General features: G+C 42.6%; 1 protein-coding gene and 1 pseudogene across 1 annotated transcript; both read right to left on the bottom strand.

The window, feature by feature from the left end:
- Positions 1–18797: 18797 nt before the first annotated feature.
- LOC122539749 (U6 spliceosomal RNA) lies at positions 18798–18895 on the bottom strand (annotated as a pseudogene).
- Positions 18896–49303: 30408 nt separating this feature from the next.
- Positions 49304–133983, bottom strand: LOC122557983 (interleukin-31 receptor subunit alpha). The gene is made up of 15 exons (XM_043706303.2): positions 133256–133983; positions 133077–133118; positions 123266–123383; positions 100658–100836; positions 97690–97820; positions 82311–82431; positions 80677–80762; positions 74022–74241; positions 73742–73924; positions 62033–62152; positions 61756–61917; positions 60698–60841; positions 58660–58756; positions 54932–55013; positions 49304–50735 (listed from the first exon to the last, which is right to left on the bottom strand). The coding sequence occupies exons 1-15, from the start codon at positions 133305–133307 to the stop codon at positions 50400–50402; spliced, it is 2073 nt and encodes a 690-aa protein (XP_043562238.2). The 5' UTR covers positions 133308–133983; the 3' UTR covers positions 49304–50399.
- Between the last annotated feature and the right edge of the window lie 10196 nt (positions 133984–144179).

Genomic DNA, 144179 nt, shown 5'->3' with positions numbered 1-144179 from the left:
CACAGGTAGATAGGATAGTAAAGAAGGTGTTTGGTATGCTTTCCTTTATTGGTCAGAGTATTGAGTACAGGTGTTGGGAGGTCATGTTGCGCTGTACAGGATATTGGTTAGGCCACTGTTGGAATATTGCGTGCAGTTCTGGTCTCCTTCCTATCGGAAAGATGTTGTGAAACTTGAAAGGGTTTAGAAAAGATTTACAAGGATGTTGCCAGGGTTTAGATTAGATTAGATTACATTACTCTGTGGAAACAGGCCCTTCGACCCAACAAGTCCACACCGACCCGCCGAAGCGCAACCCACCCATACCCCTACATTTACCCCTTACCTAACACTATGGGCAATTTAGCATGGCCAATTCACCTGACCTGCACATCTTTGTGACTTGTGGGAGGAAACCGGAGCACCCGGAGGAAACCCACGCAGACACGGGGAGAACGTGCAAACTCCACACAGTCAGTCGCCTGAGGCAGGAATTGAACCCGGGTCTCTGGCGCTGATTTGGATGCGAGCATAAGAGGTAGAGTTAGTAAGTTTGCAGATGACACCAAAATTGGAGGTGTAGTGGACAGCGAAGAGGGTTACCTCAGATTACAACAGGATCTGGACCAGATGGGCCAATGGGCTGAGAAGTGGCAGATGGAGTTTAATTCAGATAAATGCGAGGTGCTGCATTTTGGGAAAGCAAATCTTAGCAGGACTTACTCACTTAATGGTAAGGTCCTGGAGAGTGTTGCTGAACAAAGAGACCTTGGAGTACAGGTTCATCGCTCCTTGAAAGTGGAGTTGCAGGTAGATAGGATAGTGAAGAAGGCGTTTGGTATGCTCTCCTTTGTTGGTCAGAGTACTGAGTACAGGAGTTGGGAGGTCAGGAGTTGGGAGGTCATGTTGCGGCTGTGCAGGGCATTGGTTAGGCCACTGTTGGAATATTGCATGCAATTCTGGTTTCCTTCCTATCGGAAAGATGTTATGAAACTTGAAAGGGTTCAGAAAAGATTTACAAGGATGTTGCCAGGGTTGGAGGATTTGAGCTTTCGGGAGAGGCTGAACAGGCTGGGGCTGTTTTCCATGGAGCGTCGGAGGCTGAGGAGTGACCTTATAGAGGTTTACAAAATTATGAGGGGCATGGATAGGATAAATACACAAAGTATTTTCCCTAGGTTTGGGGAGTCCAGAACTAGAGGGCATAGGTTTAGGGTGAGAGGGGAAAGATATAAAAGAGACCTGAGGGCAACTTTTTCACGCAGAGGATGGTACGTGTATGGAATGAGCTGCCAGAGGAAGTGGTGGAGGCTGGTACAATTGCAACATTTAAGAGGCATTTGGATGGGTATATGAATAGGAAGGGTTTGGAGGGATATGGACCGGGTGCTGGCAGGTGGGACTAGTTTGGGTTGGGATATCTGGTCGGCATGGACGGGTTGGAGCGAAGGGTCTGTTTCCATGCTGTACATCGCTATGACTCTATGACTAAGTTGTTCCTTTTTTTAATAACTGGATTTTCTGATGGGAAATTTTGTGGATGTTCTTTGTTGTCTCACCCTTTTATTTGTTTGTTCTGTTTCTCTCTTGGTCACAAGTCGGGGTGACATGAAGCAAGGGATGGGTGGAGTGCTCATCCTGACTATCTTTTTTCTGTTGATTTAAGGATCATCTCCTTGGTTTTATTTTTCTGGCCTAAGTCTGGGGCACAGTCTGGGTTTGAAGGAGCTGTGAAGGAGGGGATAGGTAGGAGGAGTGCCCCCTATGTGCAGGGGGAGGTGTCTTCCATTCAAGATTTTATAGTTAGTTTTCTTTGTAGCTTTTTGGTAGTAATAGTTGTTTATAGTTATGATAGAGTAGTTTTTGTATATATAATTCTTCAACTCTATGAGTCTTTATTTACTTGTGCTCGGCACTTTGTAAGCAGGGTTCTCCCTCTGAGGGGTTCAAGTGTCTCTGAAAGGGGATATGGCTAAGTGTCTTATTAAGTGGTGCACCTGGAACATCAAGGAAAGTCATTCACCTGTTAAAAGGAAAAAAGTGCTTTCTAGCCTTAGGAGGGAAAGGGTTGATTTTGCTTTGATGCAGGAAACCCATCTTAATGATGGAAAACACATGAAATTACAACAGGGTGGTTATGACTGGGTATTCTTTTCATCCTTTACTACTAAAAGTAGGGGAGTGGCAGTACTTATCCAGAAAAATCCTGATATGGGCCGGGTGTTGGCAGGTGGGACTAGATTGGGTTGGGATATCTGGTCGGCGTGGGCAGGTTGGACTGAAGGGTCTATTTCCATGTTGTACATTTCTATGACTCTTTCTCTTATGTGATTTACAGATTAATGACCTGCAACCCATTCTACATGGTGAAAGACATAACAGCAATCTAGGTTTGATCAATATATAGTATCAGTTGCATGCATGACACTAATCTTTAGCTATAAATTCTATGTCTTATGATCCTGCTTCACAGTTACTTGATGAAGGAGCTGCGCTCTGAGAGCTAGTGCTTCCAAATAAACCTGTTGGACTATAACCTGATGTTGTGACATTTTTAACTTCATCCACCTCAGTCCAACACGGGCACATCTACATTCTGAACTAAGACATGACTTAACCTCAAGTTACAAGATTTATGATCTTACTTAAGGATGCCCTACACTGGAGGACTGAATAAAGGAGTTCAAATCTAAAATACAACCAAACAGTGTAATTGAGGAAATTAAGCCCAGGAAAAGAACTCAGTTATTTTACAAGTATATTTAGAATAAAAGGATAATTAGTGAAAGTTATAACAGTAAATTGTACATGGAACTGCAGAATGCAGTTAGGGTTCTAAATGAATACTTCGTGCTGGTGTTCACTAGTGAGAGGGACAATGCGAGTATAGAAATCAGGGAAAAGACTGTGATATACTTAAAGAAATTAGTACATGCAGGGTAGGTTCTGAGTGGGCTGGCAGGCTTACAAATGAATAAAACACCCAAGACTGGATTAAATGTATCCCAGGCTGTTGATTGAGGCAAGGCTTGAAATAGCAGGGGCATTTGGCAAAAAATTTCAGTTCCCCTATGGCCAGAATAGAAGTGGCTGGAAGACTGCCTATGTAGTGCTGTTATTCACGAAGGGAGGTATTGGTAAACCAGGAAACTGCAAACCAGTCAGTCTAATCTCGAAGGTGGAGTAACTTTTGGAAGCAAGTCTGAGGGACAAGATGATTCTGCAGTTGGAGATGCAGGGTTTAATGAAGAGCAGTCAGTATGGTTTTGTTAAGGGGAGATAGTGTCTGACCAACTTAATTGAATTTTTTTAAATGACCAGGTGTGTAGAAGAGGGCAACGATTTGATGTACTCTACTTGGATTTCAGCAAGGCTTTTTGATAAGGTCCTGCATGGGAGACTGATGGTCATCGTAAGACCCTATGGGATCCAAGGAAAGTTGACAAATTATTTTCAGAAGGGTCCCGCAGGAATCTGTGAGGCCCAATCTATTTGTGGTATATATAAATTATTTAGATTTGAATGTAGGAAGGTTGATCAGTAACAAGATGAGACAAAACTTGTTAGGGTGGGAGAGAGGAGGATATCCTTAAATTTCAGGATAATGTAAATAGGCTGGTCAGATGGTCTGATCAGTGACAAATGGAATTCAGTCTAGATACACTTGGGCAGAAAGAACAAGGCAAGGGAATAAATGATGAAAGGTATAACCCTGGGGAGCACTGAGGATCACGAGTCCTTGATGTACATGTCCATCAGTCCAGGGGCCAGGTAGATAAAGTTGTTAAGAAGGCGTATGGGATACTTGTCCTTACTAGCCAAGGCATAGAGTTCAAGAGCAGGGAGGTTATGTCAGAACTGCATAAAACATTGTGTATTCTCATGAAAGCGATGTACATTTGTGGCATCTTTTCATAGAATCCCTCCAACTTGGAAGCAGGACATTCAGCCCATTATTTCCACATCGGCCCACCGAAGAGCATCCCACCTCCCTATCCAATCTCTGTAACCCTGCATTCATCATGGCCAGAAAGTTTAATCTGCATATTTTTGGACTGTAGGAGGAAACCCACACAGATACGGGGTGAATGTGCAAACTCCACGCAGGCAGTTTCCCAAGGGTGGAATTGAATCAGTGTCCCTGGTGCTGTGAGGCAGTAATACAAACCACTTTCTTTTATTCATTTCCCTTATTCTTGTACTCTATATTCTTTGCAATAAATAGTAACATGATGTTGACCTTCATAATCATTGCTGTACCTGCATACCTTAACTTTCTGACTTTCTTGTACAAGCATTTGTAAGTTGTAGGCCTTTTAAATAAAAGTTTGTGTTTCTTTTCCTATAACCAAAGTGAATACCATCACAGAGCCATCTGCCATCTTATCGCATGCATTTTTGCCATATTTATGGCTACAGACTTGCTTAGTGCTCATTCACAAATCCTCCATGTTAATTTATTACCTCCTCCTCCTATTCCATGAGCCCTTTGTCTTTTGTGTGGTACCTTATCAAATGGAGTTTAGATGGATTATACTTGCATTTGTACTCATTCCCATTTTGTCCACTATACCAGCTACATTCTTTTGAAAAAAAACTCCGTCCATTTGTTAATCCTTTGGTAGAATCACGATTTGTATGACCATGCAAAATATTAGACTAAATTGGCTCATTCCCACACTACAGAGAATATCTGTTCTCTGCAGAAATGTATAATTCTAGGAAATATGTATCATAACATTTGAAATGTTTTATTTTTGTCAGAGAGTTAAAAATAGTATAGAATTTAGCTTTTCTCTTACAACAGGTTATTTCACTGACAGGAAGAATGTGATTTTAAGAGACAAGTGGCTATGTAAAGCTTAGCTGTTTAAAATGGGGCCTAGAGAAATAGAGAAAACAGAGCTCAGCTGACCTAGCAAGTTATCAGCCCACTGTCGTCCGCTGCAGTCGATACTGCTATACCTGATGGAACTCCTAAGCCATAGCAGATGATGCTTTACACAGAGTTGGCCACCGCAGTGCAAAGCATTGTCTTTTGAGCAGAAGACTGCAAATGGGGAAGAAGTATGTGTGATCACACGGATCACCTCTTCAATTTTCAATGGTTTTAAATTAGCTATGTCAGTTTTAACTTGAAATCTTTACATCTGTGGCAGATGCTACGTTTGCACTGCTGACTATAAGCAAGCACATTCATTAGGTTAGATAAAAGATAAATGTTATCTGTTAAGTTTTGTGCAGATGTCAGGTTGTGCTGACACCAACCAGGGAAGGCATACTTTACAGAACTGATCAAATTAAATAACTCTCTTTATTCAGTTCAGAGTTCATGCTTGACATGGATTAAAAGATTTGACGCAGTTATACCATTGTGTTGATATTCAGTAGCAAATTCTGCCTAGTCTACAGAGTAAGGAAGTTGTACTGTTTTTCTCCACATTCATAAATGAAAATATGGAACATAGATAAAAATTTGATCTTGCACGTCTGAAAATTGGTAATAGGGAATGTCCATATTTAAATAAATTTGATAACATCTTATTCTCGTAATGAAATACTAAGCACCTCCATATCATGACACACCATGGTTTCCTTCATCCGTTCTGCATACGTTTAAATGAGATTTTAGTTTTCTTGAGAGAAGCTAAACTCTGAAGACAATCGTTTAAAGAAAATGTTTTATTCTAAAGAGTTTAATGCCACACTGATTTTCCTCATCAATATAAGTCAATGTTTATCTCCTTTTTGAAGGTCAATTACCTTTGTAGACTGCTTGGTGACCCAACTCTCGATTACTCCTCAATCTTTCTTCATGACATTATTGGGGATTTCCACTGATCTGTCTTAGAAATGAAGAACGTTCTGTAATTAATTAGGATTAGAACAAAGCCAGTCTATCATCCTCACTGGACAAATTAAATCATTGTTTCCTGGTGGATTACTTCATTTTACCAGGGTGTGTTTTTGTCAGTACAAAGATTCCTTTCTATAGCCAATTTCTCAACACTCAAAGTTTCATAATTCCATTATGCCTTTTATGCCTTTGCATTTAAGAAACATCCTTCACTATGTTGAGCCACTGTACTTTCTTAGGGTAGATAGTTAGTGTATCTATTATCATGGCAATATATTACCCAAACCTTTGTTACTTGAAACTGCAACTGTCTCGTGCTGAATTACAATTCCAAGTGTAGGGTTCAAACCCAGGTTGGCAGAAAACAGATTTCCTCTACCAAGATGCTCTTGACAATTAGTACTCAAATCTTTGTTGACATTCAGAGGCAATTTATAAGCATAAATAATTAATGATCTATCAATTAGCATGAAAAAGCTACAAATCCATACTACCAAATTTGTGGCATTTACACGAGATACATCCTGAAGATCAGATTCACTGACCATCGAAGCAGAGAAGCAATTTTATCACAATTTAAATGTGACAGGCCGATAGAGTTTAACTGCTAATATATGCTCATGCCAACAAGAAATTGTCTCAATGTGTTAGATGAATATACATTGAGAGATTCAGACTACATACCACAATTAAAATTCAATGGAATAAAACAGGTAAAAGGCTGGAGATTGGTAAAGATTTAGCCTGATAAAAACAGGGTAGCAGTCAGAGAAAAATTATGATTCTGAAGACGCCAAATGAGACGGAAAGATCACCAGAGAGAGAGTTAAAGGGAATTCCCCACAGGTGGGGGGGGAGTGGGACATCAACATCTTCAATACATATGGTGTTCATTTCCCTCGATTTATTTCTGTAGTTGATGGAATGAAAACCATAATTTATGATGCTTCAAAAACAAAGTTATCATTTTATACATGAATGCCAAAGTAATTTTCCTATTATGTGATGACATGTTGCTTTGTGTGTGATTTGATGCAATTCTCCAACATGAATTTGTTATAAAAGCATGTTCACAGTGAATCAACAGTAAAGCATGGAAATTCTCAAAACTCACTAAGCATGGAGATTACATGACTGAATCACAGCTGGGTTTTATGTAAAGCGCAGTGATGACATCTAGGTGGATCATTTTCTGAGAGAGTTTCTGCTTAACAAGCTAATTACACCATTGATTGTATTTTCTAACCAGAAAACCATCCAGATTCCTCTAGCACATTGCATTGAGGTATTGCATTTGTGTAACAGAAACAAGGACAGGACTTATACAATGAATGGTAGAGCCTTAGGTAGTGTTGTAGAGACCTCGCAGTTCAAATACATAATTCTTTGAAATTTGTATCGCAGGTAGACAGGGTGGCTAACAAGGCATTTAACATGCTTGCCTTCATTGCCTTTGAGTATAGGAATTGGGACATCATATTGAGGTTGTACAGAACATTAGTGAGGCTTCTTCAGTGTGCAGTTCTGGTCACGCTGTTATAGGAAGGCTATTATTAAACTGGAGAGCGTTCTGAAATGATTTACCAGAATGTTACCAGGAATGGGGGGGGTTTGAGATCTAATAATAGACTGACAAGAATGGGACTGTCGGAGGTTGAGGGGTGACCTTATTGAGGTTTATAAAATCATGAGGGGCATTGATAGGATGAATGACAAGGGTCTTTTCCCTAGTGTGGGTGAGTTTAGATCTAGGTGGCATGTTTTAAAGGTGAGAGGATAAAGATTTAAAAAGGACAAAGAGTCAACTTTTTACACATGGAGTGGTTCATGTGTGGCATGTACTGCCAGAGAAAGTGTGGCTGCAGGTACAGTTGGAATATTTAAAATATGTCTGTATGACGATTACACATCAATGGATAATTCAGTCCAATTAATCTGTGTTATTTTCAATGAGTTACTCCATCTAATAAGTTTACAATGATGGCCTCTCTTGTGGTGTAGTGGTAGAGTCTCTATCCCTGGATCAAGGGGCCTGGGTTCAAGTCCCATCCTCTCCAGGGGTGTGTGATAACATCTCCGAACCGGCTTCCTTAGAAAAATAGGTTAAATTTAAAAAAAATAAGCTTGCAATGCAACTGGAGCATATCTCATTGTATAATTCTTGCCACCTCCTGAAAAGACTTCAGGAACAGTTGAGCATGTGTCCTTGACCACAGAGTAATGGCTAACCAGTGACAAATCACCATGACTGGTACTGTGTATGTGCGAATAGTGCTCCCCTGGGGTTGTGACACAAATGAATACAGCCCGCAGCCAAAGGATTCCCAAAATCTTTTCCTGTTTCTATGCATTCATGTTAAAGCTGCAGATTGATAAATTACAAACTCTGCTTCAGTGTTTTTCCAATGAGCTAACGGTGACAAAGAATTCTGAAACCAATACATACATAAAGACACTATCCTAATCTCTCCAACTCGATTTTGGTTATCTTAGGTTAGTAACCTAAAATAAACAGGGGAATTGAAACATTAAAGCAGGGCACAGGCAAGTCTTTTGAACATAACATGGTACCAGTCCCCTGATATAACCAACAAATGTCTCCTAGGTTTTATAGTACACTAAGTTACCACAACCATTTTGGTTGTACTTTCTTAGCTATTCAAATAAATGGTTCCGGGTTGCAATTGATTTATTCTTGATATTCCACCTCATAAAGCTTTGAAGGGACAACAACTAAAAACACATTTCAAAGATAAAAATTATGTAAGGGCATAACAAAAAAAATTGAGTCAATTTATTGCTGAAATTGATATTCAAAGCTGAAGTCCTTTGGTTTAAAATATATAATGAATATTTCAGAGATTCAAAACTGGAAGAACATCCAAAAACAGCTTGATAGAATCCAGGAAGCATATTTCCAAAACACACTATTTTGCTTTAAATCTTCTTTATGGTGCAAAATTGGTACACATGTTCAGTGCACAGTAGTGGGTACTCAATCTTACATGAAAACAGCCTTCCTGAAAGTCAGGATGGTGCAAATTGTTACTGTGCCATGTCGTAAAGGCTCTTACTTTCAGAATTAAGTTGTGTTTCTGTTTTGAAATGTGTATGCTAAACCGTAGGAACTTTTCAATCTGTGAAAAAAGTGAAGAAACTGCATAGTATTGTTGCAATAACAGGAAATGACTATTTCCTCCAAAGAAGTTACTATAAATATGTGTATGTCTGGCACACATTTGGCTCACTTACAGCACCTATTCCTTAGTCCCAAGTTATTGAACAAAGCACATTTGGTTCAGAGTTGTGATTTCGGAAAAGATGTCTGCTATTGATTTGATCTGGCTTACATGTTACCCCAGGCCCACAATTCCAAACTGCCCTCTGAATTGTCCAAGACCTGAGGGATAGATAACAAACGCTGGCCACATTTACAATTCCTGCATACTGTGAAAAAATAAAAGAGTAAAGAACAATATACTATAAAATGCACAATGTGTTGCACAGCATTATATACAATCCCTACATTTGGCCGATCGAGTCTACACCAACCCTCTGAAAAGCATCCCACCCAGACCCACCCATTATTTGCCATGGCTAACCCACCTATTGCTGGAGACTATGGGCAATTTAGCATGGCCAATCCATCTAGCATGCACAACTTTGGACTGTGGGAGGAAAACCATGCAGACATGGGTAGAACATGCAAACACCACACAGATCATTGCCCAAGGATGGAATCAAACCCAGGTCCCTGGCACTGTCGGGCAGCAGTGCTAACCACAGAGCCACCATGCCAACCTGTGTTCTGTAATGTTTGAGTCCTATATAGTTTTATCACATGCATTCTAGAAATATTCAAGGAGAATCTAGAAATACAGTTAGTATGTATGTAGAGTCTTATACAGCATGCAAACAGATTCTTCAGACCAACTTGTCCACACCGATCAGATATCCAAGACTGATCTAGTCCCATTTACCAGCATTTGGCCCATATCTCTCAAAATACTTCCTGTTCATATACCCATCCAGATGCCTTGTAAATGCTGCAATAGTACTATCCTCCACCACTTCCTCTGGCAGCTCATTCCATACACATACCACCCTCTGCGTGAGAAAGTTGCCCCTTCGGTCTCTTTTATATCTTTCCCCTCTCACCCTAAACCTATGCCCTCTAGTTCTGGATGCTCCCCCATCTCTCTTTCCCCTCCCCATTCCATGCCCCTTATGAACAAAGAACAAAGAACAAAGAAAATTTACAGCCCAGGAACAGGCCCTTCGTTCCTCCAAGCCTGAGCCAATCCAAATGTACTGACTAAACCTGTCGGTCAATTCCTAAGTATCTGTATCCATCTGCTCCCCACCTACTCATGCATTTATCCAGACGCATCTGAAATGGATCTACCGTGCCTGCCTCTACCACCTCTGCTGGCAACACGTTCCAGGCACCCACCACCCTCTGTGTGAAGTACTTGCCACGTGTATCCCCCTTAAACTTTCCACCTCTCACCTTGAAAGCGTGACCTCTCGTTATTGAATCCTTCACCCTGGGAAAAAGCTTGTCTCTATCTATCCTGTCTATACCCTTCATGATTTTGTAAACCTCAATCAGGCCCCCCCTCAATCTCCTTTTCTCTAGTGAAAGTAAACCTAACCTACTCAACCTTTCTTCATAGCTAGCACCTTCCATACTGGGCAACATCCTCGTAAACCTTCTCTGCATCCTCTCCAAAGTGTCCACATCCTTTTGGTAATATGGCAACCAGAACTGTACTCAGTATTCTAAATGCGGCCGAACCAATGTCCTGTACAATTTTAACATGATTTGCCTGCTCTTATACTCAATACCCCGTCCGATGACTGTATGCCTTCTTGATCACTCTATCCACCTGTGCAGCAACCATCAAGGTACAATGTACCTGCACTCCCAGACCTCTCTGCCCATCAACTTTTCCCAAGGCTCTTCCATTCATTGTATAATTCACTCTAGAATTAGACTTGCCTAAATGCATCACCTTGAAAACCATCTGCCACTTTTCCGCCCAACTCTCTAGTCTATGTATATCCTCCTGTATTCTCTGACAGTCTCTAATGCTTTCTGCTATTCCACCAATCTTCGTGTCATCTGCAAACTTGCTGATCATACCAACAGTGCCCTCTTCTAGATCATTTATGTATGTTACAAACAACAGTGGCCCCAATACTGACCCCTTTGGACACCACTGTTCACCTTTCTCCATTTCGAGAAACTCCCTTCAGCTACTACTCGGTCTCCTGTTGCTCAACCAGTTCTTTATCCACCTAGCTAGAACAGTCTGCACACCATGTGACTTCACTTTCTCCATTAGTCTATAATGGGGAACCTTATCAAACCCCTTACTAAAGTCCATATTTATGACATCAACAGCCCTTCCTTCACCTAACAACTTGGTCACTTCCTCGAAGAACTCTATTAAGTTGGTAAGGCACGATCTCCCCATGCACAAAACCATGTTGCCTATCATTGATAAGCTCATTCTTTTCTAAATATAAATAGATCCTATCCCTCAGTACCCTCTCCAGCAACTTCCCCAAAACCGACGTCAGGCTCACTGGTCTGTAGTTACCCGGAATATCCCTACTAACCTTCTTGTACAGGGGACAACATGAGCAACCTTCCAGTCCTCCGGCATCTCACCTGTATTTAAGGATGCCACAAGGATATCTGTCAGGGCCCCAGCTATTTCCTCTCTCGCCTCCCTCAGCAACCTGGGATAGATCCCATCCGGTCCTGGGGATTTGTCTACCTTAATAACCTCTAGCCGACCCAACACATCTTCCCTTCTTATGCCAAAGTGATCCAGACTAATCAAACTTCTATCACTAATCTCAAGATTCATCATGTTCCTCTCCTCAGTGAACACTGATGCAAAGTAATCATTCAGAATCTCACCCATTCTCTCCGGTTCGACACACAGCCTTCCTTCATTATCCTTTAGTGGACCAATCCTTTCTCTAGTTACCCGCTTGCTTCTTGTATAAGAATAAAATGCTTTGGGATTTTCCTTAATTCTGCTTGCTAAAGCTATTTCATGACTCCTTTTAGCCCGCTTGATTCCTTGTTTAAGACTTGTCCTACTCTTCCGATATTCCTCCAGGGCCCGTTCTGTTCTCAGCCGCCTAGACCTTATGTACGCTTTCCTTTTCCTCTTGGCTAGTCATACAATTTCTTCTGTCATCCACAGTTCACGAATTTTGCCCTTCCTATCCTTTGCCTTCAACGGGACATGCTTATCCTGCACTATCTTTAACCTAACTTTGAAAGCCTCCCACATCTCAAATGTGGACTTCCCTTCAAATGCCTGTGTCCAATTCACATTTCCCAGCTCCTGTCTAATTTTGATATAATTGGCCTTGGTCCAGGGTAGTACTCTTCCCTTAGGACCACTCTCATCTTTATCTATGAGTATTATAAAACTTACAGAATTGTGGTCACTCTTTCCCACCGCAACTTCTACCACCTGTCCTGGCTCGTTCCCCAGTACCAGATCCAATACGGCCCCTTCCCTCGTCGGACTATTGACATACTGCTCGAGAAAACTCTCCTGGATGCTTTGTACAAATTCTACTCCATCCAGACCTCTGACGCTAAGTATATCCCAGTCAATGTTGGGAAAATTAAAATCTCCCATCACCTCTACCCTATTGCCTCAATATCTATTCATAATATGTTTACCTATTTGTTCTTCTACCTCACATGCACTGTTGGGAGGTCTGTAATACAGCCCCAACAATGTAACTGCACCCTTCTTATTTCTCAGCTCCATCCATAATGCCTCACTACCCAAGACCGCCATAGTGTCCTCCTTTCGCACAGCCGTGATATCATCCCTGACCAACAATGATTTTATAAACTTCTATAAGGGCACCCCTCAGCCTCTGCCACTCCAGGCAAAATTGCTCTCTGAACCTATAATTTCTTTTTAATCTGGAAACTAGCTGTTAAAATTACTTAATTTTTTTAGATTTGGAGTTGTGTAGACGCATTACAACATCACTGCTTTTGCTCTACTGCTTTGATTGAACTTCTTCTCACTATCCCTCTCGTTTTGTACCCATCAGTCATGTAACAGTGAAAGTTGCATTAAGATTTGTCGCACTACTCTCCACTCTCTGTGTCAAGTTGTTCCCCTGAGCCCGTCTGTCTTGCTGAGATGATCCATCTGTATCACCAATTGCTGCACTTTTGCAATGAGAAGCATGTTGTGTATTTACAGAATATTCCCTATTATAGCAAACAAGCTAATGGTTTATATTTGAATTTTATATGGTTATAAGTTAATGTCACTTTCCAAGCACAATTGGCATTAGTCTAGTTTTAACTGAGTGCTTTCTGCTAAAATTTCAGAAGCACATTGACAGATCAATTGCTGCAAGGACTTCAATGGTTCAAGAAGGCAATCCACATTTAACTAGGAATGGGCAATAAATGCTGGCCTCGCTACTGCCCTCCACCATGTCCCACGGACAATTAGGTTTTTTAAAAAAACAAAGGTATTCAAGAGAAATGGAATCAATGGAGGAACATGGAGTTATGATTAATCAGGATTTCATTCCATTGTGGAACAGCTACGAGGGGCTGAATGGCTTCGTGTGAGATAACGAGAATCCAGAGAAAGTATATTCCTGTCAGGGTGAAAGGGAAGGCTGGTAGGTATAGGGAATGCTGGATGATTAAAGAAATTGAGGGTTTGGTTAAGAAAAGAAGGAAGCATATGTCAGGTATAGACAGGAGAGATCGAGTGAATCCTTAGAAGAGTATAAACGAAGTAGGAGTATACTTAAGAGGGAAATCAGGAGGGCAAAAAGGGGACATGAGATAGCGTTGCCAAATAGAATTAAGGAGAATCCAAAGGGCTTTTACAAATATATTAAGGACAAAAGGGTATCTTGGGAGAGAATAGGGCCCCTCAAAGATCAGCAAGGCGGCCTTTGTGTGGAGCCACAGAAAATGAGGGAGATACTAAATGAATATTTTGCATCAGTATTTAGTGTGGAAAAGGATATGGAAGATATAGACTGTAGGGAAATAGATGGTGACATCTTGCAAAGTGTCCAGATTACAGAGGAGTAAGTGCTGGATGTCTTGAAATGGTTAAAGGTGGATAAATCCCCAGAACCTGATCAGGTGTACCCGAGAACTCTGTGGGAAGCTAGAGAAGTGATTGCTGGGCCTCTTGCTGAGATATTTGTATTATCGATAGTCACAGGCGAGGTACCGGAAGACTGGAGGTTGGCAAACGTGGTGCCAATGTTTAAGCAGGGGGGTAAAGACAAGCCAGGGAATTATAGACCGGTGAGCCTGACCTCAATGGTAGGCAAGTTGTTGGAGGGAATCCTGAGGGACAGGATATACATGTATTTGAAAAGGCAAGGACTGATTATGGATAGTCAACATGGCTTTGTGCGTGGGAAGTCATGTCTCACAAACTTGATTGAGTGTTTTGAAGAAGTAACAAAGAAGATTGATGAGGGCAGAGTGATAGATGTGATCTATATGGACTTCAGTAAGGTGTTCGACAAAGTTCTGCATGGGAGACTGATTAGCAAGGTTAGATATCATGGAATACAGGAAGAACTAGCCATTTGGATACAGAACAGGTAGAAGACAGAGGGTGTTGGCGGAGGGTTGATTTTCAGACTGAAAGCCTGTGACCAGTGCAGTGCCACAAAGATTGGTGCTGGGTTCTCTAATGGCCAATGGGCTGAGAAGTGGCAGATGGAGATTAATTCAGACAAATGCGAGGTGCTGCATTTTGGGAAAGCAAATCTTAGCAGGACTTATGCACTTAATGGTAAGGTCCTCGGGAGTGTTGCTGAACAAAGAGACCTTGGAGTGCAGGTTCATGGCTCCTTGAAAGTGGAGTCACAGATAGATAGGATAGTGAAGAAGGTGTTTGGTATGCTTTCCTTTATTGGTCAGAGTATTGAGTATAGGAGTTGGGAGGTCATGTTGCGGCTGTACAGGACATTGGTTAGGCCACTGTTGGAATATTGTGTGCAATTGTGGTCTCCTTCCTATCGGAAAGATGTTGTGAAACTTGAAAGCGTTCAGAAAAAATTTACAGGGATGTTGCCAGGGTTGGAGGATTTGAGCTATAGGGAGAGGCTGAACAGGCTGGGGCTGTTTTCCATGGAGCGTCGGAGGCTGAGGGGTGACCTTATAGAAGTTTACAAAATTATGAGGGGCGTGGATAGGGTAAATAGACAAAGTCTTTTCCCTGTGGTCGGGGAGTCCAGAACTAGAGGGCATAGGTTTATGGTGAGAGGGGAAAGATATAAAAGAGATCTAAGGGGCAACGTTTTCACACAGAGAGTGGTACGTGTATGGAATGAGCTGCCAGAGGAAGTGGTGGAGGCTGGTACAGTTGCATCATTTAAGAGGCATTTGGATGGGTATATGAATAGGAAGGGTTTGGATGGATATGGGCTGGGTGCTGGCATGTGGGACTAGATTGGGTTGGGATAGCTAGTCGGCATGGATGGGTTGGACCGAAGAGTCTGTTTCCATGCTGTACATCTCTATGACTCTATGACTCTATGACGTTTCCAATGATTGTCTCAAAGACAGCCATGAGTTCTCACATTATTGTAGAAAAGAATGAAGTGTTGGGGAGGGGGATTAAAGAATATTAAAGAACATTACTAAAGAAAAGATGCTGAGGGTTTTCTTTGATGCTGTCTTAGTGAACAGTATTAACAAATGAGATGGAGTCACTAAATTTGTATGCCAAAGAGTTAGCATGTTCCGATCCTAGACCAGATCCCTGTTCCAGTTCAGGACCAGTAAAGGTTTGTTTAGCAATAGGGTAAATTTGAAATCCTGGATACTTTGTTTATAAACAAATTATATTGTACAAATTCAGAAAGGCATAACAATTTACAATATCTGTTTTATTCTCTAGCATCTAGAGTTATCTGATAGAAATGTGCAATAACAAAATATGTGGTCAAACACGCCATACTGGATATTAGTAATCACAGTGAGTCCGAAAAATCTTCCTGATATTGTTTTTCTTTTCCTGAGGGATTTCAACTCTTTCATTCCAAAGATCCATCCTCTGAATTTGCTCTGACTTGGACTGCCTCAGTGACTGCTCACCTCCCAGTTATTAAATCCCTTGCCCAAGATTTCTGAGCCTGCACTCTAGCACTGACCCTCAGACATGATTCCAAGCCTTTAGCTAGTCTGAGCAGAATACTACTGTTCAAAAGGTCTGCCTTTGTCACAGCAGCCAGCAGCACAGAGCTAGTAATGTTCTACCACCACCTGATGCCTTCTTCTGAGCCTCAGCTGAACTGGCTGGCTTGCTGAGCTTCTCCTTAACCCTCATGCCATGTCTTAGATTCTTTTGACAGCTTCCACGATCTCTGCAAGCCCTAACTGCCCAGCACCTGCTAATAGCAGAATGTTTTTAGTTTCGTCCTCCAGTCTTCAACGTTTTATGGTTCTGTTTATCAAGGGCCCTTTACATGGTGCCATTCTGAATTCTGTCGTTGTTGCTTTCACACCATTCCACATGCAGGCATCTTTGAGCTGAAACAACTGTAAACGCTAAACAAAACATGCTGTCACGTTGCCAGGATCTGTCAGCTTTGGCATCTACCTGGAACCAAGGTAAGTTGGATTTTTGTAACAAACCTAGACGTAAATGCTTCAGGAAGTCTTTCAAAAAGAGATCAACAGAAATCTGCAATGTGTCAATCAATGCACAGCTACATTTTCTCATGAATAGTTGAATCACTTTCAGTCTTGGAATATCAATTACTGAGCAATAAACTGAAAAATGAATTGTGTGCCTGCTGGGAAACTACTTTGTAAGATTCTACCAACAAAACAAGGGCTGTTGCTCCATCCAAATTTTAATAATTGATTAGTTGGATTTTTTTCCTGGAGACTTAGGTCTGTCACCCAGACCTACACAATGGCTTCTTACTTCCTTGCTTTGAAAATCACTGAATCATAGTGGTGTGAGTTAAATGCTAAGTGACAGAAATTGCTAACTTTTAAGATATTCTTTAACCCTACTGAATTTTAATCTCTTTTACATGCTGGTGAAACTGAAGAGTTACATTCAGGATGTTCTTTCTGTTGTTACAATTCTCATACAGAAAGCTTTTAAGAAGAGCTAGTAATTTCCCAGTGACTGACATAAAGAAACTGTACAAGATTTCACCTTTTAAAATTTTAACTCCAACAAAAATCAACATTTGACTGAACATTACTAAGCAGGTAATGAGTAAACTAAACTATAAATGTGGCATTTTTTCTCAACATCTTAACCAAAAGCCTCAAGTCACATTTTTACATCACATTGCATTTTTATCAGAAAGGTAATCATAGAGTATACAACACAGAAACAGACCCTTCGGTCCAACTTGTCCATGCCGACCAGATACCCTATATACAGCTAATCCCATTTGCTAGCATTTGGCCCATATCCCTCCAAACCCTTCCTATTCATATACCCATTTAGATGCATTTTAAATATTGCAATTGTACCAGCCTCCACCACTTCCTCTGGCAGCTCATTCCATACACGTCCCACCGTCTGCTTGAAAAGGTTTGCCCCTTAGGTCCCTTTTATATCTTTTCCCTCTCACCTTAAGCATGTGCCCTCCAGTTTTGGACTTACTCACTCCAGGAAGAAGACCTTGCCTATATACCCTGTCCAAGCCTCTCATGATTTTATGAACCTCTTTCACTATCCTATCTACCCGTGACTCCACTTTCAAGGAACTATGAACCTGTCCTGTAAGATCTGTTTATTTAGCAGCACTCCCATGACCTTACCATTGGGCGTATAAATTTCTACAGACTCCCTTCTCCCTGCTGTACTGATGCAAATCTTCCTGCGTCTTCAGTCAGTCTTCCTGAGTATTATCTGGGCGAAGAACATTCTCATCTCAGTCCTAAGTGGTTGACCCCAAATTCTTAGATGATGACTCCTGGTTCTGGACTCCCTGGTCATCACGTGCATATTGCCTTTACCCTGTCTAGTCCTGTTAGAATTTTATAGGTTGCTATGACATTCCCCTCCTTCTTCTAAACATCAGTGAATATAATCCTAAACTATCCAGTCTCTCTTCCTACATCATCCAGGAAATAGTCTGATAAAACGTTGGTGCACCCCTTCCATAACCAGAATATCCTTCCTCAGATATAGAGTCTGAAACTCCACACAATACTCCAGATGCTGTGTCACCAAGCCCTTGTGTAATTACTGCAAGCCATCCCTGCTCCTGTCCTGAATCTCTCGCTATGAAGGCCAACATACCATTTGCCTTCTTCACTACCTGCTGCATCTGCATATTAACTATCAGCGAAGGTGTACAGAACACCCAGGTCTCGTTATACCTTCCCCATTCAGATAAGCTGCCTCTCTGTTTTTAACCTCACGAGTCCACATTACACCTCATCTGCCATGCATTTTTCTTCTCACTCAACATGTTCAAATCACACAGAAGCAACTCTGCCTCCTCCTCACAGCCTACCCTCCCATCTAGCTTTGTATCCTCTGAAAACTCGGAGATAGTCCTTACTGAAATTATTCATGTTGTGAATAGCTGGGGACCAAGTGCTGATCCTAACAGTTCTCCACTAGTTACTGGCTGCCACTCAGAAGAAGAGGCATTTATTCTTAATCCTTGTTCTCTCTTTGCCAAACAGCTGTCTTTCCATGTCATTACCCCAATTTCATGTGCTTTATTTTAACACGCTAATCTCTTCTATTGGACCTTATTGTAAACTTTCTGAATGTCCAAGTAAGCCACATACACTGGCTCCCGCTTATCAACTCTACTACTTACTCCTGTTTTCTAACCAATCCATCAGAGATACCAAAACACACCTCTGGAGCAAGTAGGACTTGAACTTTCAGTTCAGGGGTAGGGACATTACCACTGCACCTGAAGAGGGCCATAAAATATGGAACGCTTCATGAATTTTCGTGTCAAACAGGGGCCACATTAATCTCCGTATCATTCCAATTTTAGTATATGTGCTACTGAAGCGAACACTATTAATTACATTCTCAAGAAATTCCAGTAGATTTGTTAAGTATGATTTCCCTTTAATAAACCCATGCTGACTCTGCCCAGTCCTGCTACTATTTTCCAGATGCTCTGCTTTTTTTCATCTCCCTATTACTGATGTCAGGTGAACTGGTCTATAATTCCATCTCCTCTGTACATGTCTCTTCACATACCTATAGAAGCTTTTATAGTCAGTATATATGTTTCCTGCAAGCTTCCATTTTCCTCCACTTAATCAATCCTTTTTGCTGAAATCTAAACTGCTCACAATTCTCAGGACTCTGGCTTTCTTTGGCCAATTTGTACACCTATTCCTGGATCTAATACTATCCCTAATTTGCCTTGTTAGCCATGGTCGGGCAACTTTTCTCATTTTAATTTTGTGCCAGAGTGGATTGTTAGTCCAATGACGTAGTCACTATCCCACTGCCTCCCTTTTTCTAAGTTACTGACAGGCAATGGGGAGTCAGGAATTGATTTACTCACTGCAGAATTCCTAGCAGCAGACTTGCTATTGTAACTATAGTACTTAAAAACTGGACCAGCTCATTTTCTGGTCAATGGTAGTCTCCAGGATGTTGATAGTCAGAAATTTAATGATTGTAGTGCCTTTGCATTTCAAGCGTGGTTAAGTTCAATTCTCTCTTCTTGGAGGTGACCATTGCTTGCCACTCGTGTGGAGTGAAAGTAGGTTGTCCAAGTCTTGTCATATTTGGATACATTATTTCATTATCTGAGGAGTTGTGACTGGTGCTGAACATTGCGCAATCATCTGTGAACATCCCCAATTCTGACCTGAGGATGGAGGGAAGGTCATTAGTGAAGCAGCTGAAAATGGTTAGGCCTAGGACATTCACCTGAGGAACTCCTGCAGAGATGTCTTGGAGCTGAGGTGACAAACCTCCATTTACCATAACCATCTTCCTTTTTGTTCAGTATAACTCCAGCCAGGAAAGAATTTGCCTCTGATTCCCATTGACTCCAGTTTTGCTAGGGCCCCTTGTTGCCTGATAGAATCAGATGCTGATGTCACTCTCACCTCACCTCTTGTTCAGCGATGTGCAGGTTAGGGTAGATACAGGATTACAAGTATATGGGAGGGGAGTGTTTCTGGGTGAGATGTTCTTTGGAGGATCAGTGTGGGCTTGATGGGCCAAGTGGCCTACTTCTACACTGTAAGGATTCTCTAATTCTATATTTGGACTAAGGCTGTCATGAGGCCAGGAGCAGAGTGACCCTCACCAAACACAAACTGAGGATCAGTAAATGGTTATTCCTTCATAAGTACTGCTTAATGGTATTTTTGAAAGATCCCTGCTATCACTTTACTGACAATTGAGTAAACTAATATGGCAATAATAGATCAGTTTTTTTCTCTGCAGAACACACTTGGGAAATTTTCCACATTGTCAGGTAGATGTCAGTGTTGTAGTCATGTTCTGGAGCACGTCTTCAATATTATTGCGAGAGTGTAGCCTTTGTAGTATCTGGTGGCTCTGACCCCTTCCTGATATCACATGGAGTGAAGACTGACACCTGTAATGCTGGGGAGCTCAGGAATAGGTTGAGGTGGGTTATTCACTCAGCACTTCTGTCTGAAATGCATCAGTCTTGTTTTTAGCATGAATGTGCATTGAGAATGGGGATATTTGTGAATCCTCCTCCAGTGAGTTGTTTGATTGTGCACCATCATTCATGACTGGATTACAGAAACAGAACTACAGAATATAGATCTGATGCATCAGTTGTGGGACCAGTTTGCTCTATTGCATGCTGGTAGATTGATGGATGCACTGAGCTATGAGGTTACAGATTTTGGCTGAATACAATTCAGCTGGTCCTGATCATCTAGAGCAACTTACAGATTCACAGTCTTCATTAATAAAATCTGTTTGAAGTCTGACCTATTTAACACAGTGTTAGAGCCACACAACATGATTGGAGGTATTCCTTCTCATTGGTTTGCTCACCACTTGCCACAGTCCAGTATAGCAGCTGGTTCCTTCGGGACTAATCCAGCTCAGTCTGCCAAGCCATTCTTGCTGATTGGACATTGTATCCAGACCTCATTCTGTGCCTTTGCCACCTTCCTTGCTTCTTCCAAATGATGGTCAACATGGAGGAATACTGATAATCAGCAGGAGGCTCTTTTGCCCATGTTTGACCTGAGATTTCATGGAATGTAAAGTCAATGTTGGGGACTCCCAAGTCTCCTTCCCAACTGTACACCATTGTGTCACAGTCTCTCTTGGTTATGTCCTTACTGGTGGGACGGGAGATACCCAGGGATGGTGGTGATGGTGGTGGTGTCTGGGCCATTGTGAGGTTGGATCCCATGAGTATGACTATGCCAGGCCTTTGCTCGAATAGTCTGTGAGACTATTGAGATCTCTCAATATTGTCACAAAGCCCCAGATATTGTTAAGGGGGATATTGCAGAGTAAAAAGGTTTCTGTTTTCCATTTTCATTTCTGGTGCCTCGGTCATTGCAAATGGTCTGTCTGGTTTTATTCCTTCTTTAGTCTTTGTAGCAGTTGATACAACTAGAAGGCTTGGTTAGCTATTTCAGAGGACAGTTATAAAACAACCACATTGCGCCTGGAGTCACAATAGACCAGTCCAGGAAAGGATGGCAGATTTCCACCCCTATAGGACAGAAACATATGGGTTTTATGATAATCAACAATAGCTACATAGTTGCTGTTATATTAGCTTTTAATCCAAATATGATTAAATTCAAATGTTAACATCTGCTAAGGTGGGATTAAAACCAATGCCCCCTGTGTATTAGTCTGAGGTTTGAGACTACTTACCATGTGACATGACTAAATTGCCCAGTGCCAGGGGTTGATTGGTGTAGGGGGAGCTATGGGGGAATGGTAAGGAAGTATAATGTAAGGGGATTCAATCGGAATGCAAAATGTCTTCAGTATTTATTCCATACGCAGTTTCCAAGTCATGAGAGATCTCAGGGTAAGGGTGCTGAGCTAGTTGAATATTTCCACAATGCAACAACTTAGCATCATTCACAACTGGACTACAGAAGCAGGACTACACAATATAAATCTGATGCATTGGTTGTGGGACCAGTTTGCTCTATTGCATGCTGGTAGATTGATGGATGTGCTGGGCTATGAGGTTACAGATTGTGGCTGAATTTAGTTCAGCTGGTGCTGGTGATCCACAGCAACTTATGGAATAACAGTCTTGAATAATTGAATCTGTTCAAAGTCTGGTCTATTTAACACAGTGTTAGAGCCATACAACTGCCGTTGGCGGTTCTTGGTACCAGCTGCTGACTCTGTGGCCATGGTGCTGATGATTCACTGGAGCAGCCCCTCAAGGTCGTTCAAATGTCCTCTGACATTTGCTCATGTTGAGGCCAGAACATCAGTGACTATGACCAAGTTGAGTGATTTGCCTGCCATAGCTGTAATTTTGGTGAGGCAAGTACAGGTATGTGCTTAGCTGCCGTAATTGGTGTGGTGTCACACTGACAGGGATGAGTTCTCTGTGCTCACAGGTGATGCTGTATGAGTGAGGGGGTTAGGAGACATTGAGCAATGCGAGGGGTAAGTGGGCCTGAGATGTAACAACCAGGTATCATCACACACATTAGCCTTGAGTAAGGTCATTAAATGTCCAATAACGCTGCTACAATGCTCTGGTTACAACATTCTGGGATTAACTACCCTTGTCATCTGCTTCCATTCCCTATGCAGACCCATTCATAATGAATTTGTGCAACATGGTGCAAATCTGGCCTTTGTCTGTCTGACCAGTGCCTCTAGACAACGTCACTGGATTGGGGAACCATTTACCTGATGTTGTGTGGGACCCTCTCTGGCTCTCGGTGTTATAAAATGATTTTCTAATATGCCTGCAGTGAATGCAGCAGCTCCCCTTTTATAGGGGCTGTGTCTTTAATGAAAACAACTGCTGATTGGAGCACATGATTGCACCGAATGCCACTGGGCCCCTTGCAACATATAGAAGCCACTAGCTGCACAACAGAGTAGCTCAGGAAGCCTACTGTAAAACCTGGATGTCAGGCAACTGTCCTTCCTTTGCAGCAAACAAATACAGGAAGGTCAGCAATCATGAACGTCATTTCAAATGTGAGCCCATCTAATAATAACCCCATTCCAATGTTTAAGAATAGATCAGATAGATGGATTACAAAGACAGTGAAAAAGGCATATGAGAACATGATAAACATATGTGATTAGGATTATTGCCTGTGTGCGGACTGTTCCTTTGTGGTAATTACTCTGTAACACCATTCAATGATTGCTTTCAAGCAATTAATATATTTTAAATCTTTGTACTGGATTCAATCAGGCAATGGGGAGAGACTGGGGAATTGGGGCAGGTGTGTGACTTTGTAATCTTTTATTCAATACATTTCAATCTGGCTCCCCACTATTTACTGCAAAGATTTCTCATCAGTGAAATTGACTGAGTAACTCTCATAGCAAAATTCCACTCTAACCACAGTGAGGTATGGCTGTGTCGAGAGGATGTGCATGTGGGTGAGTGTGGGGGTGTGGGGGAAAGCAGAAAATGATGATAACCTACACATCTCGCAACTTGAAAATCTGTTTTGATAGGAAGGGCTTTTTTTCAAGCTAAGTATGTAACTGATAGCATATTTCTAAGCGCCTTTCTGTTTTTATCTCTGCCTCCCTTCTTAAACCAGCTGCCAATGAGTCCTTGGACCATATACCAAACCAGCTCACTCTGTCTGTGTTTCTGAGTAGTCCTCTGTTTTCAGTTGATGAGCTGCAAACACCTCATCTAATTGCCCGACATAGATCAGTTTCTAATCCAATGTGATCACGTTAAATAAAATCACATTATTTTTGTCTTGTGGGTCTGCTCCTGGGTCTGGCCAGACTGCCGATAAACAGGTCCAGGCAGCCGGCCATGGAAGGGGGTCGTTAGGGCCAATTACCTGCCCCGTTTCCAAGGTTGAGGTTTTCAGGGACAGGTGGGCACTGCAGAGCAAAGTGTGTTTTATTTCCCTATCCAATTCTATTTAATCCCTAACTGTGACCCCACCCACCCCATCCCCTTCACTTTTTCGTTCATGTAGGCATTGCCCTTGAAGGGAAGGACACTGTTTGTCACTGACCACGTGGGTGTTTTTTCTTCCTGGTGGTGGAATATGACTATAGTTTTCTGCACTTGATGTCCCTTCCCAGTGTCCTGCACCTACATGCACATGACATGGATGCTGACGAGAACTAAGCACTACTGCTGTTTGGCAGTAATGTGGGGTGAGGATTAAAAAATAGGTTAAAAGCGGAAGATTTAGAATCTCCTCAGTTCGGGGGAACTGACTCTGAGCTGGAGTTCTCTTGACTGGAGACATTGCCTTCCTTTTTTGTGTAAAAAATATAAAATCACATTGTTTGTTGTTTGACGGCTAATTCATGCAACCGCTCTCAAGTCGAACAAGTCAGAATGTAAATGACAAAGTTCTCATTCCTCAAATCCAGGGTGAAAGACACATCAATGTTTCGGAACTGCAGAGTCTGACATTGAGTTCTATTGTAAATCTATCTAAAAAAAGTAATGAGAATGTTCTGTTTTAGTAAAAGAAAATTCTACCTCGAATCTTTGATTTATCGCCTTAACACACCAGCACATTGAAATGATTTTTGTTTTCTCTGCAACCCTGCCTATGATAAAATAACCAAGACTGAATAGAATCTGAAAAGCAATTCTGTCAACCACTCTGTGGCAAATTTCTTCAGAGACCTGCCTGTTATCCTGTAGCAAGTAGGAGATGGATGAATACATTACTCAGTTTGCCTCTGTCGTGGCAAAATGCCACAATCAAAGCAGAAAACACGGTAATAATTTTTAATTACAAGGTTGGTTTTGGTCTTCATTTTTGCACGTTAATGGATGGAAGCATGTGAAACATGCAAAGCTAGTCTGGAGCTTTAGGTGGAATAACAGTTCAAGAAACAGGGTAAGGATAGAGCAGGATTGATTAGAGCTAACAAAGGGAATATTCAGATGCTGGATGAAAGAATTGTAGGAGTTGGCTTACAGAGCAGGTGGTGCAGTGGTAATGTCCCTGCTCTGAGCCAGCAAGCTCAGGTCAAGTCCCATCTGAGACAATGCGTACAATAGGTGGTGGTGAATTGATCAGATTGGAATCACTACAGATAACCAGTATTGAAAAAAGAGTTAGTGGAAGATTGGGGATCTGAAATTATGCCCAACATGCAGCGAGGGAGCTGGAGGTTCTGGTTGACAGTGTTGTACAGAGGAGAGCAGTCCTCTCCCTCCTCAGAGCCAGCACAGGGGACCACAATTGCTAACGCTGCCAGCCTGCTCCAAGGTCACAATGACATTTAGGTCTGGCAGAACACCCAGCACCACCAAAAGAAGGTCAACTACCTTCTCTGCTTCACCCCCAAGGTAAATGCCACCATCTTCTCTCTGCAACATGCGGTTCAAACTATTTCTGCTATTGCACATACCTCCCACAAAGCCTAATGCTCTACAGCTCTCAACGTTATATACAGCATCTATCCTCAGTCGCTCTCACCACCTCCCCCACACCCCTCCAAACAACAGTCCACAAAACAACTGACCCACTTACTCGGGATACCTCTCCGCCTTTCCGAACACCTGCACCACCATTACCTGCGGTGCCAGCCACTTGCCCCTCACTCAGTCAGTCCCTTCCAGGAGAAAACAGCCTTTCATAGAGAGTCAGAATGGGTGGTGGGGAACCTGATGTTCGGCTCCACATTCCTGACAAGGAGAGGGTCTTGGTTCTAGCTGGCGATGTTGAAGATGCTGTGGAGGTGCTGGAACAGCTGTGTCTCAGCAACCAGTAGGAGGCAATGTCCATTGTTACGCTACTCTCCCATCACTGCACTGTCAATGTATTCTTAAGATGGCACAACTTCTACCCCTTGGTCACGACACTTTCTCTGTTGCCCCCTGTGGGTACCAGCAGGATGTCAATGGTCTCCGCAGTCAAGAGGGTGAGTCTGCAAGACATCCCATCCCCTACCTCAGGGCAAGGATGCCTCAGATGAAGCATCAGCAAGGTTGCCTCCTGCACTCTCCACCAGCACAGATACTGGGTATGTTAGCTGGATTAGAGTCGGGGATTGTCAGTCACCATTTTGCTGCCACATCCTCCGCAGTTGGTTGAGGGAGAAGTGTTTCCAGCCGCTGGCACTTGGCTGGCATGCTTAACCTCATGCGGGTGAGGACCCAGTGGTGTCAGTAATTTGGGACTTCACCATTGGGCAGATGCAGACAGCAGCAGGCAGGTTGCTAGTGCCTCTGGGCAAGCCTTCACAGGACTGCAGCAGTGTGGTTAGGATCCTGCGGCCTCAGGCACGTGATCATCTGACTGCCTCCACTGACAGCCAGACCCTCAGAGTCTGCTGGATTCATGCACCGACCTGCACTCATGGCTCAAGGAGCAGGGTGACACAGGGACTTTGAGCTCACTCTGGGTACCCTTCCTCACAGGGAAGGCAAGGCAGTGCCACCGGGTACCCAGTCAGAGGAGGAACCACTCAGAGGTGCTCCCCAGAGCTCTCTAAAAGTGGCCCAGTTTTCCCCCTCCATCCTGCCTGCTCCCCTCCGGCCACTGGGAGATTGAACTGAGGAAGGTGCCTCTGGGCACACTCAACATCTGGGCCCTCTGGACACAAACACACCTGGGGTCACCTGATCAAAGCTCCAAGGCCACTGGGCCTACAACCGTGGGGCAGGCTCCTTCCACCTCAGCTGCAGAACCTGAGAGTGCACTGAGACAAAGTGAGAGGGACAGAGTGAAGAAGATACTTTTTTGCAAGGTTTGTGAAGGTTTGTAGGTCAGGTTGAGGTTTAGGGTGTAGGTTTGCTCGCTGAGCTGTAGGTTTGATATCCAGAAGGCTAGGTAACATCATCAGTGGCGACATCCAAGTGAAGCGAAGCTGTTGTCTCCTGCTTTCTATTTATATGTTTGTCCTGGATGGGGCTCCTGGAGTTTGTGGTGATGTAATTTCCTGTTCGTTTTCTGAGGGTTTGATAGATGGTATCTAGATCTATGTGTTTGTTTATGGCGTTGTGGTTGGAGTACCAGGCCTCTAGGAATTCTCTGGCATGTCTTTGCTTAGCCTGTCCCAGGATAGATGTGTTGTCCCAGTCGAAATGGTGTTTTTTTTTATCCATGTGTAGGGCTACGAGGGAGAGAGGGTCGTGTTTTTTTGTGGCTAGCTGGTGTTCGTGTATCCTGGTGGCTAACTTTCTTCCTGTTTGTCCTAGTGTAGTGTTTGTGGCAGTCCTTGCATGGAATTTTGTAGATGACGTTGGTTTTATCCATGGGTTGTACTGGGTCTTTTAAGTTTGTTAATTTTTGTTTGAGAGTGTTGGTGGGTTTGTGTGCTACTAGGATTCCGAGGGGTCTTAGTAGTCTGGCTGTCATCTTTGATGTATGGTAAGGTGGTTAGGGATTCTGGCTGTGTTTGGTCTGCTTGTTGTGGTTTGTTCTTGAGCATAGCTCTGTTTGTGAATCTTAGAAATTAATTTGTTTTTCTGTACAGGGCATTGATGACCTTGTGGCAAACTCATACTCCATACCTCGTTGGGTGCAGCCCTGAAAAGAGCCAGTCGCAAAGATCATAGAATCCCTATAGCGTGGAAGCAGGCCATTTGGCCCATCGAATCTGCACCACCCCTCTGAAGAGCATCCCACTCTATCCCTGTAACCCTGCATTTCCTGTGGCCAATGCACCCAACCTGCTCCTCTTTGGATTGTGGGGTGGAACTGGAGCACCCAGAGGAAACCCACACAGATCCAGAGAGAATATACAAACTCCACACAGCCAGTTGTCTGAGGGTGGAATCAAACCTGAACCCCTGGAGCTGTGAGGCAGTAGGGCAGAAGTGAGGACTGTAGATGCTGGAAATCAGAGTCTAGATTAGAGTGGTGCTGGAAAAGCACAGCAGGTCAGGCAGCATCCAAGGAGCAGGAAAATCAACCTTTCTGGCAAAAGCCCTTAATCAGGAATGAAGACAGGGAGCCTCTAGGGTGGGGAGATAAATGAGAGGAGGGTGGGGGTGGTGAGAAGGTAGTAAAGAGTACAATGGGTGAATGGGGGTGGGGATGAAGGTGATAGGTCAGAGAGGAGGGTGAAGTGGATAGGTGGGAAGGAAGATTGGCAGGTAGCACAGGTCATGAGAATGGTGCTGAGCTGCAAGGTTGGAACTGGGGTAAGGTGGGGGAAGGGGAAATGAGGAAACTGGTGAAGTCCACATTGATGCCATGGGGTTGAAGTGTTCCAAGGTGGAAAATGAGGTGTTCTTCCTCCAAACATTGGGTGGTGAGGGAGTGGCGATGGAGGAGGTCCAGGACCTGCATGTTCTCGGCAGAGTGGGAGGGGGGAGTTGAAATGTTGGGTCACGGGGCGGTGGGGTTGATTGGTGCGGGTGTCCCAGAGATGATCCCTGAAGCGTTCTGCTAGGGTGTTGGGGGCTGGGGAAATGGAAGTCTTGGAGGAGGTGGAGGGTGTGGGTAATGTCTTGAACGTATGTGGGGAGTCCCTGGACTAGGGGGGATAGGACAGTATTGAGATAGGTGGAGATGAGTTCGGTGGGGCAGGAACAGGCTGAGACAATGGGTCGCCAGGGTGGTCAGGCTTGTGGATCTTGGGAAGGAGATAGAATCGGGCGGTGCGGGATTCCCGGACTACGAAGTTGGAAGCTATAGGTGGGAGACCTCCTGAGGTGATGAGGTTGATAACTGCCAGAGGAAGTGGTGGAGGCTGGTACAATTGCAACATTTAAGAAGCATTTGGATGGTTTTATGAATAGGAAGGGTTTGGAGGGATATGGGCCAGGTGCTGGCAGGTGGGACTAGATTGGGTTAGGATATCTGGTCAGCATGGACGGGTTGGACCAAAGGGCTTGTTTCCATGCTGTACATCTCTATGACTCTATTTGGTGTAAGGAATAAAGAAGTCTTGCTACAATCATACACTGCTTTTGCGGAGGCCATATCTGGAATGTTTTGTCTCTGTGTTTTAAGGAAGCATAGTCTTACATTGGAGATAGCACAGTGACAGTTCATTAAACAGGTCCCCAGGGTGGGAGGCTTTGTCTGTGATAAGATGATGCATAAATGAAGCCTTTATTCACAGGGAGTTTGAAAGAATGAGAGGCAATCTCACTGAAACAAAAAATATTTTGAAGGCACAGTGTAGACACTGAGGGATTGTTTCCACTGGTGTGGGAATCTGAAAGGCAGAGGCACAGTAGAGAGGTCAAGCAGGACGAAGAGGTCGGCATCACTTGGTGAACCATTGAGTTCACCTGATTTGTGTACTGTTCACATTGCCCACCTGATGTTGCTGCTGGGAGATCCTGTGGTGGGTGGATCTCATTATTATAATTGGGAAAACTGCTGATGTCAATTCAATACTAACGGGCAGACTGTGAATGTGGAGACAGCCTGGGATCAGGAGAGATAGGTGACAACTTGGTCTACCTTGGAGGCATTGTCAGCAAACGGGGTGATGTTTTGTGGAACCAGAAAGAGGCTGCCTTCTCTTTGTGGTGTGTTACAGTTCACTCACGTTGCTCTGACACCATGCACATGTCCATCCATAGTGAAGGCTGGAGCATTGGCCACTGATGGTTGAAATCCCAACTACCTTTCAGTCACATGGTTGACTGGAAATCTCGGCTGCTTTTACTACTTGCCACTGCTTGGACACATTATGAACCCAACATCCTCGGCCAGCGAATCCTGGGCATGGGACTCAAACCCAGACCTCTGGCTTCACAGAGTCGTGGAGGTCTACAGGATAGCCCTTTGGCCCATTGAGCCTGTGCCAGTCAGTCAAAAAATTCTCATTCAATTTTCCAGTCTTTGACCCATAGCATTGAATACCTTCCAGTCAAAAGTGTTTATCTACTCGACAAGATGGTGGCGATTCTATAGAACTGCTGTGGACAGCTCTGCCTAACAGCCAAGGCATACTGGTGTTTTTTGCCACTCCTGGCCAACTTATGTGGTGGAATTATTAGTTTAAAATCTTACAGAATATGCACTTGTTCATATTTGGGAGTGGGAAGGATGCTAAAGGGAAAAGGAGCAAGCAAACAGCAGCAGGGAGACACTCCCCTGCCAGCACCTACAACACCAGAGACAGCAGCAGCAGCAGCCTCTCCTGAACCCCCCCGGGGCCCTGACAGACTCACAGGAATTAGCTGCGGCGATGGAGAGACTTACTTTGAAAGCTGCGGCTGTGGTTGAGGAGATCTGTGGGGAGACTCATGCCCAGGTCCTACCTGTCACATCCATGCTGCAGAAGCATGAGCAGAAGATCCAGGGCCTCGGAGAGAGGCTGGAGGGTCGAACTAAGGCTTTGGAAGCTGCGATGGAGTCCTCAGCCAGTTGGTTCCAGGTGCTGGAGCGAGAGGTGCGGGTCTTGCGAGACCATATCGACGACCTCAAAAATCGAGGTCGGAGGACAAATCGCCGAATTGTCAGGCTCCCTGAAGGTGAGGAAGGTGAGCAGCCAGTCAGCTTCTTTGAAAGCTGGCTGCTGAAGTTTTTGGGCTTTCACATCGAGTCCAGCAGGCTGCAGATTGAAAGGGCTTATCGGGTTACAAAGGCCCAGTGCAGCACACCCGCTCGGACCTAATACACTTCCATTCATATAAGGACAAGCAAAAAGTGATAGAAGCTTCCAGATCCCTGGGAAAAGATCCACAGGCATTGCTGTACAAGGGGCCAAACATCATGTTTTTCCAGGATTTGCGTGCAGCTGTAATTCGAAAGAGCAAGTCCTTCAATGAAGTTAAAAAGAGGCCCAGGAACCTAGGCATCCATGAGATACCCCGCAGTGCTCCGCTTCAGCCACGAGGACTCAGTTTATACATTTGACTCAGCGAATTAAGTTAAAAACTTTGTCGACACTTTAAAATAGATGGACTGGCCTGAAGAATACAGTTAATGTTTGTTTTCTTTTCCTTCTTTCCCCATGTTTTCCCTTCCTTTTTTTGTTCCTTTCTTTCTCCCTAATACCTTCTTTTTTGGAAAGGGGGAAAAATAATTGGAATGCGAGCATAAGAGGTACAGTTAGTAAGTTTGCAGATGACACCAAAATTGGAGATGTAGTGGACAGCGAAGAGGGTTATCTCAGATTACAACAGGATCTGGACCAGATGGGCCAATGAGCTGAGAAAGTGGCAGATGGAGTTTAATTCAGATAAATGCAAGGTGCTGCATTTTGGGAAAGCAAATCTTAACAGGACTTATACACTTAATGGTAAGGTCCTAGGGAGTGTTGCTGAACAAAGAGACCTTGGAGTGCAGGTTCATAGCTCCTTGAAAGTGGAGTTGCAGGTAGATAGGATAGTGAAGAAGGTGTTTGGTATGCTTTCCTTTATTGGTCAGAGTATTGAGTACAGGAGTTGGGAGGTCATGTTGCAGCTGTACAGGACATTGATTAGGCCACTGTTGGAATATTGCATGTAATTCTGGTCTCCTTCCTATCGAAAAGATGTTGTGAAACTTGAAAGGGTTCAGAAAAGATTTACAAGGATGTTGCCAGGGTCGGAGGATCTGACTGACAGGGAGAGGCTGAACAGGCTGGGGCTGTTTTCCATGGAGCGTCGGAGGTTGAGGGGTGACCTGATAGAGGTTTACAAAATTATGAGGGGCATGGATAGGATAAATAGACAAATTCTTTTCCCTGGGATCGGGGAGTCCAGAACTCGAGGGCATAGATTTAGGGTGAGAGGGGAAAGATATAAGAGACCTAAGGGGCAACTTTTTCACACAGACGGTGGTATGTGTATTGAATGAGCTGCCAGAGTATGTGGTGGAGGCTGGTACAGTTGCAACATTTAAGAGGCATTTGGATGGGTATATGAATAGGAAGGGTTTGGAGGGATCTGGGCCGGGTGCTGGCAGGTGGGACTAGATTGGGTTGGGATATCTGGTTGGCATGGACAGGTTGGACTGAAGAGCCTGTTTCCATGCTGTACATCTCTATGACTCTATTACTGACTGCAGATTGTGTGATTTTTGAACAAAATAGAATGTATCTGCAGTTACAATTCTGCAAATGCAAATTCACCCCATAGCATTGTATGTGTATATGTGTGCGTGCATGTGTGTGTAAGCTTTTTAATAAAACCTTACGTTATCGCAGGAGAGAGAGAGAGAGAAAGAGAACCTGCACAGTTGCTGCATTTGCTGTTTTTGAATTCATATGTCGCTGGACATCGGAGTGCATCTGGGAAAATTAACAAACAGTGAGTATCACAACTAATCTTGGAGGAACTGGTTTGGGCGAAGTTCACAACACAGAATCAGATAAGTTAATTGTTGTTTTAAGTCTGTCCAAGAGAAAGGCTGTATTAGTGAGTACAGTGGATTCTTTCTTGATTATATGTTTTTGGAGATAAGTCTCTTGATTAAACTTAAAATATAAGCCATAGCTCTTAATTTAACCTGGGGCAGTGTTTGTAGAGGAATAAGACGGTGTTATTTTCTGAGTCTGTAGATTGTGAAGGAGCAAAAATGGCCTTTGCAGTGATATGTACTTCTTGTCAAATGTGGGAGTTTAAAGAGAGTTTAAGGGTTACTATGGATTATATCTGCTATAAATGCTGTTGGATGCGAATCTTATCAGATCGAGTGAATCGGTTGGAGAGACAGATAGAAGCGATGAGGAATTTGCAACAGCAACAGTATGTGATGGATGGCAGTTGTAGGAAGGGGGGAAAGTCTTGAATACAGTCACATAGATGGGTTAACTCCAGGAAGGGTGAGAGAGGTCAGCACCTAGGGCGGGAGTCTTTTGTGGATATACCCATTTCAAACAGGTATGCTGTTTTGGAAAATGTAGGGGATGATAGATTCTCAGGAGAACGTAGCATGAAAGCCAAGTTTCTGGTATTGAGACTGGCTCTAATTCAACGATGGGTACATCGGCTTCCAAGAGATCAATTGTGTTAGGGGATTCTGTAGTCCGAGGTTCAGACAGACATTTCTGTGGCCAGCAGAGAAAAAGCAGAATGGTGTGTTGTTTCCCTGGTGCCAGGATCAAGGATGTCTCAGAGAGGGTGCAGAATGTTCTCACAGGGGAGAGGGGCCAGCAGGAGGTCATTGTCCACATTGGAACCAACGATATAGGAAGGGAAAAGGTTGAGACTCTGAAGGGAGATTACAGAGAGTTAGGTAGAAATTTAAAAAGGAGGTCCTCCAGGGTAGTAATATCTGGATTACTCCCAGTGCTACGAGCTAGTGAGGGCAGGAATAGGAGGATAGAGCAGATGAATGCATGGCTCAGGAGCTGGTGTAAGGGAGAAGGATTCACATTTTTGGATCATTGGAATCTCTTTTGCGGTAGAAGTGACCTATACTAGAAGGATGGATTGCACCTAAATTGGAAGGGGACTAATATACTGGCAGGGAAATTTGCTAGAACTGCTTGGGAGGATTTAAACTAGTAAGGTGGGGGGGGTGGGACCCAGGGAGATAGTGAGGAAAGAGATCAATCTGAGACTGGTACAGCTGAGAACAGAAGTGAGTCAAACAGTCAGGGCAGGCAGGGACAAGGTAGGACTAATAAACTGCATTTATTTCAATGCAAGGGGCCTAACAGGGAAGGCAGATGAACTCAGAGCCTAGTTAGGAACATGGGACTGGGATATCATCGCAATTATGGAAACATGCTCAAGGATGGGCAGGACTGGCAGTTTAATGTTCCAGGATACAAATGCTACATGAAGGATAGAAAGAGATGCAAGAGAGGAGAGGGAGTGGCATTTTTGATAAGGCATAGCATTACAGCTGTGCTGAGGGAGGATATTCCCGGGAATACATCCAGGGAAGTTATTTGGGTGGAACTGAGAAATAAGAAAGGGATGATCACCTTATTGGGATTGTATTATAGAATTCCAAATCGTAACAGGGAAATTGAGAAGCAAACTTGTAAGGAGATCTCAGCTATCTGTAAGAATAATAGGGTAGTTATGGTCGGAGATTTTGACTTTCCAAACATCGACTTGGACTGCCATAGTGTTAAAGGTTTAGATGGAGAGGAATTTATTAACTGCGTACAAGATAATTTTCTGATTCAGTATGTGGATGTACCTACTGGACAAGGTGCAAAACTTGACCTACTCTTGGGAAATAAGGCAGGGCAGGTGACTGAGGTGTCAGTGGGGGAGCACTTTGGGGCCAGCGACCATAATTCTATTCATTTTAAAATAATGATGGAAAAGGATAGACCAGATCTAAAGGTTGACGTTCTAAATTGGAGAAAGGCCAATTTTGATGGTATTAGGCAAGAACTTTCGAAAGCTGATTGGAGGCAGATGTTCACAGGTAAAGGGACGGCTGGAAAATGGGAAGCATTCAGAAAGGAGGTAACAAGAATCCAGAGAAAGTATATTCCTGTCAGAGTGAAAGGGAAGGCTGGTAGGTATAGGGAATGCTGGATGACTAAAGAAATTGAGGGTTTGGTTAAGAAAAAGAAGGAAGCATATGTCAGGTATAGATAAGATAGATCAAGTGAAACCTTAGAAGAATATAAAGGAAGTAGGAGTATACTTAAGAGGGAAATCAGGAGGGCAAAAAGGGGACATGAGATAGCGTTGCCAAATAGAATTAAGGAGAATCCAAAGGGCTTTTACAAATATATTAAGGACAAAAGGGTAACTAGGGAGAGAATAGGGCCCCTCAAAGATCAGCAAGGCGGCCTTTGTGTGGAGCTACAGAAAATGAGGGAGATACTAAATGAATATTTTGCATCAGTATTTACTGTGGAAAAGGATATGGAAGATATAGACTGTAGGGAAATAGATGGTAACATCTTGCAAAATGTCCAGATTACAGAGGAGTAAGTGCTGGATGTCTTGAAATGGTTAAAGGTGGATAAATCCCCAGGACCTGATCAGGTGTCCCCGAGAACTCTGTGGGAAGTTGGAGAAGTGATTGCTGGGCCTCTTGCTGAGATATTTGTATTATCGATAGTCACAGGTGAGGTGCCGGAAGACTGGAGGTTGGCAAACATGGTACCACTGTTTAAGAAGGGTGGTAAGGACAAGCCAGGGAATTATAGACCGGTGAGCCTGACCTCAGTAGTGGGCAAGTTGTTGGAGGGAATCCTGAGGGACAGGATGTACATGTATTTGGAAAGGCAAGGACTGATTAGGGATAGTCAACATGACTTTGTGCATGGGAAATCATGACTCACAAACTTGATTGAGTTTTTTGAAGAAGTAACAAAGAAGATTGATGAGGGAAGAGCAGTAGATGTGATCTATATGGACTTCAGTAAGGCATTTGACAAGGTTCTCCATGGGAGTCTGATTAGCAAGGTTAGGTCTCATGGAATAAAGGGAGAACTAGCCATTTGGATACAGAACTGGCTCAAAGGTAGAAGACAGAGGGTGGTGGTGGAGAGTTGTTTTTCAGACTGGAGGCCTGTGACTAGTGGAGTGCCACAAGGATAGGTGCTGGGTCCTCTATTTTTTGTCATTTACATAAATGATTTGGATGCGAGCGCAAGAGGTAGAGTTAGTAAGTTTGCAGATGACACCAAAATTGGAGTTGTAGTGGACAGCGAAGAGGGTTACCTCAGATTACAACAGGATCTGGACCAGATGGGCCAATGGGCTGAGAAGTGGCAGATGGAGGTAAATTCAGATAAATGCGAGGTGCTGCATTTTGGAAAGCAAATTTTAGCAGGACTTAGACACTTAATGGTAAGGTCCTAGAGAGTGTGGCTGAACAAAGAGACCTTGGAGTGCAGATTCATAGCTCTTTGAAAATGAAGTCACAGGTAGATAGGATAGTGAAGAAGGCGTTTGGTCTGCTTTCCTTTATTGGTCAGAGTATTGAGTACGGAGTGGGAGGTCATGTTGCAGCTGTACAGGACATTGGTTAGGCCACTGTTGGAATATTGCGTGCAGTTCTGGTCTCTTCCTATCAGAAAGATGTTGTGAAACTTGAAAGGGTTTAGAAAAGATTTACAAGGATGTTGCCAGGGTTGGAGGATTTGAGCTTTCGGGAGAGGCTGAACAGGCTGGGGCTGTTTTGCATGGAGCGTCGGAGGCTGAGGGCTGACCTTATAGAGGTTTACAAAATTATGAGGGGCATGGATAGGATAAATATACAAAGTCTTTTCCCTGGGATCGGGGAGTCCAGAACTAGAGGGCATAGGTTTAGGGTGAGAGGGGAAAGATATAAAAGAGACCTGAGGGCAACTTTTTCACGCAGAGGGTGGTACGTGTATGGAATGAGCTGCCAGAGTATGTGGTGGAGGCAGGTACAATTGCAACATTTAAGAGGCATTTGGATGGGTATATGAATAGGACGGGTTTGGAGGGATATGGACTGGGTGCTGGCAGGTGGGACCAGATTGGGTTGGGATATCTGGTCGGCATGGACGGGTTGGACCGAAGGGTCTGTTTCCATGCTGTACATCTCTATGACTCTATGACTAAGTTGTTCCTTTTTTTTAATAACTGGATTTTCTGATGGGAAATTTTGTGGATGTTCTTTGTTGTCTCACCCTTTTATTTGTTTGTTCTGTTCCTCTCTTAGTCACAAGTCGGGGTGACATGAAGCCAGGGATGGGTGGAGTGCTCATCCTGACTATCTTTTTTCTATTGATTTAAGGATCATCTCCTTGGTTTTATTTTTCTGGCCTAAGTCTGGGGCACAGTCTGGGTTTGAAGGAGCTGTGAAGGAGGGGATAGGTAGGAGGAGTGCCCCCTATGTGCAGGGGGAGGTGTCTTCCATTCAAGATTTTATAGTTAGTTTTCTTTGTAGCTTTTTGGTAGTAATAGTTGTTTATAGTTATGATAGAGTAGTTTTTGTATATATAACTCTTCGACTCTATGAGTCTTTATTTACTTGTGCTTGTCACTTTGTCAGCAGGGTTCTCCCTCTGAGGGGTTCAAGGGTCTCTTCGAGGAGAAAGTGAGGTCTGCAGATGCTGGAGATCAAAGTTGAAACTTTATTGCTGGAACAGCACAGCAGGTCAGGCAGCATCCAGGGAACAGGAGATTTGACGTTTCGGGCACAGGCCCTTCTTCAGGAATGAGCAGAGAGTGTTCAGCAGGAGAAGATAAAAGGTAGGGAGGAGGGACTTGGAGGAGGGGCGTTGGAAATGTGATAGGTGGAAAGAGGTCAAGGTGAGGGTGATAGGTCGGAGTAGGATGGAGGCGGAGAGGTCAAGAAGAAGACTGCAGGTCAGGAAGGCGGTGCCGGGCTGGAGGGATCCGGCTGAGACAAGGTGGGGGAAGGGGGGATGAAGAAACTGGTGAAGTCCAAGTTCATCCCCTGCGGTTGGAGGGTTCCCAGTCGGAAGATAAGACGCTCCTCCTCCGACCGTCGGGTTGTTGTGGTTTGGCGGTGGATGAGTCCAATGACCTGCATATCCTCGGTGGAGTGGGAGGGGGAGTTGAAATGCTGTGCTACAGGTTGGTTGGGTTGGTTCGTCCGGGTGAACAACTTTTCTTTCCAATCCTCCCACTTTCTCCAAACAAAAGGAGTAGCCATGGGCACCCGCATGGGCCCCAGCTATGCCTGCCTCTTCGTAGGGTATGTGGAACAATCCATCTTCCGCAACTACACTGGCCCCACCCCCCATCTTTTCCTTCGCTACATTGATGACTGTATCGGCGCTACCTCGTGCTCCCACGAGGAGGTTGAACAGTTCATCCACTACACTAACACCTTCCACCCCAACCTCAAATTCACCTGGACAGTCTCGGACTCCTCCCTCCCCTTCCTAGACCTTTCTGTTTCTATCTCAGGCGACCGAATCAACACGGACATCTACTACAAACCAACCGACTCCCACAGCTACCTGGACTACACCTCCTCCCATCCTGCCCCCTGTAAAAACGCCATACCATTCTCCCAATTCCTTCGTCTCCGCCGCATCTGCTCCCAGGAGGACCAGTTCAAAATACGTACAACACAGATGGCCTCCTTCTTCAAGGACCGCAATTTCCCCCCCGACGTGGTCAACGGTGCCCTCCACCGCATCTCCTCCACTTCCCGCTCCTCCGCCCTTGAGCCCCGCCCCTCCAACCGCCACCAGGACAGAACCCCACTGGTCCTCACCTACCACCCCACCAATCTCCATGTACAGCGCATCATCCGCCGTCACTTCCGCCACCTCCAAACAGACCCCAGCACCAAGGATATATTTCCCTCCCCTCCCCTATCAGCTTTCCGTAGAGACCACTCCCTCCGCGACTCCCTTGTCAGATCCACACCCCCCACCGACCCAACCTCCACTCCCGGCACCTTCCCTTGCAACCGCAGGAGGTGCAACACTTGCGCCCACACCTCCCCCCTCACTTCTCTCCAAGGCCCCAAAGGAAACTTCCATATCCGCCACAGATTCACCTGCACCTCCACCCACATCATCTACTGCATCCGCTGCAGCCGATGTGGCCTCCTCTATATTGGGGAGACAAGCCGCCTACTTGCGGAGTGATTCAGAGAGCACCTCTGGGCCACCCGGACGAACCAACCCAACCAACCTGTAGCACAGCATTTCAACTCCCCCTCCCACTCCACCGAGGATATGCAGGTCATTGGACTCATCCACCGCCAAACCACAACAACCCGACAGTCGGAGGAGGAGCGTCTTATCTTCCGACTGGGAACCCTCCAACCGCAGGGGATGAACTTGGACTTCACCAGTTTCTTCATCCCCCCTTCCCCCACCTTGTCTCAGCCGGATCCCTCCAGCCCGGCACCGCCTTCCTGACCTGCAGTCTTCTTCTTGACCTCTCCGCCTCCATCCTACTCCGACCTATCACCCTCACCTTGACCTCTTTCCACCTATCACATTTCCAACGCCCCTCCTCCAAGTCCCTCCTCCCTACCTTTTATCTTCTCCTGCTAAACACTCTCTGCTCATTCCTGAAGAAGGGCCTGTGCCCGAAACGTCAAATCTCCTGTTCCCTGGATGCTGCCTGACCTGCTGTGCTGTTCCAGCAATAAAGTTTCAACAAACAGTTCAAGGGTCTCTGAAAGGGGATATGGCTAAGTGTCTTATTAAGTGGTGCACCTGGAACATCAAGGGAAGTCATTCACCTGTTAAAAGGAAAAAAGTGCTTTCTAGCCTAAGGAGGGAAAGGGTTGATATCGCTTTGTTGCAGGAAACCCATCTTAATGATGGGAAACACCTGAAATTACAACAGGGGGGGTTATGACTGGGTATTCTTTTCATCCTTTACTACTAAAAGTAGGGGAGTGGCAGTACTTATCCAGAAAAATCTTCCGTTCACATTATTAGAGCAGGTGAAAGATGAGCAGGGACATTTTGTGATACTTAAAGCCCTGATACATGGAGAGGAATATGGCATTTTAAACGTCTATTGTCCTCCGGCATATCCCCTCAAATTTTTGATTAGTGCTTTCTCTAAGCTGAGTGCTTTTGGAACATGGCACATTATTATGGGGGTGAGTTTTAATTGTCTTTTGGATCCGACAGTGGGGACAGGATGCCTTGTGGGCCCCCAACTATTTCTTCGCAGGCCAAGCAGGTGGTTGACTTAAGCGAGGAGTTGGGGCTAGTGGGTATTTGGAGATGTCTTCACCCTATCGGCAGGGACTTCACCTTTTTTTCAAACCCACATAAATATCACACGCGGAGTGGTCTTTTTCTGCCTCCCTTGGCCTTTCTGGATTTGATTATGGGTTGTAAAATTGGGAATACAGCTATCTCTGATCACGTGGCAGTATATTTGGAGGTTAAGGCCAAGAGTGAAGGGCTAGGTTTGCGGCACTGGCATTTGGACCCTTTTCTCCTTAAGGATTCCAAATTTGTGGAATATCTTTTGAAGGAGTTTCAGGAATTCTTGACTATCAACTCAGGCACAGCTAGTAATCCATCTATGCTATGGGAGACTGCTAAGGCCTTTGCTAGGGGATTAGCTATTTCCTATTCAGCCAGCTGGAAATGACAGAAGGAGGAACAGCAGCATCTACTTGAAACGAGGTTGAAAGCGGCGGCAGCCTTCAATGACTAAGCTACAGCAGATCATGGCTCTCCGGGCTGCCTTGAATTCAATACTGACACAAAATGCAAAGAAAGAACTTGCTTTTGTGAGACAAAGGCTGTTCGAATATGGGGATAAGTCAGGGTAGTATTTAGCATACCTGACTACGAAAAAGCATGCTCCCCAATCCATTACTGCAATCAGAGACAGTGTCAGGGTCCCTTACATACGATACTATAAAGATTAATGAGGCTTTTCGGAGCTTTTACTCTGAATTGTATCGGTCTGAAGGTTGCGAGAACAGGAGGGCTAAAATGGAGCCCTTTTTTTAAGAACCTGGACCTCCCAGGGGTAACCTTGGAACAGACCACTCTCCTAAATGCCACCTTGACAGTTCGAGAAATACAGGAGGCAACTAAGCAACTTCAGATTGTAAAGTGCCTGGCCCTGATGGTCTCCTGGGTGAGTTGTATAAGGAGTTTATAGGGATTCTGTCAGGGCCGATGTTGGAGATGTACAATCACTCCTATATGCATGAATGCCTATCACCATCTTTGAGAGAAGCTAATATTTCCTTAATTCTTAAGAAGGGGAAGGTTCCTGAGAATTGTGCCTCATACAGGCTCATCTCTTTATTAATTTCAGATTTCAAGATTCTGTCCAAGATCCTGGCGCTGAGATTGGAAAAGGTGTTGCCCCATATTGTTAAAGAGGACCAGACGAGCATTATAAGGGGCCATAGGTCCTCTAATAATATTAGGAGGTTGCTGAATATGGTCCAAGTTTGTCAGCAACGATCGATTCAGGGGTTGGTGATATCCTTAGATGCAGAGAAAGCATTTGACCAGGTGGAATGGTCGAATCTTTTTTATGTCTTAGAACAGTTTGGGTTGGGTGGAGTCTTTGCTAGGTGGGTGGAGGTTTTATATCGCCACCCTCTGGCTGCGGTCATCACCAACGTGGTGAAGTCTGGGAATTTTACGATTGGTAGGGGTAGTCAGCAAGGCTGCCCCCTCTCACCGTTGTTGTTTACATTGGTGATAGAGCCGCTGGCAGAGGCCATTCATCAGAACGTGCACATAACCGCTCCGGAAATGGGATCGTGGGCACACAAGATTACACTGTACGAGGATGATGTCCTTCTGTTCTTATCGAACCCGATGACCTCCGTACCACATTTGATACAATGTATCAATTCATTTGGGGCTATTTCAGGATATAAGATTAACTTGGCAAAATCTGAGGCTATGCCTTTGGGGAACCTTACGGATGTGCCAGAAGTTGAAGGTGGCTCTAAGTTCCCTTTTAAGTGGTCACGGGCAGGGTTCCGATACCTAGGCATTTTTATTACCCCCAAGTTTGATCTGTTATTTTGGACTAACTTTGCTCACTTGCTCGACAATATTAGGTGGGATCTCCAGAGATGGGAGGCTCTTCCAATTTCATGGCTGGGCCGAATATCTCTCATGAAGATGAATGTTCTTCCTCATTTGCTTTATCCCATGCGTATGCTCCCTATAATGTTTCCCAGGTCAATGCTGCGGAATTTTATGGGGTGGCTTGGTTCCTTTGTCTGGCATCGTGGGTGACCCCTCATCAAACTTACTAAATTGCAGTTGCCTCATGGAGGGAGAGGAGTTGATTTCCCAGACATCATGAGGTATCAATTGAGTTCCCTGCTGTCCTTTGTCTGTGATTGGGTAGATAACGATCCAAACTCAAGATGGCTGGATATCGAGGCCTCCCAGGCAAAGTGCCCTCTTATTAACCTGTTGTTCATGGATAAGATGAGGATAGTTGTGGACCACTGCTGGAACCCTATTGCCATTAGTACAGTCAAGGCATGGAGGGCGATGGGTCAGAGTGAGGGTTGTTTATCGAAGACTTCGCCACTTACACCTATAGTTGGCATGCCAGGGTTCCGACCAGGGATGATGGACTCAGGATTCAAACTATGGGCAGTAAGAGGAGTTTCTAGTTTGGGAGACTTGTTTGAGGGGGAGGTTATGATGTCTTTTGAGCAACTGAGCCGCAAATAATGGTTGCCCAGCAGAGATCTTTTCCGTTTTTTTCAGGTTAGGGATTTCATCCAGAAGAAGACCATGCTTCTCACTAAGCCCTATAAACCCGATACAGAGAGGTTGTTGCTACATTCCACAAGCACCCTTTCAGTTAGTGCCCTCTATCGCCTGCTGGGTGGCAGGACCTGGCAGGATATTAACCGGTTATGTGAGGTGTGGGAGCAAGAGCTAGGAGTGGAGATTTCTTCTGAAACATGGGAGAACATATGGAAGAATGCTCGAAAGATTTCAATCTGTACTAGAGCATGCGCTACGCAGTTAAAGGTTCTGCACAGGGCTCATCTGGCACCAGACCATCTGGCGAAGTTTAAATAAGGGGCATCTTCAGTGTGCCCCAAATGTAAAATAAATGTAGGTACTCTTACCCATTGCTTCTGGACATGCCACAGGTTCCATGTTTATTGGAGCGCTGTGGCGGGAGAGATAGGGAGGGTATTGAGGACTGAAGTCAAAGTAGACCTGATATCTCTCCTCTTAGGTCTACCGAATTTACCATCTTTAGATGGGCATGGGAAGAAACTATATAATATTCTTATATACTGTGCACGGAAGAACATTCTGATGAACTGGGTGTCTGAGAACCCGCCGGGCTTGCTGGGATGGCAGAAATTCCCTTGGACTTTTTTACAAACATGGTGCGCCACACAACAGACCATTTTTATAAGACATGGCAGCCCTACTTGAGTTATTTGGATATAGATTTGTCAGTTATCTTAACTAGAGCGTTTGTTTAACCAGGATGGTTAGATTTGTCAAGCCCTGGGGCCTGGAGGGGGGGGTCTCCTGGGTTAATATGGGTATATATACAATGTTCGCTTTCCTTTGTTTGGGAGCTTTGCGCTGAGCATAGCTGTTCTGTATTCTGTGTTTTTTTGGGGTTTTTTTTGCTTTGATTTATTAATTATTTACTTATTTCTTGGTGTTATTTTGCACAGTGTTAGGGTTTGTTTTGTATTATAGGGTAGGTTAGTAGTTAGTAGACAGTTGTTATATGGTAAATTGTGTTTTTTTTATTATACTGATATTTGTTATTGATTGTATTTTTTCAATTTTTTTATATGTTTGTAAAGTTAACAAAATTTGCTAATAAATATATTTACAGATTCAAGATGGCGGCGACCCATCAAGTCTGGGTCTACAGTGCTCCTCCCAAGACTTGGGTAAAGTGGGTCACCCACCCCACCACACTTACCAAATCATTTATAATAGCTGTTTAATTTAATTAGTTGTTTAGTATCAAATTTAAACAATCTAATCTTTAGTAAAAATGACTAAAGGGAAGGGAGCCCGCAGCTCTCAACAAGCAGGAACGCCTCCCCCACCCTCTCCAGCTGCAGCCGAGGCATCCACAGCCGCCCCAGGGGATTTACCTACAGTGACAAGCCTTGTAGAAATGATCTCCAAACTGGGCGCGAATATCGACGATTTCATCAAAGAATCCCGAAATTGATGGGACTCACTCTCGGCTGCGCTGCAGAAGCACGACCGAGACATCCAAGAAATTGAGCGCCGAGTCGGAGGGGCGGAGTTAAAGGCCGCGACCTCCGAAACTACAGCTCAATCGGCCGTGGATCAGGTCGTCAAAAAAAATTCGTTTGCTGGGCCTTCCCGAACGGGAAGAGGAAGGCCAGCTTACAGTGATTCTCGAGCAGTGGCTGCCACATCTTTTAAATTTGGAAGCTGGATCAGGCCAGGTAAGGGTAGAATGGGCCTACTGGGTTGCAATACGCGGACCCGCCTCGAACCAGCGCCCACGCCCGGTCCTGTTCCGGCTGCAGAGCTACAAGGAGAGGCAGATACTCCTAGAAGCCTCTAGAAATCTTGGAAAAGACCCCCAAGCCATGATCTATAAAGGATCCAAGATCATGTTATTCCAGGACTTTTCCCCAGCTCTGGTCCGAAAGAGGAAGGCATTCGACGAGGCGAAGAAGCGTTTAAGGGACTTAAATATTCAGTACTCCTTGCGCTACCCAGCGACGCTACGCTTTAACCATGAAGGATCCATATATAACTTCGGATCGCCAGAAAAGGCTAAGGAATTCTTGGACTCTCTTAGATAAACTGTAAGACATAATGGATGTTGGTTTGCCTTTCCCCCCGCTTTGGTTTATATCCTCCCCTTTTTTTTCTCTTATCTTACTGTTTAATATTATCATGGGGGTGGGGAGAGGGATTTGATTTTCTCCCCCCCTTGGGGTTGTTTTCTTTTATTATTTTATGTATATATGTGGGATGTATGTATGTGTGTGTGTGTATATATATATATATATATAAGCTGGGGGGTTTGGTTAATGTTGGTGGGGGTAGGTGGTTACCTTATTCAATTTTACCTCTGTCTTTAGGAGCGGGTTGTTTCTCCCTTGTTATTTTGTATTACTATATTTATATTTAATTATTATTTGTTGAGGTTGTAATTTTATAGTTATATGTTTATATATGGTATTAACATTACCAAATATATCCAGGTGTTGGTATGGGTGGGGGTAGGGTGCTCACTGTTAACTCAAGCTTTGTATTATATCTGAATTCTCCTCATTTTATTGAGGTCAAGAGTGGGGCATTGGTTGGGAGAGGATATGATGGACTTTTGGAGAGGAAGTGACATCCCCTGGGAACAAGGGGGAAAATCTCCACTTAGATACGTTTTATATTTTTTTTATTTAGAAATAGTTTTTTATTGTATTGTTGTGAGTGTATTAGAGAGGCTTAATTTTTGTAAATTTTATATGCTCTACGCTCGGGATGTTCTGGGTAGGGTTTCCCCTCCCGAGGGGTCTCGGATTTGCCCGGATGATTATGTTGATCAGTCGGTTAAGTGGTGCACTGGAATGTCAAGGGGAGTAATTCGCCAGTCAAAAGGAAAAAAATATTATCAAATCTTAAGAAGGAAGGAATTGATATAGCTCTCCTACAGGAGACACACCTGTCGGATAAAGAACACTTTAAATTACGACAGGGTGGTGTTGATCAGGCCTTTTTTTCTTCTTTTAGCTCAAAAAGCAGGGGAGTTGTTATTCTTGTTTGGAAGAATTTCCATTTCAAAATCCTAAAGCAGATAAAAGACGAATCTAGATGATATATTTTGATTAAAGCCCTCATAAATAGAGAGGAATATGGGATTTTAAATTTGTACTGCCCCCCCCGGCACACCCCTTTAAATTTATAATGGAAGCCTTTTCAAAATTGATGGCTTTTGGTGCCCGTCATACAATTATAGGGGGAGACTTTAATTGTATTATGGATCCGGAAATAGATAGGATTCCCAAGAGTACTGCAGGAGTATCTCCCAGATCTAGATAATTGATGGATCTGAACAGAGAATTAGGATTAGTAGATGTATGGAGATGCCTTCATCCACAGGGCAGAGATTTTTCTTTCTACTCCAATCCACATAAATGTCATACCAGAATTGATATGTTTTTTGCCACCTCGATTTTTTAAAATTCCATATCATCCTGTAAAATAGGTAGTATAGCAATTTCCGACCACGCTGCTGTATATATGGAAACTAAGGCAAGGAACAATGGGACATCCCCTCGGCATTGGCGTATGGACCCCTTCCTAATGAAAGATAGTAAATTTGTAAAGTACTTCTCTCAAGAATTTAAAACTTTTTTAGAAATTAATTCAGGTACGGCTAGCAACCCATCAATGATGTGGGAGACCATCAAAGCTTACACACGAGGTTTGATCATCTCCTACTCAGCGACCCAGAAGAAATTAAAGGGAGAACAACAGCGTCTGCTTGAAGCTCGCTTAAAAGCAGCTCAAACAGCATACACTGATAGACATTCTATTATTAAATTGCAAAGGATTACGGCTCTTAGGACAGCTCTAAACACTACGCTTACTCAAACGGCTAAGAGGGAAATATTATTTGCAAAACAAAGGTTATATGAATATGGCGACAAACCGGGTAGATACTTAGCATTTCTTGCAAAGAAAAAAAAGGCCCCTCAGACTATTATGTCTATCAAGGAAAGTATGGGTATTTTGACTCACGATCATAAAAAGATTAATGCGATCTTTAGAGAATTTTATTCTGAGTTATATAAATCGCAGGATTGTGAAGATAGGACGAGGAGGATGCAGTCATTTTTAAAAAATTTGACCTTTCCAGGCCTAACTCCGGAACAGGTATTGGTCCTAAATGCTCCTCTAACAGTCCAAGACATACTTGATGCAATTAGGCAACTTCAGAGTGGTAAGGCACCGGGCCCAGATGGTGTTCAAGCTGAATTCTATAAAGAATTTACAGAAATATTGGCTGGTCCACTTATGGACATGTATAACTATGCATATAGTCAGGGCTGTCTCCCGCCTTCGCTGAAAGAGGCAAATATCTCTCTTATCTTTAAAAAAGGAAAGGATCCAGAAGATTGTACATCATATAGACCAATATCCTGGTTAAATGTAGATTTTAAAATCCTTTCTATAATGTTAGCACTGAGACTAGAAAGGGTACTGCCACATATTATAAAGGAGGATCAGGCGGGGTTTATTAAGGGCCGTAGATCATCCAATAATATTAGAAGGGTTTTGAATATGATTCAAGCCTGTCATCAGGGAAAGATATCAGGAGTAGTAGTTTCATTAGACGCGGAAAAGGCATTTGATAGGGTTGAATGGTCATATTTGTTTTACACATTGGAAAGGTTTGGCGTTGGACAGGTGTTTACCAAATGGGTCTCAACATTGTATAATGATCCCAAAGCAGTTGTGGTTACCAATGGATTAGGTTCGGATAGCTTCAGTGTGGGTAGGGGCTGCCATCAGGGATGTTCCCTCTTGCCATTGTTATTTACGCTAATAATGGAACCACTAGCAGAAGCTGTATGAGCTGATCCTAATATAACGGCCCCCATGGATTGGTACAGGTAAACATAAAATTGCCCTTTATGCAGATGATGTTCTACACACATGGTCAATTCTTTGAGAAAGTCAATCAAGTTGGTCAGACACGACCTTCCTGTAAAACCATGCTGATTGTTCTGGATGAATCTCTGTCTCTCCAAGTGTAGATTAAATATCCTTCAGAATTACATCCAATAGTTTCCCCATCACTGAGGTTAGTCTGACTGGCTTGTAATTTCTTGGCTTATCCCTTGTTCTCTTCTTGAAGAACGGTATCACATTGATTGTCCTTTAATCCTCTGGTACTTCTCTTGTGGCCAGAGAGGAATTGAAAATTATTGCCAGTACTTTTGTAGTTTCCTCCCTTGCCTTGTCCATCAGATTGGGATATATTTCATTTGGCCTTGGAGATTTATCTATTTTTAAGCCTGTCACACCACTTAGAGCCTCCTGTCTGTGCTAATTTCTTTAGTTATATTACAGGCCTTCTCCTTGATGTCCATACTCACACCTTCCTGCTCACTAGTGGACACCATCACAAAATATTAATTTAGAGCCCTACCCATGTCTTTGGCTCCACCACAAATTTCCACCGTGAGCCTTAATGGGTTCTACTCTTTCCCTAGTTATCCTTTTACCCTTAATGTGCTTATGAAATAACTTGGGATAGTCATTTATTTTGCCTGTTATTATTCCTTCATGCCCCTTTTTGCTATTCTAAATTCCTTTTTAAGATTCCTCTTGTATATTCTATACTCCTCTAGAACTTCTGCTGTTTTGAGCCCTCAGTATTTGACATAAGTCTCCTTTTTACTCTTTATCTATTCCTGTATATCCCTTGATACCCAGGGTTCCCTGGATTTGTTGGTCTCACCCTTTATCTTTATTGGAGCATATTTGCCCTGTACTCTCCCTATTTCCTTCTTGAATGTGTTCTACTGCTGTGACACAAACTACCTGAAAGGATCTGCTCCAAGTGCATTCTGGTCAAATCATAACTGCCCTTATTAAAATTGGCCTTCTTCCTGTTCAGGAATTTGACTTCTTCCAAAGCAACCTTGAATGTAATGGAGTTGTGATCACTGCCTGCACAATGTTCCTCCACTGATATTCAAACACTTGCCTGGAGTCATTACCTAACACTAAGTGCAGGACTGCCCCCTCGCTTGGGGGCCTACTACGTACTGGCTTAAAAGGCTCTCCTGGATACATAAGAATTCTGCTCCCCCTAAAACTTTCTAAACTAAGACTGTGTCAGGTCTTGTTAGGGAAGTTGAAATCCACCACTATCACTACCCTATTGTTTTTAGGTTTCTCTGAAATTTGTATTTGTATCTGCTGTTCTGTTCCTCTATGACTGTTAGAGGGGGGATAGTACACTCTAGGCCAGGTGATTGCTCCTTTATTTGATTTAAGGTTCTACCCACATGGCTTTGTTTGAGGAGCCTCTAAGACGCCATGCTTCATTATTCCTGATCAATATTGCACTACCCTCTCCTCTCTAACCTCCTTCCTGGTCTCACCTGAAGAGCCTGGCATATTGAGCTGTTAATCCTGCCCCTCTCTCAACCGTCCCAGTGACAGCAATGTCGCCAGACCCCTGTGTTTAAATTCAACTCATCTGCCTTGGTTGTCAGACTCTGGGCATTAAAATAAATAATATCCAATTTTGGCAAACTCTCTTGTGCCTGAAAGGACCGATCATTTCTATGCTTTCTTGACTTGCTTGCTGCCTCTCCTAATTTTGACTGTTCATCTCTTCCTGCTGAACCTTTTCTCTGGATCACACCCCACTCCTGTCAAGTTCATTTAAACCTTCCCCACCATCACTAGCAAACCTCCACACAAGGATGCTGGTCCCATTCCAATTCAGGTTCATGTCACACTGCCCTCAAAAATGGTCACAATATCCCAGAAATCTAAAGTTCTCTCTCTTGCACCATCTCTCCAGCCATTTATTCACCAGTTCTAAGCTCCTTTTTCTATACTCACTAGCATGTGGCACCAGAAGTTATCCAGAGATTTCTAGCTTTGGTTCCTGTTTGTAATTTGCTTTCGAGCTCCCTAAATTCTGCTTGCAGGACCTCATCCTTTTTTCTATCCATGTTGTTTGTATCAATATGTACTAATATTTCTGTCAGAGAGAGGGAACTGCATTGCAAAATCTTCCATTCTCCCCCGAACCTCACAGAAATCATTAAAAACACTTCCTGGTTTCAGAGAGGCTTCCAGCAGTTTCTATGAGTGCCTTGCAAAGAGCAGCTATACGTTCATTTTCACAGCAAATGCTTCAAACTGCCATCACAGGAATGACCAAAATTACCGTGAGTTCTAGATACATCAATTATGTTTATGAGGTTTGCGCAAATGTATGGTGACCTATTTCAAAAGCCCTCTGCAATAACATACTGGACACAAAGACAATTGGATGTTGTTTTCTGAGAGTTTCATTTGTGTTTAGCCCTGTTCTCACTGAAGAAAGGTTTCAGTGCTGGGTTCATGCTGGAAGCCAGTACTTCTCCTTCATTGGCCAGACACTTTTATTCTCTACTTCATTTTCAGCCACTTAGATAACTTCCCTGAGCTGCTCACCATTTTTCAGCTCTTCAAACAGTAACCAATCCCCTACGTACTGAGTCCCTCAGTGTGATAATGGTCAGCATGCCTGGATCTCCATACTTTGGTATTCTCTTCACTGCCAAATGTTCTTGAATGACAGGGGGACACTTTGCATAAAACAAACACAGTCTCATATAAGAGCTTGGTTTTTACACACATAAAATGGCCACCAGCTCACGCGCCTTCATTGTCAAACTCAAAGTTCTGGCTCACATCCTTCTGACAGAATCTCCCAAACATGTTCTACCTGATTTCACCAACTCCTTTCAGCTTTGAATACTCACTTTTGCAAACAAATACCAAAATGTGTGTGAAATTAAACACCATGCAGAATCACCAGTCTTTCTTTGAGCAGATTCTGCAATAGTCACAACCACAATCGAATCTCCCAGTTTAGGAAATATGTTCCCAAGTGGTAATGAATACGCAGACTTTGTCTAACTTTAAACACCATTCACTTGCACTGTCGTCAAATGTCATAAAGGAGTGGGGACACAGCAGAGCTGGCCTTAAATGCAAACAGCAAAAAAAGAACTCACAGAACTTTCTTTTATATGTACATCCCACAGACACTTTGAGAGCTTTGCAATTGTTGAATGTAGTTCAGTTGGACTTATTTCAAGGACTAGCCTTTCTATCAGTATTTGAGCAGTTTCTGCAATAGCCACCACCATAATCAAATGTCCCAGTTCAGGAAGTTTGTTCCGAAGAGTTACTGGGAATACAGACTCTGTACGATTTTAACATGATCAAGACTTTTAAGCAGTTGAGTCCTGATGAAGGGCTTTTGCCTGAAACGTCGGTTTTCCTGCTCCTCGGGTGCTGCCTGACCTGCTGTGCTTTTCCAGTACCACTCTAATCTAGACTCTGGATCTTCAGTCACAAGCGATCCCAATAGGTTCTGGTGTCTGTATGCTTGTTCAATGGACTTGCTGTTTCATGTAGCTTTGAATTAAACAGCCATTCTGTTGATTGTTAAATTCTGTTTCACATCTGCTGGGCTGGATGGCAGTTTTAGTGCCTGCAATTATTTGTCGAAAGTTTTCCATCGTTGTGTAGTCAGTTACCTGTATAAATGCTGGTTTGTTGCTGAGATTGCTGTTAGAGTCCTGACCTGTTACACTGTTTTCTTCATTCTCTTGCAGCTGACAATCTGTGGAAGTGTTGGTGACCTCTTCAATAATATGAAGACTTTCATGATCCTCCATGAGAGGCGAATTTGTTTTGAGGCTTAATAATTCATTATCCAACTGTGGCTGTTAATTTAAAAGAAAAAATACAATGTATATTCATAGTGGCAATAGTATTCCAAGACATGTTTTCATTGAGAATAGGAGAAACAGACAAGGTAATATATTAATATTGGAGCTGAGTAGATGGAAGGGTGAGTGATTGTGATAGAGAAAGCAATGAGGTCTCAGAGTTAATGAAGAAGAGACAAAGGATAAGTACTGATTATTTAAAAGTGAAATCTGTACCTATTGTATGGTTTGTATGTGTATTTCTTTTTCAGTTGACAACGTTAAATTATTTTCAAACCATAAACTCAAGGTTTCAGTTTAATATCAACACCAATAGTGAAGGAGTTGGATCAATTCCAGTTAGCTAAAGGTTAAATTTTCAGTTATATTGTAAAAGCAAATATGAATCACAGATTGCAGAGGAGTACAAAGTTACACTTATCAGCAAAATAACACTAGCCTTAAGTGAAATACAGGATCAAGATTAGAGTGGTGCTGGAAAAACACAGTGGGTCAGGCAGCACTCGAGGAGCAGGAAAATCGACGTTTCGGACAGGAGCCTGAGCCTTGAGTGAAATACAGATAATATCTGTGAAAAATCTGTAGGAAAACAGTAGATAATGCAATATGTGTGTTGGCAGGTTTTGTGCAAAGCTTGGGGCTATTTGTAAACTATCAAAGCTAGCTTTACACTTCATGGTGATAAGACTGGTTCCTCCTGTATTTGTATGAAATAAACAATTATTAAAATGATTTCCTGAGGGCTCTTATAAATTTGTTGTAGTGTCCACTAATAAATAGTTCAATTAATTGTTCACTTAATGCAAAAATTCCAGTCATGCTACTCTGCTGTTTGGATCACTGTGGAAGGTAATCTCTGTTTGGATCACTGTGGAAGGTAAGTGATTGCGATAGGGTCCTGATTTGCACATTCAAAGTGCCTAATGCCTGTTTCAAATAGACACCATAGAGACTTAGAAGTGAGGAGCTCCAATCTTTCAAAGGAGATGAGGTCTGAGCTATCAGACCGACGACAAAAAAGTCTCACCTGCACTAACTTTATTTTTTAGCTCTAAAATATAAGGCATGTCAAGGACATATGTTTCCCCATTGAGTCAAAACAATGCAGCAGAATAATTCGATGGGTGTAAATTTTATTACTACAGGAACACAGGAGAAGGGATGTCTTGTTGTTACACTTATCAGCAAAATAACACTAGCCTTAAGTGAAATACAGGATCAAGATTAGAGTGGTGCTGGAAAAACACAGTGGGTCAGGCAGCACTCGAGGAGCAGGAAAATCGACGTTTCGGACAGGAGCCTGAGCCTTGAGTGAAATACAGATAATATCTGTGAAAAATCTGTAGGAAAACAGTAGATAATGCAATATGTGTGTTGGCAGGTTTTGTGCAAAGCTTGGGGCTATTTGTAAACTATCAAAGCTAGCTTTACACTTCATGGTGATAAGACTGGTTCCTCCTGTATTTGTATGAAATAAACAATTATTAAAATGATTTCCTGAGGGCTCTTATAAATTTGTTGTAGTGTCCACTAATAAATAGTTCAATTAATTGTTCACTTAATGCAAAAATTCCAGTCATGCTACTCTGCTGTTTGGATCACTGTGGAAGGTAATCTCTGTTTGGATCACTGTGGAAGGTAAGTGATTGCGATAGGGTCCTGATTTGCACATTCAAAGTGCCTAATGCCTGTTTCAAATAGACACCATAGAGACTTAGAAGTGAGGAGCTCCAATCTTTCAAAGGAGATGAGGTCTGAGCTATCAGACCGACGACAAAAAAGTCTCACCTGCACTAACTTTATTTTTTAGCTCTAAAATATAAGGCATGTCAAGGACATATGTTTCCCCATTGAGTCAAAACAATGCAGCAGAATAATTCGATGGGTGTAAATTTTATTACTACAGGAACACAGGAGAAGGGATGTCTTGTTGTTACACTTATCAGCAAAATAACACTAGCCTTAAGTGAAATACAGGATCAAGATTAGAGTGGTGCTGGAAAAACACAGTGGGTCAGGCAGCACTCGAGGAGCAGGAAAATCGACGTTTCGGACAGGAGCCTGAGCCTTGAGTGAAATACAGATAATATCTGTGAAAAATCTGTAGGAAAACAGTAGATAATGCAATATGTGTGTTGGCAGGTTTTGTGCAAAGCTGTACAAGGCCTTGGTGAGACCACATCTGGAATATTGTGTGTAGTTTTGGTCTCCTTATCTGAAGAAGGATATTCTTGCAAAGAGGGAGTACAGCAAGGGTATACCAGACCGATTCCTAGGGTGGCAAGACTGCTGTATAAGGAGAGATTTAATTGCTTAGAATTATATTCACTAGTACTTAGAAGAATGAGGGGGGATCTTGCAGAAACCTATAAAATTCTAACAGGACTAGACAGGGTCGATGCAGGAAGGATGTACCTGTTGGCAAGGGAGTTCTGAACCTGGAGTCTCAGTCTAAGAATTCTGGGTAAACCATTTAGGACTGAGACAAGGGGAAGTTTCTTCACCCAGGAAGTGTTCAACCTATGGAATTGGCTACTACAGAAAGTGTCAAGGCCAAAAGTTATATATTTTCAAGGAGTTGGATATAGAACTTGGGTCCAAAGGAATCAAAGGATGCGGGTATTCATGAATCAGAGAAATATAAAAAGTCTTCCTGTCACAGTAGAAGATCAGAAGTGCATTAATGTTTACTGAAAACACTATTTTTGAGGGTGCTGTTTTATTGAAATTTTTAACATTTAATTTTTTTTTGTGGTTATGTACACTTTTCTATTGATATACATATCCATGTTTTGAATGAGACAGTAAAGTAGTGTAATAAAAAATTCAGAAAAAGCTTTGAGATGCTGAGCAGGGTCAGGCATCTTTTTTTTATAGAATCTGTAAGCATGGAAGCACACCATTCAGTGCATCGAGTCCCTATTGATCCTCTGAAGATCATCCCACACAGACCCATCCTATCATCTTGCATTTCCCATGGCTGATCCACACATCCCTGGACACTATGGGCATTTTAATATAGCTAATTCACCAAACTGCACATCTTTGGACTATGGGCAGAAACCCACACAGACATGGGGAGAACATGTAAACTCGTGCACAGACAGTTGCCCGAGGCTGGAATCAAACCCAGGTCTCTAGTGTTGTGAGGTAACAGTGCTAACCACTGAGCCACTGTGCCACCTTTCTCCAGACTTAAACAGGTAATGGGACAACATCTTGTACAGGTGAGAACCAGTGAGAGTTCAGAATTACTTCAGGAAACTGGCTACGTTATGTGCCAATCAGGAGCTTAACAGGCCAGCTCTGCGCTTTCCCCCAGGATAAAGGACCAGGATTATAAATCCCACTGGCTAAGAGTTGCCAACCAATGGAAGTTCTAATGAAGAGCAAGTGGCTATTGCCTGTTTAATACACATCCAAAAAGGCCTAGAATGCACAGAATCCTAAACCAGAGGTGAGTGGTAGCGTGAGGTGGGCTGAAGGAGAGGGTCCAACAGCAAGGATGGGAAGGGGAAAGGGGAAGGGCTTGCCTCTCAGCAGTTCCCTCACCTCCACAATGCCAAGTCCCCTCTTCTTCCCAATATCGTTTCCCTCATTCAGGTTCTATAAATGAGAGATCGCTCTTGGTGTCTGCAAGCAGCCAAACCACCATTTCTTTACTATGCTCCTTTAATGGTGTCATTTTTCATAGGTAACAGTACTTCAAAAACATCTAACCATCTGTTTCCATCCATTGATTGATAGACACAATGGTGTGAGATCAAATAGAGGATCTTTTGTCCTCCCAATCTCAGAGTACTGTGTTGTTTGGGCAAATGTGGCAATTATAAAAATGTGGCTGATTTTTGAGCTGCAATATGTCTCGATATAGTAGATGTTTCATTTATCTGAGACTAACTGGCAGTCTTAAAAGACCATCACAACAGATAGTGCCTTTCATGTGATTTCTGGGTCGTGGCATAAAGCTTAGGAGTATCACCAGCATTAGCAAGTACATTTCACATGGCAGAATCCTTTTCCTCACAGTATCAATGATGGTGTGTCTCATGAAGGCTTTTTTTAGGTGGCACATTTATTCCCTGAAGGAATGTAAAATATTAACACTGATATTGAATGGAGGACATTATATAATAAAAACCTAGTGAGTGGTAATAACATATAAAATGATGCAGAAACCCTTTACATACCAGCAAGGAATCATTTCCTATAATCCGGATTACATAACTGTTTCCAGGATTCGGTATACTTGGCCAAAATATTTCCTTTATTCTAAAATTAGAGAAATTTGCAATGTTAATTTTAATTTTACAATGGCTATAAATAAACAGATTTTTAAAACATCTTTCAAGGGATGTGGGCATCACTGCCTAGACCATTACCATCCCTAGTTACCTTTGACAAGGAGGTGACACTGAGTTGCTTTCTGGGCCCACTGTGTGCCATGTGATGTTGGTAGACCCACAGTCCTCTTCAGTAAGAGGTTCCAGGATTTTGAACATGGTGACAGTGAAAGAACAATGATATAGTCATAGAGTCACACAGCACGGAAACGGACCTACGGCCCAACCAGTCCATAATCCCAAACTAAACTAGTGCCATCTGCCTGCTCCTGGTCCTGGTCCATACCCCTCTAAACCTTTCCTATTCAGGTATCCATCCAAAGGCCTTTTAAATGTTGATGTGGAGAAGTCGGTGTTGGACTGGGGTGGACAAAGTTAGAAATCACACAAAACCAGGCTATAGCCCCTCCCAGCCATCTGATGAAGGAGCAGCGCTCCGAAAGCTAGTGCTTCCAAATAAACCCTTTGGACTATAACCTGGTGTTGTATGATTTCTAACTTTTAAACATTGTAATTGTACCCACATCCACCACTTCCTCAAGAAGTTCATTCCACATTTGAACTATCCTCTGTGTAAAAATATTTGTCTCTTTTGACTTCTCGCCTCTCACCTTAAAAATGTGCCCCCTGCTCTTGAAAGTCCCCATCATGGGGAAAAGATAATTACCATCAACTCTATCTCTACCTCTCATTATTTTACAGACTTCCAACATGTCACTTCTCAACCTCCTAGGCTCCAGCCTATCCAGCCTTTCTTTATAACTCAAGCCTTCTATACCCAGCAACATCCTGGTAAATCTCTTCTGAACCCTCTCCGGCTTGATAATATCTTTTTTTTCAAGTCAGAATGGTGTATGGCTTCTGAGGACTTTGTAGGTGGTGGCTGTTTCCTTTCTTCTTCCGGGTGGTGAAGCTCATGAATTTGGAAGACGCTGTTGAAGGATTCTTGGTGAATTGCTGCTGTGTATCTTATAAATGGTGCACACTGATGTCACTATTCATTGGTGGTGAAGGGAATAAAGCTTAGGGGGTTGGAAAAGACACCGATCATGTCGGCAACAAGCAGGTTATTTGTATAATCTGCCACTGTTTAGATGAATTTTGTGAGGCCACTTTATTTCTATTTTTCACCACTTGGATAAAGCAATACTAGTATCAGCTGCAACCTACCCTTGCCCTAGCTAGTCTCCTACACCTATATAAAAAGCCTTGGGAATTTCCTTCATCCTGTCATTTCATGGATCCTTTTAGCCCTCCTAATTCCTTCTTTAAGTTCTTTCTTTCATTATATTCTTCAAGGGCTCTGTCTGTCTTCAGTTTCCTAAACCATATGTATATTTCTTTCAGACTAAGGTCATCAATTCTCTTGTCATCCAATGTTCTTGAATCTTGCCATCCTTATCCTTCACTTTCACAAGTACATGATAATCAACTGGCTTTCAAAAGATTCCCATGTGCCACATGTGGATTCATCTTCAAACAGCCACCCCAAATCTGTATTCCCCAGCTCCTGCCGAACTTTGTGGTAGCCTTCCCACAATTTACTACTTTCACCTGAAGACTACTGTTATTCTTATCCATAAGTATCTTAAAACTTACAGAATTATGGTCACTGTTCCTGAAATTCTGATCACCTGGCTGGCCTAATTCCCCAACACCAGGTCTAATATGGCCCCTGCCGTAGTTGGACCTGTTACATATTGCTTCGAAAAAACCATCTGGGACACATCTAACAAGGCCCGTACAATCCAAGTCCCTGGAACTAAGTGAGCCCCAGTCAATATTTGGGGAGGTGAAAATGACCCATCACAGCAACCCTGCTATTTTCATATTTTCAATAAAGTGTCCAAATATCTGATGCTCTAACACCCACGGCTTTTGGGAGGTCTATAGTACCATCCCATTAATGTGATTGCATTCTTCCTATCCTGAGCTTAACACATATCACCTCACTGGATGAGCCAGCAAGCTGTCCTCCCTCAGTATAGCTGCCATATCCTCTTTATACAGTAATTTAACTCCCTCACTTCCTTTACATCCCTCTCTATTGCATCTGAAATATCAAATCCCAACTTTTAAGCTGTCAGTTTTGTTCCTCTTATAACCAAGTTAACTTGATCTTATCACATGCTGTAGTTTTCATCAGGGAACATCTTTAAGTTTTATCTATGTCAGCTGGTAAGTTCCATTCAGTCTAAGCCACATTGTTAATTAATGACAAAAACATTTGGTGCATAGTGTCAGCAGATAAGACCATAAGACGTAGGAGCAGAAACAGGTCATTCAGCCCATTGTGTTCGCTCTGCCATTATAAGAGATCATAGTTGATCTGGTAATCATCAACTCCACTGTCCCGCCTTTCTCCCCCCATAACCCTGATTCACTCAGTCTTGAATATACGCAATGAACTAACTCAACAGTCCTTTGGCTGAGGCAGACTCAGGATCTGCCTCCTCACCCCGAAGGTGGAAGGAAATGGAAGCCACCATGGTTTGCATGTCGAATGAACTTCGAGGAAATGGCAGATGCAGGTACAATTACAGCGTTTAAAAGACATTTGGATAAGTACATGGATAGGAGATTTTGGAGTGATATTGGTCAGAAACAGGCAGGTAGGACTAGTTTAGTTTGGGATTATGGTCAGCATGGACTGGTTAGACCAAAGGGCCTGCTTCCGTGCTGTTTGACTATGAGTCTATGACAAAACCGGCCAATGAAACAGCTCAGGAGGAAGGATTAGCCAACAACAAGCCAAAGGCCTGCTTTCAGGAGCAGCACTCATGAATGAATGAACTACTACAATATGCAACTGCAAAAGGTTTTTCTCCCCTTTGTTCCACAGTTCGTGCAGGTAACATTAATGATTATACTCTCAGCATCAGATTGACTCAGTGGCAGGCTGATCCCCATTGATTCAAAACATTATGTTCAGATCTATTCAGGACTTGACAGCAGCATTGAAGTTGACACTTTAGAGTTGAATTCCAATTGTGTGCTGTGCAATTGGAAGAGCCAAGTTTCAGATGAGATATTATGCAAAGCTCTGGCTGCCTGATCTGATGGATCCAGAAAGATTCTATCACACTTTTTTGAAGAAGAAAAGGGAGGATATATAAATGCTTCTAATCAAACTGTTCAGGCATGTTATGACAGATGTGAACAGCTGGATCTTCTAACCTAGAAATAGGGATAGTAGCACTACCCCACAAGAGGCACAGGGAGAGGATGTCTCCATAGTAGTGTTTATTCAACCCAATTTAACCAGATGAAAAGGGCCAACTGCAATTTGCTACATGCCAACCAGCACCCAATTATCAATATTGGCAACTGTGAAAGTGATACTTTGGGAGGGACTATGGAGTCTCTGACTGACATGGGGATCTGAAAGGAGCTACACAAATGTATATTGTTTCACTGAGTGAGTTCTTTTCAGAAATCATTTTGATCCTCTTATCCCCAATGATCTGGCAAGTTTCTAAGACCATTTCGATTCATTATAATCGGTATAGTGCAAAGCAATGCGTAATATCATGCTGGCAAAAATGAAGCACTTTACTTTTCATAAAATTTCTCACCTTCTAAAGAGGAATAAACATCGCCATGTCACCAGAAACACAAAAATGATTATTGTAATGCTGATACCAACAGCTATTGCTTTAATTTCACCATCGTCTGTAGTTTAAAAAGAAAACAAAACAATTAGGGAGGGTTCTATAAGAAATCGCTTACAGGTATTTATAGAACATCAGTGAATTATTTACATTATTTAAATCTACCTAAATTGTGACCAAGCTATGAAGTGTGCAGATTAATGGAGTTCACAAATAGGACCTCCTTAAATATTGTACTGGGATGTGAGTGTGATTGGCAAAGACCAACTACAACATTTATCGTCCGTCTCTAATTGCCCTTGAATTGAATGGCGTGCCACATCATTCTAGAACAGCAGTTACGTATCAGTCACACCACTGTATATCTGCTGTCATAAGTAGACCAGACAAGATAAAGATGGCAGAATTTCTTCCCTAAACGACATCAGTGAATCGGATGGGGTTTTAAAAGAATTACTGATAGCTTCCTGGTCACCATCTCTGAGGCTAGCTTTAACTTCCAGATTTCATTAAGTTACATTCCATCAGTCGCCATGGTGAGTGTAAAACCATGTGCCCAGATCCTCTGGATTACTAGCCTAGTGACATTACCATGGAATCAGCATTTCCCTTTTCCTCACATTAGAAATAACTGAAATAATGAATGGAAAGTGTTAAAGCATTTAGTGAAATAGTTTGTAGACATATAGCAGCTCACTGTATTCATTAATATTAGTTGTGATATGTAGCATTAATATCAGTTGCTAATTAAGTGCCATTCTTTCGAGAGATCTTTTTTTTTTGTTTTTGAACTTTGGTTGTGAATTTTCTAAAAGGTTCTGTAGAATTACTTCTGAATCACCCAAATTACACCCCCCCCCCCCCCCCCCCCCCCCACACACCCCACCTTACCCCATGACCACAACACATTATTGGGATGAAGAGCAGTGGCACGGTGGCACAGTGGTTAGCACTGCTGCCTCACAATGCCATAGACCCAGGTTCAATTCCTGCCTCAGGCGACTGACTGTGTGGAGTTTGCACATTCTCCCCATGTCTGCGTGGGTTTTCTCTGGGTGTTTCGGTTTCCTCCCACAGTCCAAAGATGTGCAGGTCTGGTGAATTGGTCATGCTGAATTGCCTGTAGTGTTAGGTGAAGGGGTAAATGTAGGGGGAATGGGTCTGCGTGGGTTGCGCTTCAGTGGGTTGGTGTGGACTTGTTGGGCCGAAGTGCCTGTTTCCACACTTTAAGTAGTCTAATTATTCACTGATTTACTCTGAATTTCAAAGAAAGTTTGAATAAGTCAGGCCAATATCCATTACAGTTGAGAAGAATGAGGGGTGATCTTACTGAAACATATAGAGCTGAAAGAGATTAGAGACAGTGGACACTGGAAGGATGTTTCCTCTTACAATGGAGACTAGAACTACAGGACCCTTTTTAAGGCAGAGATAGGGAGAATAATTTTTCTTGCAGAGGATCGTTAGATCTTGGAATTCTCTATTGTAGAAGGTGGAGGCTGGATCTTTACATTTTATTCAAGGCTGAGTTAGATTTTTGACTGACAAAGAAGTCAAGGATTATTTGAAAGGGAAATGTAATGCTACCTCCAGCATCAGGTCACGACAGTGAAAAAGGGCAGTGAGCAAAGGAACTTGAGCAATTGTACCAAGACCTCCACCAGTGATGATGAAGGAAGGCAAGGTAAGTTGAATGGACACCCTCTTGGGGAAAAAAGAACATCTTTGGGGGAAGGAGGGCTCCCGGAAGAATTCTTCAACCCAATATAAGCCACAAGTTTTATTCCATGTAAATACCCATTGTTTAACTTTAATTTCTGTTCCTGTTTTTAATAATGTAATGCCAGTGGAATAAAGAATCCATGCATCATGATGTTTTGGGCTTCTATGTGTTCTAATTGCATGTTACCTTATGATAAGTAATTGGGAAAATAAATTTGTTCTAACTGATATCTTAAAGTGCCGCATTAATAACCCTTAAAACAGCATTTATTAAAATTACTGTATTCTTTTGTGTCAAAGGACACTGCTTTGCTTCTGATTCCTTCTCCTGCATTCGTAAATCCTGAGATTTGTACAGTGTAGAGAGTCTTTCGCAATAGTCCTGTGAGCATGTAAAACGTTGTAGAAGAGTTCACTGAAATGGCTGCAAAGTACAAAATGACAACAGATTAGCAAGACAACAGCCTAGAAAGGCCTGAGTCACTGCACTGCTGGTGGTGAGGTTGATTGAGTCTTTAACCCTGAAAATGTGTTGCTGGAAAAGCGCAGCAGGTCAGGCAGCATCCTGACCTGCTGCGCTTTTCCAGCAACACATTTTCAGCTCTGATCTCCAGCATCTGCAGACCTCACTTTCTCCTGAGTCTTTAACCCATCAGCTCTGCCTGTTGCTTACATCATCCCAAATTCTAGGGACATGTCATGATCTTATAGTTCATAGGTGCCCTGATCATCTTTTGAATATCAGAGTCACTGCTCTGTTGAAGGGTGGCATGCAATGTCAGACGAGCTAAACTGGCGGGGTTTTTACAGATTCATTTAGTTGCCTAACCTTTAACTGTAATTAATGCCTCTTCAATCAATCACTATTATAAAGTGACATTTTGGTCCCCAGCAACACCACCTGGAATCACCCAAAGTAAAAATGGAATTGGTGAAACAAGGGGAAATCTGTTTCTCTAGTCTGGCCTCTCACAGTGATATCAAGATGGCGAGAGAAGCCAATAAAAGCATCTAGCTCATTCAGAAATCAGCATCAAGATCAGAAATGGGCTGTACCCCAGGGAAGAGGTTTCCATCCCAAATTCCTCCACTTTCCTCTGCCCAGATTACATGAATCTGTGCCTAAGAATCAGAGCAAATTTTAGGTTAAATTATTAATTACCAATTGCCTTCACTGTTAAATCTTATTCGATTATCTTCCCACACCATAAAATATTCCCTGACAGTTTTGACTTTATTGTGTGGATTAAATACTTAAAACACATGAATACCAAGAGTGCAGTGCATTAAAGGTATGAATTCGTATGAAGTTTCAATTGAAACTTATTTTAATCTTACGTGAATATATGTTTCCGACAGCAGACTTGGTCATATAATAGAAAATCTTGTAGCCTTGAAGAAAACCTTGGCATTCATCTTCAGGTATTGGATCCCATCTTATCATTGCAGAGGTTTTGGAAATATTGGTGACATTAATATTACTGGGACCAATTCTTGGTGCTTGAATCAAAAGAAAATTCAAATGTACACCTATTTAGAATTCTTGTTTCTTTTAAATACATGAATGTCACGTTATAATAGAAATACGCAATATCAGAGATTTGATTCAACATACTTCCTTCCAATGTGTAAACATCAACCACCCCAATGGTTATCTCTGTATTGTTTATGGGAATCTTTCTTGTCTTGCTGTGTAACATTATTCTGTAGCGTTGCTTCGGCTTAAAGGTATCTGCTTTAATGAAAACAGTTTCATGTCATGAAGAGTCAGCAATTTCAAAAAAATCAAATAACAGATTAAAAATGAAAGAGCTTGGTAGAATAGAGGCTTCCTCTTTTAGGGATATGCGTCAAGTGCTGGCAAATGTGATTACATTAGGTTGGGATATCTGGTCGGCATGGACAAGTTGGACCGAAGGGTCTATTTCTGTGATTTATATCTCTATGACTCTATATGATGGATTGCTAATTTTAGTCTGACAATCAATAAAAAGTGCCAAATACAGGCACTTTCATCGCAGTGGGCAATAAGGTTGGAGTTGGAGGATTAGAAGTGTTAGGTTGTTGTTAAAGACTATCCACAATGAAGACTCCATAAATAGGTTATTGCCATTCTTAATTTACCTTCACATATAGCACCTGTTATGACAAAAGCACATTATGTTAGCTGGCACTGAAGGAGTAAGGTAAGTTAATGTTTTGGCTCAAACCAAGCATGATCCTTTCACATCACTAGAGCTTTTCCCCTTGAAATAACTCCACAGAGGCTGGTATCCCATCACCACGTCACCCTTTATTTACATGTGGAGAGTCCTTGATAGTGATCCAGCTCCCTCAGAGCCAGCTCTCAGAGTGAGCAGAACCCCTTACACTCCTGTTTTTTAAATGTTTTTTTTTAAATTACCCCCACACTACCGCCTAACTGTGGTAGTACTTATTTTTTCCCCAGCACTCATGTTGTGTGTGCAGGTGTGAGACACAGTGAAAACACTCCTGTTTATTTTTTTCTTCTTCTGACAAGCAGTGCCCTTCACAAAAAGAGGACAATGCTGTGTGAATCTCCTATTTATCTTTTCTCTCTCTCTCTTTTTTTAAAATTAACCCCCACACTACCACCTAACTGCGGTAGTGCTTATTTTTTCCCAGCACCCATGGTGTGTGTGTGTAGGTGTGAGACACAGTGAAAACACTCCTGTTTATATCTGTCAGCCAGGGCTCCCTGATTGGACTAGGTTAACAGCTCTGTTAACCAATATTCTATCAGGTCCACCTGGCTGACCTCATTACAATCACTACACACATCAGTTGGTTTTTGTTTTTTCAACCTTTGTATTTTTTTTATCCCTCAACATGGAGAGCACAGGGCAGAATTTCAACACTGGCCTGAGGTAAAACAGAAATATAATTTTGGCCAGGCTGATTTTCTTTTGAATGAGGTGTAGAACGTGCTTTCTGACCTGTTATGTTTGAATGCTCCGGAGACAGAATTCAACTCCTTTTAATTATATCCACCAGAAGACAAAACATTTCCTTGTCCTGATTAATCTAACATGGCTTTGGTGTGACAGAATGGCTTCCAGTAGGTCAGGGTTTAGGATTTGTTAGCCCTCGGTATGAGATAGTGGCTATCTGTGTGGAACTCAGTAATCCTCAAATCCTCAGGTTGCCTAGCAGGAGCTGATGGCTGCTCTTAGCTTCTTGTGTTGCTGAAATTCCCTGAACACTTGGTGGAAAAATGATAAATAATGCAGATATTTCTCTGATGCTGTGAAATGGAAGCCAAGAATCATGGTAGGAAACTTAAATGTGAATAATCAGATTTTAAATGTCAGCTTGGAACAGCTAGAGTTCACAGGAGGAAGTGTTAATCTGCCATTTTAGAAGAATTGGAATAAGTCATCTCCATATGGAATGCCTGGCACAAAGCACATTACCACTAAGGCAATTTATTTTTGCCTCTGTTGTATCATCTGACTCTGCTCCTGCCACATCCTGCCCTCTGCAGACTTAATTATTCCAATGCACTGCCAGCCCCTCTCCCCCAGACGTTTGAGCTTATCCAAGCTCTACAGCCATTGTCCTGCCTTACACCAGTCCCAATCACCCATTTCTCCTGTGTTCGCTGATTCACAATGGCTTCTGGTTAAGCAGCACCTTGATATTAAGATCTTCATCCTTTCAAATCCCTATGTGGTCGCAACCCTTTCTATATCTTCAGCCACACAACCTTTCAGATCTTTGTATCCCTCTAATTCAGGTAACTGTGCACACCTAAGTATAATCATTGGTGGCCATGCCTTCACCCGTTGATATCCAGTCCCTGGAATTTGTTCCTGTCCCTCCCTTTCCTTTACTGAGATGCTCCTTCAAACCTGCATCTTGATGAAGCTTAATGTCCTTTGTCCCAATATGTGGCTTGGTGTCAAATTTACATTGGTAATTTAACTGTCAACGATGAACCATTTATTGAATGAATAATTAAGTGATGAATAATACAGTAAAACACAGTGAAAATCTTCATTAGTCACTGTGAGCTGCTGCTATTTTGAATAGTTTAAGAATAAAAAGAGTAAAAGGAGCAAACTGAAAGACAACCCTCCATCATCTCGCTGCTGCTTGCACTAGATCCACCAATGTGGGAGTCGCCATCCTTTAAGCACCATCTCTTCACCATTGTACACACCTCCAGTTCTATTCAGTTCCATGCTGAACACTTGCCCTGCAACCAGAAGTCCTGGCTGCTTCATCAATGATTTTCCCTCCATCATAAGGTCAGAATTGGGGGATGTTCTTCAATGATTGCACAATTCACCATTTGCAATTCCTCAGATACTGAAGCAGTCAATGTTTAAATGCAAGAAAACCTGGACAATATCCAGGTTTGAGCTAACTAGTGGTAAGTAGCCTCTGCACCACAAAAATGCCAGGCTATAACCATTATCAAAATGAGTCAATCTAACCCCCACTCCTTGACATTCAATGGTAATACTATTAATACAAACTCCATTATTAATGTCCTGGGGGGGGTTAGCATTGATTAGAAACTCATCTAGACTTGCCACATAAACTAGCCTACAAGAATAGGTCAGAGCTAGGTATATTGTGAGTAACTCAATTTCTGACTCCCCGAAACCTGTCCACCATCTATAAGGCACAAGTCAGGAGTACAATGGAATACTCCCCACTTGCCTGGATGGGTGAAACCCCAACAACACTCAAGAAGAAATTCCCTCCCTAATGGCACTGTGGGTCAACCTCCAGTACATGGAATGCAACAGTTCAAGAAAGCAGCTCACTACCATGGATGGGATTTATCCTAGGATCCTCTGGGAAGCCAGGGTGGAGATTGCTGAGCCTTTGGCATTGATCTTTAAATCGTCATTGTCTACAGGAACAGTGCCAGAAGACTAGAGGTTAGCAAATGTGGTTCCCCTGTTCAAGGAGAGTAGAGACAATCCTGGTAATTATAGAGCAGTGAGCCTTACTTCAGTTGTTGGTAAAGTGTTGGAAAAGTTTAGAAGAGATAGGATTTATAATCATCAAGAAAAGAATAATTTGATTAGGGATAGTCAGCACAGTTTTGTGAAGGGTAGGTCATGCCTTACAAACCTTATTGAGTTCTTTGAGAAGGTGACCAAACAGGTAGATGAGAGTAAACGAAATCAGCCTCAAGTCCCTCAGCCTTTCCTTGTAAGACCTTCCCTCCATACCAGACAACATCCTAGCAAATCTCCTCTACACCCTTTCCAAAGCTTCCACATCCTTCTTATAATGCGGTGGCCAGAACTGTACACAATACTCCAAGTGCGGCCACACCAGAGTTTTGTACAGCTGTTGCATAACCTCATGGTTCCGGAATGCGATCCCTCTATTAATAAAAGCTAAAACACTGTATGCCTTCTTAACAATCCTGTCAACCTAGGTGGCAACTTTCAAGGATCTGTGTACCTTGACACCGAGATCTCTCTGCTCATCTACACTACCAAGAATCTTGCCATTAGCCCAGTATTTTGCATTCCGGTTTCTCCGACCAAAGTGAATCACCTCACACTTGTCCGCATTAAACTCCATTTGATATGGTGCATATGGATTTCAGCAAGCCGTTCGATAAGATACCCCACAATACGTTATTGTACAAAGTGCAGAGGAATGGGATTGTGGGAGATATAGCAGCTTGGATCAGTAATTAGCTTGCTGAAAGAAGACAGAGGGTGGTGGTTGATGGGAAATGTTCATCCTGGAGGCCAGTTACTAGTGGTGTACTGCAAGGGTCGGTGTTGGGTCCACTGCTGTTTGTCATTTTTATAAACTACCTGGATGAGGGCGTAGAAGGGTGGGCTAGTAAATTTGCAGACGACACTAAGGTCGATAGAGTTGTGGATAATGCTGAAGGATGTTGTAGGTTACAGAGGGACATAGATAAGCTGCAGAGCTGGGCTGAGAGGTAGCAAATGGAGTTTAATGGGGACAAGTGTGAGGTGATTCACTTTGATCGGAGAAACTGGAATGCAAAATACTGGGCTAATGGTAAGATTCTTGGTAGTGTAGATGAGCAGAGAGATCTCAGTGTCCAGGTACACAGATCCTTGAAAGTTGCCACCCAGATTGACAGGGTTGTTAAGAAGGCATACAGTGTTTTAGCGTTTATTAATAGAGGGATCGCATTCCGGAACCATGAGGTTATGCTACAGTTGTACAAAACTCTGGTGTGGCCGCACTTGGAGTATTGTGTACAGTTCTGGCCACCGCATTATAAGAAGGATGTGGAAGCTTTGGAAAGGGTGCAGAGGAGATTTGCTAGGATGTTGCCTGGTATGGAGGGAAGGTCTTACAAGGAAAGGCTGAGGGACTTGAGGCTGTTTTCGTTGGAGAGAAGAAGGTTGACAGGTGACTTAATAGAGACATATAAGATAATCAAAGGGTTAGATAGGGTGGACAGGGAGAGCATTTTTCCAAGAATGGTGACAGCGAGCATGAGGGGGCATAGCTTTAAATTGAGGGGTGATAGATATAGGGCAGATGTCAGAGGTAGTTTCTTTAGTCAGAGAGTAGTAAGGGTATGGAATGCTTTGCCTGCAACAGTAGTAGATTCGCCAACTTTAAGTACATTTAAGTCGTCATTGGATAAGTATATGGACGTACATGGAATAGTGTAGATTAGATGGGCTTCAGATTGGTATGACTTGGTGCAACATTGAGGGCCAAAGGGCCTGTACTGCGCTGTAATGTTCTATGTTCTAATGAGCAACTATGGACAGGCAATAAATGCTGGCCAGCCAGCGATGCCCACATCCCACAAATGAATTTAAAAATGAATCAATTTTCCCTTGAAGCTCAGAGGCATTACCATAGCCAACACCCATACTATTAACATTCTGCTAGCTGCCATTGACTGAAACTGAACTGAATCTGCCATGTAAATACTTTGGCTACAAGACCAAGTCAGAGGTTCTGTGACAAGTCACTCATCTCTTGTCTGTCCAAAACCTGTTCATAAGTCAGGAATCTGTTGCAATACTCTTCACTTACCTGGCGGAATGTACCTTCTATACCTCTCAAGAGACTCACAATCCATGATAGAGCAGCCATGTTGATTAGCACATCCGCCACATTTAACATGGAATTCTTCCATCACTAATGCATAGCTGTGTGTACCATAGGCTGCGAATACTGTCAACAAGAACACACATCCCCACAGATGTATCATTGGGAAACAGAAGCCAGTCTCAAAGGTGGCATGGTCAGATGTAGAAGCTCTGGCTATGGTAATGCCTTTGAGCTTCAAGGGAAAATAGATACATTTTTAAATTCATTTGTGGGATGTGGGATGTGGGAAGGGCCCCTTTGCTTGAAGCATCACACCCAGAGAGGACTGAGTGCAGCCTTCTCAATAAAGATGGTGACGATTAACCCATTAACTCTGGGAACATCTCCAATTGGCATGACTGTAAGTTCCTTTTCAGGATTTGTTGCTCACCCAACACGTTTATGAAGTCTATGTGCCTAGTCTCCGCTGCCATCTCTGCCTCCCTCTTATTCGCAGCCCCCTTATCTCCGGCCTGGAGACGTCAGAACTGCTTCCTGCAGCCCAGCTGATGTCACTTGCTTTGGCAGCGCATGTGTTATGGATAATCACTCCATTAAGACATACAGGATGCACTTCAGCAATCTTCACCAGTACTTTCCAAAGCTGTAAACTCTGCTACCTATACAAACAAAGGCATGGTCTCCTTCAGGCCACAGACTATCCCGACTTGGAAATGTACTTTCCATCTCTGGTGCTGGATTAAAATCCTAGAACTCTCTCTCTAACAACACTAGAGATTTACATACACAAAGGGACAAGTAAATAGCTCATCACCTCCTTTGCAAGGGAATTCAGGATGAGCATGAAGGTGTAATAAACACTTTTGTAACCTTTGCTTCTTTAAGGGAATATATGTCTATCTAGTGGTACACTGCCAAGAAAGCTCTTGAGTTACACAACCACATGTTTTGTTTTAGAGTTAAGGTTTAGGTACTTACTAAAGTTAATTAATATCATCTGCTTGCCTTCGATTTGGAAGATTGTGAGTTCAAGTCTGACTCCAAGGCCTTAAGCTAACGCTCAAGTGCAACATTAAAGGAGTGCTGTGCTTCTTCCACTTGCGATACTGAACAGAAACTCCATCTGCTCTCTCAGGTGGATGCAAAAGTTCCCTTGGCATCATTTCAGGAAAGAACAGGAGCTCTTTGTGGTGTTTTGACTGATTGTTCTTCAACTAATGGTGCTCAAACAGATTGCACATTCATTGATCTTACAAACTATGGGACCTTGCTCTATGGAAACTGATTGTTGTCTTGTCTACATTATGATAATGACTCCAATTCAGAAATGTACTTCATTGACTGCAAAGTGTGCTGGAACATCTAGAGGTCATGGAAGTCCTTGTCTAAATGCAAGATTTTTTTGGTCCCTCATGGTTGACTATGGATCTCCTGCCTGAATTGTGGTGCAATGGGATCTCCAGCAGCACGTGGTGATCAGGACTTCGGATAAGAAGGGAGAAAAATTTCCCATGAAAAAGAGAATCATGTTCCAGTTTGGCGCAACCTGTCAAAACCTGTCAAACCTGTCTGTTTTAGAAGTTTCCAAGTCAGGGCAGCTTCTGTTTAAGTCTTTGAGTTAGAAGAATTGAAAAAGTTTAGGCCATCAGAACTTTGAGAGGTTCATATCAACACAAAGGAATTGTGAAACTGCCTCCAAAGTACGAGGGAAAGAAAGCCCCACTAATGTTTCCACTTCTTATAACATTCACCCTTTATGTGCAAACTAATGTCCTATTATCAATCGTACATTTGCCCTTTTCCAGTATCAAGTTTTATCATCACATCCACTTTTCTAATTTAATTTGAAATAATTTTTCATCTTTCCTTTTTCACTATGAATGGCTTTCGAGGAAGGTTGCTGTGATCTATCCTCTGAACTAGAGATGTATGAATTTTGGCAGAAGAAACATGGAAGGACAACATGGTACAACTTCGAGGGGTGTATAGGATAAGAGGGACCTCAGAGCTCATGCACATGATTCACTGAATGTGGCCAGGTGAGTTAACATCAAAGAACAATTCAGTAAGGAACAGGCCCTTTGGCCCACCCAGCTTGTGCCAATGCATGATTCCTTTCCTAAACTAAAAACCTATTGCCTCCAAGTGGCCCATATCTCTCAATTCGCTATCTGCTGTTAAGAGAACATATAGGATCCTTGGGTTTATAAATAGAGGCACAGTGTATAAAAGTAAGGAAGTGATGCTACTCCTCCACAAATCATTGGTCAGACCACATTTGGAATATTACGTTCAGTTCTGGGCATATTATTTAAGGTAGAATCTTAAAGCCATGGAGAGAGTGTAGAGGTGATATACTAGAATTATACCAGGAATGAGGGATTTTAGATATAAGTAAAAATGAGAGAAATTGGGCTTATTATCCTTGGAGCAGAGAAGACTAAGAGGTGACCTTATTTGATAGGTTAAAGAAGGACATTTTGTTTCCACTAGTTGGTATGTCAGTAACTATTCATCACTATTTCAAGGTTGTCAGCAAGAGAGCTAGGAATGACATGAGGAGAAAGTTCTTTACTCAGAGTTGTTAGGATTTGGAATGTGCTGCCTGGGAGAATGGTGGAGACAGTTTCTACACAAGGTTTCAAAAAAGAGCTGGGGGAGATATATTTGAAAGTGATTTATTTAGAGGCCTAAAGAGATTGGACTGGAGAATGGGACTATCTGGGTAGCTCTTTTGAGAGCCAGTACAGACACGATGTGTCAAATGGCCTCCTTCTGTAGTGTAAAATTCTATGAATCTATAACTTTGACCGTTAACACGAGCAGCAAGATTTTGTCTTTTGGGTTGCGGCCTTGAAGTCAAGATTAATGGGGGTTCAGACCCTACACTGAATAGGGAACAGTTACTAATAGTGGAATTGCCTGAACTGGATTTCTAATGGCAGAGTGTGTGCTTAGAACCAATTAATGGTGGCTTGACACGCTTTAAATTGGTCAGGAGGGAATTATGAGGCTCTCCAGTGAGGAGGCTTCAGTTAAACCTCGCTCAAACGTCTGGGGGAGAGAACCTGGGAGTGGGCTGGGAGTACATTGGAATAATTAAGTCTGCAGCGGGCGGGATGTGGCAGGAGCAGAGTCAGATGATGTGACAGAGGCAAATAGAAATTGCCTTAGTGATAATGTACTTTGTGCAAGGCATTCCATATGGAGATGACTTATTCCTATTCTTCTGAAATGGCAGATTAACACTTCCTCCTGTGAACTCTAGCTATTCCAAGCTGACATTTAAAATCTGAACATTATTCACATTTAAGTTTCCTACCATGATTCTTGGCTTCCATTTCACAGCATCAGAGCACTTCTATGTATTTATGACCATAGCAAGACAGTAATAATGAATTATCCTTTACAGTTTGAACCTGATTTACCATATTCTGGCTGTACAATGCAGCACCGTATCAGCTTTATCAACTACTGCTCCTCTGTGTTTGGAAATATCAAGTTCACGTGATTTGCCAGTTCTTCAAAGAAATTCAAGGGGTTAGACGAATAAGATTCACCTTTCCAAATTGATGTTGACTGCTGTTTACAATGTTACCACTGTGCAATATTTGAATCTTCAATCTTTGAACTTCTTCATAATAATCAGCACTATTATCTTAGATTACACTGAAGTAAAACTGGTCTGCTTGATCGCTTTGGCACTCTTTTGTAAAGTGTCACCATTTGCTCCTGTTTCTCATTCTGGGAGGGCTCCACTGTCCACTTCCTTTTAATAGTCACAGAGTCATACCGCACGGCAAGAGACTTTTTGGTCAAACCAGTCAATGCTGGCAATAATCCCAAACTAAAATCCTCCCACCTGCCTGCACTTGGCCCGTATCCCTCCAAACATTTCTTTTCATTTACTTACCCAAATGTCTTTTAAACATTGTAACTGTACCAGCATTCACTCCTTCTTCTGAAAGTTCATTTCACAATCCAACCAATCTCTGCATTAAAAAATGCCTCTGAGTGTCTTTTTAAAATCTTTCTCCTCTCACCTTAAAAATACACCACCTAGTCTTGAAATCCCCCGCCCTTGGGAAATTACACCCACCATTCATCTTATTCATGCCCCTCATGATTTTATAAACCTCTATAACCTCCTATGCTCCTGTGAAAAACATCCCAGCCTATCCAGCCTCTCCTTGTAATTCTCTTTATAATCTAATAATTACAAGACTCTTAAAATGCCCCCAGTCTAAATATTTTTCACCACAACAGTGAATTTCTTGGGATGTCTTCCATTCCATTCAGAGGAGAGTCATAGAGTCATAGAGACATAGAGATGTACAGCGTGAAACAGAACCTTCTGTCCAACTCATCCATGCCAAACAGATATCCCAACCCAATCTTGTCCCACCTGCCAGCACCCGACCCATATCCCTCCAAACTCTTCCTATTCATACACCCATCCAAATGCCTCTTAAATGCTGTAGTTGTACCAGCCTCCACCACTTCCTCTGGCAGCTCATTCCATACACATACCACCCTCTGTGTGAAAAAGTTGCCCCTTAGGTCTCTTTTATATCTTTCCCTTCTCACCCTAAACCTATGCCCTCTAGTTCTGGACTCCCTATCTCAGGGAAAATACTTTGTCTATTTACCCTATCCATGCCACTCATAATTTTGTAAACCTCTATAAGGTCACCCCTCAGCCTCCGACGCTCCAGAGAAAACAACCCCAGCCTGTTCAACCTCTCCCTATAGCTCAAATCCTCCAATGCTGGCAACATCCTTGTAAATCTTTTCTGAACCCTTTCAAGTTTCACATCAGCTCCTCCCTGGCCCCCACCAACTCTCATGTAGTCTGGGGATTTAAAAAAAAAATTATATATTGTGTGCATTCTGAAAAATACATTGTTCCCATGCTCTCCTGCTTTAGAAAGTGATGACACATGATTTACACTGTTCCAACGTGTTAGCCACAGCTCAGTTGGTAGCATAATTCTGAGTAATGAGGTTGTGGGTTCAAATCTCACACCAGGAACTTAGGTAGTAAAATGTGAATTGATGAACTTGTTCAGTACTGAGACAGTGCTGCACCGACAGAGGTATTGTAATGTTCATGAAATAAAAGGGACAGTGGCAACATAGTGTGAAATGGGCTGAGAGTAATGTTTGGGCTGGGGAAGTATTCTGACCTTTGTACATTCTGATATATGTCAATGACTTAGATCTTGATGCAACACGCACATTTTCAAAATTTATGGATGATAGAAATCTTAGAATCATTGTGAAATGTGAGGTGGATAGCGTTGAACTTCAAAAGGAAATAGACAAGTTGGTGTCAGTTGAGGTTCAATGCTAAGAAATGTAAAGTGATTCATTTTAGTAGGAAGATCATGGAGGGACAAGAGAAGATGAAGAGTGCAAATTTAATGAGATAGAAGAGCAGAAGGACAGGTCAAAACAGCAAGTTAATAGGGGCATAGGGTATGAAAGCAAAGAGGTTATGCTGATCTTGTAGAAGACACTAGTTAGACTTCAGCTGGAATTTTACATACGGTTCTAGACACCACGTTTTAAAAAGAGTGTGAGTGCACTGGGTAGCATGCAGGAGATGTTTGTAAGACTAGTTCCAGTGATGAGAAACTAGGATGCTCATTTGGAGAGCCAGTGCAAACACACGGAGGTGAATTGCCTCCTCTGTTCTGTAATTCTCATTCTGTGATTCTCAGTTCTTTGGAATATATTACTCAGTTATTCAGATCATGGGTCATTCTAGGAAGAAAGAGTACTCAGAGATTTTGATTCACTTCAAACACAAAGCTGGCTGTTTGCTTCTGTGGTAAGGCTGCGAAATAAATTGAGTTTATCAATTCTAATCTAGATTCTGTTGTCATTAGCCCAAGATGTTAAGCTTTGTTACTTTATGCTGCCTGCTTACTTCATGTACCTTCATTGCACTGGGAGAACCTCATGTGATAAAGTTCCTACTCAGAATTACAGAAATATAGAATTCTTTGAGATTGAGTCACATGTCCTGAGCACTGCACTGCACCAAACTGTCTGACATCTCTTTCAATTGGCAAGAACTTTGTTTCTTTCTATTGCACATCATGAAGTTCAATTTCCCGCTACCATTACCTTCAGCTTAGATGAGTACAGACATACCAATAGCAAAACAAAAATTGAATCCACATTAATATTTAGATGTAAGTTAAGCCTTTCTGCTTCCAAAATGGACACTGTATTTGTACATAAATTGTAAGACTGGAAAGAGCAAGCTCACCTTTCAAAGTGAAATTGAGATGATTCTTTTTTATTCTTTTTGACCATTGAATGTGTGCCTTATTCCCAATGACAGGACCCCAGTCAATAATGTAAACTCTCGTCTTCCTGTTCACATCCGAGTTCCAGCTAATTAAAATGCTGTTGTTCCCTTGGGGAGTGGCATTAATCCTGTTGTTTAAACCTGCATTAAGTTGAAGTATTACACTTAAGGTCCAAAATACATGCAGTAAGTAACTTTCACAACAAGATGAATTAAATATATCTTAGATGATACTTACTCATTTGATTAAAAGATGGGAGAATGATTTCATTTGCAGGTGAGAAACTGGCTGAATTGTAGGCAAGCACTCGGAATTTGAAAAATGCTTGTGAAAGGATGAAGACACATTCTTTGCTGAATGTTTCAATTGATTGGATGTCATAACTTTGGTTTGTGGGTATCCTTTCAATTGTAATATTGTATCCTTGCACAATTGTACTGTTGGCTGTGGCTGCATTCTGAAAGAATACACTCTATGAAAAATAGTTGACAGGAGTTGCTTGAACAGCTTCACATCTTAAGTTAGCCTAGGGTGAAAAGAATGTGGAATTGGGGCATTTCAATATCATGAGACAACGTAGACTGGGAGAGCGACATTTGGAAAGTGCGAGTCGTTTAAAAGCATTTTAGTGAGAATTCAGGACCAGCATGTTCCTACATGAGTGAAGGGCAAGGGCAAGACAAGGGATCATGGATGTGAGAGATGTGTGTCACTGGAAAAGAACAGCAGGTCAGGGAGTATCCGAGGAGCAGAAGAATCAATGTTTTGGGCATAGGCCCTTTGTCAGGAATTCAGCTGTGCTTTCCCAGCAACACACTCTCGACATTAAAAACAGGGGAGGCCATCAAAAGTATAAAGTGTAAGAGTTGCTTAAAAAGGAAATTAAGTGAGCAAAGAAGGGCCACAAAATATGTGGCAGGTAAGATCAAGGTGTTTTATAAGTATATTTAGAGTAAGAAGATTACTGGGGAAATAGCGGGACCTATTAGGAATCAAAGGAGCCAGAGAATGTAGGTGATGTCTTAAATGAATACTTCTCATCTGTATTCACAAAGGAGAAAGACATTGTAACTGGGGATTCCACTTGGGCTGGTAACATTCTAGAACATGTTGAGATTAACAAGGAGGAAATATTTGATGTTTTAGTGGGCATACAGATGAGCCTGATTAGACGTATCCTAGGCTGCAGTGGGAGGTAAGGGAGGAGATTGGTGGGGCCCTGGTAGAGATATTTAATATTTTGATGGCCACTGGTGACGTGTCAAATGACTGGAGGATTGCCAGTGGGGTTCCTTTGTTCAAGAAGGGCAGCAGTGATAGGCCCGGTAATTACAATTAGTCTGATGTCAATGGTAGGGAAATTATTGGAAAAAGTTCAAAAGGAAAGGATTAATCAATACTTGAAAGGGCAGGGATTAATCAGGAATCATCAGCATGAATTGATGAGAGGGAGATCCTGTCCAACTAATTGAATTGAGTTTTTTGAGAAGGTGACTAAACATATTGATGCAGGTAGTGCAGTTGACGTAGTTTACATGGACTTCAGTAAAGCCTTTGACAAGTTCCCACATAGAAGGCTGGTCTAAAAGATAAGAGCCTGTGGGACCCAAGGCAAGTTGGCAAACTTGATCGAAAATTGGCTTGTAAATAGGAGGCAAAGGGTGATGGTGGAGGGTTGCATTTATAAATGGAAGTCTGTGACCAGCAGTCTACCACAAGGTTCAGTGCTGGGACCCTTATTGTTGCTATGTACATTAGTGACTTGGATGTGAATGAAACCAGATCTAAAAGTTGAAGTTCTAAATTGGAGAAAGGCCAATTTTGACGGTATTAGGCAAGAATGTTCAAAAGCTGATTGGAGGCAGATGTTCGCAGGTAAACGGCTGGAAAATAGGAAGCCTTCAGAAATGAGATAACAAGGATCCAGAGAAAGTATATTCCTGTCAGGGTGAAAGGGAAGGCTGGTAAGTATAGGTAATGCTGGATGACTAAAGAAATTGAGGATTTGGTTAAGAAAAAGAAGGAAGCATATGTCAGGTATAGACAGGATAGATCGAGTGAATCCTTGGAAGAGTATAGAGAAAGTAGGAGTATACTTAAGAGGGAAATCAGGAGGGCAAAAAGGGGACATGAGATAGCTTTGGCAAATAGTATTAAGGAGAATCCAAAGGTTTTTACAAATACATTAATGACAAAGGGTAACTAGGACCCCTCAAAGATCAGTAAGGCAGCCTTTGTGTGGAGCCACAGAAAATGGGGGAGATACTAAATGAATATTTTGCATCATATTTACTGTGGAAAAGGATATGGAAGATATAAACAGTAGGGAAATAGATGGTGACATCTTGCAAAATGTCCAGATTATAGAGGAGGAAGTGCTGGATGTCTTGAAACGATTAAAGATGGATAAATCCCCAGGACCTGATCAGGTGTACCCAAGAACTCTGTGGGAAGCTAGAGAAGTGATTGCTGGGCCTCTTGCTGAGATATTTGTATCATCGATAGTCACAGGCGAGGTACCGGAAGACTGGAGGTTGGCAAACATGGTGCCACTGATTAAGAAGGGTGGTAAAGACAAGCCAGGGAACTATAGGCCAGTGAGCCTGACCTCGGTGGTGGGCAACTTGTTGGAGGGAATCCTGAGGGACAGGATGTACATGTATTTGGAAAGGCAAGGACTGATTAGGGATAGTCAACATGGCTTTGTGCGTGGGAAATCATGTCTCACAAATTTGATTGAGTTTTTTGAAGAAGTAACAATGAAGATTGATGAGGGCAGAGCAGTAGATGTGATCTATATGGACTTCAGTAAGACGTTCGACAAGGTTCCCCATGGGAGACTGATTAGCAAGGTTAGATCTCCTGGAATACAGGGAGAACTAGCCATTTGGATACAGAACTGGCTCAAAGGTAGAAGACAGAGGGTGGTGGTGGAGGGTTGTTTTTCAGACTGGAGGCCTGTGACCAGTGGAGTGCCACAAGGATTGGTGCTGGGCCCTCTACTTTTTGTCATTTACATAAATGATTTGGATGCGAGCATAAGAGGTAGAGTTAGTAAGTTTGCAGATGACACCAAAATTGGAGGTGTAGTGGACAGCGAAGAGGGTTACCTCAGATTAAAACAGCATCTGGACCAGATGGACCAATGGGCTGAGAAATGGCAGATGGAGTTTAATTCAGATAAATGCGAGGTACTGCATTTTGGGAAAGCAAATCTTAGCAGGACTTACTCACTTAATGGTAAGGTCCTAGGGAGTGTTGCTGAACAAAGAGACCTTGGAGTGCAGGTTCATAGCTCCTTGAAAGTGGAGTTGCAGGTAGATAGGATAGTGAAGAAGTCGTTTGGTATGCTTTCCTTTATTGGTCAGAGTATTGACTACAGGAGTTGGGAGGTCATGTTGCGGCTGTGCAGGGCATTGGTTAGACCACTGTTGGAATATTGCATGCAATTCTGGTCTCCTTCCTATCGGAAAGATGTGAAACTTGAAAGGGTTCAGAAAAGATTTACAAGGATGTTGCTAGGGTTGGAGGATTTGAGATATAGGGAGAGGTTGAACAGGCTGAGGCTGTTTTCCCTGGAGCGTCAGAGGCTAAGGGGTGACCTTATAGAGGTTTACAAAATTATGAGGGGCAGGGATAGGACAAAGTCTTTTCCCTGGGTTTGGGGAGTCCAGAATTAGAGGGCATAGGTTTAGGGTGAGCGGGGAAAGTTATAAAAGAGACCTAAGGGGCAACATTTTCACACGTATGTGAATGGAATGAGCTGCCAGAGGAAGTGGTGGAGGCTGGTACAATTGCAACAATTATGAGGCATTTGGATGGGTATATGAATAGGAAGGGTTTGGAGGGATATGGGCCGGGTGCTGGCAGGTGGGACTAGATTGGGTTGGGATATCTGGTCGGCATGGACGGGTTGGACCGAAGGATCTGTTTCCATGCTGTACATCTCTATGACTCTATGTCTCTAAGGAGGTATAATTAGTAAGTTTGCAAATGACACAAAAAATTGTTGATTTTGTTGATAGTGAGGGGGCTGGTCTCAGGCTATACTCTGCTGTCGATCAGCTGGTAAATTGGGCAGAGTAATGGCTGATGGAATTTAATCTCAGTAAGTGCGAGGTGATGCATGTTGGGAGGTCTTATAAGGGTAGTTAATACACAGTAATGGTAGTGTTGAGGAACAAAGGGACTTTGGTGTACAAGTTTATAGATCCTTGAAAGTGCCAGCTCAAGTAGGCAGAGTGGTGAAGAATACATGCCTTCATTAGCCAGGACATAAAGTATGAGAGCAAGGAAGTCATGTTACAATTTTAAAAAACATTGGTTCGCCTACAGAAACAATACTGTTTATAGTTCTTTTTGCCACACTTTCAGAAGGACATGATTACGCTGGAGAAAGTGCAGAAGATTCACGACGATGTTGCCCGGAATGAAATGTCTCAGTTATGAGGAGAGTTTGGATAAATTGGGTTTGTTTTCCTTGGACCCAGAAGAGACTGAGGGCGGATCTGCATAAGGTATACAAAATTATAAGAGGCACAGACATAGGAGATTGTGAGAATCTCTTTCCCATGGCAGATTATCTACAACCAGAGGACATACGTTTAAGGTGAGGAGCAGATGGTTTAGAGATTTGAGGAAAGATTTTTCACCCAGAGGGTGGTAGATATATTAATGTGCTGCCTGAGAGGGTGGTGGAGACTGATACTCTTGCAACATTTAGGAACCATCTGGATAATTTCTTAAAATACCAGGGCAGAGTAGGCTATGGACCAAGTGAATGGAAATAGGATTAGTGTAGACGAAGTGTTTGTTGGTCGGCATGGACATGGTGGGCCAAAGGGCTTGTTTCTTAGATGTATGACTCAATGACTCTAACAGAAATCTCTTATTGTGGCAATACAGACCTTTAAACAAAGTCTATATCCAAGGCTCAATGCCTAATATCCAGACGCAACAAATACAGTGTGTACTAGTTTCCTTTAAAAGCTATCTCAGTTTTAAAGATATATTCCTATTTGTGTATAAGTTATTAACTTCAATCATTGCAAATGTAGTAATGTGTATAGTGAAATACTGAGCACAGAATACATGTTTATTAAATGCAACAGTAGTATATTTCAATACTTGGATCAGTGTTTAAGGTAATTGGAAGGTAAGAACAGGAGCAGGCCAATCAGCCCTTACTGATTAAAAATCTGTCTATCTCAGCCTTGAATATACTTAATGCCTAACCTTGACAACGACTGATTCAGGATAGTCAACATGGCTTTGTGCGTGGGAAATCAGGTCTCACAAACTTGATTGATTTTTTTGAAGAAGTAACAAAGAGCAATGATGAGGCAGAGCGGTAGACGTGGTCTATATGGACTTCAGTAAGGCATTCGACAAGGTTCCCCATGGGAGACTGATTAGCAAGGTGAGATCTCCTGGAATACAGAGAGAACTAGCCATTTGGATACAGAACTGGCACAAAGGTAGGAGACAGAGGGTGGTGGTGGAGGGTTGTTTTTCAGACTGGAGGCCTGTGACCAGTGCAATGCCGCAAGGATCGGTGCTGGGTCCCCTACTTTTTGTCATTTACATAAATGATTTGAATATGAACATAGGAGGTATAGTTAATAAGTTTGCAGTGTAATGGACAGCATAAGAGGTACAGTTAGTAAGTTTGCAGACAACACCAAAATTGGAGGTGTAGTGGACAGCAAAAAGGGTTACCTCAGGTTATAACAGGTATCTTGACCAGATGGGCCAATGGGCTGAGAAGTGGAAGGTGGAGTTTAATTCAGATAAATGCGAAGTGCTACATTTTGGGAAAGCAAATCTTAGCAGGACTTATACAGGTAAGGTCCTTGGGAGTGTTGCTGAACAAAGAGATTTTGGAGTGCAGGTTCATAGCTCCTTGAAAGTGGAGTCACAGGTAGATAGGATAGTGAAAAAGGTGTTTGGTATGCTTTCTTTTATTGGTCAGAGTATTGAGGTCATGTTGCAGCTGTACAGGACATTGGTTAGGCCACTGTTGGAATACTGCGTGCAATTCTGGTCTCCTTCCTATTGAAAAGATGTTGTGAAACTTGAAAGGGTTCAGAAAAGATTTACAAGGATGTTGCCAGGGTTGGAGGATTTGAGCTATAGGGAGAGGCTGAACAGGCTGGGGCTGTTTTCCATGTAGCACCGGAGGCTAAGGGTGACCTTATAGAGGTTTACAAAATTATGAGGAGCATGGATAGGATAAATAGGCAAAGTCTTTTCCCTGGGGTCGTGGAGTTCAGAACTGGAGGGCATAGGTTTAGGTGAGAGGGGAAAGATATAAAAGAGACCTAAGGAGCCACCTTTTCACACAGAGGGTGGTACGTGTATGGAATGAGTTGCCAGAGGAAGTGGTGGAGACTGGTACAATTGCAACATTTAAGAAGCATCTGGATGGGTATATGAATAGGAAGGGTTTGGAGGGATATTGGCTGGGTGCTGGCAGATGGGACTAGATTGGGTTGGGATATCTGGTCGGCATGGACAGGTTGGAATGAAGGGTCTGTTTCCATGCTGTACATCTCTATGACTCTATGACAGCCTTCTGCGCTAAAGAATTCCACAGATTCATTACCCTCTGAGAGAAGAAATACCTCCTCATCTCTGTCTTAAATGTTACTCCAAGATGAAAACCTCTGGCATATTGGTCTCTATGGGGATTGTAACACTCTCTTTTCGTGTCTGTTAATTAAAGTTTTCTGGAATACGCTATTAATTTATTTCCCATTATTACTCAAATTTTAGCTCATTAACAGTTAGGGTTTACTACAATCACCTACACCTAAAAAGAATAAGGACATGATAATGTTGTACAACAATTGAGTCAGTGTCTGTTCAGAGGCGTTCAAGGTAATGTACATACCTCCCACCGTATTGTAAAGCGGCGTTTCCCAGGTTCCTGCATTAGTTCAGTCACAGGCGTATAAACCTGTGGCTTATCTATAAGCTCTGGAATAAAGCAGAAACAATAGCTGTTTTTCAACTATTTTCTGTGCTGGTAACATATTTTGAGGTTTCTGTGTTCCTCAAGAAAGTTTTCAGTCTGGCTTCTGTTTGTAAGGAAAATGTTTTGTTTGGGCATCTTCCCAATGTCATTTGACACAGATGGTGATTCTGTCGTGAACTGTTGCCAATGACAATTTCTCTCAGGTTTCTAACAACGATAATCAATAATAATATTAATTATTAAATTTCTCAATCATGTAAAGGTGTATTTGTTTTACCTTTTGACTGATATTGTCATGAATTATTAAAAATTTTTTGACTATATACATTTCTTGGTTCTGTTTTTGTAATTTTGGAATTTTGGTGGCCCACTTCTGTAGTAGCGTAAGATGATGAGGGGCATGGATAGCTTGGATAGAAAGGAGCTGTTCCCCTCAGATGGAGGGATAAAAACAAGGGGGCGTAATTTTCAGATGAAAGGTAGACCGTTTAGAGGAGATTGGAGGAATTATTTTTTCATCCAGGAAGTAGTGGGAATATGGGATGCACTGGTTGGGAGGGTAATGTGTGTGGGGAACCTCACAACCTTTAAGAGAAAATACTTGATGAGCACTTGAAATGCCTTAATATTCAAGCTATGGACCAAGTGCTAGAAAGTTGGACTGGTGTAGATTTAAAGTTGTTTTTTGGTTCACTTAGGCTCGATGGGCTGAAGGGCCTTTTCTGTACTGTATGATTTTGGGAAGTGTGGTGTAAGCAGATTCAAATGAGGCATTCAAGTGTGCATTGGATGATTGTTTGGATAAAAGTAATGTGCAAGGTTATGGGGAGAAAGGGGATTGGCATTGGGTAATGATGCTCCTTTAACAAGCTAGTGCAGGTATGATGGACCAAATGGTCTCCTTCAGCCATGTAACACTTCGGTGCTTCTGCTTACAGTAAGCCTGTCTATACTAATCTCTCTCTGCAGAAAGATTTCTGTACCAGCTGTGGACCCCAAATTAAAATCATTGGATGTAAAGTTTATTTGCTCTGGGGAGGCACAATAAGTAGTGGGAACATAGAATGGCAACTGCTCAGTGAGTCACTTGATCTTGCCATGCACTAATTGTTGCTCTGTTTTGTGAGTTTGCATGTACTTATGATCAAGCACGTGTGTACCTTGAAAGGAAATTTTGATGAAACAGTTTAACACCATGCTACATAAAATTCTTGTTATGAAGGTATCAGCTATGTCTTGAATAGCTGCTGCAATGAGCATAACGATAGCAAAGTTTGTGCTTGAGATGTCATGTTTTTGTTGCTCTGCGAATATATCTTATCATACTTGTTCTCAGTAATAACACGGTCTTAATGTTTATGCTGCCAGAATAAATAGTGAACACATCAACCTATTTTACAGTCCATTTATGTGCATTTTCACTATACCTCTGGCACTCTTACCTAACAAACTCCTATCAATCGCAGTTTCCAAAATTTCAACTAAACCTCATCCATAGCCTTGAATGGGAGTTGTATGTTTTGCTTTAGTTAATATAGCACAGTACTTACCAGGAGGGACATGGTATATTTTAGTCCAAGAACTCCAAAGTCTAATTTTGCAGCGCATCCGAAATTCGTAAGCAGCCAGTCGTTCCAATCCTTGTAGAGTTCCAGAAGGTTGGAAATGAACCTTTTGAAACATAGATATAATTAGTGTTTGCATTCTTTCTGCAAAATCTATGAGTATAGCATCTTTTTAATAGGTTTTTATATGATTCCAATTTGAGTGATTACTCATTGCCAGACATAGACAAGGGTGTTTGCGATGATAGACAGCCTCTCCACATGCAGGGAATTGCAGAGGTGGCTGAAAATTAGAAATCCCATTCTAATAGGGGTGGATCACATTTTGCATTTATGTGTTTTGAGGAGGCAGAAATCCATATAAAACAACAGCTCCCTCCAGTCATGTCTGATTTTGGTGACCCAAGTGAGTGAAACCCAGCACAGTTTAGACCAGTGAGGGGCAGGATCTCAACCTTTTAAAGATGTGGGTTTGGAGGGATATGGGCCGGGTGCTGGCAGGTGGGACTAGATTGGGTTGGGTTATCTGGTCGGCATGGACGGGTTGGACTGAAGGGTCTGTTTCCATGCTATATATCTCTACGACTCTATGACTATGATGTCCACAAGAGAGGTCATCTGCCTTATGTGAGTGCTACATTGACCTTTGGAAGAGGGAAGGTGTTCTTTGGATTTGTTAGAGGTAGACATGAATATGCATAAAAAGTCATACAAATTATTAACGTTTTGAGCTTATTACAACTTTCGACAGGCTGCCCCTAGAAATGTGAGTCTAGATTAGAGTGGTGCTGGAAAAGCACAGCAGGTCAGGCAGCATCCAAGGAGCAGGAAAATCGATGTTTCGGGCAAAAGCCCTTCATCGGAATAGCAGCAGAGTGCCTGCAGAGTGGAAAAATAAATGAGAGGGGGTAGGGAGAAAGTAGCATAGATGAATGGGGGTGGGGATGGAGGTGATAGGTCAGAGAGGAGGGTGGGGGAAGGTAGTAAAGAGTACAATGGGTGAATGGGGGTGGGGATGAAAGTGATAGGTCAGAGAGGAGGGTGGAGTGGATAGTTGGAAAGGAAGATAGGCAGATAGGACAGGTCATGAGGGCAGTGCTGAGCTGGAGAGTTGGAGCTGGGGTGAGGTTGGAGAAGGGGAAATGAGGAAACTGGTGAAATCCACGTTGATGCCATAGAAATGTGATATAATGATAAGTGCTTGGGGCAGAGGGGATTTCTCATTGAGGAGTCTTTGGGGGGATTTCTCATTGGGCAGCTCTCATTTGGCAGTTCTCCTCATGTGGTCCTCAGAGAGCTGTCTTTTCCAGGTGGAAGATGGAGCAGAGAGGAGGAGGAAGACCCAGGGAAGAGTTTCCTAAACCTTGGCTAGAGAGCAGGATATTAACCCCACAACATAAATGAAACTATTACAGACTGTGCCAACATCCTGTTTGTCCTCTGATATCAGTGTCCCACCCTGACCTGTCATGGTTGTACACTTTCCCCAATTAAATCAAGTATCATATTTAAAGTGCTGCTCCTCAATAAACTATCAGAAAATTTTACAAATCGTTGGCTGCTTATTTTAGGAAACTACAATCATGAGCCCCTAAAATCAACAACGGACACTCTCATAGCCTTTAGTAAGTCTGCCTTTCGTGGAAGAGTTCAATGAAATAGTGCCTTTTGATTTAAAGGTACAGGATAAAAAAGACTTGCATTTTACATATTGTAGAGTTGGCAACCAATTTTGTCAGTTGACAATAATACAGAGTAAAGGTGAGAAAATAATTCTGGATAAAATAATGGAAAAGTTAATAGGGACTCCACTTGGACCGCTAATGAAATTTCTCACTGATAATGGGAGTAGTTTGTAAATGATGAATTTAGAGAGAAATGTGAGAATATAAACATAACAACTATGATTATAGCAGCAGAAAGTCCTTTTAGCAATGGGGTATGTAAAAGGAAACCAGTAATAAACAAAATGATTCATGAGTTTAGCAAATTAGTCAAATTCTAAACTATTGCCTGCACAAGCATGGTCTGTCCACGCTACGACCTTGTTGTAGGTGGTTAGAATATATAATCCACATCAGTCAGTTCTCTTTAAGTTACTCATGGGAAGTTGACATTGCTAACATTTCTTGCCATTCCTGAACCCCTTGAGAAGGTGGTGATGAACTGCCATGTTGAATAGTTGCAATCCATGTGCAGGTTGATTCACAAGGGCACAAGGAAGAAAATTTCAGGATTTTAGCTGAGTGAGTCTTTATTTCCAAGTCAGGATGGTGATTGGTTTAGAGGGAACTTACAGATGGTGGTGTTTCCATGCACTTGCCTCCCTTGCTCTTCGAGATGGGGTGGGGGTGGGGGGATCTTGGGTTTGGAGGGTGCAGTCTAAGGATCTTTGGTGAATTCCTGCAATGAAGATGGTACAGACTGCTGCTACTGAGCCTAAGTAGGAGAGGGCGTGGACATTTATAGATGTGCTGCTAATCAAACAGGCTGCTTTGTCCTGGATGGTGTCAAACCTTTTGAATGCTGCTGCAGTTGCACTCATCCAGGCAAGTAGAGTATATTTCATCACACTCCTGGCTTGTGCCTTGTGGTGGACAGGCTTTGGGAAGGAGGTAACTTACTCACTGCAGGATTCCTAGTCCTGACCTGCTTTTGAAGCCACAATATTTATATGGCTTAGTCCAGTTCAGTTTCTGGTAAATGGTAATCCCTCGGATAACAATAATAGGAGATTCTGATAATGATTGTTCTTTTGAGCAGTGTAGTAAGAGCCCAGTTACACAAATGGGAACAGAAGGAGAGGGGGAACAATAGGAATAGGAGATTGAATAGTGAGGCAGACAGATGGGTGCTTCAGCAGCAACAGGTGTGACTCCAGGATGATGCGCTGTCTCCCTGGAGCCAGGGTCAAGGATATCAGTAAACGGCTGCAGGGTATTCTGACAGTGGAGGGCGAGCAGTCAGTCACAGAGCTGTAACTTGCAGGCCAACCGCACAGGTATAAAGGGATCAGGTTCTGCAGCAAGAATTTAAGGAGCTAGTTATCAGATTAAGAATTAAGAATTAAGACCTCAAAGGTTGTAATCTCTAGATTAGTCCTGATGCCACATGTTAGTGAGTATAGGAACAGGCAGTCAGAACAGATAAATGTGTGGCTGAAACATTGGAGCAGGAATGAGGGCTTTAGATTCCTATAAAACTGGGTTCATTCTTGGGGAAAATGGGACCTGCACAAGTCCAGAAGATTGCACCCGAACTGGAATGGGATCAACATCCTCACGGAAGGTTTTGCTCGTGTGGTTTGTTTGCGTTTAGACTAATTTAATAGGGGAGATGGGATATGAAGTAATGGTTTGGTTGGACGTGATACTCAAAGTCTGCCTAGAGGCAGTGCAAATGTAATCAAGTTAAGACAAGGTAAATAAGGGGACGGTGTGGATTAAAACATGAGGATATGATATAATTTCTGTATAGGAGACATTATTGAGGGAGGGACAGGAGTGGCAATATTCTGGGTATAGAATTTTTATCAGCGATGGTAGGGTGATGTAAAAGTGAAAGTGCTCTGCAATATTGGTCAAGGAATCAATTACTGATGTTGGAGGGATGTTACCTTTGGAGGTTTCTCAGATGAGGCCATATGGGTAGAACTTAAAAACAAAATGGGGCAACTGCTTTGCTGGGGATGGACAATACACTCCCAAATAGAGAGAGACAGAAAGACTGATGTATAGGCAAATTTCGAAGAAATGTAAAAATAATAGGGTAATAATAATAGGGCATTTCAACCTCACCAGTATTATCTGGGATAGACAAAGTGGAAAAGGCTTAGAGAGGGCAGAACCAGGAGAATATTTGAAGACAGCACATAGAAAGTCCTACAAGACAGGTTGGGGCTAGACATAATTTTAGGGATTTGAGCTGGGCAAGTGGCAAATGTGTCAGTGGGGGGAACATTTTGATGATCCATCATATTTAAAGTAATGCTGGATAAGGACAAAGCAAAGACTGGAAATAAAGGTTCTGAACTAGAGATACACCAATTGTAAGATTATAAGGTAGGATCTGGCCAAAGTGGACTGTGTTGTGGACCAGGCCAGATCCCCTCAAAACTTTTTAAGAAGGTAGTCCAGACGCTAACTTCTTGTTTTTTTTTAGGCAGATGTACAGTGGATATTCCAGGAGTGATGCAGCTGGTCAAACCACTCCGGTTTAAACAAAACAGCATTTATTTAAGCAATATGGATGAAACATGAACAAAATAACACAGAATTTCAAATAACAACTTATTTGATAACCCAACTAATTCTATTGCAACTTAACAAAGGAGCGCTTCCAATCCCTACAACATCCCACAAACACATACCTTGGCAAAAAGGTAAATTCAAACACAGGGTCTTACAGGCTGGAGAGGTTTCAGAGAGAAATTCAGGCAAGAAACATCTGTTGAAACATGGAACCTCTTTTCACTGTAGCTGCTTCTCTAGGTCCCCAGCAGTTTTGGACTCCTTGCTAAAACTAAACCAAACTAGAAAATAACCTGAACTTGGACCACACACTGACCACACACCTGCCATTGTTTGAAGTAGCCATTTCCCGACACATCTGCCTTTACGACCCCTCTTGATAAAAAACCAAGGACAACATAACCTTATTAAAAGGGCCGCATTGTCACAAACTGGGAGCAGCTACTTGCAGGAAAATCCAGAACAGTGGGAGACATTCAAAAGAACAACAGTTAGAGTGCACAGCCAACATGTCCCCATAAGGGGGAAGGGTGGGACCAACTAATACAGAGAACCACAAATGTCAAAGGAGGTACAAGACTGGATTAGGAAAAAAAAAGAGGAAGTTTATGGTAGATACCAAAGTCTCAAAACAGAGTGTATTTAATGAAGAAAAAGTGGGGTTGAAACCTAAGATCAGCCATGATCGTATTGACCAATGGAGCAGCCTTGATGTGCATATGGTCTGGTCCTGCTCATTTTTTTTTCATGCTTATATACAACAGAAACAGACAATGCAGAGTACCAATCCACATAACGAAAAAAGCCAGTATGACAGAGAAGTCAGTGAAATTTGTGATCAAAGTGCACAGTTGTCTGGTTAACTGTACTTTGAACATTCTGTTTAATCCTGATCACAGAAGATATTCTAGTGTTTGAAATAGAGCCTCAGGTATGTTCCGACTATAAATTTCAGGAGAAAGTTACACTTTCCAGGAAGCATCTGACAAATAACCTGATGGATTGTATAAGGAAAAGAAGATAGCAAATGTTAGGTATAGACAGCAGAGATTGAGTGAATCCTAAGAAGCGTATAAAGGTAGTAGGGGTATCTTAAGAGGGAAATCAGGAGGGCAAAAAGGAGACTTGAGATAGCTTTGGCAAATAGGGTTAAGGAGACTTCAAAGGGGTTTTATACGTACATTATGGACAAAAGGGTATCTAGGGAGTCGAGTTGTGGGCGGCACGGTGGCATAGTGGTTAGCACTGCTGCCTCACAGTGCCAGAGACCCGGGTTCAATTCCCAACTCAGGCGACTGTCTGTGTGGAGTTTGCACATTCTCCCGTGTCTGCGTGGGTTTCCTCCAGGTGCTCCGGTTTCCTCCCACAGTCCAAAGATGTGCAGGTCAGGTGAATTGGCCATGCTAAATTGCCCGTAGTGTTAGGTAAAGGGGTAAATGTAGGGGAATGGGTGGGTTCGCGCTTCGGCGGGTCGGTGTGGACTTATTAGGCTGAAGGGCCTGTTTCCACACTGTAAGTAATCTAATCTAATCTAAACAACCCTTCCAAGATTAGCAAGGCAGCCTATGTGTGGAACCGCAGGAAATGGGAGGGATACTAAGCCAGTATTTTGTATCAGTGTTTACTGTGGTGAAGGACATGGAAAATAAAGAATGTAGGGAAAGAAATGGTGACATCTTGAAAAATATTTATGTTACAGAGGGGGAGCTGCTGGATGTCTTGAAACATATAAAGGTGGATAAATCCCCAGGACCTGATCAGAGGTACACTAGAAGTCTGTGGGAAGCTAGGGAATTGATTGTTTGGCCCCTTGCTGATATATTTGGATCATCAACAGTCACAATAATGTGGTGCCACTATTTACGAAAGGTGGTAAGGAAGATACAAGGAACTATAGACCAGTGAGCCTGACATAGGTGGTGGGCAGGTTTTTGGTGGGAATCCTGAGGGACAGGATGTACATGTATTAGGGATAGTCAACATGACTTTGTGCGTGGGAAATCACATCTCACTAAAATGATTAAGTTTTTTGAAGAAGTAACAGAGGATTGATGAGGGCACAGTGATGAACATGATCTATATGGACTTCAGTAAGGTGTTCAACAAGGTTCCCCATGGGAGACTGGTTAGTAATGTTAGATCACATGGAATCCAAGGAGAGCTAGCCATTTGGATACAGAACTGGCTCAAAGGTAGAAGGCAAAGGGTGGTGATTGAGTGTTGCTTTTCAGACTGAATGCTTGCAACTAGTGGTGTAGCACAAGGATCGGTGCTGGATCCACTACTTTTTGTCATTTATATAATGGATTTGGATGTAAACATAGGAGGTATAGTAAGTAAGTTTGCAAATGACACCAAATTGGAGGGGCAGTGGACAGCGAAGAAAGTTACCTCAGATTACAATGGGATCTTGATCAGATTGGCTAATCAGCTGAAGAGTGGCAGATAGAGTTTAATTTAGATAACTATGAGGTGCTGCATTTTGGAAAGGCAAATCAGTGCAGGACTTATAACTTAGTAGTATATTAAGTATTGGGGAGTATTGCTGAACAAAGAGACCTTAGAGTGTAGATTTATTGTTCCTTGAAAGTCGAGTTGCAGGTAGTTAGGATGGTGACGAAGGCATTTGGTATGCTGTCCTTTATTGGTCAGAACATTGTCTATAGGAGTTGGGAGGTCACGATGCGTCTGTACAGGACATTGGTTTGACCAGTTTTGGAATATTATGTTCATTTCTGGCTCCTTCTTACCGAAAGGATGTTGTGAAACTTGAAAGGATTCAAAAAAGATTTACAAGGATGTTGCCAGGGTTGGAGATTTGAGCTATAGGTAGAGGCTGAATAGGCTGGGGCTATTTTTCCTGAGGGGTGACCTTATAGAGGTTTATAAAACCTGGAAGGGTACGCATAGGATAAACAGACAAGGTCTTTTCCCTCGGGTAAAAGAGTCCAGAACTGGAGGGCATAGGTTTAAGGTGACAGGGGAAATATTTAAAAGAGACCGAAGGGGCCACTTTTTCATGCAAAGGGTGGTGTATGTATGGAATAAAGCTGCCAGAGGGAGGGATCGAAGCTGGTACAACTACAGCATTTAAGAGGCATCTGGATGGGTATATGAATAGGATCGGTTTAGAGGGATGTGGGCCTAGAGGTGGAAATGGGACGAGGTTAATTTAGGATATCTGGCCGGCATGGGCGGATTGGACAGAAGGGTCTGTTTCCATGCTGTGCATTTCTATGACTCCGTGACTTTATATGAAAATGTAAAAGCAGTTGAGAAGGTGAAGAAATACAAATATCAACTTATAATGGCTGTGACTGCTATCAGGGAGTTTTTCTACAGATTCAAAAACAAATCAACATTTGGCATGAATTTCCAGAAGAAAGAGTGCAGATGAAAATCCTGTAATTGCATAAGAAACTTTGAGACATCACATGAGAAGTAGTGAGTGAATTAGCTGAACTGAATTGTTTAGTCAGCATTAATTATCTGCCGATGTTGTCAATCAAATTGTTCCGAAGTCAGGTGCATATGACTAGATTCTTAAATGGAGGAGCGGTGATTACCTTAGGGCAAAAATTTCAATAATACACTCTGAGGTATAGCTAAATTCAGCATATTCCCAATCTTCTTTAATCATGTATCTTTTTAAAGCTAACAACTCAATACCTGTTCCCCAAAGGAATGAATGAACAATCAGTCAGACCTGTGAAAAAAAAACATATACCAACCAGTTCTGAGGACAACCAATGACAGATCATCAGAGACAAACTAAAGAGTTTTCGGATGTACAGCACTACTTATGCCATTACTGTAATTAGTATTAAGACAAACAGCTTGACTTTCTGTGGTTTTGAACTCTCAGTTGTGCATACATTGTTGCTTATAGTGTAAAGAACTGAAGGAAGTTTTGTACATGTGTGAAATGTGGTATCTCAGTCAGACATAGCTGTTAGCCACTTCACATCCCTCCTTTATCTGCTTTTAATATGGTCTTTATGGTGGACTAGAACTACAGTCGAGCAACCATGTTGAGACAAACCTGACTCCACAGTGGAAATGTAGCAGGAATCGAAACAGGTCAATTTGTTTCCTCCTCCTCAGGTATCTGCGGCAACTATATACTAAGATCTCCAAGGGGACCTGGGGAAGGAAATTCTAATGTTTCAAGTCCAGCCTCCCATTCACTCTCTTCTGCCAGTTATTTTGCATGTTATGTTATCTTGCAGGACTCACCCAGAAACGTCAGCACTGAGCTCGATGCCTGGTGTGACCAGCTTACTTTCTGACCATTCTTGTGAACTTTTGCCTAATTTACAATATGTGTTTTATGGTCCTTTCTTCCACTTGTGGAGAAGACGATAAATGGCCCGGTGAAAATCAAGTCTTTTAAAAATAATTCACTGGTGGGATGTGGTGTCGCTGACCAGACCAGCATTTATTGCCCATCCCTACTACCTTTGGGCTGCCTTTTTGAACCACTGCAGTCCATGTGCTGGAGGTTGACCTTCAAGGCCATGGGGAAGGGAATTCCAAGATTTTGACCTAGTGACAGTGAAAGTACAATAATATATTTCCACATCAGGATGGTGCATGATTTCGAGGGGAAATTGCTGGTATTATTCCCATGTATCTGCTGTCCTTGTCCTTATAAATAGAAGTGGGTGTTGGATATATCGTCTGAGGATCTTGGGTGAATTTTTACAGTGCATCGTGTTGATGGTACATACTGCTGTTCCTGAGAGTCAGTGAAGGAGGCAGTGAATGTTAGTGGAGGTGGTGCCAATAAAGCAGGCTACTTTCTCTCTCTTCAACAAATGGCAGTGGATATCTGATCACTTTTAATTTTAACTCTGAGATGATAATGTTTTGTTAAGCAAAAGGTATTTTTGGAAAATAGGCCAAAGCCGATATAGAGTTAAGCCACAGATCACACATGAATGCTGGAACAGGTTCGAGGCCCTGTTCATATGGTATTTAGCTTCTTGAGTGTTGTTGGAACTGCACTCATCCACGCAAGTAGGGGGGTATTCCATCACACTTCTAACTTTCCTCTTGTAGATGATGGACAAGCTTTGAGTAGTCAAGAGGTGAGCTACTCGCTTCAGTATTCCTAGCCTCTGATCTGCTGCTGTAGTCACTCTGTTTATATACTAAATCCAGTTTAATTTCTGGTCAATGGTAACCCCAAGGATATTGATAGTGGGGGATTCAGTGATGGTAACATGGAATGACAAGGAGCAGAGGTTAGATTGTCTCTTATTGGAGATGGTCATTGCCTGGCATTATGTGGCGAAGCTTGAGTATTGTCCAGATCCAGTCAGACTTCCTCAGTGTCTGGGAAGTCATGAATGATGCTAAACATTGTGCGATAATCAGGGAAGACCCCGACATCTGATCTTATCATGGAGAGAAGGTCATTGATGAAGCAGCTGAAAATGGGCCTAGGACACTCCCCGAGGAACTCCTGCAGTGACCTCCTGGAGCTGAGATGAATGACTTCCAACAATCACAACTATCTTCCTGTGTGCCAAGCAAGACTCCAGCCAATAGAGAGTTTGCCCTCTGATATCCACTGACTCTGATTTTGCAAAGGCAACTGCTTGATGCCACGTTGTTATTTGCAGCCTCGATATCAAGGCCTGTAATTTTCACCTCATTGTTCAATACACTGTCAGCAGCAATTGTGGGCGTGTTTATCAGATCTGAGTACTGCTTGTAGTGAACATGTCCTATGTTCACAGACTCAGATAATTTTGAAGTTACCTGTTAAAGAAAATGCTGCTATGAGATTATACTGGGGAGAAAGTGCCCTTGAACTTGGAATTTTCAATCTGGATATTGGGAAGGAGCGGTGGATAGGGATGAGGATAGTTTTGTATGAGGCTGAGCAATTCTTGTAAAAGTGCAGGGGCTGCCAAGTACTGAAAAACCTACCTTTGTGCAGGGGGCTTTGTCAAAAATGTGAAATAGAAATTTAAAAACCACCCTGTTGACCTTTCAACCCTCACCTCTCAATCCTTGTCACACTCATACACAACTCTCCGACAACAATTCGTGGGCGGCACGGTAGCACAGTGGTTAGCACTGCTGCTTCACAGCGCCAGAGACCCGGGTTCAATTCCCGCCTCAGGCGACTCTCTGTGTGGAGTTTGCACATTCTCCCCGTGTCTGCGTGGGTTTCCTCCGGGTGCTCCGGTTTCCTCCCACAATCCAAAAAATGTGCAGGGGTTAGGTGAATTGGCCATGCTAAATTGCCCGTAGTGTTAGGTGAAGGGGTAAATGTAGGAGAATGGGTCTGGGTGGGTTACGCTTCGGCGGGTCGGTGTGGACTTGTTGGGCCGAAGGGCCTGTTTCCACACTGTAAGTAATCTAATCTAATCTAATCTAATCTAATCTAATTATGTCAATGTATGCTTTCCACCCAGAGCCAATGACCCTTATACCCTCCATACCAACCTACACCTCTGTGCTTACACTACATAGCCCTTTATAGCTCCAATGCCAACTCAGTGTCAATTCGTCCCAATCTTTTACATCCTACCTCTTTTCTCTCACACCTAACAGTCAACTTACCCAATCTCCATCGTGGGAAGATATTACAATCTATCTGAGATGAGGTTAAGTAAGGAACTTAAGTATTGAAGTATTCACTAGTTCAAAATAAACAGTTGTATGTAGTCCAGAAGTTGTTGCCCTCAGAGTCCTCACATTAACACCAGACCCCATAAGACCACATGGCATCAGGTCAACTGCAGAAAAGGAAATCTCTTGCTAATTAACACCTTGGTTGATAAATCAGTACTCCTCCATGTTGAACAGCAGTTGGGAAAAGCAAAAAAAGTGGGGCCAAAGAGTGCAGAATATACTCTGGGTGGGGAATTTCAGTGTCCATAACTGAGAATGGCTTGGGAGCACTACTATTGACTGAGGCTGGTCAAGCCCTAAAGGATGTAGTTGGTAAACTAGATTGTGGCATTTGCCACAAGAATGAAAATACCCTTGTCCTTGTCCTCACCAACCTACCTGTCACAAATGCATCTTTCCAGGACTGTATTAGTAAGAATGACAACTGCCCAATTCTTCAGGAGACAAAGTCCTATGTTCACATTGTGGGTATTCTCCATTGTGTTGTGTGGCACTATCACCATGCTAAGTGGGACAGATTTGGAACAGATCTAGCAAATCAGAATTGGGTATCCATGAGAACCTATGGGCCAACATTAATAGAATTATATTCAAAAATGGACCACATGGGCTGTTCCTGCCCTATACATCTCTTTAACTGTATGTCTGCAAAGTTCAAAAATATGCAGGTTAGGGGGATTGCCCTTACTAAATTGCCCCATAGTGTCCTGGGATGTCCAGGTTAAGTAATTTACCATGGGGTAAAACCCCATGTGGGGTTATGGTGATAGGGTGGGATACTGTTCAGAAGGACAGTACAGACCAATTGGGCTTAAAAGGCCTCTATCTGTACTTCAGGGATTCTACTTTGAATACTTTTAAGGTGGATGTAGACAGATTCTCAGCAGGTTAGGCAGTATCTGTGGAGAGAGAAACAGAGTTAAACAATATGACTTCTTCAGACTTGGGTTGAACTGAACTTGAGTTCTGAAGGACAGTCATCCCAGAATTGAAACATTAACTCTGTTTCTCTCTCCACAGATTCTGCTAGATCTGCTGAGCTTCTTCAGCATTCTCTATGCTTGTTTCAGATTTCCAGCATCCGCAGTATTGTATAGACAGATTCTTGATTAATGAGTGAGTTAAAGGGTGTCAGGCAAAGGCAGGAAAGTGCACTTGAGGCTATGAGTGTATCGACTGGTGCAGCAAACTTTGGGCCCTATTCCAACTCCAAATTAGTATGTACTTATATACAGAAAAGGTCTTTAAAGGGACAGAGCAGAAAAAGGCAGGTGCTATAGTTTGAGGCTAAGTACCTGGGAGCAAGATTTAAAGAAGGAGAAATAGTGGCCTGAATAACTATCTCCCTTCATATCTGGGTCCATTACCACAGTCTGTTTCATTCAACACAAGCTGCAGAGACACATTCCTTTCTTCTGTCCCTTTTCCTGTCCATGCAGCTATCTGTGGCAACTTCTTCAGGGGAAGAATGGTGTTGGTACTGGTGGTTCTCATAGATTCCCTACAGTGTGGAAACAGGCCCTTTGGCCCAACAAGTCCACACCGATTCTCCAAAGAGTAACCCACCCAGATCCATTCCCCTATTCCATTACTCTACATTTACCCCTGACTAATGCACCTAACCCACACATCCCTGAACACTTCGGGCAAGTTAGCATGGCCAATCCACCTAACCTGTACATGTTTGAATTGTGAGAGGAAACTGGAGCACCTGGAGGAAACCCTTGCAGACATGGGGAAAATGTCCAAACTCCACTCGAGGCGGGAATTGAACCCAGGTCCCTGGTGCAGTGCTAACCACTGAGCCACCATGCCACCATGCCGTGGGCGGCTCCGGTTTCCTCCCACAGTCCAAAGATGTGCAGGGTCAGGTGAATTGGCCATACTAAATTGCCCGTCGTGTTAGGTAAGGGGTAAATGTAGGGGTATGGGTGGGTTTCGCTTCGGCGGGTCGGTGTGGACTTGTTGGGCCAAAGGGCCTGTTTCCACACTGTAATCTAATCTAAATCTAAATCACCCCTTGAGGGAAGAGAGTGATGGAATTGGAGGATGGAACACAATTTCTAAGCATTATTTACATGTAATTCATAGAAAAGGGCTGTTGTATGTTTATTTGATAATCTCTTCTACCACATAATGAATTAATAATTAATGCTGCAATTCATATTACATAATATAATAGCACCATGCTTCTGCTTAAATAGTGTATCGCATAGCGATTCAAATCATGTGTTCAAGCTTGAAAGGATTGCAGTGTAATAGTAATCTACCATTGTGAGTCTACTTGCAACTATTCAGGTCAAACAGATATTGTTTTGTTGTTGTTATTGAAGCATTTGCTAAAAAAGGAAAAACAAATATTGAATCATAGCATATTGCCAAGTCTCTCCTGCATGCTGTTTGCATAGATGAGAGTTACAAGCACTTTTAAGGTTATAACACATCTCAATGCTGGGAAAGGTTCAATAAACATATTCAAGTTTTCACTTGTATGGTTCACAATGTCATTTCGACCTCAAAATGTGTCACTTCCATTCTGGTTCATGTCTCACCTGTACATACTCAGAGCTGATCATATGACATACTTATAATATTACAAATTATAGGTTTAAAGTATAATTTCTCTCAGAAAGTTGAACCCACTCTTCACTCTTAGCCAACAAAGAAAACTCACCTCTACATGCTACATATCTTTACCTCCATGTTAACCATCTATCTGGCAAAATGATCATTTCTCACAGCAGCAATTACAATAGCAATACTGCTGTTTTAATCATGGAGGCTGGTTGGGAGAACAATTTAAATTGCTGGAAACATTACGTCCAAGTTTAGTGGTGTAAGGAGAGACTGAGAAGTCCTTTCCATACAATTTATTCAGTCACTGATCTGAAAAAATACCCCTTCTGGAATTAACTTTCTAGGCTTCAGTACTGGTGTGATGTGTTCCTGTTTACTTGGGAGCATGCATTGCAGTAGTAACCTGTATTGTTACATGTATGTTACAGCTGAAGATCTATTGGGAATTTCCAGCTCTCACTACTTGCTATTGGAAGGATTTGTAGGTTGATACTTAACCTGTTTAGCTAAGTCTGAATACACCTTTGTTGGCCATCAAGTCCTGAAGTGTGGCTTGTATCTGGAGCTTTCAACTTCAGTGTGCCACAATACTGGAGTACAAGTTTCAATTCAGAACATGTGAAGTATGCAACTTGTTGTGCTCCATACAACTGAATTTTCCAATATTCTCCCGATACCCCATCCCTTGGAGCTGTGTTTTACTGGTGACAATTAAATGAGCCCCAAACGAAGTAAACCATAGCTTGCACCACAGGCCAGCAGATGAAACCTCTGCTGCGCCCATTTTGGGCACATCTTTTTCAGTGTTCACCTTAATAAAATTAAACAAAGACAGTTGGAAATAATTTACTAAATAATGAGTCAGCGTGCTTTAACTGTAAAATTTAAAAAATAGCTACATTTGTTGGATCTGAAACAAACACCAAAACCAAAATTGTTAGAGAAACTCAGCAGGTCTGCCAGCATCTCTGCAGAGAAAATAAAGTTAATGTTTCTAATCATGTTCTGAAGAACGGACACACCCACTGTCTTCTCTGTCCTCAGATGCTGAGTTTCTCTAGCACTCTGTTTGTGGTTTCCTTTCAAAATAGTTAATCTTAATGTTTCAACTTGATAGACTACAAAGTAATGCAATTTATCCCAATATTAGCAATGATGGATAGAAAAATCAATATCATTTGGGAAAAAAAAGGGTAATTTTCAAGTGTAGAAGTAGGTGATTAGGAATGTCTCCCCATTACCTAATTTACAGTTCTACTGACTTCAGTTAAAAATCAGGAGGTTGGGCTAGTTTATTGGCCCTTTTTTGCAATCCATGGCTAAATTGCTGCTTATACATTCATCTTTGCTGGGACAATTGATCTTTCCCCATTTGTTGGTAGCATGTTGTCTTATTGGTGGAAATGTTGTTTCAAATTCTGTATCTGCCAGAGTGAGCTCATAATCCAAATACATGCATTCTCAGTTCACTTGCTTCAATTTACATGTTAAACGAAGACCCCAGCTGCCTGCTGAATTGAATAAGTGCCTTTTAAAATTCCTCATAACACCAATTGTAGAAGAGAAGGTAGTTTTCCAGGTGTCCTTGTCAACATTCCTTCCTAGGCATGTTACCCAAAAATAGATTGAGATTTCATCTTAACAGTGTTTGCAGCTTCTTTCAGTCTTCCAAATTTGAATTTAAATGGAAGATGCTATGAGAGAATTTTAAGACTAATGAAGTGTATTATGAATACAGGTATTGAACCATGTGCTCTCCTTTTCCAACTCTTTCACATGTGACTGCAGCTTTTCAGTATTCCTGGATTTATTATTTCTATTTGTTATTGAAAGATATTTGGTTTATGAATAAATATCAACACGTAGTTCCAAAGATTTGCTTTACTTACTGAAAGCCAGTTGCAAGTTCCAGCCTTCCTGTAAGCTAACTCATACTCCAGTTCCTTTGAAGTACTCCATGTCAGATTTAACTGCCCTTCATGTTTTGTGTACTTTATGTCAGAAGGTGTTGCAGGTTTTTCTGAAACAATCAAAATACACCAATTAAATTGCAATAATGCAAATTTGTCATGCATTTATCCTTCCCAAATGTGGCCTCCTGAACAGTACAGAGACTGCATTGTTCTTCATGATAAAAAAAAAGCATCAGCTTCTCTGATAATCCTCATGATTTGGCTCAATTTTACATTCATAACATTCATTTTGCAAGATCTGCAGAGTTGGTGCAATATATAATTATTAACATTCTAATCCTTGCTCATCTGTTCTACCAGGAGGTAAACCAATAATACTGTCATGTTGTAAACAAAAAAATGCTGGAAATCACAGCGGGTTAGCTCTGATTAAGAGTCACCGAGACTCGAAACGTTAACTTGCTCTCTCTCTCTCTCTCTCCATGGATGGTGTCTGACCCACTGGGATCTCCAGCAGTTTTTATTTTCAGTACAGATTCTAGCATTTGCAGTAATTTGCTCCTATAATGCTGTCATGTTTTCAGGAATGCGATTACACTGTTTATTTTTGCAATGAAATTAATATTTGAATAACATTTGCTGGGCAGTTAGAAGATACTTGTTGCTTGGAGTTAAAAAAAGTGGCACAGTTGCATAGGAAAGAGATAAAAATGGAAAGTTGCGATGTAAAACATATTTCGTGTATTGTGCAATTGTAGACTCTTTCCACAGCTATTATTGTATTAAGGAGACAAACCTATTTAATTTATTCATCATAAAAGTCTCACAGTAAACCAATAGGATCAAGGTAGACTAAAGGAATAATAGCAGGAATAATAATCAACATTATGCAATGGAAATTAATATACAATGGGAGCAAAAGTAAGGGATAGTGGCAGATAGCTCATTAAAGCACTCAGGCTAATGGTGCACAGAGGTGAACACTATATACAGCATATTGCTAGAGGGTTAGAACTCAGAGTGTTTTTTTAAATTCATTCAAGGAATATGGGAATCATTAGCAATGTAGGCATTTAGTTCTCATTCCTAGTTTTCTTTGAGTTGTTGGATGTGGTCTTCTTCTAGAAACACTACAATGCGAAGAAGAAGAAATATCGAAGATTTTTAAAAATACATTCATGCAATGTGGGTATTGCAGGCCTGGCCAGTCTTTATGAGGAAGATGTGTTGCATGGAGGGGAATTTGCAGATGATGGCATTCACATGCTCTTCCTGACTTGGTCATTTCAAATATGGGAGGTCATGTATTTTGATAGTGCTGCTGAAGAAGCCTTGGCAATCACAAACGTTAGCCTAATTACACATTTCTAAACAGGGAGAGCGCATTCAAGATCAGGAGAGAAAAACAGAAAGAGAAAGAGGCCGGGATGAATGTATGAAACCAAATATCCAGGAAAAATGAAGAGGTTTATCACATATCTTTCTACTAATTATGATGGAGTAAAAATCCCTCTTTAGAGGGGAACAAACATCATGGGACATGGAAAAGAGGACATAAAGTGTCTAGTATAAGAGCATTTGCTAATAGGGCTAAGAAATGTAACTTAATGAGGACAAAGAAACAGATATAGCATACTTTTATAAGAAGAATGATAGAATGACAGAATGCCACCAATATTAAATTAAAAATACACCAGATCTTAAAACCTAACACGTTTGTGACAGCAGCAAGTTACACTGGACATGTGTCATATGACTGAAGATCTGACTGAGCAGCAGGTTAGCTCAGTGGTTAGCACTGCTGCCTCACAGGACCAGGGATCTGGATTCAATTCCATCCTCGGGTGACCATCCGTGTGGAATTTACAATTTCTTCCCTAATCTGTGTGGGTTTTCTCTGGGTGCTCTGGTTTCCACCCGCAGTCCAAACATATGCAGGTTAGGTTGATTGGCCAAGCAAAAATGCCCACAGTATGCAGGGATATGCAGGCTAAGTGAATTAGCCATGGGAAATGCAGGATTACAGGGATAGAGTACAAGGCTGGGTCTGGGTGGGATGCTCTCAGGAGGGTTGGTGTAGACTTGATGGGCTGAATGGCCTGGCTCCACACTTTAGGGATTCTATGGTAAGTAAAGAGGGTGCAACCATGTTTAAGGCCAAAGATACACATAGAGCTGTCTTTGGTAAGATCTGAAAGGGCAAGAATCTGTTGTGAGACAACTGTGTGAGATGGCAAAAAGGAACACAATTGGAGCATCAGCCTCCTACAACAGTGCACTTACTCTGTGACACTGTCCTGTGAAGATCTTGACATTAAATTAGCCATTAATAAGCTGCACCGTATAGAAGATGGGCACTTGGTAATGGGGACTTTTGCCAGTCAAAAAACTAACTATGCTGGCTTCCTGAATTGGTACATGAGGTACAATGCTTCTTAAAATAAGGTCTACTTCAGGAGTATTTGGAACTTACCAAATGATCATAAACTGGCCTTAGAATTACATTTTTTGCACAAATAGTGTAAATTTCCAACTTCCAGTATAAGTGCGTAAACCCTTGAAAAGCTAAATTTGTTCCAAGGGTTTTAGTTAAGACATTTTAGCAGTTTATTGGAAAAAAATATTCTCAGCCTTAAGAAAGACCTTTATTGAAATCCTATAGTGAATTGTTGAAAACACAATTGGTACTAACCTTACTATAGAAACAACTGTGTTAATCATGTGACATGATAATGCAGCAAAAAAAAGCTCTTGAATACTATTTTGAAAAGCTTTGAGACTTGACCTGTATGCTTGTTTTTCATCCACTGACTACATTTTTCCTTGCACTTTGATACACATTTCGAAACAGGAATTCATGTCTTATGACCAGGTCCTTTTGGAGAAAACAGTTCAAGAAACTGAAACATGAATGAGGTGCTTACCAGAAATTCAGGTTCATTACCTGAATCTTTAGGTATCAATGTGATGGATGTTGTATTCTGGTACATTCTACTTCTCTGTTCTACTGTTGTTATTGATATTGTTGTATTTTCCGAAATGTAAAAATATTTTCGTTCAATTACATAAAAAGTGCCAGTGATGGTGGTAAATTTTGTGTTGAGGGAATGGGGTATTTCAATTCTGAAAAACAAAACAGGGTTATTGTAAATTTCAATGATTTTACTCAAGTGCAATCTCATGCAATCATTAGACAAACATACAAATTTGATGGCAGAAAGAAGCTATTTGATCTCTCAAGCCTGTTCCATCATTCAATAAGATCATGGCTGATTAGTGTTTGGAAATCTACATTCCTACCTGTACCATAATAACCTTTCAGTCCCTCGCCTAACAAGAATCTATCCTTCAGATACCCTTGCAGAGTCCCAGTGTTATTCAACTCTAACAGAGAAAAAAAATTCTCCCCGTCTCTGTCCTAAGAGGGCAACCCTTAACTTTAAACATCTCCTCGAGTTCTGGGCTCACCCTTAAAAACTCTATCCTTAAAGATAGAAAACAAAACTGCACACTGTACAGCAATCTGGCCAAGTGAGATACTATCCTCACTTTTATGTTCAATTCCTCTCATAGTAAAGAAAGGCATTCTATTCGCCTTCTTAGTTACTTGTCGTACCTGCAGGTTAACCTGCTGAGTAACAAAAAAAAAATCTTTTGTGACTCAGGCATATTTCGAGAATACGTGGTTTCCTCCGTACCTGGGTATTCCACAGTCATTTTGGTTCAAGTAAGATTCCACTTTTTTGTTCTTCATGCCAAAGTAAACAACTTCACATTCTTCCATATTATATTCCATCAGCGAGATTTTTGCCCACTCATTTCACCTAAACATACATATCTGCATCCTCCTTATCTTCTCTTCTCAATATTGTTTATTGTCTTATTTATAGGTAACTGAGCTCTGTTTTCAATTTAGCTTTCAACATTGCATAGAGGAGTTCAGAACCTATGGTTGTGAAAGCATTAGACAAAAACGAACATGAGGTTTCATTCAGGGAAGCTGAAATGGTGTGTTATTTTTCACAAAGCAATAAATGCAAGGGACATGGGCAGTGAAGTTCCAAATTCTGTCATTTGCCACTGGAGATACTGTGAAGTAAGATACCTGTCCAACGTCTCAACCCAACAAAATAGCAGCAAACATACAGAGCGCATCTCTGGGAAGCAACTGTCTGCTTAACACCAAGACACTCAGAAGATTTGTTGCAATTCATGAGATGGATTCATGCAAAAGTAGAACTTCTGCATTTAAAACTGGTTTGCACATAAATCATGAACATCTGTTGAAACCTCATTATTTTGCATGCAGAGTATTTTATAAAAGATGTGATGAGGATTCTGGGAAATCCAAGATGGAGTACGGGAAAAATTTCTGGCTGTAGCAGCTGCTCCTTTTTTGAGGTATTTTAGGTGCTGGAGGTGATTTCCTCGAATTCCAGGAGCAGCAATTACTGTTTTATATGCTGTTGCATTGTTTAGGAACTTTGGGGAAAAAAGTCAAAACAACAGCAGTTTTAAAAGGGAGAAGAACTGCCTTTGCTGTTTGAATTCATGTATTGCTGGATAGCAGAGTGCATCTGGGAAAATTAACAAACAGTGAAATTCACAACTCATCTTGGAGGAACTGTTGGGTGAGGTTCACAGCACAGAATCAGATAAGTTAATCCTTGTTTTAAGTGCAGCCTACAGAGAATCTGCAGTAATGAGTAGAGTAGGTTCTTTCTTGATGATATGTTTTTGGAGATATGTCTCTTGATTAAACTTAAAATATAAGCCATAACTATTAATTTAAACTGGGGCAGTGTTTATAGAGGAATAAGACGGTGTTATTTTCTGGATCTGTAGATTGTGAAGGAGCAAAAATGGCCTTTAATAGAGTGATATGTACTTCTTGTCAGATGTGGGAGTTTAAAGAGAGTTTAAGGGTTACTGCGGATTATATCTGCCATAAATGCTGTTGGCTGTGAATCGTATCAGATTGAATGGATCGGTTCGAGAGACAGTTAGTAGCAATGAGTAATTTGCAACAGCAACAGTAAGTGATGGATGGCAGTTATAGAAAGGGGGGAAAGTCTCAGATACAGTCACATAGATGGGTTAACTCCAGGAAAGGTAAGAGAGATAGGCAGCTAGTGCAGGAGTCTTTTGTGGATATATCCATTTCAAATAGGTATGCTGTTTTGGAAAATGTAGGGGGTGATGGATTCTCGGGGAATGTAGCACGAACAGCCACGTTTCTGGTATTAAGACTGGCTCTAATGCAACGAGGGGTACGTCGGGTTCCAAGAGATCAATTGTGTTCGGGGATTCTGTAGTCCGAGGTACAAACAGACATTTCTGTGGCCAGCAGCGAAAAAGCAGAATGGTGTGTTGCCAGGATCAAGGATGTCTCAGAGAGGGTGCAGAATGTTCTCACGGGGGAGAGGGGCCAGCAAGAGATCATTGTCCACATTGGAACCAACAATATAGGAAGCTATTCTGATGGAGATTACAGGGAGTTAGGCAGAAATTTAAAAAGGAGGTCCGCGAGAGTAATAATATCTGGATTACTCCCAGTGCTACGAGCTAGTGAGTGGGACCCAGGGAGATAGTGAAGAAAGAGGTCAATCTGAGACTGGAACAGTTGAGAACAGAAGCGAGTCAAACAGTCAGGCCAGCCAGGGACTAATAAATTAAACTGCATTTATTTCAATGCAAGGGGCCTAGCACGGAAGGCAGATGAACTCAGGGCATGGTTAGGAACATGGGACTGGGATTTCATAGCAATTACAGAAACATGGCTCAGGGATGGGCAGGACTGGCAGTTTAATGTTCCAGGATACAAATGCTACAGGAAGGATAGAAAGGGAGGTGAGAGAGGAGGGGGAGTGACATTTTTGATAAGGCATAGCATTACAGCTGTGCTCATGGAGGATATTCCCGGAAATACATCCAGGGAAGTTATTTGGGTTGAACTGAGAAATAAGAAAGGGATGATCACCTTATTGGGATTGTATTATAGACCCTCTAATAGTCAGAGGGAAATTGAGACCAGCGACCATAATTCTGTTAGGTTTAAAATAATGATGGAAAAGGATAGACCAGATCTAAAAGTTCAAGTTCTAAATTGGAGAAAGGCCAATTTAAATGGTATTAGGCAAGAACTTTTGAAAGCTGATTGGGGGCAGATGTTCGTAGGTAAAGGGACGGCTGGAAAATGGGAAGCCTTCAGAAATGAGATAACAAGAATCCAGAGAAAGTATACTCCTGTTAGGGTGAAAGGAAAGGCTGGTAGGTATAGGGAATGCTGGATGACTAAAGAAATTGAGGGTTAAGAAAAAGGAGAAAGCATATGTGGAGCCACAGAAAATGGGGGAGATATTGAATGAATATTTTGCGTCAGTATTTACTGTGGAAAAGGATATGGAAGATATAGAAAGTAGCGAAATAGATGGTGACATCTTGCAAAATGTCCATATTACAGAGGAGGCAGTGCTGGATGTCTTGAAATGCGTAAAGATCGATAAATACCCAGGATCTGATCAAGTACCCAAGAACTCTGTGGGAAGCTATGGAAGTAATTGCTGGGCCTCTTGCTGAGATATTTGTATCATCGATAGTCACAGGTGAGGTGCCAGAAGACTGGAGGTTGGCTAATGTGGTGCCACTGTTTACGAAGGGTGGTAAGGACAAGCCAGGGAACTATAGACCAGTGAGCCTGATGTTGGTGGTGGGCAAGTCGTTGGAGGGAATCCTGAGGGACAGGATGTACATGTATTTGGAAAGGCAAGGACTGATTAGGGATAGTCAACATGGCTTTGTGCATGGGAAATCATGTCTCACAAACTTGATTGAGTTTTTTGAGGAAGTAACAAAGCGGATTGATGAGGGCAGAGTGGCAGATGTGATCCATATGGACTTCAGTAAGGCATTCGATAAAGTTCCCCATGGGAGACTGATTAGCAAGGTTAGATCTCATGGAATACAGGGAGAACTAGCCATTTGGATACAGACTGGCTTAAAGGTAGAAGACAGTGGGTGGTGTTGGAGGGTTGTTTTTCAGACTGGAGACCTGAGACCAGTGGAATGCCACAAGGATCAGTGCTGGGTCCTCTACTTTTTGTTATTTACATAAATGATTTGGATGCGCGCATAAGAGATAGAGTTAGTAAGTTTGCAGATGACACCAAAATTGGAGTTGTAGTGGACAGCAAAGAGGGATACCTCAGGTTACAACAGGATCTTGATCAGATGGGCCAATGGACTGAGAAGTGGCAGATGGAGTTTAATTCAGATAAATGCGAGGTACTGCATTTTAGGAAAGCAAATCTTAGCAGGACTTAATGGTAAGTTCCTAGGGGGTATTGCTGAACAAAAATATCTTGGAGTGCAGGTTCATAGCTCCTTAGAAAGTGGAGTCGCAGGTAGGTAGGATAATGAAAAAGGCGTTTGGTATGCTTTCCTTTATTGGTCAGAGTATTGAGTACAGGAGTTGGGAGGTCATGTTGAGACTGTACAGGACATTGGTTAGGCCACTGTTGGAATATTGCATGCAATTCTGGTCTCCTTCCTATCGGAAAGATGTTGTGAAACTTGAAAGGGTTCAGAAAAGATTTACAAGGATGTTGCCAGGATTGGAGGATTTGAGTCACAGGGAGAGACTGAACAGGCTGGGGCTGTTTTCCATGGAGCGTCGGAGGCTGAGGGGTGGCCTTATAGAAGTTTACAAAATTATGAGGGGCATGGATAGGATAAATAGACAAAGTCTTGTCCCTGGGATCGGGGAGTCCAGAACTTGAGGGCACAGGTTTAGGGTGAGAGGGGAAAGATATAAAAGAGACCTAAGGGGCAACTTTTTCACGCAGAGGTTGGTATGTGTATGGAATGAGCTGCCAGAGGAAGTGGTGGAGGCTGATACAATTGCAACATTTAAGAGGCATTTGGATTGGGTGTATGAATAGGAAGAGTTTGGAGGGATATGGGCCGGGTGCTGGCAGGTGGGACTAGATTGGGTTGGGATATCTAGTCGGCATGGACGGTTGGACGGAAGGGTCTGTTTTCATGCTGTACATCTCTATGACTCTATGACTCTAAGTAATTGTCAAAGTCAGAGATGCAAAACTGACAATAACAATTTGTACATCGTTCCCAAGTTGGAAGAGGAAGGGGAATGACAATTACATAAATTAAGAGTCTGGAAGAACTGAAACAGTTAAGGCCATCGGGAATGCAGCTGTTGGAAGCTTTTTATGCTGAGATGGTGTGCCTTCTGTGAATGGTCAAAGATTAGAAGTTATTTCTCCTTTTTGTGGTGAATGCTTTGTGAAAACCTTCACATGGCATTACCAGAAATAGGACAAGTGAACGACATGAACTCATAGCATTTCTCAGTATTCCTCTCTGCAGAAGCAAAAAAAGCTGCTGTCTTGTGAATGAAGGAACCAATGGTAGATCTTTCAATATTTGTTCCAGCACACAGGAACTGACCCACCATGAATGCAACCAGTTTCAACCCAGATGAAGTTAATTTGTTGTGTACAGCTTTCAAACCATGCAAAGCATCACGGAGTGAATAACTGTGCCCTGAACCTCTTCAATGTGTTAAATTCTTGAAATTTAACTCAGTGGATAAACTGAGGAGCGATCTAAAGCCTGGTAGCTGGGATCTACAAGGGAACGTGAACCACTGTGATCTCCAGCATTTATGTTTTCAACCTGAATTTCCTGCAGTGCTACCTCATTAGCCATTATCTGTCCTGAAAAGTTGACCCAAAACCCTAACTTTGGGCTGAATTTGCCTCACAGCAGTTTAATCGTGCAATCCTTGGCGCTTTATCTCATCAATTACGGCACTGACCTTGATGCCTACATCGTGGAGCTGCCTGGCTGGCAAGGTAGAACTGCCCACCACTGCTGCATTCATGCTGTGGGTGCCACAGGTAAACCCCGGGCCACATAACATTTAAGACGTTGCAATCCAGGTCCTGCCCTAACGGCTGTGCCCTGACACAGTGGCGTGATGGCTTTGTCAGAAGGTCAATCTCATACCTCAATAAGACATGATAAGATATGTAATCCTTACCCAAACATACATTTTACAGACAAAGTATTCATGCTACATTTGCAGAGAGAAATTCTGGCAGTAAACCACCATGATAACACCTACACGTCCAAAGAATAGCGCCCGTAAACATTACAGACTATGTCCATGCATACTTACAGTTTAGTGTGAGAATGTGGTGGCTCTGAAGTGTTATTTTCCGGTGTTAGCTGGTAAATGTATTTCTGAAATACTAAGTCCAGGTGACACATTTAAGTTAGCATCTGATTACAGTTGCTTAGCTGACCTGATGAGGAGTCAATTAGTGGGAACAATGTAATGGTTAAGACTGCTTGAGGCTATATTTTGCAATAATGAATAACTTGCTGAGACAGTGCAATTTGTTGTCAGATGGGTGGCATTAGTGGATGCATGATAAATGCAACTACCCCTGGCGGTCTCAAATTCAAAACATTTTACTCTGCCCCAAACAGGAAAATGCCAATTTATATCTCCCACACTGCATGCCTGTCATCAATTTGATCAAAAATAATAAAGTTTCAATTTTGTCTCCTTATGAGTACCTTCAGGATTTGCCTGAGGTACTGGATGATCCCTTTTGTTTCCTTTTGTCCTGCTGACCCAGTATCCTCAATGACCTTTCAGTCTCCCCTACCGTGTTTTCATTCAACTCCTTTATAAAATCTAGACATCTCCAATTTCCATCTCAAGCCTATGGTTTTACTAATTACCATTCCTCTGCTGCCTTACTCAGTCACCTCTTGAGAGTGTGATTATTGTGAAATACACACGGCTTTAACCCGAGGAGCTCCCCGTCCCCTCTGAGAGACTATGCCCTTCTATCTTGAATTTTTGCCTTTCACTGATATCATTTCCTAAATGCCCAAGTCCAAGGAAGGCACCTCCAAACTTCTCACTTTCCCCAGGACTTCACAGACACCTGAATATTAATTCCCAATCTCATGCAGCATTTGTGGCCCCTGTCTGGACTGACTTGCGAGGATAGCCCCAGTTGAGCATTGCCCGGCTCCTGGACTAATGACACTACAGCACCTTGACTGATGAGCCCGAAATCCCCAAACTGATTACGCTGGACCTTCAGATCCTATAATGGCTGAATCCATGGATCCGAAAGATACAGATGCCCAGATTCTGGTTGTATTCATGAATCTGACCAACTATAGTCAGATGAGTCAGTTGACTGATTGGGATGGTACCCTTGACTGACCATAGTCCACTTTGACCCCACATAACCCTCCTTTGACTTTCATATGGCCATTTGGTTGAAGCCCATGCAGTATGTTTGCATGCAAACTGTTAGCACAGTGCAATACAGTGACATGTCCACTTGCTTCACTGTCCAGTATTCTGAACTGTGACAAACTGCCTTCCTCTTCCTTTGTGCCAAAGAACAATACAAGACACAGAGGAGCTTGTCCATGAGAAAGCAATACAAGCCATGGAGGCTAGCAGTCAGCAGCCTCGAAGTAAGCTCAAAGTGAATGAATGCTAACAAATGAAGCTAAGAACTTTAAGATGCATCTTGTGCATAAGTCGCTGTTCATAAAGTGACCTGGCAGAAGCATACATATCATAGGTGTCCCTGAGCTCCAATGTCAAGTCCTGAAGGGTTAAAGTGGGACATGAATTGGTCTGAGAATGGGTGAGGCTGGTCTTTTCTTGATGCCTGGATGAAGGGTTGAGAAGCATAGTGTCCATCGAGTGTGCAGGAAGACCGAATTAGAGGAAAGCCCAGAGCTTAAAGTGGCTACAAAGGTAAAAGCTTTGAATCTCATGCTGGGAATTGGCACCATCTAGTTTCTCAGAGGAGAAGAGGAGAATTTGGGAGCTGCCAAATGAAGCAAGTTAGGTCATTAATCAGCAGCAAACGCACAGAACCAAGGTGGGCTGGCTAGCCACTCAGTTCAGGGGAAATTAAGGATGGGCAACAAATGTTGACCTTGCCCATGACCCCCAAATCTCATGAAAGAATTAAGAGAAAGGGAATACCTGTGAAGATAAGAACATAAGAACCAGGAGCAGGATTAGGTCATCTGGCCCCTCAAGCCCACTCCACCATTCAATAAGATCATGGCTAATCTTTTCATGGCCTTTGCTCCACTTACCTGCCCTCTCACCATATCCCTTATTTCCATTCCTGTTCAAAAAATTATCTATCTTAACTTTAAAAACATTTAATGAGCAAGCCTCAACTACTTCACTGGGCAGGGAATTCCACAGATTCAAAACCCTCTGGTTGAAGAATTTCCTCCTCAATTCAGTTCTAAATCTGCACCCCCTAATTTTGAGGCCATGCCCTCTTGTCCTAGTTTCAGCCACCAGTGGAAACATTCTCCCTGCTTCTATCTTATCTGTTCCCTTAATCTTTTTATATTTCTACAGGATGTGTCCTCATTCTTCTAAATTCCAATGAATATAATCCCAATCTACTCAGTCTCTCTTCATAAGCCAATCCCCTCAACTCTGGAATCAACCTAGTGAACCTCCTCTGCATTCCATCCAATGCCAGTACATCCTTTCTCAAGTAAGGAGACCAAAACTGCACATAGTATCCCAGATGTGACTTCACCATCATCCTATACAGCTGTAACATAACCTCTCTGCTTTTAAACCCCATCGCTCTAGTAATAAAGGACAAAATTCCATTTGCCTTCTTTATTACCTGCTGCACCTACAATCTAAACATCTGTGATTCATGCAAAGGACACCCAGGGCCCTCTGCACAGTGGCATGCTGCAAATCTTTATGGTTATTCCCAACAAAATGGATGATTTGACATTTATTAATGTTGTACTCCATCTGCCAGACCTTTGCCCACTCATTTAAACTATCTATATCTCTCTGCAAACTATCAGAGTTCTCTGTACACCTTACTCTATCACTCATCTTAGTGTCATCCACAAACTTTGATACACTACACGTGGTCCCCAACTCCAAATCATTTATGTAAATTGTGAATAATTGCGGTTCCAACACTGATCCCTGAGGCACACCACTAGTCACTGACTGCCAGCCAGAAAAGCACTCATTTATCTGTGGCTGAGATAGATTGTGGGTGATAGTTTAATCATTCTACTACTCTTTGTGTGAAATCATGTTTCTTCATTTTTCTCTTCAATAAATTAGTTCTGATTTTAAAGTTATGAATTCATGCTCATAAACTCCTTCATCGGCAGAAAATGTTTAGAGTCCTACTAGAGTCATAGAGATGTAAAGCACGGAAACAGGCCCTTCAGTCCAATTCGTCCATGCCGACCAGGTATTCCGACCTAATCTAGTCCTACCTGCCAGCACCCGGCCCATGTCCCTCCAAACCCTTCCTATTCATATACTCATCCAGATGCCTTTTAAATGTTGCAATTGTACTAACCTCCACCACTTCCTCTGGCAGCTCATTCCATACACTTACCACCCTCTGTGTGAAAAAGTTGACTTTATCAATTCTTCTCAAAATCCTGAAAGCCTATATAAAATCCCCTCCTACACTGCAGGCCGTAGAACCTGACCTTATGAAACTCCACCACATAATTTAACCCTTTGAAAACCTGGTAACTTACTGGTGAATCTATGTTGAATTCCTTTCGAAGGCTAATATGCCCTTTATGCAGTGGTGCCGGTGTTGGACTGGGGTGGACAAAGTTAAAAGTCACACAACACCAGGTTATAGTCCAACAGGTTTATTTGGAAGCACTAGCTTTCGGAGTGCTGCTCCTTCATCAGGTAGCTATTGGGGCAGGATCATAGGACACAAAATTTATAGCAAAAGATCACAGTGTCATACAACTGATGGAATTTATTGAATAAAACTAGATTGCTGTAAGACTTAACAGCAATCTAGGTTTGTTCAATATATACCATCAGTGTATGACATTATTTTTTTTGCTATAAATTCTGTGTCCTATGATCCTGCCCAAGTAGCTACCTGATGAACGAGCAGTACTCTGAAAGCTGGTGCTTCCAAATAAACCTGTTGGACTATTAACTGGTGTTGTGTGATTTTTAAATCTGTCCTTTCTAAGATGCAGCAGCTAAAACAGCAAGCCTTACTTTAGATGTGGAATAATCAGGGTTTTCTATAGCTGCAGCAAAACTCTCCTCTTAATATTCTGGCTCTATAGAGACAAATGCTTACATTACCCTTTTGCCTAGTTATTGTACGTGCGCATTTTATTTTTCTGATCTAGATAAATGTACTCTGAAACTTTTTGGATCTCCATTCTTCCTAGCTTTTGATCATTTAAACAATACTCAGTCCCATCCTTTGCTGATCTAAAATGGATGATCTCACACTAAACTCCAGTGAAATCCATCTGTCACATTTTTGTATGTTCATGTAATGTCTCATTCTCACTTTTTGTAATTTTCTGCTCGCATCTACACTATTTACTATGCTACCTTTACCGAATTTTAATGTATAGTTCTTCACTGCAATATCTGAATTTTTAATATCGTGATAAGTCAAGCCCACAACACTGCGAGATACCATCAAACACTTTGTCAAATTTGAATACACACACATTATTCTACCCTCTGTTCTATTGTATAACCAGACTCTGAACTAGGTCAACAATGTGCTCTCAATTCCATGAGTTTTACTTTTAAGAGTCTCACATGTGGACATTATAAGAGTACTTTTTGGAAGTACATATAGATTTCATCCACAGACAAATTGGCATTTTTGGTTTTGCTACTGCTTTAGTTCCTTCTCAAAACTTCAACTGGATCTACAGTAGATGACCTACCCTTTTACAAAACCCTGTTGGTTTTCTCTAATCAGTTCATTCTTTTTTTCTAAATGCTCAGTCACTTTGTTCTATATTATAAATACCAGTAACCTCCTCACAATGGATATTGAACTAATAGGAATGTAAATTCCTGGCTTTTCAATCTCACCATTCTCAAACAATGGAGCTACATTTTCAACTTTCCCGATTCAGAAGGCAGGGTGAGGGCAGAAACCATAGGCTGTGGTGCTGCTTGTTCCCTGGGCCCCCAGTCTGCTGACGTGAGTGAAGTTGTCCAAACCCTGATAGAGCATGACAGGACCCCAAGAGACTAAACCCCAGATTTTGGGCCATGATAGACAGTCCTGTCTCGGAATTGAGAATGTGTGCTGGAAAAGCACAGCGGGTCAGGTGGCAACCGAGAAGCAGGAAAATCGACGTTTCGGGCCAGAGCCCTTCATCAGGAAGGGCTCTTTCCTGATGAAGGGCTCCAGCCCGAAATGTGGAATTTCCTGCTTCGCACATGCTGCCTGACCTGCTGTGCTTTTCCAGCATCATACTCTCAACTCTGATCTCCAGGATCTGCAGTTCTCACTGGCTCCTAGTCCTGTCTGAGACCATAAGTCAATTCCTAAATCAAGAGAGGTTTAGAAGGTTCATGCTAAATTACTGCATTTTCCCTGACCTATTTGGTTCAAAACCTGAGAGTGGACTATCAGGCCCTAGTTAGACTTTAGTGTCTTTATTTATTCTAATATTGTTTTCACATTAACTTCAGTGATTTCCAATCCTTGATTAGTGATTGGCTTTCCTGCTTACCAAGAACAATTATTCAACAGGTCTGCTAGCCCTCATGGCTGGGAAAAAAAAAGCCTCACCCTATCAGTTCCTAAAGAAGCCTTCATATTTCAGGATGTCAGCTCATGACAAACCATCATCCTGTCTTGTGCCCACTGCAGTACTTGTGGGTACCTCTGTCACAAAAAGCTCAGAGCATAAAACCACATATATCTCAGTCTCCAGGCCCTCAGTTCCTGCAAAGAAAAAGTGTTTGAACAGAGGAGAGAGAGTAAAAGAGAGAGATTCATGTGATGACAAGGTATATGCACTGTGACTAAACCAAGTTCAGTTAAACGCTTGAACATTGTATCACGGAGAATGTTTGTTCATTTGTTCTCTTGCACGGCAGTGGAAAACATGGTGGTTTTGAAGTTCAAGATAATTTATTGGAGAAGTGCAGTTGTATCCTCAAAATATTGGGTGACTTGCGCATCGTCATGTGATCGCTACATCTGCATGAAGTGGTTATGTGTGTAATTTGTGATAACTATTAAACACATATCATTTGGAACATGGTATCAGGATGCAGAGCTAAAAGTGTGCGGATTTTCAGAGCTATTAAGAGAGCCAGCTAATTAAAGAAATAAGTTATAAAAAAAAGACTGCAACTTTAAATTACTGAGTGAATCGAAATAGCTGTGCATTTTTCACTCCGGGCTTCTGTGGAAATTAAAGGAGATATAAGACAGAGTTGTGGGCTTTGTGCACTCTCAGCAGCAAAAGCATGAAATAGTTACAGAATTAATAAGTAAGTTTGAGGATGTAGGAGTTCCAACCCAGCTATCTGTGCTCACGAAAAGTTGTTACAAACTATGTTACTGTCTAGGTCTCACTGAGGAGCAGAAAGGCTCAACGGCAGAAACATTGAAAGCCTTATCCACACATTTTAAACCCCACATTAATATTATCTGTCAATGATATTTGTTCAACATCTGAGCTCAGGGGAGACTATTGATCTGAACGTGACTGCACTGATATATCTTCCTGGTTCCTGAGATTTAGGAGAACTGAAAGGTGGCCTCATCATTGATATGATTGTCCCTAAGCTGAAGGGATCCTGCTGCAAGAGCAAGTTTGTTGAGAGAGCAGAAACCTTTTTCCAAGCGAGCTATCAACATGCACAAAAGATCTGAGATTGTCTAAAATCAACTGTGGTATATTAACGAGACAATAAACAAGGTTTATGCTGAGAAATATCCCAAGCCACTGAAAATAACAGACTGGGAAAAAGCAATAAATAGTTGCAGAAAAGCCAGCAGAATGATCAGGGTCAGAGATATAGGCTGCAAATGGTGCTGAGGACATCACACAAAAAAAAATTATGTCAGGCATAGGGAAAGCATTGCTGCAAATGCAAGAAGGTGAATCACTTTGTCCACAAGTTAGCTGGAAAGAAGCAAAGCAAGCTTGCAAAGAGATGTCACCAAATGATTATAACAATCACTTCACATCAGACAACAGGCTGGCAATGTCAGATCTAAAGGTGATAAACAGAGTGACGACTGCAGTAGGAGAACAGAACTTGATTGGCAAGTGTCAGATAAACACCAGTGCTTCACAAAATATGAAGTGTTTCACACCTTTGTGAAAAGTGGCTCGAGACGGTGATCCATGAATGAGGCCCTCAAAGGTAAGGGTGAGGTTTAGGGATGGAATGATACTCATCCCAAGAGGAAAACTTAAACAGAGAGCCAAAAGCAAAGGGAAGAATGAAGATCTGCCGTTCCAGGCAGTAGACATGAAGCAAAATGCACTCATCTCAGTTGAAGCAAATCAAAGCTTAGATCAGTAACTCCAAATATGCCAGAGGAGATTTGCAGCATTTCACAGGCCACAAACACATTGATTGCCAAACAGATCCAATAAGCCATCAGAAACATTATTACAGGTCCTAGATGTCTCCTGGGGAATATCATCTGGAAATCGGTACATGTATGAGATCAAATTAGCATCAGCTGCCTCAAAACCAGCCTGAATGACAAGGTAGAAGAGGTGACAAAGAAGTGAGTGACCAAGAAAGTAACAACTGCCACAGACCGGACAGGGAACAGGGTCGCAGTGAAAATACCTGGAAAACTGAAAAGGTGCTCTCGTATTTGTCTGGGAGTATTTTAAACAATTACCCCTGTTTGAAAGAGACAAAGTAGCAATAAAATCTGACCACATGCCACATCAAAGTATCTTCCTCAAACAGTTTCTATTTGTGTAGTGTGTTTGCAAATTATGCCACTAAATTTGCAAAAATATCATCTGGACATGACCTACAAGTAAGGTAAACAGATGTATATTGCTAACATGCTGCTGACAGTGGCCTTCACCAAGAAAGGAATTCAGGATGCTAAGACACAGTGTGGAAGATTCCAGATTTAATGGGAAAACAACAGGTCAACATACAGTACTTTGGAAGTCAACAACTTGGCAGTTAAAATTGGCATAATCTCATAAAATCCAAAAGATGTGAGCCAGGGTGAGAAATGTGGGAGAACAGTGTGAGAAATTTGGCAAGATGTTTCTTGACAACTGCTGAGTAAATAGAATTAGAATTAGAATTAGCTTTGTTGTCACATGTACTTAAATGAATACAGTGAAAAATTTACAAGTCACCACTTTCGGCGCCAATTTAGCTACATAGATACAGAGGTTCAGATTTTTACATACAAATGTTTAGAGAAGAAAGGTTAGAAAATTAAAGAAAACTGCTCCCCATCAAGAGAAAAGACAACAGAAAGTGACAGCAAAGCAAAAGAAGAAAGCAAAGATGGAGATGGAGATTCTGGGAAGAAGAAAGAAAAGAAGTCTAGCATTCCACCTGGAAGAAATAGCTCATCTAGGAAATCTCGGAGTTCAAGCAGGTACGCACCCAGATAAACTAAGGTATCTACTTGAGTTCAGAAAATCATATATGTACACGTTTATATTTGAGTTATCTTCAACTTGATGAACTGCTGCCTCACAGCACCAGGGTCCCAGGTTTGATTCCAACCTCGGGTAACTGTCTGTGTGGAGTTTGCACTTTCTCCCTGTGTCTGTGTGGGTTTCCTCTGGGTGCTCCAGTTTCCTCCCACAGTCCAAAGATGAGCAGTTCAGGTGAATTGGTCATTCTAACTTGCCCATAATGTTTGGTACATTAGTCAGAGGGAAATGGGTCTGGGTGGGTTACTCTTCGGAGGGTCGGTGTGGACTAGTTGGGCCGAAGTGCCTGTTTCCACACAGTAGGTCAGGTGAATTGGCCATGCTAAATTGCCCGTTGTGTTAGGTAAGGGGTAAATGTAGGGGTATGGGTGGGTTGCGCTTTGGCGGGTCGGTGTGGACTTGTTGGGCCGAAGGGCCTGTTTCCACACTGTAATGTAATCTAAAAATTAAATCTAATCTAATCTAATCTAATCTAATCAAAAAAAAAAATCCAGCATTACGTATCATAAGTATAATTTGGAAAAATAAAGAAATATGAAGATCTGAATGACAGTCCTTCCAACCCAGTCCATACCAGCACCTAGCCTCTTGTCTGCACTGGGCCTTGACTCCAAACTGAACCAGGCTTCACCACAAGGCTGAGACATCACTCTGGCACCATCTTAAGTCCATGCTTAGGCTGTGTTGGGCCAAAGACTGCTATTCCAGGCCATTGAGAGAACACTGTGCCATGCCACCAAAGGAACACCACACTGGCCAGAAGACTGCAATACTGGGCCACCGAGAGACTGCCACGCCGGGCCAGTAGACTGTCACACTGTGCTACTGAGAGACTGCCACGCCGGGCCAGGAGACTGTCACACTGGGCCGGGAGACTGTTACACAGGGCTACTGAGAGACTGCCACGCCGGGCCGGGAGACTGTTATACTGGGCCACCGAGAGACTGCCACGCCGGGCCAGGAGACTGTTACACTGGGCCACCGAGAGACTGCCACGCTGGGCTAGGAGACTGTTACACTGGGCCACCGAGAGACTGCCACGCTGGGCTAGGAGACTGTTACACTGGGCCACCGAGAGACTGCCACGCCGGGCCAGGAGACTGTTACACTGGGCCGCGAGACTGTTACACTGGGCCATCGAGAGACTGCCACGCTGGGCTAGGAGACTGTCACACTGGGCCGGGAGACTGTTACACTGGGCCACCGAGAGACTGCCACGCTGGGCTAGGAAACTGTTACACTGGGCCACCGAGAGACTGCCACGCCGGGCCAGGAGACTGTTACATTGGGCCACCGAGAGACTGCCACGCTGGGCTAGGAGACTGTTACACTGGGCCACCGAGAGACTGCCACGCTGGGCCAGGAGACTGTTACACTGGGCCACCGAGAGACTGCCACGCTGGGCCAGGAGACTGTTACACTGGGCCACCGAGAGACTGCCGCACCGGGCTACGAGACTGTTACACAGGGCCACCGAGAGGCTGTTACACTAGGCCACTGAGGGACTGCCACACTGGGCCACGAGACTGTTACACAGGGCCACCGAGAGGCTGCCACACCAGGTCTGTGCTGAGGCCAGGTGTCCAAGCCTGTGCTGAGACTGGGTGTTCAGGACATCGTCAAGAAGAAATAAGGGTAAGTAACACACAAAAGAGAAAGAAAAAGGAACAAGAAAGAGAAATGGATGGAGTGGATGAGCCCTGGCTGAGGAGTCCTACTCCACCACTATCTTGGAATGGTTGATAGCACTGTTGATGACCCCTTACATCACTTTATTAATGATTGAGAGTAATCTGATAAGGTTGGCTGGATTGGATTTGTCCTGCTTGTATACAGGACATACTTGGGAAATTTTCTTCATTGTCGGGTGGATGCCTGTGTTGTAAGTTTACTGGAAGAGCTTGGCTGGGGGAGCAGCAGATTTTAGAGCACAAGCCTTCAGTACTATTGCCTGAATGGTTTCAGGGCCCATAACCTTTCCAGTATTCGTTGCTTTCAACCAATTCTTGATATCACATGAAGTGAATCAAATTCACTGAAGATTGTTATCTCTGATGCTGTGACCTCTGAAGGAGGCCTGGATGGATCGTGTACTCGGCACTTCTCACTGAAGATTGTTGAGAATGCTTCTGCCTTATCTTTTGCACTGAAGTGCTGGGCTCCCCCATTATTGCTGTTGGGAATATTTGCAGAGCCTCTTGCTGTGAGTAGTTTCATTGTCCCACCACCATTCATGACTGGATGTGACAGAATTGCAGAGATGAGATCTGATCCGCTGGTTGTTGAATCACTTAGCAATTGTCTGTCACTTGCTGCTTGTGCTGTTTGACACATAAGTAGTTCTGTTTTGAAGCTTCAATAGGTTCAACATATATGATTGCCTGGTGCTGCTCCCTGGCATACCCCTGCCCCTCAAATTCTTCATTGAACTGTATCTTGTCACTTCCACCATTGTCAAAGACGATCAGTGAGATTACAGAATAGCTGAAAACACATTTCAGTCTGTCCTGTATTCCAATCATTGTGAGTAACAATGGCCCTCTGTCCTTGAGTGAATCATAGAATCCCTAAAGTGCAGAAAGAGACCATTCAGCCCATCAAGTACTCAGCTACCCTCTGAACAGCATCCCCCTCATCCCCCTAACCCTACATTTCCCATGGCCACTCCAGCTAGCATGCACAGCCCTGTCACTCTGGACAGTTTAGCATTGCCAATTCAGCTAACCTTTGAAATGTGGGAGGAAACCGGAGCAGTCGCCTGAAGCTGGAATCGAACCTGGGTCCCTGGTGCTGTGAGGCTAAACACTGAGCTACCCTTGCCAGCCCTAATTCAGCCATTCCATAAAAGATTGGGGAATTCAACACGACTCATCATCTCTGCATTACCCGCAATCAACTGTGAAGGCTGAGGTGGCAATGAAACTCAACAAGGGGATCGTAATGAAACCAAGTAAGTCCAGCATAGGTTAGTGCAAGGCAATCCTTGAATGGAGAAACACACATCCTGAAGGCATGGAAAGTGGTCCAAGAACAGTCACACTCTACACAAAATACTTTTTCAATAGCAAAACGATTATTGAAGTCAGAAGTCATAGTGAATGTAAATGACAAAATCATAGAGAACAATAGCCAAATTTCCCAATGATAAAACTACCATGTCACTCCCATTGGGAAGCCAACCAGACATTCAATATTCTGAACAAGTCAGCTCATGCAGGAAATTGGGACCTTGTGTTGAGCATTGTCACCTCCATCATACGCAGTGAATGTGAGTGACCAGGTATACCGCCACAGTTGCAGAGATCTATGTACAACAACAAAAGGTTCATCTTTCGTTGCAGGTAGCTGATCAGGAAGTTGTGATCTCATCACCCACACAGAGCACAGAACAGCCATCAGCTCCAGGGATCCACCATTCCCCAGCAATGGAAATAGACTGCAACAACAGTTTCCATAGCAATAGCACTTGCCACGGAAATGCTAATCTCCAGGAAAGAGCATAAAACATTAAGGCATAGGAGTGGAAGAAGGCAATTCGACCTATTGAGGCTTCTCTGACATTCAATGAGATCGCAGCTGATCTGATAATCCTCGACTCAACCTTCCTACCTTTTCCCTATAACCCTTGATTCTCTTACCAATTAAAAACTTGTCTATCTCAGCCTTGAATACTTAATGACCCAAACTTGGCAGACGTCTGTGGTAAAGAATTCCACAGATTCACTATTCTATGAGAGAAAGAATTTCTCCTGGACTCTTAAATGGGCTCCACTTTACTCTGACATTATGCCATCTCGTCCTCAACTCTCCCACAAGGGAAAACAACCTTTCCACATCTACCCTTTCAAGACCCCTAAGGGTTTCATACGTTTACCTCTCATTTTTCTAAAATGTGTACAGGTCCTATCTGCTCAACACTTCCTTATCAGAAAAAGTCTTTACACCAGGGATTAACCTAGTAATCCTTCTTGAGGCCACCTCCAATACTATTACATTTTTGCTTAGATAGGTGGCATAGTGGCTCAGTGGTTAGCACTGCTGCCTCACAGCTCCAGGGTGCCAGGTTCGATTTCAGCTCTGGGCGACTACCTGTGTGGAGTTTGCACGTTTTCCCGGTCTCTGAATGGGTTTCCTCCGGGTGCTCTAGTTTCCTCCCACAGTCCAAAGATATGCAGGTCCGGTGAATTGGCCATGCTAAATTGCCCATAGTGTCCTGGGGTGTGTGGGTTAGGAGAGATGGTCAGGGGAAATGTAGACTAATAGGATCGGGGAGTGGGTCTGGTTGGGATACTCTGGAGAGTTGGTGTGGACTTGTTGGGTCAAATGGCCTGTTTCCACACTATAGGAATTCTATGATAAGGGGACCAAACCTATTCACAATATTCCGGATGTGGTTTGATAGGTAACGTACAAAAACAGAAATTGCTGGAGAAACTCAGCAAGTCTTGTAGCATCTGTGGTGGGAAAACAGAGTTAACATTTCAATGGGTCACTGGACTCGAATCATTTTCCCTCCAAAGATACTGCCAGACCTGCTGAGTTTTGACAGCAATTTCTGTTTTTGTGTGTTTCAAATCTGGAGTGTCTACAGCTCATTGTTTTATTTTCATGGTTTGATTAGTCCTGGTGTAGTTTTAGCAAGACCTCCCTATTTGTTTGCTCAGCTGACATTTTGTGTACAGTTGTGGACAACTGTAAGGAAAGATGTGAATGTATTGAGAGAGTACAGAAGCAGTATACAAAAAATGGTTCAGGGATCAGAAATTTCTGTTGTGAGGATAGATTGAAGAGGTTTGCACAGTTCTCCTTGGAAAGCAAAAGGCTGAAAGGAGATATGGTTTTCAAAATGAGGGAGACATCTAGACAGAGTAGATAGGACGAAGTTGTTCTTACTTCTAAAAGCATCAAGGACCAATGGGCATAGATTAAAGTGAGTTGCAAAGATGTTTTCACTCAGCGAATAGTTAGGGGATGGAATGCACTGGAAAAGTAGTGGAGGCATGCTCAATTGAAGAATTCAAGAAGGTATTGGATGCTTATTTGGATTGAAATAATGTGCAGGGTAAGTGGATTGTCCATAGTCCTGGCAAAAGCAGGAGATGGGCACCAGGTAATGCTTATCTGAATAGCCAATGACACAATGGGCTGAATAGCCTTCTTCTGTGTTGTAACACTTCAGTAGTTCTATGATTTGGACTTGCTGGATCAATTCTTTTTGATGGTGGTGATTCTGATTTTTTTTGCAAATTATCTTAAACAGAAACAGAAGAACTGGGGCAGGCCACTTAGCTCCTTGAGTCTGTCCTACCATTAACATATCATTTGACATCAAAAAGGAGTAGTGGTCGTGTAGGAAAAGATTTGCTAACCCACGATAGGCCCACTAAAGCAAAATTGGCCAAATTGTACCAGAACACCCAGAATTCCCGAGCAGCTCACAAGCTGGATCAGACAGCACGCAGACAAAGGAATACACTGTAAACTCCCATGGACATGACAGAGCACCACAGATATGGCAAAGCTCTAAGGGCAGTTTCACAACCCAGCAATACCAAAGCCACACAAAGAGCAGGACAGCCAGAAAGTCACCAGCAAAGGACATGCTCCAGGAACAGGGCAATGGAAGCATCTCACCACTTTAGAAAAGAGTTTAACACCTACCTGTGAAGATGAATGGAACCATGATACTGTCAGGATATTGCATGTGTGAAGGAATGGGGCATTCATCCGATTAAACTGTTTTCCAATTAGCATCCTTGTAACTAAATTACTCCATTTCCAGAAACATTGTAGTTACCTATTTCTTAATCAATGTCATTGTGCAGCGTTACTTATCCTCAGCTCTAGGAGGAGAAATCTGATCTACCTGTGCAGACTGTCAGTTCTGTGTCAGCCTCGTCAATCTCTCCTCCAGCGGTATCGCTTGCAATAAACTGTTTGTCAATTTCACTTCGAACTGTATTTTGTGATCTCCAACCTATTGGGCAAATTTCTCCGACAGGTTGCAACACTGATCTCTGGAAACACCACTACATATTTCTTTCCAGTTTCAGAAACAACAGTTAGCTCCTCTCCCTGTTACATTTCCCTTAGTCAAGTTTCTATCCACACAAGCACCGTGGGCCTTTCATTTCATAGAGTTTTAATAAGAAGATATTTTTGTGGTGCTCTATTAAATGCCTTCTGAGAGCCCATATACACATCAACCAGAATACCTCCGCTAATCAGCTCCGTTATTTTATCAAAGCCCTCAATTAAGTCATCATGTAGAAATATGCTGTTAACAACTCTGGGTTGGCTTTCATGTATTAATCCACATGTTTCCAAATGCCAAGTGATTTTGTCCTGGACTGTTGATTCTAAATGTCTCCCACCACCAATGTTGAGCTGGCTGAACACTTCCACTGCTTTCATTAGCTTTCCTTGAATCAATTTATTTATTTTATCTTATCCAATTTCTCCACAACCTTCTTATTTACAGCAGCATTGGTAGAACTGTTATGGACCAGGCCAGACCCCCTCTCAAAACATTTCAGAAAAGTAGCCCAGACCCTAACTTTGCTAGTTGTTTTAAGCAGGTGTAATGCAGATATTCCAGGAGCGATGCAGCTGGTCAAATCATTTAGTTTTAAACAAGACAGAACTTATTTACAAGATTACTGCTTGAAACACAAAGGAGAACAGAATACAGAATATCTAACCTATCCGAAAACCCAACAAATTATCCCAACTTAATGATGCTTTTCCAAATACTTGCAACAATCCTCATAAACATCCTTTGCACAAAAGGTAAAATCAAACATAGAGAGAGGGATCAGCATGGTCCTGCTTCTTTGAGTCCAGCAGCGTTACCAATACTACTGTGCTAAAACCAAACCAAACCAGAGAAAAAATGCACTGGGAAAATTGGCCACTCCCCTTTCGTACAAGTGTTTTCTTTAAACTAAAAAGCCTTTTACCTGAGGCATGATCTGTTAGCTATTATCAAATTGGCCCTAAAACCCTTCAACTTAAATTTTTTGGAGTCTGTGTCTTTTACGATCTCTCTGAAAAAAAAACCCAAGGACAACATAAAGGAGTAGCATCGTCCCAGAACCTGCACATCTTTGGACTATGGGAGGAAACCCACACGGAGACAGGGAGAACATGCAAACTCCCCACAGTCACCGAAGGGTATAATTGAACCTGAGTCTCTGGGCACTGTGAGGCAGCAGTGCTAACCACTGACCCACCACACCACCTAAAGGAATTTCTCCTTTGTTGTTTCTAATTGACTGCACCCTTCCTTTGACTGTCTTTTTACTATATCTAAAATAGTTTTATGGTTTCACCTTAATCCTCTCTGTTGGTCGAGTCCCCTCTACTCCCTTTGTTGTTCTTATTCCTTTGCAGCTTACCCTGTATTTTTTGTATTTGGTCCTTTTAAATATAAATCTGGTGCTTATTATAAGCCTTCTTTCTCCATGACACATTTACCTCTATAAATACAGCCATCCCGGATCTTAGGCTTTGGGGTATCATTCTTCTTCCTCCCTGTGTCTATCCTGTACCTGAAAACATCCTCTTTGGGCTCACTTTTGCTGTTTACCTTCCAATCTGCCTAGGCCAGATCACTTTTCAACACACTGAAATTAACCATCCTCTGGTTTGCATACTTTCACATCTGAGTTTCCTTCTTCCATTTCCACAACTGTTCTAAATGTAATGATTACTATTTTCCAAATGCTCTTCACTGAACATTCCCCAAAATCAAATCTAGTACTGCTTCTTTTCCCATTGATCTGTAAATGTACACAGCAGGAAGGCTGTCACATAGACATTTTAAGAATGTAACACTAACTATGCACTTTACATTGCCATTTCTCGCGACTACTTTATTTCAAATTCACGGCATTTGCAAATTTCCTACTTAAGTATATGTTAGTTTGCTCAAAGTAACTCAATTCACCTCAAAATAACTAAGCTCAATTGAAAATAAAAATGTATCTTCTGAGGTAAAATCAAATGAATTTACCTGTATATTTTTAGTGTGTAGGTGGTAGTATTTGTATGGTGTTTTCCATGGTTCCATGTGCAGTTCAAGCCATTTTCAATTTCTTTTATGTAGTAGCATTGCAGGTTATGTGGTCCATCTGATGTCCAGGAATAAACACATGCTGTTTAACAGTGCACTGTGAAATTCATTTTCATTACACACAATTCTTCAAGTTTGTAAAGGAGTGCTGAACAGACCTCCCAAAAACAATGAATATATGCAAACCAGGAATTCACAGTGAGCGATGCTGTTATAAAATGCTTCAGCGTGCCCATTTAAAATGCTCCCCGCTAAACTTTAAAAGAACAACAGTTGTATTTATTTACTGCCTTTAATGCAGTGAACCATCTCAAGGCGTTTAACAAACAAAATTTGATACTGAGCCACACAAGGAGATACAAGACAGATGAGCTAAAGAGGAATAGATTTTAAAGAATATCTTAAAGCAGAACAGAGAGAGTGAGAAACATTTAGGACGGAAATTTTAGAGCCTGGGCCTTGGCAGCTGAAAACAGGTTGAATTGATGGTGCAACTAAAAATCAGGGATACTGAACAGGCCAGAATTGGAGGTGTGCAGTTATTCTGGTGAGGTGAGGCCATGGAGAAATTTGGAAACAATGTTGGGAATTTTAAAAATTGGAGCATTTCTTTACCAGGAGCCCATGCAGATCAGTTACGACAGTTGTGATTGGTTACCAAGACTTAGCGTGACTTCGGATATGCGCAGCAGCACTTTAGTTGAACTCTTGGTTGTGGTGGGCAGTGTGTGGGAGGCTGGTCATGAGTGCATTGGAATAATCACATCAAAGTAGCGTTAATGATTACTTAAGCAATAAATGAGCTAAGGTGAGGCAGAATCAGACAAAATTACTGAGGTGAAAATTAATGCCTTAGCAATGGCATTGGTATATGGTCCAAAGTTCATCTCAGGGTCAAATGCTTTATATAGCATCATAGTGACGAAAGGATTTTCATGCTATATTTAATAAAGTAATTACAATAGTGAGTCATTTTTAAAAAATAAACAAAATACCTATTGGCATTTTATTCACTTGAATTAGATAAAGGTTATGTTTTCCATTTGAGCCCTCCTACTCAGAGCATTAAGCACTGGCAATATGTATCGGCTACCTAGATATAAACATATTTAATGGTTGGCAGATCATGGATTGTTTGTGCTTTCCCAATATGATCTCCCAACAAATGAGATTCACCACTGAAAGTGTGCTGGTGCATCTTTCACCTTATTCTGTTCAAATTTCCTAATAGTATATATACAACACTCAATTAAGAAAGAACAAAATTCATCTATTGTCTCCCTCTCATTATCTTTATTCTGCTTTACTTATATTCTGGCCTGCTCTCCATAACCTTCTTGTTTACCCAGCCCTTTCATATCTCTCCCTCACTTGGCTCCAACTACACCTATCCACTCACCTCTACCCTTCTTCCCCCCTTCCCTCAGTTGAGCTTCAGCATAAATACAAGCCTTTCCTAACTACGAGCAGTCCTGATGAAGTCAATGGACCTGAAACTCTGTTCTTCTCCCTTCACAGATGCTGCCAGACTGTTTAGTTTCACCAGCAATTTCAGTTTTTGTTTCAGACTTCCATTCAAATAGCTGTGATGTTGAACTATATGCCCTTTTTGAACAATTCTTAGATCCTTATATCTTTTTGGCTCACCTCTTATTCCTAATCTATGTGTACGCTTCGTGTTACTAATTCTTCTTGCATTTATATTTAGTAATTAATAAAGTCATTCTTTGCTAGCTCAAGAATTCCTGGCTAGACTTTTCCTTTTCAAACAAACATTCATCTGGGTCAAGGAGAAAGGCATCAAAGACACTATAAATTAAGCTCATTGCGACCAACTGTGGTGATGGGTGAACGAATTCAGAGAGCAAGTTCATCTCATGATTTGGGGTATCTCACCTGGAATCGTGCTAAACTGGGGAACCTGCCTGGGGTAAAGGGACAGCAATACACACATCTCTGGCTTAAAACTTTACAACACAATGACTGAAAAAGGATTTGAAAAGATGGTCAACCATTTTTCTGACATGAACTACAGTAGTTGCAGTCAACAACACCACACTCTCCGTATACTCTTTAAGTATATATATTCAGTTTAAAATTGGTTCTGCATCAGCTACAGCATTTGATGCACAGCAATAATATTGAAAAGGTAGCCTCTACTCACTACTGCTGCACGTTTCCAGCAACACATTTGTAAGCTCTGATCTCCAGCATCTGCAGTCCTCACTTTCTTCTACACACAAGGAGCTAACTACCAATGCCACTCAACTCTTTGTGAGCTTAGTGATGCTTTGCTACACATTTAGCATTAGTACTCTGCTGTCTACATGTTAGAAGTGTAGTACTGCTGGGTTTTAGGTTACAGGATATGCAGAAATAGTACTCAAATTACCTTGACTAAGGCATTCAGTTGTAATCCAAAGTAAACTGGTACGCTATGATTTCATTGAATTTAATTTCAAATGGTAAATTCTTCATAAAATAAATTCACTAAATTATGCAAATTACGTTATCAGAATAAAATCTGTTGGACAATCCGCTCTAAGCTTCTAAGCTTAAAGGTTGTTGCATGTAATATAACACGGATGTGGATTATTTGAGTACAGGAGTATGGATGTCCCATTGCAATTTTAGAGGGTTTTGGTGAGACCACACCTGGAGTATTGTGTGCAGTTTTGGTCTCCTTATCTGAGAAAGGATGTTCTGGCTATGGAGGGAGTGCACTGGATGTTTACCAGTCGGATTTCTGGGATGGCAAGTCTAATGTATGAAGAGAAACTAGATTGGTTAGGACTATATTCAGTGGATTTTAGAAGAATGGGGGATGATTGCAGAGAAACCTATAAAATGCTAACAGGACTATATATGGTAAATGCAGGAAGTGTGCATCTGTTGACCCAGGAGTCCAGAACCAGTGGTCATAGTCTCAGGAAATAGGGTGGCTGATTGGGACTGAGATAAGAAGACATTTCTTCATCCAGAGAGGGGTGAGCCTGTGCAATTCTCTGCCACAGAAAATGGATGAGGTTAAAACACTGAATGTTTTTAAGAAAAAATTAGATATAGTTCTCAGTGCTAAAGGGATCAAAGGAAATGGGGAGGAAATAAGAATAGGCTACTGGATTGGTTGATCAGCCATGATCATATTGAATGGTGGAGCAGGCTCGAAGGGGTGAATGATTTATTTCCGCTCCTTTTTTATTATTTTATGGACACTTTAGGAACACTGTGTTCATTTCTGGTCTCCCTGCTGTAGGAAAGACATTGTGAAACTTGAAATGGCTCAGAAAAGATTTACAAACATGTTGCCAGGATTGGAGGGTTTGAGCTATCAGGACAGGCTGAATAGGCTGGAGCATTGGAAGCTGAGGGGTAACATTACAGAGGTTTATAAAATCATGAGGGGCATGGATAGGTTGAATAGTCAAGGATTTTTCCCAGGGTAAGGGAGACCAAACTAGAGGGCATAGATTTAAGGTGAGAGGGGAAAGCTATAAAAGGGACCTAAGGGGCAACTTTTTCACGCAGCGGGTGGTACGTGTATGGAATGGGCTGCCAGATGAGTTGACGGAGCTGGTACAATTACAATATTTAAAAGGCATCTGGATGAGTATATGAATAAAAACGTTTAGTGAGATATGGATCAAATGCTGGCAAATGAGACTAGATTAATTTAGAATATCTGGTCGATATGTTGAGTTGGACCAAAGGGTCTGTTTCTGTGCTGTACATCTCTGAATCTAAGAATGCCTAAGAAGATTGCACTGTGTGCTACATTACAGGAGATTTTTCTCCAGTTGCTTAAGTCTTTTTTTGTCAAAAGCTGATTCAAAATGCACTCATATAATTTATGCATACCGCATTTTAGATTAACATTGTCACTGTGATTACATTTCTCAAACAATTTAACTTGATGCAATCCAGTAATTAAGTTGGTAGCAAGGGACAGTCCAGTTGCATCCTGTCTAGCAGGGACACTGTCTGTACTGGTAACTGAAATGCTGCTGAGGAGAAACAAAACACAACTTCAAGCTGTTTCCTACAGTAAACTCTCAGATTTCTAACCTGCTGATGACACCAGTGAAACTTTGTTGAGTAACTGACTAATATTAACATTGTTTAAAAGTATATTGCCTGGAAAATAGAGCAATGGAATTGAGGAACCTGTAATAAATGGAAATTCTGAAAATGACAGACAATGTAAAAACTGTAGCTGCTACTTTCAATCCTTGAATGTAAAATTATGTTAGAGCTCTCAATGTGTAGCATTTAGATGAGCATAATAAATAGAATGCTGTGAGTTTCAGAATTACAGGGTATATTTAGCTGTTTAAATTCATTATTATTCACAGGTGTAGGAAAATAACATGTACTGTAAATAAGTCAGATTGATGATTCATCTTTTAACTTCTATAGCACAAGTCACAGCAGGTGGAAATTTAAGACTTAGAAATTATTTGGTGTATCTTGACTTAAAGGTTAATGTATGCTCCAAAACGACAGTACATGTTTAACTATGATAGCAAGATAAACTAAAGTTGTAAGTATTATTATTGGCACTATTGGAATAGTGTCAGAGTGCAAGAGCAAGCAGGTTATGTTGAATTTATATGAGACATTTCTTAGATTTCAGTGGGAGTAATGTGTAAGTTCTGGGTGCCACACTCTAGGAAGGAAGTGAAAGCATTGGAGAAAGTGCAGAAGAGAGTTATAAAAAATGGTTCCAGAGTGTGAAACTTTGTAGATGAGGATAGATCAGAGAGACTTGGTCCTCCTCGGACACAAAACCACAAAGAGGAAATATTATAACAGGTTTTCAAAACTATGGTAGTTCTGGATGATTATTTGAATAGATACAATGTGCAGGGTTATGGAGACAAAGCAGGAGATTGGCATCAAGTCATAATGCTGGTGGAGAGTGCACTCACAACTGGCTAAACTGCTTCCTTCTACATCATCATAATTCTGTTATTCTATTCTGTGTGGGTTGGATGCAATATCATTTAGACACATTGCAATTATAGTGCATAGGTATTGGAACTAGTGTTTTACAAATGTCAAGATGAAGTGTCTTTCAGATCCAGAGGATGTCCTACCTTCCAGAGATGTCCAGCCTGTCATCTACTTTCGTAGCTATGTCATTTATATGGTTGGTGCAGCGCAGTTTCTCATCAATGAAAACCCCCAGAACATTGATGCTGACGGATTTAACAATGGTAATGTCAATGAATGTCAATAGGATTTGGTTAGATTCTCTCTTGTTTGAAGTGATCATTGTTTGGCACTAATAAAGTGTAAATCTTATTTGCCCTTATCAGACCAAGCTTAAAGTTGTCCAGTTTTGTTGCTTGCATTAACTGAGTAATTGTAAGTGGAATTGAACACTGCACAGTCATCACTGAACAGCACAACTTCTGACCTTATGATGGAAGAAAGATCATAGGTGAAGCAGTTGAAGATGGTTGAGTCTAGGATACAATTCTGAGAAACACCTGAAGCGTTGCCCTCGAATAGAGGCCATTGACCTCCAACAATTACAACCATCTTCCTATGTGTTGGGTATGATACCAACCAATGGAGAATTTTCCCCTTGGTTTCCATTGACAAATTTTACTAGTGATCCTTGGTATGATACTTGGACAAATGTTGCCTGATGTCAAGGGTAGTCACTCTCACCTTGTCCCTTAAATTAATCACATTAATCACATGTTTGAACAAGAGAATACTGAAGTCTGGAACTAAGTTATCTTAGCTGAATCCAAACTGAGAATTGACGAATGAGTTGTTAGTGAAGTAGTGCTTGACAGTCTGTGACAACTTTTTGTTTCATTTTGTTGATATTTGAGGGCTGATAGGAAAATAATTGATTAGGTTGGATCTATTTTGCTTTCAGTGGTCAGCTTTCAACATTGTGAGCTTAATGCCAGTGTCATAGTGGTACTGGAACAGATTTATTGTGGTGCCAGTTTAAAATAAGAGTCACGGTGGCACAGTGGTTAGCACCGCTGCCTCACAGCACCGGAGACCTGGGTTCAATTCCTGCCTCAGGCGACTGACTGTGTGGAGTTTGCACATTCTCCCCGTGCCTATGTGGGTTTCCTTCCACAGTCCAAATGTGCAGGTTAGGTGAATTGGCCATGCTAAGTTGCCCATAATATTAGGGGAATGGGTCTGGGTGGGTTGCGCGTCGGTGTGGACTTGTTGGGCCGAAGGGCCTGTTTCCACACTGTAAGTAAGTAATCTAATCATAACCGAGGAGGGAGATGGTTGTGTTTTAGTAATGTCAATCATTGATTAATAATTCAGAGGTTCAGATTAATACTCTGAGGACATGGGTTCAAATCTGACCACAGCACCTGGTGCAATTCAATTAATAAATCTGGAATATAAATTTGTCTCAGTGATGGTGCCATGAAACTGCCATTGATTGGCAATAAATGCCCATCTGGTTCGCGCATGTCCTTGAGGGAAATAAATCTGTTGTCCTCACTTCATTTGGCCAACAAGTGATTCCAGATTCACTGCTTAACTTTTAACAGTCCTTTGAAATGGCCTTGCAAACCACTCCAAGTTATGGGGTGATTTTAGATGACTGGCCTTGCCAGCAATGCCTACATCCTATAAAGGAATAAAGAATTAAACACCTTCATTAAAAAAAACATGAAGTACAAAATAGGAAATGATCACTGTGATATGAGCAAAAAGATAAAGATTAGTTGCGGTGAGACTACATGAAAAATGTCTGATCTTATGACTGTTTTGCTCAGTGTTTCAATGGTTTGGTTTGAAATGAATGTCCTGAGTACGTACTTAAACATAAAGCAGGAGAGTTAAAATGATTTCTAAATCACCTTTATTATATAACAATGCTTCAGAAAGTTCAAAATGCTAAATATTTATTCCTGATAATGTAAAGAGGAAATTTGAAAACATCAGTTAGGAGGAATTGTAATTAGAGCAAAAATCGGCTAGATGTCAGCGATGTAGCTATACTGGAACAGCTCTGGTGCCAGTTTAATAAATTTCATAGGAACATGAAGTACTAAATGGGAAATCATTACTTGATGTTAAGCAAGAAGACATAAAGATTAAGTTATGGTGAGAATATAGAAGAAAAAGGCTAGTGTTCTGGTAGTGCTTAGTATTTAAATCAATTGGCTTAGAGTTACATTAGAGTTGAGAGTATGGTGCAGGAAAAGCACAGCAGGTCAGGCAGCATCTGAGGAGCAGGAGAATCAAAGTTTCAGGCAAAAGCCCTCCATTAGGTATGGGGTTGTGAGCTGAGGGGGTGGAGAGATAAATGGGAGGGGGGTGGGGCTGGGGGCAAGGTAGCTGAAAGCGTGATGGGTAGAGGGAGGTGGGGGTGATGGTGACAGGTCAGAAAGAAGGGTGGAGCGGATAAGTGGAAAGGAAGATGGGTGGGTGGGACAGGTCATGACAGTGCTGCCGAGTTGGAAGGTTGGAACTGGGATAAGGTGGGTTGAGCGGAAATGAGGAAACTGATGAAATCCACATTGATGCCAAGGGGTTGCAGGGTCCTGAGGTGGAAAATGATGTTTTCTTCGTCCAGGTGTCAGGTGGTTAGGGAGTTGCAATGGAGGAGGCCCAGGACCTGCATGTCCTTGGTGGAGTGGGAGAGGGAGTCGAAATGTTCGGCCATGGGGCGGTGGGGTTGGTTGGTGTCGGTATCCTGGAGATGTTCTCTGAAGCAGTCTGCGGGTCGACGTCCTGTCTGCCACATGTAGAGGAGACTGCATCAGGAGCAATGGATACAGTAAATGACATGTGTGGAAGTGCAGGTAAAACTGTGATGGTTGTGGAAGGCTCCTTTGGGACCTTGGACAAAGGTGAGGGAGGAGGTGGGTGCAGGCTTTGCAATACCTGCGGTGGCAGGGGAAGGTGCCGGGAAGGGAGGGGAGGTTGGTGGGGGTGGTGGTGTGTGGACCTGATGAGGGAGTCACGGAGGTAACGGTCTTTACAGGAAGCAGATACTGGTGGGGAGGGAAATATATCTCTGGTGGTGGGGTGCATTTGTAGGTGGTGGAAATGGTGGAGGATGATGCAATGTATATGGAGATTGGTGGGGTGGAAGGTGAGGACTGGGGGTGTTCTGTCCTTGTTACAATACACAATACAAATTTAAAAGCACCCAGTATTAGAGTACTCAATCTTAAAGTACTCAACACATATGTTAAAATCTATGTTCAATATTAAAATACTTATAACAAAATAATCTATATATTTTAAATTACTTGTGTTAAAGCATTCTATTTACTCAACATGTATTTAAAAGTACCCAATATTAGAATTCTCATAACAAAGTAATCATGTTAAAGTACTCAATATGAAAGCACTCAATAGATATTTAAAAGAACTCAATATTAAAGTTCTCATAGTAAAGTTCTCATATTAAAGTACTCAATATATATTTTAAAGGGCTCGATATTGAAGTACTCAGTAAAGTGTTCACTATTAAAGTGTTCAGTAGAGATTTAAACACAACAAAGGTTAAAATGATAAACAAATGACTTCTAAATCACCTTCACATTGTAACAATGCTGAAAAGTTGCAAATACTAAATTATTCTTGACAACAAAGAGAGGAATGAGGAAATCTAAAAAAAATCAGTTAAAAGGAAATGTGACGAGAACAAGAAATGATTAATGAAGATAACTCTGAGGTACATCTGCTCAAGGAAATTGAAATTATACTCATGTTACAGTCAGATTAAAAGTTGTGACTTGCAAGCTTGCACGTTATGAACAATGTCAGTATAATATCTAACTATGAGTGTGGCTAGAGAAGAATTTGCTGTACAAGTTAGGAATGGATCATCATGTAAAACTAGTTTTAAGCATATTTAAGCACTTATTCCCATTTTTTCAATAAAAAATCTTCCAAAAATTTCAGTCGTTCAGGGTTTTCTGTCAGGGTCAAATAGAATCTCCCATCTCCCCGAATGTGAGGCACCCGCCGGAGCGGAACCCGTGTGTCTGAGCGGCGTTGACTTCAGACGGACAACACCAGCAATCGTGCCTCGTGAGCTTGGATTTGACCGCGTTTATTCCGTGATGGGCACAGTTTCCCGGGGAAGACAGCCCAATGTAATCCAGATTCACCAGAATGAAAAATAAAACGACTGAAAGTATTGAAAATACGCTTCAGCGTTGCAGACTAAGGTGTGATCTAGCTGAAGTCCTTAAACGCTTAAAATAGTTGACAGAGTGGGTTAGATGAAAAAAGCCCACTTGGTCCTCTCAGGAGAGCGCAAAACAAACCTTAAAACTGAGCGAGGTCAGGAAGCATTTCACATCGAGGGTATGAAAATGTCTTCTCTTCACCCCCAGAGATGTTATTATATACTTCAGGAGCATGTAGGACTTCAACCTAAACCTCCTGGTTTAAAGATAGGGACACTACCGTTGTGCCACAAAAGCCCTTTGAGAGGCAATTATGGGGAGGGGGGAGGGGAGGGAGGTGTCAAAAGCCTGAAAGGTTGTGTTAGAGTCAACTAGAAGGAATTGTCAGGCTGAGTCCGGGACCAGAGGAAACACAATGGTTAAAGAGACACAGTCACGTCGTTAGGCTGCACAGCCCTGAAGCAGTGGGAGATTGAGAAGCAGATAGCAAATCGGAATCATATAACGCTTGTGTGTACGTGAAGCATGCTTCAAAAATAAAGTCAGAGCATTTCACGGAGCGATCGAATGGTATCCCACAACAAGGAGAGTTCACTGCGCAAAAGACTTACCTGGAAATTCGGTCACCTGCTCACTCTCGCACTTTTCACTGCCTTGGGGAGAAAGGGACGAAACAAAAAAAAATTACTCAACCAGGCTTGGGACCCCTTTCCTCCCTCCCTCCCAGTGATGGTAGTTATTGCCCAAGCGCTCACACCAAGCAGGATGAAATCAGTTAAAACTCTCTCACTTGTCCCGAGGAAAGAGGCGAGAAGATGCAGAAGGAGATGGAGAGGCTTCATCGCTGGCGCCTGGATGTCCCTCACAATCCAACCGCTCTCTTCACCTTTATCTTCTGCCGCTCACTGGGAATCTGATGGGTGGGGATGGTGAGTGGGAGGGAGAGGTCACACCGTCGGCCTGATGGACCGGGAAGATGAGAGAGTGAGAGAGGGGGGAGTCCGTGAGGGTGAGCGCTGGAGCCCAGTCCCGCTCTTTCTGGTGAAGCTCTGGCGAGCGCCTCTCTCTGTCTCTCTCGCACACACACACACACACAGGAGGCGGGGCCCGCTCTCCCAAACAGCCTCGGGGCTTTTCCCCTTCTCTCTATCTCCATCTCTCGTATGATTCACCAGTTCACACCCTGCCCACTCTTCTGTGTGTGTGTGTGTGTACCCTCTCCCATATCACAGGCATCTCTTCCCCAACCTGGCGCACTCCAAAGCCTTGGTGTCGAATCCAGTTTAGGCTGGGCTTTATGACAACCATGGATGCGCTCAAATAATGGAGTTGGACAGTGTAATTATGACGGAGTGTGGCAATGAGTTGGAAAGCCTGCCTTCAGAGCAGCAATTTTTACACTGCTTGTCAGAGAAAAAAAATAACCCTACATGACTCGTCAAAGTATGGGGCTTTTTCTTTCCCCTTTGAGCTGATGTTCTGCAAGTTGCTGAATTTTTCCTACGATCGTTCAAAGAGTTGACGCGGGCGTGATGGGTTGCCGATAAAGTCTCTGGTCCCTGGAGGAGATCAGAGACCAGTTGTTCACCTTTAACCCGGGTGTCCTCTGACGCTGAAGCCAAAGTCTTGGATTTGAGGCATTAACTTGCCCGGTTGTTTGCTGGTCCCGTAGGAATCTGACTGTTTTCTTCAAATGTTGAGCTTGTTTGATGATCGAAACATCTCTCTTTTCAGGGTTTTTGTCTCCCTGTCCCGCCTCCCACACACGCGCACAGACTCTAAGATCGGCTTCCAGAATGTCTTTGTCAATGAGTTTGGGACCTCCAGCAGCGTACTATTGATGTGTATATCTGGGAATCCCCTATTGCAAACCACAGGGCTGACCCAGTGAAGGTGAGAACTGTTGAGCTTGCTCTCAATACCAGGAATGAAGCACCTTGCAAGAACTCCAGTGTTAGTCATTCATCCTGGCACTTGATGATGTAGGTAGATTTGAAACAGTGACGGTAGAATGCAGCTGCTTACATGACAATGTCAAGCTGTGCTTGCGTTGCTTGCCAGTAAAGTGATGCGAAAACCCAGTGCCTGGTGGACATCAATCTATATGTTTTGCAACAAATTCCATGGTCTTCCCGTGAGTGAGCCTGCTGAATAATGAGCTTCCATTCATCTGGTTTTGGGTGATTTCACCATTCACCATGATCTTGTTGGAGTAGATACTGTCAACCAAGCAGACTGAATTGAGTGCGACAAAGGTGAAAAATCTTCTCAAAACTCGGTGACGATGTGTCCATGCAATTTGTCTGTGGGCAGGTTGGTACAACATTTTTCAGTTTTATCGTAAGGCCAAAATATTCTCAGATGGAAATGTGTTGCTGGAAAAGCGCAGCAGGTCAGGCAGCATCTAGGGAACAGGAGAATCGACGTTTCGGGCATTAGCCCTTCTTCAGGAATGAGGAAAGTTGGTCCAGCAGGCTAAGATAAAAGATAGGGAGGAGGGACTTGGGGGAGGGGCGTCGGAAATGTGATAGGTGGAAAGAGGTCAAGGTGAGGGTGATAGGTCAGACTGGGGTGGGGGCGGAGAGGTCGGGAAGAAGATTGCAGGTTAGGAAGGCGGTGCTGAATTTGATGGATTTGACTGAGACAGGCTGGGGGGAGGGGAAATGAGGAAACTGGTGAAATCCGAGTTCATCCCTTGTGGTTGGAGGGTTCCTAGCCGGAAGATGAGGCGTTCTTCCTCCAACCGTCGTTTCGCTGTGGTCTGACGATGGAGGAGTCAAAGACCTGCATATCCTTGGTGGAGTGGGAGGGGGAATTGAAATGTTGAGCTACAGGGTGGTTGGGTTGGTTGGTCCGGGTGTCCCAGAGGTGTTCTCTGAAACGCTCCGCAAGTAGGCGGCCTGTCTCCCCAATATAGAGGAGGCCACATCGGGTGCAAAGGATGCAATAGATGATATGTGTGGAGGTACAGGTGAATCTGTGGCGGATATGGAAGTTTCCTTTGGGGCCTTGGAGGGAGGTGAGGGGGGAGGTGTGGGCGCAAGTCTTGCACCTCCTGCGGTTGCAGGGGAAGGTGCCGGGAGTGGAGGTTGGGTTGGTAGGGGGTGTGGATCTGACGAGGGAGTCACGGAGGGAGTGGTCTTTATGGAATGCTGATAGGGGAGGGGAGGGAAATATATCCTTGGTGGTGGGGTCCGTTTGGAGGTGGCGGAAATGACGGCGGATGATGCGCTGTACATGGAGGTTAGTGGGGTGGTAGGTGAGGACCAGTGGGGTTCTGTCCTGGTGGCGGTTGGAGGGGCGGGGTTCAAGGGCGGAGGATCGGGAAGTGGAAGAGATGCGGTGGAGGGCATCGTCGACCACGTCGGGGGGGAAATTGCGGTCCTTGAAGAAGGAGGCCATCTGGGATGTGCGTTTTTGGAACTGGTCCTCCTGGGAGCAGATGCGGCGGAGTCGAAGGAATTGGGAGAATGGGATGGTGTTTTTACAGGGGGCAGGATGGGAGGAGGTGTAGACCAGGTAGCTGTGGGAGTCGGTCGGTTTGTAGTAGATGTCCGTGTTGATATGGTCGCCTGAGATAGAAATAGAAAGGTCGAGGAAGGGGAGGGAGGAATCTGAGACTGTCCAGGTGAATTTGAGGTCGGGGTGGAAGGTGTTAGTGAAGTGGATGAACTGTTCAACCTCCTCGTGGGAGCACGAGGCGGCGCCGATACAGTCATCGATGTAGCGGAGGTAAAGGTGGGGGGTGGGGCCAGTGTAGTTGCGGAAGATGGATTGTTCCACATATCCTACGAAGAGGCAGGCATAGCTGGGGCCCATGCGGGTGCCCATGGCTACTCCTTTCGTTTGGAGGAAGTGGGAGGATTGGAAAGAGAAGTTGTTCAGGGTGAGGACCAGTTCAGTCAGTCGAAGTTCAGGGTGAGGACCAGTTCAGTCAGTCGAAGTTCAGGGTGATATTCTCAGGCTTGGGCAGAGATGGCCAACAGCAGCTTGACGTCCTCTGGAGTGTGTGCTATCAGACCACAGTTCAGTAAGCCAGCTGACTGTTCATTTAGTAATTTTCTATGAAAACTTGGAAATTAAATAACAAACAGAAATTGAGTCATTCTACAACCTTGCTTTATGCTACTCGTGACTGGGAAGTGAGCAGTACGGTGGCTCAGTGGTTAGCACTGCTGCCTCAGTGCCAGGGACTTGGACTCAATTCAGCCTTGGTGACTGTCTGCGTTGGTTGCTCATTCTCACCTGTCTTGTGGGTTTCCTCTGGATGCTCCGGTTTCCTCCTGCAGTTTAAATATGTGCAAGTTAGGTGGATTGGCCATGCTAAATTACCCATATAGTCCAGGGATCTGCAGGCTGGGTGGGTTAACCATGGGAAATGCAAGGTTACAGGGTCAGGATGGATGCTTTTTGGAGGGTCAGTGTGGACTTAATGGGATGAATAGCCTGCTTCCATAATGTAGGGATTCTCTGAAATGCAGCTGATAAGGTGCCAATTTGCCAAGAGGAAATGAGAAGATGGTCCTGATCATCATTTGTATCTTTCATAAACTTTCCCAGTTTACCATGTTTTGGTCATGTCAACAATCACCATGTAGAGGCTTTTGTTCTATGTGGATTTGATATTGACTGTCATGAAAGCTACAATGTGGATCTGCATTTACAAAATCTATGAGTGACAAACCAATTGAGAATAATCCTCGAGGGGGCTTTATTTGTTGTGAAGAGAAGCAAAATACCACGGGGATAGATTTGCTTCACCTCTAATAGGTGGATTACAGAAACATCCTGTATTCTTGGGGAAAATAGCCTTGTTCCAGATTTAGCAAAAGAGGCTCAATGAGTTTTCTTATTTTTTATTTCAAAAATATACTCTATTCATAAAAATATCTTGATATGCATTCATAGTCAGTACCACAGTTCAATTCTGTACACTAGCATATGAAGGAACAAACAAACATTGAAGTTTGACTCTATCCAACAAACAAACCAAAGGCATCTCTTACGTGTAAGTATTATATTTACAGATATTTGAGGCACCGGGAGAGTCCAGTGACCCCCATTTAACTTCAGCAAAAAGACCGTCGACACTGCACTTTTGCAGCAGCTGCCCCAAGCTTTGGTGTGTCTGTCAGCACATAGTCCTGGACCTTGGAATGAGCCAGTCTGCAACATTTGGTCAAGATCAACTCCTAGTTCTGGAAGACCAACAAGTTCGGGTAGACCAAAGAACTTGTTTCACTAAGTTGATGGTGCTCCAGGTGCTGTCTCAGTGTGCATCTCAGGGAACAAACCGTAGAGCACAGAGTTCTGTGTCATGGAACTGCTTGGGACAAATCTCGACAAAAATCACCACACCTTTCTCCAGACTTCATTTGTACAGGCACATTCCAGAAGGATGGGTGATAGTCTGTACTCCCCTCCCCCCACCTATTCACCGCAGCCGCTTTGAGGTCAGTGTGTGGTGGCACAGGCTCACCAGGCATATGTGAAGGATGTCACAGTGGTGCACTTCCCACCACCAGCCAAGCTGTAGAGATCTGGTGATGAGCTTTACTGTCAGTGACCTTGGCAGTGTTTTGAGGGAACCACACAACAGTATCCAACCTCTCTTTTCCCGCAGGGTCTCAAGGTGCTGACCACTTCTGAATGGACTTGTGGTCAAAGTGCAAATTTCTTCATGAAGGACGGGTGATAAGGAACAGTCCATGTACTTGGAGCATCCCATGGCAATGAGGCCAGTCCCATTCTTTGCAACACTGAGGTCAGGTAGAACCACAGTATGTAGTGACACTTGGTGTTTGCGTACCAAGGGTCTAGGCACAGCTTGATGCAGCTCCACACAAATGCGGCCATCAGGATGAGGGCAGCATTGGGTATGTTCGTTCTCCCCCCTCCCTGCCCGAAATTATCCCGAGTTTTGTACATGGTGACCCTGTGGACAGGGTCCATCTTAGACCTTCAGATGAAGTGGAAGTGGAAGACAATGGATCTGAGTGAAAACCAGCCACGTCATTCATGGTAGAGGGAAGCTTTCATCTGCAAGTAACCAGTTTCACTGTTAAATATTGATTACAAAATCCTGTCTAAGGTCATCGCCAACTGGGTCAGGTTTGCTCTGGGGTTGGTGATCCACCCTGACCAAACCTGTGTTGTACTGGGTAGGACAATTTCTGAGAGTTTTGCACTCCTCAGGGATATGATTGCCTCTGTGCAGGACAGGGGAGTGAACACCTGCCTCATCAGCTTGGACCAGGGGAAGGTCTTTAACAGGACATCACACACCTACATGTGGGATGCACTCTCCAACATGGGCTTTGGGGGGGGGAATGCGCAGCTGGATCCTCCTGCTCTACACCAACATCATCAGTGCAGTGTCAATCAATAAGTGGGAATCAAAAAGCTTCCTGGTCCGATCTGCAGTTAGATAGGGCTGCTCATTCTGTCCTGCCTTGTTTGTGTGTTGTATAAAGCCCTTTGTTGAGTCCATCTGGGTGGATGGGAACCCGAGAACAGTAACTATCCAGGCAACAGAGGCCTGTGGGTCAAAGCCTCCATGTCTGTGGATGATGTCACCATTTTGTGCTTGGATCCACTGTCAGTGCACAGACTCATGAGCGTCTGTGACTGGTTCAAACTGGCCCCAGGTAAATCAAGCCGATAGCAAGGCTATGTTCTTTGGGAACTCTGCTGACTGATTCTTTATCCCCTTCACTGTCAGGACAGATTACATGAAGAGTTGAGAGTGTAGTGCTGGAAAAACACAGTAGGTCAGGCAGCATCTGAGGAGCATGAGAATCGATGTTTCTTGCATAAGCCTTTCATCAGGAATGAGGCTTGTGGGCCAGGGACTGAGAGATAAATGGGAGGGGGGGTGGGGTGAGAGGGAAGGTAGCTGAGGATGCAATAGGTAGATGAGGGTGAGGGAGAAGGTGATAGGTTGGAGAGGTGGGTGGAGTGGTTGGGAAAAGTAATGGACAGGTCGGGAGGGTGATGCTAAGTTGGAGGCTTGGGACTGGGATAATGTGGAGGGGGTGGGGGAATGAGAAAACTGTTGAAATCCACATTGATCCCATGTGGTTGCAGGGTCCCAAGACTCCACCCCTCCCATTTATCTCTCAGCCTGCCTCTGATCTATCATCTTCTCCCTCACCTCCATCTACCTATTGCATTCTCAGCTACCATCTCCCTCGCACCACACCTCCCCCCCCCCCCCCCACCACATTTATCGAGTCAAAGTCAGAGATGTACAGCACGGAAACAGACCCTTCAGTCCATTCGTCCACATTGACCAGATATCCCCACCTAATTAGTCCCATTTGCCAGCACTTTGCCCATATCCCTCCAAATCCTTCCTATTCATATACCAACCCAGATGTCTTTTAATTATCTCTCAGCCCCCTTAGCCCACAAGCCTCATTCCTGATGAAGGGCTTATGCCTGAAACGTCGATTCCCCTGCTCCTCAGAGGCCGGCTGACCTGCTGTGCTTTTCCAGCACCACTCTCGATTCTGATCTCCAGCATCTGCAGTCCTCACTTTCTACTAGATTACATGAAAGTGCTGGAAAGATGCTTCAGAGGGGATAGGGCATGCACAAAATCTTGGGAGGCGTCGTCACCAAGGTGAGGCAGAACCTGGTCTTTTGGCAGCATCACTCCCTCTCCATTGTGGGTAAAAACCTGGTCATCTCTTTCTATTATTGTACCTGGCACAGTTTCCGGCCCTTTCCCAGAACCTGCTCCATTGCAGTCACCTGACCATCTTCCACTTCATCTGGATGCCTAAGATGGACTGTGTCTGTAGGGATACCATGTACAAAACTCTGAAGAAGGAAGGTAGAAGAGTGTACCCACCACTGCCCGTATCCTGATGGTGACCTTTGTGAGCAGCTGCATCAAGTTATGCGTAGACCCTCGGTATGCCAACATCAAGTATCACCACATATTGAGGTTCTACCTGTCTCCTGTGTTGTGAAGTATAGGACTGGCCTTGTTGCTGCTGGACACTCCAAGTACATGGATGGTTCTCTATATCACCTCTCCTTCATAGAGAAATTTGCAATGAAAATTGCCTTTGACCACAAGTCCATCAGGAAGTAGTCAGCATGTAATGTCCTCAAAACGCTGAGGGAAAAGGAGAGGGTGGAATTTATTGAATTGTTCCCTGAGCAGACTGTCAAAGTCATTTAGCAGAGTGCCTCATTGCCAGAACTTTCCAACAAGCACCAAGATATTGCTTGGCTGGTGGTGGGAAGGGCATTACCTATGAGATCCTTTTGGTAAGTCTGGCCTATCCGTGCCACAGCACACTGCCCTCGAAGCAGCTGCGGGGGAAGGGGGAATGACTGTCACATGTCTCCTTCTGGAATGTGCCTTTGGAAAGGAAGTCTGGAGAGAGATGCAGTGGTTTTTGTTGAGGTTCGTCCCGAGTAGCTCTGTGAGGCAGATCTCTGTGCTCCACAGTCTGTTCCCAAGGATGCACTCCAAGACAAACACCTACTGTGCCTGGAGTACTATCATGTCAGTAAATGACACTCTTTGGTCTGCCTGAAACATGTTGGTCTTCCAGTGTAAAGAGTTGACCTCGACTGAGTGTTGCGGACTGGCAAACAACAAGTTCCAGGACTATGTGCTGAAGGACGCACTAAAGCTTGGGGCAGCTGCCGCCAAGGTGCAGTGGGGACAGACCACCGTCTTTCTGTCAAAGTTAAATGGCGATCCATTCAGTTATCAGACCCTCCTGGTGCCTCATACATGAAAATGTAGTCGAGTATAAGTGAAAAATGCCTTTGCTTTGTTTATTGGATAGAGTCAAATTCCAGCGTTTATCAGTTTCTCCATATGCTACTGTATACATCCAAACTGCTTCAGTGACTGTGTGTGTATATAAAGCTTTTTTATGAATAAAATATAGTTTGGAAATAAAAAAAATCTTTACTTAATGGCATCTGGATTTTCTTATTTGTTTCCTTTAGTCAGATATGCAGACTCTGTGAGAATTATATATAAAAAATCTAGGATCTGATTCTTGTCAAACAACTTTGATGTCTTTGTTTGATGAATTCAAGATGACTACAGATGCTATGCTATGAGTGACATCCTTTATCTGCTTCCAAAAATGAAGTCTGTGTTATATTCTGTGACACCAGCAAGTTCTACGTTTAATTTTTGTTGCAGTTCTTGTCTCTTGGCAACATATGTTCAGATATTTCTGCCAAGCTTCCTTTGTGGTTTGATTCAGCAGGTACTGTCTTCAAAAGCATGTTGTTCTTGCCAGCCAGTAATCTGACCAGTGTTCAGCATTTCTGAAGCAGTGAATAGAGCATGGGACCTTGACATCTCTCTGTTTAGATTAGATTCCCTACAGTGTGGAAACAGGCCTTTCTGCCCATCAAGTCCACACCGACACTCTGAAGAATAACCCACACAGACCCATTTCACTACATTTCCCTCTGACTAATGCACCTATCACTATGGGCAATTTAGCATGGCCAATTCACCTGACCTGCACATCTTTGGATTGTGGGAGGAAACCGGAGCACCCGGAGGAAACGGGGAGAATGTGCAAACTCCACACAGACAGTCGCCCAAGACTGGAATCGAACCTGGGTCCCTGGTGCTGTGAGGCAGCAGTGCTAACGACTGTGCCACCATGCCGCCCCACTCTTGTGCAATAACATTGTCTAGTAGTGTCCATAATTAGATCTAGCTTTCAGTTTCTCAACTTGCTGGAAGATTATATTTGTCACTGTGAGATTAAATTCATTGCGCCTAGACAGAGGACTAGAGGGCTGTTCATGTTATCCCCCTGTACAAGAAGGGTAGTAGGGATATTCCAGGTAACTACAGACCAGTGAGCCTGATGTCAGTGGTGAGAAAGTTGCTGGAGAAGGTGCTGATGGATAGAAATCTACTTGTATTTGGAAAAGAATGGGCAAGATCATGCCTTACCAACTTAATAGAGTTCTTTGAAGAAGTGACCAAGTTGAAAGATGAAGGAAGGGCTATAGGTGTCATATACATGGACTTTAGTAGGGCGTTTGATAAGGTTCCCCAGGTAAGCTAATGAAGAAGGTGAAGTCACATGGTGTGCAGGGTGTTCTAGCTGGGTGGATAAAGAACTGGTTGAGCAACAGGAGACAGAGACTAGTAGTTGAAGGGAGTTTCTCAAAATGGAGAAAGGTGACCAGTGGTGTCCCACAGGGGTCAGTGTTTGGGCCACTGTTGTTTGTGATATACACAAATGATCTGGAAGAGGGCACTGTTGGTATGATCAGCAAGTTTGCAGATGACACGATGATTGGTGTAGGAGCAGGAAGCATAGGGGACTATCAAAGATTACAGGAAAATATAGATAGACTAGAGAGTTGGGCAGAGAAGTGGCAGATGGAGTTCAATCCAGGTAAATGTGAGGTGATGCATTTTGGGAAGTCTAATTCTAGAGTGATTTATACAGTAAATGGAAGAGCCTTGGGAGAAGTTGATAAGCAGAGAGATCTTGGAGTTCAGGTCCATTGTACCCTGAAGGTTGCTACACAGGTGGATAGAATGGTCAAGAAAGCATACGGTATGCTTGCCTTCATTGGACAGGGTATTGAGTGTAAGAACTGGCAGGTCACGTTAAAATTGTACAAGACATTGGTTCGGCCACATTTAGAATACTGTATACAGTTCTGGTTGCCATATTACCAATAGGATGTGGACGTTTTAGAGAGGGTGCAGAGAAGGTTTACAAGGATGTTGCCTGGTATGGAAGGTGCTAGCTATGAAGAGAGGTTGAGTAGGTTAGGATTGTTTTCATTAGAAAAAAGGAGATTGAGGGGGGACCAGATTGAAGTCTACAAAATCATGAAGGGTATAGACAGGGTAGATAGAGATAAGCTTTTTCCCAAGGTGAAGGATTCAATAACGAGAGGCCACGCTTTCAAGGTGAGAGGTGAAAAGTTTAAAGGGATACGTGCCGCAAGTACTTTACACAGAGGATGGTAGGTGCCTGGAACACGTTGCCAGCAGAGGTGGTAGAGGCAGGTAAGGTAGATTCATTTAAGATGCATCTGGACAGATGCATGAGTAGGTGGGGAGCAGATGGATACAGATGCTTAGGAAATGGGTGACAGGTTTAGACAGGGGATTTGGATCAGCTGAGGCTTAGAGCGTGAAGGGCCTGTTCCTGGGCTGTAAATTTTATTTGTTTTTTTGTTCAAAGCCAGTCATTGAAGTTTATTCTTCCAATGGTGGTGTCCCGGCACTCCCCTTTATATATTACAGCCAGTACTAACATGGACATTAAAATCACTGGGTTTAATCTATTCTATCATTCTTGTGATAATTGTGCTGTGACCCTCATTTAATCTTTAATCTTGTTCATGTGTATTATTGTTGATGCATAGTTGCTGATGAGTGTTATACATGCGTTTTGAGCAAGATTTATTTGAGCACCGTGAGTCAGCCTTTGATACCCTTGGGAAGTGAGTAAGGTTAATGCGGTATTTTTGATCAAATGGCAAAAACCTGTTCCTGAATGACAAGACTTGCCATTAGACTTGTTCAGTTTGACACTCTTCTGTAATCTTTGTTTCACCTCGAGTGACTATAATAGGTTAGATGGTCTTCATAATAGGCTGTTGGATACTTTGGGTAGCCACCTCCGTTTCACAATACACATGTAGAATGCACACGCAAATATGAAATTGACCCAATCACTGAATGAATG

This window comes from Chiloscyllium plagiosum, unplaced genomic scaffold (assembly GCF_037043375.1).
Source record: "Chiloscyllium plagiosum isolate Xiang-an unplaced genomic scaffold, Cpla_swu_hap1 HiC_scaffold_2, whole genome shotgun sequence".
Classification (NCBI taxonomy): Eukaryota; Metazoa; Chordata; class Chondrichthyes; order Orectolobiformes; family Hemiscylliidae; genus Chiloscyllium; species Chiloscyllium plagiosum.
The sequence above is the reverse complement of the archived record's forward strand: the minus strand, read 5'-3'. Positions and strand labels throughout refer to the sequence as shown.

Coding starts and splice junctions, on each gene's coding strand:
- LOC122557983 (XM_043706303.2), bottom strand. CDS start 133,307: ATGAAGCCTCTCCATCTCCTTCTGCATCTTCTCGCCTCTTTCCTCGGG. Junction 100,837..123,265: donor TACACACTAAAAATATACAG/GTAAATTCATTT, acceptor TTTGTTTTTCAG/AATTGAAATACCCCATTCCC. Junction 55,014..58,659: donor TGTTTATTCCTCTTTAGAAG/GTGAGAAATTTT, acceptor CTCTAATTTTAG/AATAAAGGAAATATTTTGGC.